This window comes from Pteropus vampyrus, unplaced genomic scaffold, assembly GCF_000151845.1.
Source record: "Pteropus vampyrus isolate Shadow unplaced genomic scaffold, Pvam_2.0 Scaffold984, whole genome shotgun sequence".
Classification (NCBI taxonomy): Eukaryota; Metazoa; Chordata; class Mammalia; order Chiroptera; family Pteropodidae; genus Pteropus; species Pteropus vampyrus.
The window spans coordinates 149,180-287,341 of NW_011889765.1; the positions used below are offsets into that span (position 1 = coordinate 149,180).

The 138,162-nt window shown below is 45.7% G+C and overlaps 9 protein-coding genes, 1 non-coding gene and 5 pseudogenes across 29 annotated transcripts; 7 read left to right on the forward strand and 8 right to left on the reverse strand.

Moving 5' to 3' along the window:
- Positions 1–765: 765 nt before the first annotated feature.
- On the forward strand, positions 766–5,639 carry PIM2 (Pim-2 proto-oncogene, serine/threonine kinase). Its single transcript, XM_011386215.2, has 6 exons — positions 766–1,025; positions 1,161–1,270; positions 1,935–1,985; positions 3,395–3,767; positions 4,264–4,440; positions 4,539–5,639. The coding sequence occupies exons 1-6, from the start codon at positions 965–967 to the stop codon at positions 4,700–4,702; spliced, it is 936 nt and encodes a 311-aa protein (XP_011384517.1). The 5' UTR covers positions 766–964; the 3' UTR covers positions 4,703–5,639.
- Positions 5,640–5,786: 147 nt separating this feature from the next.
- SLC35A2 (solute carrier family 35 member A2) lies at positions 5,787–14,774 on the forward strand. Of its 5 annotated transcripts, none has more exons than XM_011386212.2 (5): positions 5,787–6,985; positions 8,368–8,550; positions 11,346–11,497; positions 12,439–13,181; positions 14,479–14,774. In XM_011386212.2, exons 1-5 carry the CDS (start codon positions 6,895–6,897, stop codon positions 14,504–14,506), a joined length of 1,197 nt encoding a protein of 398 aa, XP_011384514.1. In that variant the 5' UTR covers positions 5,787–6,894; the 3' UTR covers positions 14,507–14,774. The 5 variants fall into 5 exon arrangements, with proteins under 5 accessions (XP_011384514.1, XP_011384516.1, XP_011384515.1 ...); XM_011386214.2 differs by having other exon boundaries at positions 13,029–13,181; positions 14,479–14,773; XM_011386213.2 differs by lacking the exon at positions 14,479–14,774 and adding an exon at positions 8,062–8,142 and having other exon boundaries at positions 12,439–14,311.
- Positions 14,775–14,832: 58 nt separating this feature from the next.
- Positions 14,833–18,592, reverse strand: PQBP1 (polyglutamine binding protein 1). Of its 5 annotated transcripts, none has more exons than XM_011386219.2 (7): positions 18,354–18,592; positions 17,860–17,944; positions 16,283–16,394; positions 15,955–16,067; positions 15,481–15,765; positions 15,188–15,251; positions 14,833–15,020 (listed from the first exon to the last, which is right to left on the reverse strand). In XM_011386219.2, the coding sequence occupies exons 2-7, from the start codon at positions 17,924–17,926 to the stop codon at positions 14,864–14,866; spliced, it is 798 nt and encodes a 265-aa protein (XP_011384521.1). In that variant the 5' UTR covers positions 17,927–17,944; positions 18,354–18,592; the 3' UTR covers positions 14,833–14,863. The 5 variants fall into 5 exon arrangements, with proteins under 5 accessions (XP_011384521.1, XP_011384520.1, XP_011384519.1 ...); XM_011386218.2 differs by having other exon boundaries at positions 15,955–16,070; XM_011386217.1 differs by lacking the exon at positions 18,354–18,592 and adding an exon at positions 18,136–18,274 and having other exon boundaries at positions 15,955–16,070.
- Positions 18,550–22,971, forward strand: TIMM17B (translocase of inner mitochondrial membrane 17B). 6 transcript variants are annotated; one of them, XM_011386220.2, is made up of 6 exons: positions 18,550–18,705; positions 19,507–19,606; positions 21,316–21,379; positions 22,188–22,316; positions 22,403–22,513; positions 22,604–22,971. In XM_011386220.2, the coding sequence occupies exons 1-6, from the start codon at positions 18,680–18,682 to the stop codon at positions 22,684–22,686; spliced, it is 513 nt and encodes a 170-aa protein (XP_011384522.1). In that variant the 5' UTR covers positions 18,550–18,679; the 3' UTR covers positions 22,687–22,971. The 6 variants fall into 6 exon arrangements, with proteins under 6 accessions (XP_011384522.1, XP_023382290.1, XP_023382289.1 ...); XM_023526522.1 differs by having other exon boundaries at positions 18,576–18,705; positions 21,222–21,379; positions 22,604–22,815; XM_023526521.1 differs by lacking the exon at positions 18,550–18,705 and adding an exon at positions 19,101–19,167 and having other exon boundaries at positions 21,222–21,379.
- LOC111734356 lies at positions 19,831–19,949 on the forward strand (annotated as a pseudogene).
- Positions 22,972–28,696: 5,725 nt separating the features above from the next.
- On the forward strand, positions 28,697–28,815 carry LOC111734353 (annotated as a pseudogene).
- Positions 28,816–43,792: 14,977 nt separating this feature from the next.
- Positions 43,793–50,315, forward strand: PCSK1N (proprotein convertase subtilisin/kexin type 1 inhibitor). Its single transcript, XM_011386221.2, has 3 exons — positions 43,793–43,955; positions 49,126–49,586; positions 50,003–50,315. The coding sequence occupies exons 1-3, from the start codon at positions 43,842–43,844 to the stop codon at positions 50,190–50,192; spliced, it is 765 nt and encodes a 254-aa protein (XP_011384523.1). The 5' UTR covers positions 43,793–43,841; the 3' UTR covers positions 50,193–50,315.
- LOC111734349 lies at positions 45,229–45,347 on the reverse strand. The gene has a single exon (XR_002778419.1). It is a non-coding gene; the product is annotated as a 5S ribosomal RNA (ribosomal RNA).
- Positions 46,264–47,934, reverse strand: LOC111734346 (annotated as a pseudogene). Its single transcript, XR_002778417.1, has one exon. The product of XR_002778417.1 is annotated as a tubulin alpha chain-like (transcript).
- A 917-nt stretch (positions 50,316–51,232) lies between the features above and the next one.
- ERAS (ES cell expressed Ras) lies at positions 51,233–52,197 on the reverse strand. Its single transcript, XM_023526539.1, has one exon. It carries the CDS (start codon positions 52,162–52,164, stop codon positions 51,469–51,471), a length of 696 nt encoding a protein of 231 aa, XP_023382307.1. The 5' UTR covers positions 52,165–52,197; the 3' UTR covers positions 51,233–51,468.
- Positions 52,198–55,072: 2,875 nt separating this feature from the next.
- Positions 55,073–74,796, reverse strand: HDAC6 (histone deacetylase 6). Of its 6 annotated transcripts, none has more exons than XM_023526538.1 (29): positions 74,650–74,796; positions 73,444–73,563; positions 73,231–73,359; positions 73,008–73,096; positions 71,098–71,182; positions 70,967–71,007; positions 70,153–70,249; positions 69,910–70,007; positions 68,830–68,934; positions 68,637–68,705; positions 64,387–64,513; positions 64,208–64,273; positions 64,057–64,116; positions 63,890–63,979; positions 63,450–63,556; positions 63,294–63,361; positions 62,884–63,058; positions 62,668–62,796; positions 62,347–62,515; positions 61,922–62,055; positions 61,367–61,435; positions 61,061–61,253; positions 59,446–59,595; positions 57,927–58,101; positions 57,364–57,815; positions 57,167–57,277; positions 56,893–57,039; positions 56,667–56,795; positions 55,073–55,262 (listed from the first exon to the last, which is right to left on the reverse strand). In XM_023526538.1, exons 2-29 carry the CDS (start codon positions 73,531–73,533, stop codon positions 55,101–55,103), a joined length of 3,516 nt encoding a protein of 1,171 aa, XP_023382306.1. In that variant the 5' UTR covers positions 73,534–73,563; positions 74,650–74,796; the 3' UTR covers positions 55,073–55,100. The 6 variants fall into 6 exon arrangements, with proteins under 6 accessions (XP_023382306.1, XP_023382304.1, XP_023382303.1 ...); XM_023526536.1 differs by having other exon boundaries at positions 73,444–73,558; positions 74,650–74,768; XM_023526535.1 differs by lacking the exon at positions 74,650–74,796 and adding an exon at positions 74,337–74,589.
- Positions 74,797–79,900: 5,104 nt separating this feature from the next.
- GATA1 (GATA binding protein 1) lies at positions 79,901–86,641 on the reverse strand. The gene is made up of 6 exons (XM_011386231.1): positions 86,517–86,641; positions 82,483–82,721; positions 81,621–81,998; positions 81,374–81,519; positions 80,764–80,889; positions 79,901–80,414 (listed from the first exon to the last, which is right to left on the reverse strand). Exons 2-6 carry the CDS (start codon positions 82,700–82,702, stop codon positions 80,043–80,045), a joined length of 1,242 nt encoding a protein of 413 aa, XP_011384533.1. The 5' UTR covers positions 82,703–82,721; positions 86,517–86,641; the 3' UTR covers positions 79,901–80,042.
- Positions 86,642–95,098: 8,457 nt separating this feature from the next.
- GLOD5 (glyoxalase domain containing 5) lies at positions 95,099–101,682 on the reverse strand. The gene is made up of 4 exons (XM_011386261.1): positions 101,621–101,682; positions 98,764–98,902; positions 96,255–96,263; positions 95,099–95,224 (listed from the first exon to the last, which is right to left on the reverse strand). The coding sequence occupies exons 1-4, from the start codon at positions 101,680–101,682 to the stop codon at positions 95,099–95,101; spliced, it is 336 nt and encodes a 111-aa protein (XP_011384563.1).
- Positions 101,683–102,372: 690 nt separating this feature from the next.
- Positions 102,373–102,491, reverse strand: LOC111734355 (annotated as a pseudogene).
- Positions 102,492–110,925: 8,434 nt separating this feature from the next.
- LOC111734350 lies at positions 110,926–111,044 on the forward strand (annotated as a pseudogene).
- The last annotated feature ends 27,118 nt before the right edge of the window (positions 111,045–138,162 follow it).

Sequence of the window (138,162 nt, forward strand, 5' to 3'; positions counted from 1 at the left end):
CACCATCACTGTGGCTTCCTCTCATTCCTCAAAAGCCGCTCCCCTGCCATTCCAGATTCTAGACCTGCTGACTGGGCTCACTGCCAGATCTAGCCAGGTCTAGACTCCACAAACACCCCACAGGCCGCTGCCTGGGGGATGCTGCCTCAGCGATGCTGCCTTTGACCAGCGTGTCTCCCGCTGTGGGTCGGGGGGGGGGGTTATCCCTCCCGGGCAAATGGACAGGATCTTCCAGGATCCCCGGCTTCAGTTTCATGGCGGAAGCCATCGGTCCTCTATAGGGTCCTTGCCATTGGTGAGAAGCACACTTCGGAGGCAGGATCCTGGATAGCCACAGGCCAGACTTTTTAGAAGCCAGGCCTGGCGTTATCCCCGCACTTAATAGTGAAGCAGCAGCGGCAAACCAACTTCCTAGGAAAAGAAGGGGTGCAATTATTTTTTTAAGTTTATATCTACACATACATACACACACATACACACATAAATACATACATACATACATACAACCCGTGGAACAACCAAAACAAATGCAGTTGCTGCAAAGGGATTCCCAAAACTGATTTCCTCTTCGCGCGCCCCCTCATTTGCATACAGGCCCCACCCCAACGAAGATCCGGGCACATATTTGCATAAGCGGGCACTTGAAACGTTGAGGGTGGTATGCAAATAAGGTCTGCCTCCCATTGGCTGGGGTACAGCAGGTGCCGCGTCCGGATTGATCAAAGCCAAGTGGGCGGGGCTATCGCCCAGGGCGACTCTCTCGGGAGGCGCGTGCCCCGGCTCAGTAGCGTTGGGGCTGGCGCGCTCGGCGAATCTCATCGGTGCACCGTTTGTGGGCGCTTCTGGGCCACCAATTTCCCTGTCTTCCACCCTGGCGCCCCCCAGTCCTAGCTCCCCGGCCTCGCTGCCCCGGGCGTCCACGCCCTGCGGGCTCGGTGGGCTCAATCTGCGCAGCGCCTCCTCCATGTTGAGCAAGCCTTTTCAGGGGCTCGCGGTAGCCCCCGTGACCCCAACGCCGCCGCCAGGTGAGCGAGGCTTCTCTTCAGCTACCAGGCCGGGCGGGCTGAAGCGGTGGAGGGCAGCGCGTAGGGGGAGGGGGTAGGGGTCGTGGTGGGGCTCAGCACGCGGCCACCCTGACTTCCTCGCCTCCTCCTGCGTAGGAGGCAAGGATCGGGAAGCATTCGAAGCTGAGTACCGATTTGGCCCTCTCCTGGGTAAGGGGGGCTTTGGCACGGTCTTCGCAGGACATCGCGTCACAGACCGACTCCAGGTATCCACCACGAGGGTCTGGGGAGGGTCAGGTGTGCGTATGGCGAGGGCGGGAGGCTTGGGGCTGAGCTGCTGATTGACCGGGAATAAGCCCACAATGTGTGTGTGGTAGAGTCCTGAGAACGAGGGCCAGGCTTGCTGGGGGCATTCGAGCGCACGTGCCCCAGTTGGGGGGAGGGGCGACTCAAGTGGGCGTGTGGGGGAAGGGCAGGGATTCAGGAGGACCAAGGAGTGGGACTGGGGAGCGGGAATTCCTGAGGAATCTAGACCCTGGGACCCAGGGGATGTGTATATGCCTTCGAAGGTGGGGGCCCAGACCTAAAATTTGGGGAATTTTGTACAGTATGGAGTCGTGAGGACCAGGACCCCGGGACAGAGTTGGGGCATCCTGGGTCTTTATGGGAAGATGGAGCGCTTAGGGTGTAAGGAAATTCGGAAATCAGGACCTGGAGTGCGGGAGCCAGAGCCTGAGAAGGGAGAGCCCAGGACTGAGGGCGGTGGGAGAGGTGAACTTGGTCACGGAGACCTGCGGTTCGGGGAGAAGCCCCGGCTCCTTGGGGGGTCGTCGTGTGGTGTGGTTGGGGCCACAAAGACTAGAGTGAGGCTCAGCATTGGGAGGGTTCTGGGGGTCATCTGCCGGCCCCCTCACCAGCCCGCTTCTCCAGGTGGCCATCAAAGTGATCCCCCGGAATCGCGTGCTGGGCTGGTCCACCCTGGTGAGTATCTTCGGAGACCTTTTTGACCTGGCGGCGCCATGGCTGACGATGGGTTCCCTTGCCCCCTTTTCTACGGCTTGTGTGCCTCCCCGGGCCCTGTAACAGCGAGATCACTCTTCCCAGCCCGTGTTTACTCTCCTGTGGTAACATCCACACCTCCACACAGTTCTGACTCACCCCAGTTCCTCTAGAGCCCTGGATTCTCCTCTCTAACCCCCCTTTCTTGTCCTCCCTCTAAACGCTGCTTCAGGGGCTGCCCGCAGGGCATGCTGGTGGGGAAAAGGGGGCAGAGGTCACCGGTTGCCATGGTGATGGTGGCTACTTCTTTCTGCCTTTAGCGTGCTAACGGACGGCAGGGTGGGTCTGGGCCAGTTGTAGAGGCGGGAGCGCCCCCTAGCGGGAGCTGGGAAGCCTACGCCTGCGCAGTAGCGGAATTTTCACCACCGTGAGAAAACCTGTCTGCAGCAGTGCAAGTCCGTGGAGTGGCCAGGAGAGGGCCCCACCTCAGGCGGGAAGGCTGCATCTGGAAGCCCATGTGCCCACGTGGGACTTTTAGAATGGGGCGGTATTTGTGACCAGTAACATTTATGCCTTTTGTTGAGCATCACCTGTATGCCTCAGGCTTTGCTTCATCAAAAAAGCTTACTGTATTCCAAGTCCCACTAATCGCTTTCATTCAATATGGTTCTAGATGCTTGGTGACAGTGACAAAATATCACTTGATAACATTGAGTTCTTACTTTGTGCCTGTTCCTTTACAGTTATTCATTTTTAGCTATTTAACAAAAGTATATTGAGCACCTACTATGTGCCAGGCATAATTCTAGGCACTTAGCAAAATATCTTTTGAGAGCTTGGTTTTTTTAGGTCCTTTTCTACTAATTGCTTTCACTTATTTAACACATGTGTATTGAGCCCTACCCTGTTACCAGGCACTGTTCTAGTGCTTGAGCTATGTCAGTGAACAAAACAAACCATTACACAGTATTTATTGAGTGCTAACTCTGTGGCAAACGCCATGCTGTAAAGTGCTTTTATCTATTTAACAAACATTTATTGAGCACCTACTGTGCATAAGGTACTATTCCAAACTCTTGGGAGATGTCAGTGAACAAAACAGATAAAATGTTACAAAATAGTGTATTTCATTAAGAACCGCTTTTATTTGTTCTTCAAATATTTACTAAGCTATTACCTGCCAGATGTGCATAGGCTTTTGGTTCAAATCACTTTCCCAATGGGTGTGTGAATTTGACCCTTAAGATGAGGCAACTGAGGCTCAGGGAAGGAAGTGATTTGTTCAAGGCCATATAGACTAAGGGGCTATGATTTAAGTTCAGGTGAGAAGTCAGCCTCAGAGCTATTGGCCTGATTTCTGTGTTCCTTTTTCTCTCCGTTTCCCCCCACAGTCAGACTCGGTCACATGCCCACTGGAAGTGGCACTACTTTGGAAGGTGGGTGGAGGCAGTGGACACCCTGGTGTGATCCGCCTGCTTGACTGGTTTGAGACACCCGAGGGCTTCATGCTGGTCCTTGAGCGGCCTTTGCCTGCCCAGGATCTCTTTGACTACATCACAGAACAGGGCCCTTTGGGTGAAGGCCGAAGCCGCTGCCTCTTTGCCCAGGTAGTGGCAGCTGTTCAGCACTGCCATGCCCGTGGAGTTGTCCATCGTGACATTAAGGATGAGAACATCCTGATAGACCTCCGCCGGGACTGTATCAAACTCATTGATTTCGGTTCCGGTGCCCTGCTTCATGATGAACCCTATACTGACTTTGATGGTAAGGCTTCCCTAAATCTCAGTGGGGAAATTTTTTACCTTTTATCTTTATGGTCTTTTGACCTTTGACCTCCAGTGTTTGGGTGTCCTGTCACCCTTGATCTACATTGCACCTTTATAAAGTTCTTGATTTTTAATATTGGGGACTCAAGCTTTCCCTCTGTTAAAGTTCATCTTCTCACAGTGCCTTGACCTTATTCTGGGCTCTTATTCTGGTGAGGAGATCCTGTTATCCTGAGTGTTCTTTTTCTAGTAAGGGGATCCTACTGTTACTTCTAAGTGTTTTTCTTCTGTGAGGGGACTGTGTTGTTATTTTAACTGCTCTTATTCTGTTCATGAGACCCTGCTATTATATTTAAAGAGCTCCTGTTTTGGTGAGGGGACCCTGCTCATATAGCGAGTTCTCTTAATTCTGGTGAGGGGACCATACTTCTTGGGGAGGGGGGGTGGGAGAAGAGTATTATTAGAGAGTGGTCTAACCTCTGGCTTGTGTGCAGGGACAAGGGTTTACAGCCCCCCGGAGTGGATCTCTCATCACCAGTACCATGCACTCCCAGCCACTGTCTGGTCACTGGGTATCCTTCTCTATGACATGGTGTGTGGGGACATTCCCTTCGAGAGGGACCAGGAGATTCTGGAAGCTAAGCTACACTTCCCTGCCCATGTATCCGCAGGTGAGGCCCTCACTGGCCCTAGCCCAGTGATCTCCATTCTTCCTAGGGACTGGTGCCTCCAACTAACTGCTAATCTCCTATGTGTTTCTGACCTGCAGACTGTTGTGCCCTAATCCGCCGGTGCCTGGCCCCCAAACCCTCTGCCCGACCCTCACTGGAGGAGATCCGGCTGGACCCCTGGATGCAGACACCAGCCGAGGATGCACCCCCCAATACCCCTAAAGGGGGTCCCAGCCCTATGGCCTGGTCCCTGTTGCCCTAGTTGGGATAGCCATCCCATGGCCACGTGATAGGGATAGAAGGACATCTGTTGACCTGGTTTTACAGGTCATCTAAAATCCAGTGTTACTAGGGTCAGATTAGGGATCAGGGGTCAGAAGACATAAGCCAAGTCTGCCCAGTCCCCATCCCAATCCTACTAAGGAGCCTTCCTCCCAGAATTTATGGTTTCTTATTCTGGAGGGGGGACTTCCTTCTCATTTTGCTAAGGATGTTTACTTGGTTGAAGTTATTTCTATTCTGAGCCCCAGGACTCTTATTCTGATGTGTTACAACCCTTACACTGGCACCTCCTGCTACCACCACACAAACTTAGTTCAAGTGCTCTAACTTGGGCAAGGGTGCTTTCCTTCCAATACCCCAGCAGCTCTCATTTTAGTGACAGGACCCTTTCCTCTAGCCTAGGGTCCCATATTCAGTCAAGCTGCTTACCTACCTCAGCCCAGGGTTGCTTATTCTGGGGGAGGTAATGCCCTATTGTTATCCCAGGGCTTTTTTTTTTTTTAATTTTTTTTTTCAATTTTATTATTCAATTTTTTTTTCCTTTTGGTGAGGGGATCCTACTTTGTTATTCCAAGTGCTCTTATTCTGGTGAGGAGAACCCTACTTCCATGATTTGGGAAGGAATGGGAGATGGATACCACCAGAGTCCACGAGGATGGGGTGGATGGTTTTTTGGGGGGATGGGGTGGGGGAAATAAGTCTTGTTGTTTGTTCTCCTGGGGCCTCCCCCTCCACCTTTTTTGGATTCTTGCTGCCTCCTCCTGAGCCAGGATTGTCCAGTTGCTGAAATGTAAATACCTATGTATTGGGGGAAGGGAGCTCCAAACTGTGTCATCCTCTCCCTTCTCCCCTTGCCTGGATTATTTAAAAAGCCATGTGTGGAAACCCACTATTTAATAAATGTAATAGAATCACAAGTGACTGGCCATTTGTAGTTGCAGTGAGGCATCTGTGGAGCATCTACTGCATGCTGAGCCAAGAAGGATATGGACTGGATCTCACCTCTGCTCTCAGGAAGCCTCAGTCTTGCGGTGTCATCCTAAAGATCTCTTATGGGTTCATTTAAGCAGGACCACAAAGTAAAACTGTTGACAGCTTCCACTCCTCCCACCCCCAGCTCTTATGTAGTTTCCAGTATGTGTAGAAGGGCTCCATTGGAGATAGACATTGAAGGTGTTTGGGACATATGCCCAATTAAAGATGGCTAGCTCAGGGTCAGAAAAAACTCCATTTCCTCGACCCTAGGGAGGAAGTCATTCCCTTCCCCATGGAAGAAGAAAAGCCCTTTCAGGGCACTGGTAAGGGTGGGGCCAGAATTGAATCTGGACAGAAATCTTCCCGGCGTTTCTTGATTTCTAATATCCAGTTTTACTTCCTTTTCATCTCTCCCTTGTCTTCTTACTCGCTCATCCCTCTCATCTCGCCTTTCTCAACTTTTGACTTACCTGCCCTATTTTATTTTGGTTTCACTTGTCCCGACCTCAGCTGTGCCCTCTCCTGCCCTGCTTTCAAAAGCTAACCTGTAAGCCTCTCACCTGCTGGCTTACCTGTTCCTTCTCACTTTTCCATCCTCAGTAGTGACTCACTTGTCCTCCCTTCTGTCTCAACTGAACTCTCCTGTGCCTTTTCATTTGTATATCCTAAACTTCCCTAATTTTATCTGCTAACCTGCCGGACCCTCACCTGCCCCGCCCCCTCAGTCTCATTTTCCTCCCAAATGTCTGCAGGCTCTCCAGGTGCCGGGGCCTCGCCGGGAAAAAAGGGGAACTTCAATCTAACCAGGAAAGAGCTAGGAGTTTTGATGCAGAAAGGGCGGTGCCATCTGAAAATGGTGCCAATAAAGAGACTGAAGCGGGGCAACCGAACCAAGGAGACCAGGGTGGGCGGGTGAAATGGAAAGCAGGGTCGGTGAAGACGAGGGCGGGTCTAGTAATGGAAATGGGCTGAAGAGACTGCACGGACAGTGGGAGACTGAATCGGCCGCGTTCCCGGTCTCCCTATCCTGACGGAATTTGTAAGTCCCGAGGCCGCTGTCATGACCCGTGTCCATGAACAGACAAGAAAAGCCCGTGTTCTGATTAACCCTTCCCTCGCCCCACCTCATCCCGGAAGCGGAAGTGACGGATACGGAAGTAGCCTGTTGCCGAGGGGACGGGCCAGACAGATGCCAACATGGCAGCGGTTGGGTCTAGCGGTTCCACCGGGGCGGCTGGGCAAGGGACGGTATCCGCGGGGTCGTTGGAGGCTGGGACCGTGAGTGCGGGTGAGACAGGCTGTGGCTGAGAGGTCGGCAGCGTGGCAGGGGTCAAGGATCGCTGGAGGGTCAGGAAGGTTCCTCACTGAAGCGAGGGGGAGCATCCCGTATGGACCGACCTGTGTGTGTGACAGGGGGTCGGGGGGAGGACGGAACAGACCATTGTGAGTGTGTTGGGGGCGGGGAAGAGACCATTCCAAGGGTTGGAGAGTTTCTCATTATAGAAGGAAGAGTATTCTGAGGGTAGAAGAGTTCTTTATAGAAGAGAGAGGCTATCCTGAGGATGATGGTTTCTTCCTTGTAAAGGGACAGGGGCTATTGTGAGTTACGGTGGGGCGGTTCCTTCCTTATATGACTTAGAGAGTCCATTTTGAGGATAGGGATGTCCTTCACTATATGGGGAGAAGACCGTTCTGCTGGGGCCCCTCTTAATGGCGGTAGAGCTCATTGTATGTTGAGTGGGTGGGTCCTTCCTTATATGGAGGAGAAAGGACGTTCTGAGGGTACCGGACCCTTTCTTGTAGCTGGTAGAGTTCATTGTGTGAATAGAGCAAGGAATAATTCCTTGGCTGGAGAAAGAGAGATGCGGTGGCTGGAGGACTGGACTATACGTAGTGTAGGGTAATATCTCCTTATATCATTGAGGGAACCAGACTATTCTTGATGAAGTAACTATTAACTGTATGGAGTTCAGTCCTTAGGACAGCATGGGAATAATATATTTGTTAGATCATTTTGGGTCAGGAGGAGTCAGTCATCATGGGAGGGAGGGGTTGAAGAAACCATTCTGAGTGCAAGGGAATGAAATAATTTCTTAGATGGGAGAAAGACTTTCTTAGGGAGTGGACATGCCTTACACGGTGGTTTCATTGCCTGTATTGGGGTATCATTCTTTACGAGGGACAGCCCCTCATTAAATAGAAGCAACATTGGATAAATCTTTGGTTTGCTCTTCCATAAAATGGGAATCCTTATAGTTCCTTCAGAGATCAGAGCGATATAGAGGTCTGTCGAGGTAATCCATATAAATCTCTTAGCCCATTGATAGGCAAACAGTAAGCACTCAATAAATGTTCAGAATGTAGTTGGTATTCTGTCCAGGGTAGAGGGAGAGGGTGTCCAGGGCCTGCCCCAGCCATTTCCTGACACCTCAGCAAGCATTCCAGGTATGGGCCACACCCACTTCTCCCTTTCTGGCTCTTCTTCCTGTGACTGAGGCAGTGGAAATGGGAGGAGTCAGACCCTCATTGGGTCAGGATAGGCAGGCAGAAGGAGGAAGCAGCGATGGTTAGGAGGATCCTGATCGAGAAAGTAGAGGGGAGGGTGGTGATGTGGCTGTACCCCAACAGCTTCTGACCCCTTCTTCCCCCTTGCTCCTTCCATCCCCACAGCTCACCGGCGCCTCAAATACATATCCCTAGCCGTGCTGGTGGTCCAGAATGCCTCCCTCATCCTCAGCATCCGCTACACCCGCACACTGCCTGGGGACCGCTTCTTTGCTACCACTGCTGTGGTCATGGCCGAAGTGCTCAAAGGTCTCACCTGCCTGCTGCTGCTGTTCGCACAGAAGAGGGGTATGAGCCAGAGGGGTGCTGCACTGGAGTTGGTGGGTGGGACTCTGTGTTTGTGTGCGTGTGCATGTGCGTGTGCATGCATTTACCCCACTCACATGTGTCTGTGAAATTGCCTGGGGAGTGTGTAAGTGCAGCTAAGCTGCCTTGTCCCTCCAGCTATGAATAGCTGAACCCACACTATACTCCACAACCCCTGGGAACTGGCCTGAGGTGACTGTACAAGTGAGACAGTCTGTGCCCATAAGTAGCATATGACCCCTATATTCATGATATATTCATTTCTCTTTATCTTTATTATATGTGCTGCCAAAGTGAGCACTCATAAGTAGCATATGACCCCTATATTCATGATATATTCATTTCTCTTTATCTTTATTATATGTGCTGCCAAAGTGAGCACTCTCTTGAACTTTATTATGGAGAATTTAGAACACAAAATCAGAGAGAATAAAAAAGTAGTAAACTCTTTATGTACCCATCACCCAGATTCAACAATTATCAACTCATGGCCACTCTGCCATTAAACACCATCCATGATTATCCACTCACTGCCAATCTATATGTCTGCCTACTACCTCTCTCACACCTTATCATATTGAAGTACAGTAAGTCCTCAATGTCATCAATAGGTTCTGTGACTAAATGAAACCACATATAATGAAATCAATTTTACCATAGGCTAATGCAGGGCTCCCCAGCTCCCAGGCTGCAGACTGATATAGCATCACCACCTCGGTGCCACCTCAGATCATCAGGCATTAGATTCTCATAGGAGCACTGGTCCCTGGTGCCAAAAAGATTGAGGACCACTAGGCTAATGTATACAAACGAGTTAAGTTCCTAGGCACCTCATCAACATTATGATGCAGCAGTGTTGAACGAAACAGTGTTGTTTGAGGACCTGCTCAATGTTGCACACGAAGTATTATTTTGAAGTAAATTCTTCCTTATTATCTTTTTAAAATTAATTTATATTTATGGTGACATTGATTAACAAAATCCAATAAGTTTCAGCTGTATCCCTTATTATCTTGAATATATATTTTGATATATATATTTTAAAATTGCAGTAACTAAAAATCATACATTTTTAAAAGTTGATAAAATAATTAAATATCCAGTTAATGTCCAAATTTTTTAGTGATTTCTCAAATGTCATAAATGTTTTTTAAAATTTGTTTGAATCAAGTTTATATCAAGGTCAGTGTTTTGTAACTGGTTGATGTCTTCTGGGCCTGTTAACTCCTAGGTTTCCCTCCAACTCTTTTTTTTCTCTCTCTGTAGTTAATTTGTTGAAGAAGTCAGGTCATTTGTCTTATAGACTTTGGGTAACCTGGGTTTTGCTGACAGCCTCCCTGTAGTATCATTTAACATGTTCTTCTGTCCTCTGTATTTCCTGTAAGTTGGATTTATCTACTAATGTAAACACCTCCCTGAAGGCCTTTAACATGTTGACCAGTCCTTTATAAAGGCATTGTATGTGGCTGTGCCCTTGGCACTTATATTGAATGAGACATTCTTACCCACTCATTAGCTCGAGGGCCCTGGGAGGCAGCAGTTGAGGGACCCACCTGCTCTGTTCCTGATTGATTCCGAGATACTTCTGAGTGAACACTGCATGGCAGGCCCTTCTTTGACTGTGGAAGTGGGTACGTTAGCAGTGCAGACATGCATCTTGCTCTCATAGGACTATTTTAGCTAGAAACAAACAGCTGCAGATTTAATCAAGGCTTTCATCTCTTATCTACAATTTCAACCTCCTACTGCCCAATTTTCTTTTTCCTGAATTAGTTTGATGGTAAAACTTGGCCTGACCTGATGTAGGGCTATCTGTATATTTGTGGGTTTATTTTTCTCATTTGGTGAGAATATGAATATACTTGATTATGTGTAGCCCCATATATGTGAGATATGTTATGTGAGACATGTGGTATATATACCATGCTACTTTTCTAACACCTGGAAATTTTTGAACACCAAAACCCCTGAGCCCAGAAAATTTGGGCAAAAGATTAGACATTGATAAGTACTCCTGGGATTAATGCCATGAAGGGCAAAGGAAGGGTTTTGTGAGCGAGCATCAGCAGGAGTTCCTGTGATAATCTTGTGCAGTGGTTATGGAGTTTTCCCAGAGGAGTGACACTGAACTGCAAAAAAGTGGGGTGAGCTTTACAAAGGCCTTATTATATAGGAAAGTATTCTTATTTATTGATTGGAGCAGGTCCCAACTAGACTTTGTGCTTAATAGTCAAGCCTGCGTTCTTCCGTGTGGTGGGGGCAACTGCTTGGTGTGTGTAGGGCTGACAGAAAGATTCAGCTAAGTGAGAGATGGCCCCTTGGGCAGCTCGCAGTAAGGAGCTAGGATAAGTCTACAACTCAAGTCTAAAACTTCCCCTTGGGTAAACAGCTTTCCACCCACACTCCTAGGGCTTCTACTTCACAAGCTCCTAGTTGATGCTGATTAATTCATTGTACAAATGTGTACTGAGTGCTTGCCCTGAATGGGGCTTTATGCCAGGGAGGTAGGCTCTAAGATGAGTAAGATATGGTCTGTGATTCTCAGACACAGTGTTAGATCTAGTGTTAATGGACTTCTGTGTCCATTCAATGAGTATCCAAAAGGCCTACTGGAGATGTGCTTGTACTGTAGAGAAATTGAGAGCATAGATCTCATTCTAGCCTTCAGGGGGTCAGAATGTGGTTGGGGAGACACAAGATCAGGCCCAGTCTCGGCCCTCAGAGAATCCCCATCTTTGGTAGTCGGTGCTAAAAAGGGCTCTCCTCCCCCTACGAAGGTAACGTGAAGCACCTGGTCCTCTTCCTCCATGAGGCTGTCCTGGTACAGTATGTGGACACACTCAAGCTTGCAGTGCCCTCTCTCATCTACACCTTGCAGAATAACCTCCAGTATGTTGCCATCTCCAACCTGCCTGCTGCCACTTTCCAGGTGAGCCCCAAGCCCAGCATGGCCCCGGAGGAACTGGCTGGGATGGGGGATATAGGATATGGAGGGGGCTGCAGAGAGCAAGAGCTGTGTCACCTTGGAACTCCCTCGACCTTTGTTTCCTCATCTGTGAGAAATGGGAATGGAAATGGTAATAGCTACTCACTGGGATGCTGGGATAATTAAAAGATATAATACCTGGGAAGAGCCCCTGGTTGGCAATGGATAAGTTTTAGTCTATTTGCAGACAGCCTTGTGAAGTGGTTAAAGAGCTTGAATTCTGGGGCCAGGCTGCCTGGGTTCAAATCCTAGCTCTGCTACTTCTCAGCTGTGTGATATTGGGCAAGTCACTTAACTTCTCTGTGCCTTAGTTTTCTCATCTTTAAATTGGACATTATAATAGTGCCTACTTCATACATGAGGATTAAATGAACAAATTTATGTGGTGAAGTGCTTAGACCCACACCTGGCACATAGTAAGCGCTATGTACATATTTGCTGACATTATCGTGTGGTTGGCTCATTTGTATCAACAGGTATTGATCAAGACCTCTGTCATCATGATGTCTATTCATTAATTTACTATATGAGGTGTTTCACATACACCAGCCATATTTTCTAGCACATAATGTCTAGGGCTCAGACAGGGCAGGTGCTTTCTCCTACATCACACAGCCAGGAAATGGGGTTGGGATGTGGGCCTGGGTGTGGCCTGGGATTTCTCTGCACAACCAACCTCCTGTACACCTTCTGGGAGGCACCTCAGAGCTGTTTAGCTGCGTCTCAGTGAGTGGCCAGTAGCTTGAGATTTTTGCTGTTATTATTGTCATCTACTCCACCCTGTCTGCCTATTATGCCTGGGGCTCCACAGTGAGGGCTGTCCCCCATGTGTACATGTTGGGGGTCAAGGGCAGCCCTCAGTGCCTTCTACATGCCACTCGCAGGTGACATACCAGCTGAAGATCCTGACCACAGCCCTGTTCTCTGTGCTCATGCTGAACCGCAGCCTTTCCCGGCTGCAGTGGGTCTCCCTGCTGCTCCTCTTCACAGGCGTCGCCATTGTCCAGGCACAGCAAGCTGGTGGTGGAGGCCCACGGCCACTGGATCAGAACCCTGGGGTGGGCCTAGCAGCTGTCGTGGCCTCCTGTCTCTCTTCAGGCTTCGCAGGTGTCTACTTTGAGAAGATCCTCAAAGGCAGCTCAGGCTCTGTGTGGCTGCGCAACCTGCAGCTGGGCCTCTTCGGCACGGCACTGGGCCTGGTGGGGCTCTGGTGGGCTGAGGGCACCGCTGTGGCCCACCACGGCTTCTTTTTCGGATACACACCTGCTGTCTGGGGTGTGGTGCTCAACCAGGCCTTTGGTGGGCTACTCGTGGCTGTTGTTGTCAAGTATGCCGACAATATCCTCAAAGGCTTTGCTACCTCCCTGTCCATCGTGCTGTCCACTGTTGCCTCCATCCGCCTCTTTGGCTTCCACGTGGACCCATTGTTTGCCCTTGGTGCTGGGCTGGTCATCGGTGCCGTCTACCTCTACAGCCTTCCCCGAGGTGCAGCCAAAGCCATAGCTTCCGCTTCCACCTCTGCCTCTGCCTCCGGGCCCTGCACTCACCAGCAGCCTCCGGGGCAGCCGCCACCATCACAGCTGTCTTCCCACCGTGGAGACCTCAGCACACAGCCCTTTCTGCCAAAGTCAGTGCTGGTGAAGTGAGGGCTGGCAGTGGTGGGGGGAGACAGGGAGGGGAACTGGGTGGAGGGTGTTGGGCATCTGCAGGACCCAAGTTGCCACTGGGGCCTGGTTCCTCTGGGTAGGAAGTTTTCTTCCAGGTCATTGAGACTTCCGGAGGGTCATGGGGCTGGGTGGGCATCACAGGAACCCTTCCTTGTAGGCCAACACCACCTCCCTTGGAGGGGTTTTTAGAGCCACTTCCTCTAACCCCTTTGAGGACCAGGTTAGGGGTATTGTCATTCAAGGCATTTCTGTCTTGCACCCCCTCAGCCAGGTGTCCTGTTTCTCATGCTTGGGAGAGTACCTCCCAGCAATCCCTCCACCTTTGTAAGGACAAATTGGACAAAAATCCTATAGCTCTTTAGCAATGACTGATGCCCACCTGTGAGGTTCTGTTTCCCATAGCTCAAGGCCTTCTCTCTTCCCTTACAACCACACTGGATCACGTTAGCAGCTCAGTGTTTTCGTGGCCCTCAGGCAGCTTCTCTGATGCTGAGACCTTTGAAAATGGGCCTCTTGTGAGCACCCAGAGAGAGCGCAAGGGGCGAGAGAGCTGAGATTTTTGCATCAGCCTGTTCCAGAAGCAGGGACTATTTGATTTTTAGTGGTTTAGGGATTTGTGTAATCAGATAATTAATGATCCAGGGTGTAGGAAAAGCAGGGAGAGGGAGGTCACTGAAGTGGCCGAATCTCATTAAATCTAAAACAATGTCAGTTGCCAGATACAGGGTTATTTTCTGAGATATCCTGAGAGGAAAAATAAAGCTGCCAACCACATTCATGCTATCCCACTGGCTAAATGAGGCACCCTTACTTCATGAGGGGGGGGGTGTCTTAAAGTTGCTGAAATATGGAACCTGCCCCCTGCACTCCCCAAAGCTTATTAACCCTTTAACTGTCTCCTGAGTGTGTGTGTGCGCGCGCGCGCACGTGTGCATGGGAGATGCCTGGGCTGTCTTTGCCATGTGTAAATAGGGCCGTTGGATCTTTATTTTTGATTAATTTGTTCTGGTTTTTTGGTTTGTTTTCTAAGGAACTGTAATGAACAAATGTCAGGATACCTAATGCCAAATAAAGATGTTGTATTTATTTAGTCCACGTGTAGCTTTCTGACCTAGGGGATCCGCTCTCTCTGCGTGGGCTCTGTTACTAACCCCAGGACTACCAGCCTCTCACTATTGCCTTTGCTTGCTCAGGACAGCCACCTGCCAGCCCATCCCAGCTTTCTGTGTTTTTCTTTCCTCCCCATTCCCACCACAGGTTGCTCACCAAGGTGAAGGGTTCGTAGCTGCTGGGATTGAAGATGCTGGCCTGGTCTCGTTCTCCCTTCTTACCCTGGCCCAGCCAGGACCAAACGCTCTAATCAGTATTAGGGGTAGGGGGAGGCAGACACCAATGCCCCTCTCTCTACCACCCTCCACATACGCAGGGCTGACACAACTAAACTCTCTGGTCAGGGGGGCCTAGACAAGACCCACCTCAGCCTCCAGCCCCTGCTGCCCCCACAGTATTTCTTAGGTGAGTTTTTACAAATAAAATGTGTTTTACAACTTGCCTTCTTGGGTTGAAAAAGCCTCAAAAGTGTGAGAGAAGGAAGCACTCTGGCCTCGTGGATATGATCCACTGAAAAGCTTTTATTAAGGGTTCAGTCCTGTTGCTTAGTTCGGGAGGCCTCGGCATTGGCCCGGAGTACAGCCCCTGGGGATGGGTAGGGGCGCTGCTGGAAGAGGGGCCCGGCAGCTGTCGTGTCTGCACCCGTCTTGGCCTCATTCCGCTTGGGGAGTCCTGTTGACCATGTGCCCCTGGGGGTGACAGAGAGTACAGGAATGTGGAATGTGGTAGGTACCCACCCCTCCCCCCCAGCAAACAACTGACAAGTGGGAGAAGGAGATAGTGAGAAAAAAAGAAATAGTCACTGGTACAGTGAGTCAAGGAAAGAGAAAAGCTTTTGTGAGTGGGTGTTACCTACCGGGGTGCATCTGAGTATGAGCTGGGGTCCATAGGGTCTAACTCTTCATCCTTCCGGCTTGCAACTGTGGAAGGAGGTAGGAGAGCGAGGTCTTCAATGTAGGCACAAGAATCCCCTGATCACTGAGCTTACCCCATCCCAGGAAGAAATGGAGCCCATGGCTGCCATGGCTGCAGTACCTTCTGCCAGGCCCAAGGTTCAGGCACTTGCATGAAAAGATGTGAGGGCTTCTGTACACCATGCACTCCCTGGTGCCTTGCTGCCTCACCGCAGTCTTGCCCTGCTCAACTTACCCTTCTTGCTCTTGGGGTAGGGAGACAGCTCCTCCCGGCGATGGTGGCGCCGTTCTTTTCCCTCCTCCCGGTCCGCCTTGTCATACCCGCGGTCCCGGTCTCGATCCCTGTCCCGCTCTCTCTCTCTCTCCACCTTGTCATAGCCACGCTCTCGGTCTCTGTCAGACTTCTCATGGCCCCGGTCTGACTTCTCGTGACCCCGGTCCAACTTCTCATGGCTCCTGTCCAACTTCTCATGGCTCCGTTCCAATTTCTCATGACTCCGGTCCAACTTCTCCTCAGCATCTGGGGACACAAAAGCCTTTCTCCTTTTACCTCAGGGCCCAGTAGCTTCTGCTTTTGACAGCCTCTTTTGCCTGGGGCTAGGGCTAGGCTTTCCTGTCTCACCTGCCCCTCTGGATCCACTATCATCTATAGAGCCATCTATGAGAACTGCTAGAAGCACTCGAGGCACTGTTGGACCTGCCAACTCACCTGTATTATTGCTCCTGAGCTTCTTGGAAGATTTGGTAACGACGGAGTTGGGGTCATGTGGGGAGAGCCAGGACACGAGGTCTGTGTCCACATTCCAGTAATAAGGAAGCCCGCTGCTGGGCAGTGGGAAGGAGGGAAGGAACGTCAGCACAGATATCCTCTCCTTGTAACCTTAACTCCTGCTCCCCAATCTCTGACTATACCTACCCATATCAGGCCCCGCCAGATCTCTTCCCCTGTGTCCCCCACTTACCCCAAGGCCAGGAACAGCACCGGAAGGGTGAAGTCGGAAGTCAGCTTCCCCTCCCCCCTAGGTCCCCAGGCTCACCAGGAAGGGTCGAAGACCTTGTACCAGCTTGGTGGCAGGCCCTCCATCCGGGTGGCCTCATAATCCACAGGATCATCGTCATAGTCCTCAGCAATGATCTCTTCCTCTGGCTCTGCCAGGACAGATGGGAAGGAGGGGAACAGTAAGGATCAGGGAGATTCTCATCCTACAGTCCAGGCCTGCAGAGACACTCATATTCACATGGACAAGTGTGTGTGCCAGGTCTCACCAGCCATGGGACACAATGCTAACATTCCAAGTCCACGCATCTGAATAGTGGACTTACCAAAACATGTACCCAAATCTGTCCTGTTCCTGGGTTCAGATAAGATATACTGTTACCCAAGCCTATCTGGTTTCAGAATTTAGATAGGGATTCATCAAAACATGTATCCATATTCATTCAGTTCCCGAGTTCAGGGAGTATGTAAAAGCACACTATCCAAATCTATTTAGATAAAATGAGTTTGAACAAGCAAAGGGTTTATCTGAAAATATGTCCAAAAGCTCCCAAGCTCAGCAAACATGGGGTTTCTGACTCCTATATTTTGAGTAGCAAGAATTTGGATAGCAAAGGATTTATCCAAACACTGCTCTGAATCCATTTAGTTCCTGAGGCTTGACACATGCAGTTGTCAGTTAATATCAGTATAATAAAAAAAGGTGTATGGTGTCAACTCAGTACCTGGCCCTCAGTAGGCCTAGCAGATTTCAGGATATTACTGACAATGAAATGTATATGTTAGCAACAGCATAGTGCCTGTCACAATGCAGGCCCAAAAGAGATGTCAATAATCATCAGTATTGTTATTTTAAGCCTGGCATCCAACAGGCTTAAAATAAATATCAATAATCATTATCAGTACTATTAACCACAAGATCTATGCCCAGCACACATTAGCCTTGTAATAAATGTCACTTATCAATAAGGTCAAAATAAGATGTATTTTCCAGTGCCTAGCACACTGTAGCCCCAATTAGATGCTAGCTTTTACTGTTATTGACAATGAGGTGTAAATAGCAGTGGCAGCAGAGCAGGCCTAAATGACAGATCCTATCATTTTATACTGCTAACCATAATGTTTATGCCAGGCTCTTAGTAAACCCAAAATACGTGTCACCAATTGATATGGTGAACAATAACATATCTCACCAGCATAGTGCCTGGCACCACAGTAGTCTGAAAAATGTTATCAGTATGGTAAAGAACAAAATATCAGTATCCGGCCACTGTCCTTGGCACACAAGAAACGGCAGTAGATGCCAGCTATTTGACATGCTGTAATCACATCCATGGATTGATGGATGGATTGAACCTGGCATACAGTAGGCCCAAATAAATATCAGCTGTCGAGATTAAGGATGAAATGTTTAACCCCCAAATTCCTCCACCCCACTACCCCATGCTTGGCACCCAGCAGGAATGGGTGTCAGGAATCCACATTGTTAACAATGAAATACCTGCCACCCCACTGCCTGGTGCACAGTAGGCCCAGCTAGGCATCAAGTGGCAGTATCAACAACAAAGTGCCTGTCAAGCCTGGCATGTGGTAGGCCCATCTGCTCTTAGCTCTCACCGGGCTCCAGATGTTTGAGGATGCCTCTCTTGGCCAAGCGAGTCTGCAGCGCAACGGGCAGCGGCATACCGAGTAGCAGACAGACCTAGGGGCGGATGGACAGACTAAAAACCAGCTCAGATTAAAATTCGAATCTGGATTCTGTAATCAAGCGCCTCCTCCCAGCATGTACTTATGTGGACCCCCCACCCCCACCTACACCAGTAGTTGGGCAGCTAGAAGCAACGCTAAAAGGTGGAAGAGATAGGTGACAATATAACCAAACCCCTCACCAACCCTCCTCTTCAGGCGCCGCGCTCCAGAACGCAGTTCCTCTCCCAGGCTCAGGCTCCGCCCACAGCCGTAGGGGCCGAACGCGGCTCCCCGCGCCCCAGAAATGGGCTCACCCAACATCCCCCAAAGACTGCCGGGTAGGAAGAACCAAAGCGCTGGGATAGGGGTGCAGAGTGGAGCACCTCTTCCGGCTCCAAAAAATGCGTGCTCTCTGACATTACCAATACAGTCACGCGAGTAGTGGAAGGCTGTTAACCAGGCCGCCTCGCAGTCCTCGCCGTTAGGATCACCAGAACCACACGTCTCTCTTCTCGAAAAGCACAGAATAATCTTCTCTCCCCGAAACGAACTAGGCGACGGTCAGGCTGCGGGGAAAAGATGACGCAACCTGGGTAACCAATGAGAGTGCGCCGTTGGCCAGACTTACGTTGCAGCAACCCAGCTGTGGTACTGGGATAGGTGGAAAGCTCAGGCGCCAGTATACGTTTACAGTGGGGGCGTGGCCTAGCCTTGGCTTAGGCAGACTGCGCGGCCGGACGCCGGCGCCATGGAGGAGTACGCTCGGGAGCCCTGGTACGGCGATGGGCACAGGCCTCGGGACTGTTGCTGTGGCACCTCGGCCAGCTGTGGGAGGCGGGCGGGAGCGGTACCAGCCCCAGAGCGCCAGCGCCCAGGAACAGGAGACTCTTAGTTGTCTCCTTCCGCTACCCTCCACTTGGCTCCTCCCATTCGGAACCGTTAAGAGGGGCCACAACCCTGTGCCTGGAGAACCACTCCATGTTTCCCCTGACTACGTATTTCCCAGCTCCTATTTGTTAACCAAAAGAGACACGTTGGTCGAGTCCATTCCCGCCGGGGGGTGGCGAAGTGTTGAGCGGAAATCTCCAGGCCACTACGCCTGGTTTTTTCCCTAGGTCGCTTTATTGAATGGGGGCGGAGCCTGGATCCTCCCCACAGTCTGCCCTTGGTTTTTCCCAGTTGTGCATGGGGAGGGGACGGAGCTTGCTTGGATGTGCTCATTGTCGGAGAAGGGGGGTGCGACCCATCCTCCTTTAATAACAATACTAGCTAGTTAACAGGGATTATTTAAACGTCAACTCTGTGTGTATCAATTCATTTAATCTTTGATAGTAAAGTGGTTGGCTAATTCCGTGGTTGACTGCAAAGGGAGGTGGGCGGGCGGAGAGGGCAAAGACTAATATTTTTCCTTCCTTGCACTATTTCTTAAATGAAGGGGAAATAATCTCGTTATTTAAAGTGCTACTTCCCATTCGGTTCCATTCGGTTGACGGTTCCTTCTAGTTGAAGGTGTCGAGGTGACATTGCATAGGAGGAGGGCTCACATTTACCCCATCCTCCCCTTCACACTTGCAGCCCATGGCGAATTGTCGATGATTGCGGTGGAGCCTTCACTATGGGTGTCATCGGTGGCGGAGTCTTCCAGGCCATCAAGGGCTTCCGAAACGCCCCTGTCGTGAGTCCTGGCCTTCCCTGGGTGGTTCGGGGGTCATGAGAGCACAGGATACTGCTCTGAAAACTGCTTAGAGCGGCCAGTCACGCACACTTAATCATTCTGGTGCCTGCTTGCTTGCTATGTCCAGGCCTGGCTCTAGGATCCCGTGTTTTGGAGAACTGCAAACATGGCCTCTGTCCCTCACCCCACACCGAACTGGAGCGCCTTTGTAGAAATGCTGTGCTATCTACGGCCATGCCACCCTGAATAAGCCCAATCCTGTCTGATCTCGGAAGCTAAGCAGGGTCAGGCCTGGTTAGTACTTGGATGGTAGACCACCTAGGAAGATCAGGTGCTGTAGGCGTAAAAAATAAAAATAAAAAATAAGGGATTGTAAGCTGACAAGGTCCTTGCAATCTGTGAAGTCAACCAAGGGTTGCCTCGCCTAAAAAAAGAAAAAAAAAAGAAATGCTGTGCTGTGAAAAAGTTCATCACTGTTGACATAAGAACAGTAAATGTGTAGAAAACTTTTATGAGTTTATTAGAGTTTTTTTGAGCCAAACAGAGGACACACCTGGAAGCAAGATCTCAACAGACTGAGAAAAAATGCTTTCCAGAATGAGAATTTGCAGTTTTATATATTTGGAATTAAGGAGGGAACATAAAGACGATTACGTGAACTCTGGGAGAAAGAAAGGCTGGGAAAGCTCTGTGATTAGATAGAATTACAGGATAGTTAACAAGATTATGTGTTCTCTTATGGGTGGCTGTGCTTCCTAGGGGGTCAGAAAAGTAGGTATTTAAAAGGTGTGTTAACCTAGATGCACAGAAACAATGGACAGGGCTCTCCTAAGGCAGATAACCTTTTATTAGGGAAGTTACAGGCTTGAGGTGTGACTACCCACCATGACCTGCCCAGTTAGGAATTTATGATCTCTCAGCTCATCCTGTGAGGTTACTTTCTGTTAGATTTAATTACAGAGCCCCTTTTTCATCCACACCACCAAATCCTACATGTGTATGCAAAGCCAGACAGATTTTACCTAGAGGCAGATTCTGGGTCAGAAACTTGGACAGGGGAAGTGGTAGCTTAACTGGCAGAGGGAGGATAGCCTTAAAGTTAAGAAAATGCTTTTAATTTAACATAATCAATTCTGTCTCTTTCTCTGACACCTCTTTCTGAGAGATCTCATCAAATGTCATACTTTGAATGCCATCCATTTGCCAGGGTCTCTGCAATTTCTATATCTAGCCCTGGATCTTTGCCCATATTTCTCTTTCTCATCCTCAAGGTCTCAGCACAAATGCCCCCTCCTTAAAGAGGTCTTTCTTTACCCTTCAGCTGCTATCATTTCTCTTCATCCTATTTCCTCTAGGGTGTGTATTGCTTTCTAAAGTTGTCTTGTTTACCTGTACCCTTGCTCAGCATCTATCTCTAAGAGGGCAGGGGCCAGGTCTACATCGTTAACTGCTGTATCCCAGCATACAGCATGGTGCTAGGCACATAGATGCTCAGTAATCATTGAATGAATGAGAACTTCTCAACCCAGCTCTGGGAACACCTATGCTGGTGTACTCTCCAGCCTCCTAGTTCTTGGCCACTTCTCCACATCTCTACCCCTGATATCCCTAACAGGACTCGCACCCCCTTCCCTCTCTGCAAAGCTAAAAATCCTGTCTGCCAGTGGTCTCAGCCCTGCTCTGACTCCCCTCCTCCTCACTTCTCCCAGGGAATTCGGCACCGATTGAGAGGTAGTGTCAACGCTGTGAGGATCCGAGCCCCCCAGATTGGAGGTGAGAGGCTTGGGGAGACAGGAGATGTGATGGCATAGTTGGTGGTGTTTGCTTCTATGAGTCTAGACTGCAAGATGGGGGGTCCAGATTTGAGTCACAACTCTGCCTGGGACTTCCTGGGAGAGTGACATTTCTCAACAATTTAATATGAGTGGGTTCTGGAGTTTAAGTCCAGACCCTGGCTCTTCTCAGATGTGTGACTTTGGGATAATGACTTAACTTTTCTGAATCTCATCTGTAACACAGGGATGTCAATAGCAGTAAACACCCTAGTCATTTTGTAATTTATATAATTTACATAACACTAAGTGTCAGTTGCTCTGCTAAGCACTTTAATAATATTAACTAATTTAAAATTTCAGAAGTCAAATAACTCTCAGTCCCTAGATCAGGTCCTGACATACAATAAGGCCTTAGTAAATATTTTAACTATCACATTGTTAACTGGCTTTCCTAACCTGTTTCCTTCTCACTGAAACCAAGATCAAAATTCTAACTCTGTGTGGTGGTTATGAAGATCAAAGTTGCTCTGTTAAAAGCCATATAGAAGGTAAATGTGCTTGTAAACACTTGTCACCTCCCTATGAAGGAGAAAGGAGTGTCCATGGTGATTAGAGAGAGACAGCCTGAAGGAGTTGCCATGGGGACAGATATGGGGAATATCCCCTAGGAGTTTGCTATCTCTCTTTGCATCTGGGTTTTTCTCCTGTCTTTGCCAGAGCATTCAGGCCTTGGAAGTCCCCAGTCTCTGAGCTGTGGATTCTTAGGATTTCCCTGGAACACTAATTAGGCCTCTGTCCTGCTGCAGGTAGCTTTGCGGTGTGGGGGGGCCTGTTCTCCACCATCGATTGTGGCCTGGTGCGATTGCGAGGCAAGGAAGATCCCTGGAACTCCATCACCAGTGGAGCACTGACCGGGGCTGTGCTGGCTGCCCGCAGTGAGTGCCCTCAACCCTGGCCCCAGCTTCTTCCACTCTGTTCTGCTGGCCCTCATCTCTCTCTCCCTGCCTTCTCGCTTCTCCAGGTGGTCCATTGGCCATGGTGGGCTCAGCAATGATGGGGGGCATCCTGTTGGCCCTCATCGAGGGTGTTGGCATCCTCCTCACTCGCTACACCGCCCAGCAGTTCCGCAATGGTGAGTACCTGGTGAAGCTGGTTAGGGAGAAGTGGGAGATGCTCTGCCTAGCCTCCTCTGCTCACCTTTACCTGATTCTTCCCTCTCCAGCACCCCCGTTCCTGGAGGACCCCAGCCAGCTGCCCCCTAAGGAGGGTACCCCAGCCTATCCCAACTATCAGCAGTACCACTGAGGAAGTGACCGCCTATCACCACCACCTTGGGAGCTCCTACTCGGTTCCCTCCCCGATGATCTACCTCGAAGGGAGGGCTGGCTCCCACTTGGCCCTGGGACCCTCCAGAGAGGGCCTCTACTCTCTCTCTGAGCCCTTGTCCCAGGGAAGGGGTGGGGCACCCCAGCTGCTCTGATGGGTCCCCCTCTCTCAGGGCACCCCAGCTCCACACACATGTAACAAGCTCTCATCCCAGCCCCTTCCCATGGTACCCTGACGAGTATTTAAAGCCAGTTTTGAAATGCTTGCATATGTACTCCTTGAGTCACCTACGGGAGCCCCTCCTTAGGAGAAGGAGCAGAGTCCTCTTTAGGGAATCAGAAGCCCTAGATTTTGGATTCCCACAGAGAGTGGGCTGTAGTAAATGTCTGTGGGATGAATGAGCAGGAAGGGAGTGAATCAAGATGTGAATAGGTACATGAATAAGCATGTGTGTGGGCCAAGTGATGAATCATAAGCAGACAGAGGAACAGGCTTGGGAAAGAAGTAAGGGAACACAAGGATTGCTGGGGTAGGGGGGTGGTTCTGCACTAAACACCCCCAAAGCCCCCATTGCCAAGGCTGGGAAATCTGACCTCACAATGAACTCTGACATTCTGGATACCAGCCACCCCATTAGTGTGAAGATAATCCTCCACATGGCCTCACCATGGACCTGGGATGAGAATAGGGATCAGGGAGACCCAGCCTCCTTGAAGAAGGTGCCCTGCGTCAGTCTCGTCTTCCGTACCACACAGATACTTCTGTTTTGTGATGCTCAGTGTTGTCGGTATTTCTTTTTTTAAGGGCAACCACAAAATAACCAGAAATGACTTCATTTTGGGGTGGAAGAGTTATAGGAAAGAGATTTTTCTGGATGAATATCGGCCCCAAATACTATCTCTTCCATGTAAACCCCTACATGTGCGAGGCAAACATTGTCTCCACTGGGGTGCAAGTGCTCCAGTGCAAATGGCCTCATGGGAGACATAAAAACTGTTCCTTTTGTGCAAGCCATGGCAAAGAGGTGGAAATGCTTTTATACAAAGTCACTCACTTGAGGTGCAAATGACAAGTCTCAGGACCTCTCAAGGCTTCAAAAGGGACCTGGTGGTCCTTAGTGGTAGCAAAACTGCAACACTGCCTGCTTGATTGACTCAGTGTCAGGCAGAGCCCAGCCACTCGAGTGAGGCCCTCGGGCGGGGAGGGCAGGGTAGGGGTAGCAGGCACCGTGTACACAGCTCTTTGAGTGTCCCAGCCTCAAACTCAGCTTCACAGGCAGGCCCTTGTACGGCCTGGGTGCCAGTCACACCCAATGTATCCCAGGCAGCGACCCTTGTATTTCCAGGCCGCTTCCTTTGGCCCCACCCTGCTCCTATCAAACACCATCCCATTAGCTCCTCCGAGCCTTTCCCTTCCAGGAGTTAGCAGGCTCCATCCCCCTCGGGCTGCAGTGATGCTCACAGACCCTAATGCCTCCAGGCTCCGCCTCTCAGGCCCCACAACCTTCCTATCTTTCGGCCCTGTTCTCCGAGGGCCAGTCCCTACGCATCTCCCTGGTCCCCACCAAATGCGCTCCGCCCCAACAGGCCCCTTGGATCTACAGCTTCCTGGCCCTCAATAGTCTCTAGGCCTCTTTGCATCTTTAGACCCTTCCCCCTTCCTAGGCTCAGGCCCTGCCCTTTAAGGTACCTCCAAACCCCAGGAGCTCTGCCCTCTTCCCTGGGTCCTGGTTCAGCGTCCCTGGTCTGGAAGGCGGCTGGACCCGCAGGGTCATGAAGCAGCTACTGGCGACTTGCAAGGCCTTCTGCTCTGGCTCTTCGGGCCGCTGGCTGGGGCGATGGGGGGCGAGGAGGGTGGAGAAGGACGGGACCAGCACTGGGTTTAGAACCCAAGGTTCCAGGCTCCGAGTGAGAGATGGAGGATAGCATTGGACAGTGGGTGGGGCTCCGTGGGGAGCCTGGAGTCCTTGGCGTCACCGAGGGGCTAGTCCTCAGGCCCCGCCTCTTGGCCTGACCGCGGGCCCGCTTCTCTTCCCAGAAGAGGATGGGGACTTAGACCTCGGAGTTCCTACGGGCAGGGAGTGCAGAGACCGAGAGAAGGCGGGAGTGAGGAAGAAACAGAGATGAAGGCGAGAAATGGAAATTGAGAGATATACATATAGGGAGATAGAGACACTAATGGAAATGTAGAAAGATGAAGGCAGAGAGAGACGAGATAAATGAAGAGACAGAGACAAGAAGAAAGGGTAGAAACAGTAAGAGAAGACACCGTGTAAGGGTCAGAAATACATGTAGGGACGTGGGAAGAACTGCGTCAGAAGGAGGCAAACGCAAGAGAGAAGGCGAAATGCTGGTGTAGAGCTGTGAGCTGGATTCAGGGGCTGGACCGCTAGAGAGCTATCAGACCCCGCCTCAGACCATCTGCCCACTTACCTTCTAGCTGAGGGACCTCAGAGAGGCAGAGAGATACTGACCTGCACCCTTGCATCATCTCTCTCTACCTCTCTCGCTGGCTAGATCGCTCTCTTTCATCTCTAATTTGCTTCCAACATCCTTCCAACAAGCATTTCAGCTGCTCTTCCTCAGTTCCTTTCTGTCTTCCCTGCTTCCTCCCAGCCTTAGCCCCTTCTATCAGTCTTGATCTCAGTCCTTCTTCAGTTCTCTCCTTTGATCTTCCTGGCTGATGGCTCTGTCTCCCTGTGGCCTCTGGCTTTGTCATCCACCTGTCCACATGGTGGGGGATGGTAATATTTGGTGGATGAGGAGGGTTACAGAGGTGGATAGAAACAGGGAAGAAAAGGGGATAGGGTGGGGGAATCGCCCTATCTACTTTCTCAGGCACAGGCCCTGAGAGGATGGGGAGAGAGACATAGAGAAATCAAAGACAGGCAAAGAGAGAGATACACCAAGAGAAAGAGAAGTCAAAGTTTACAGAGATATCAAAGGAGAGACAGAGCTGTAGAAAGAGATACTAGGAAAGAGAAAAAGCAGTACAAGTAAAAAGAGGAAAAGAGGATGAAAGTGAGGAGATAGAGATGGAGATTGGGAGAGTCGGATAGGAAAAAAAAAGATATAGAGGGGAAGAAAAAGTCAGAACAAGACAGAGAAGTGAGAAGGTTGTGCAGAGAGAGGGAGAAAGTAAGAGAAACAAGAGAGTTGGGTGCACACACTTTGCCCTGAATCTGAGGATTGCTCATCTGAGTTCTTATGTCCTCTGTTCTTTTAGTGGCATTTGGAGAACCAGGCCAGACTGGGCAGGATAGCTCTAACGTTCCCACCCCCACTGCCTCAGGTCATCTAGGTGGGTGGGAGGGTCACCTCCCCTGGAGATACACCTTTAGAGATCTGTGCTCTGATGTTGGGAACTGGGAATCATCTCAAGGAATTCACTTAGGGCCAACCTCTGGAGCTGACCGATGGGGGCCATCTTTGGGGAATCAATCTGCAGGGTCATCAGATTGCCTGCAAGCTTGTGGAAGAAGAAGGATATACTATTCAACACTTCTGAAGTGATCGAAAAATCTTCCTTTTGTTACCCTCATTATACATATGAGGAAACCGAAAGCACAAAGAGGTAAAACAGCTTGTCCGTGGTTATACTGCCCAGAAGTGACAAAGCTGGGCTTTATATCTTTATTTATAGTGCTTAGAGTTTCAGCGATGTCATTTGCAACATAATTTCCAGGACAACACATTATCAGTCGTGATTACAGATGTCATTGGAAGGATTTTCTCAGGCCATAGGCACAATTTCTGAGTCCCCTTTGTTAAAGTAATAATTTCAAGGACAGACTCGCTTAGTGGAGATCAAGTTGGCAACAATCCTGGGCATTCACACAGGGCTCTGTGTTCATACAGGAGCTCGAGACAAAGTTTCTCACTTTAACACCTCACCAAATCAGATGATGTGAACTATCTTCATGATGAAGAATGGAAGCTCTCCTTCCACAGCTTGCGAAGGCGTGGGTGGGTGGGGGGGCATCTTCTTTCCTCCTCAGAATCCTTTAGTTAATTATGAAGACACAAGGCTGGGCTCTGAAATTTTATTTAGTGAGCATTGGAAAGAAAAAACAATTAGGCCTAAGGAGCTAAATTTTTATTGCAAAATACGAAGGATGAGGCCAGAGAGAATTTTCTTTTTATTTTAGTGAAATAACATGTATTTTCCTTTTTAAAAAGGAAATTTCTATTCCTTTAGGATTTGCCCCAATGAACCCCATTTCCTTAATAATTTCAGTCCACACAGGTTCTCTATACACTCCTCATTTTCCTCAGGCTGGAGTCTAACTTCTGGGGACTTAGAGAGGACATGGGAGAATGGACTGTCTTTGGAGATCATTTCTTCACACAAGTATCTTCTGAGAAGTGCCAGGTCTTCAGGTGTTAATCCATGCCTCTGCTCTGCTTTATCCTTAAAACTGGCTATAGGATACCTCTAGGTCTAACTCTCTCTCAGTTAAATCTGTTTTCCCTAGGGTAATAGGAAATATTGCTTCTCTCCCCAGCCATAATGGGAGCTTGATGGTTTTATGAGGCCCATCTGCTTAGACTAGCAGTTCCCAACCTTTTTGGCACCAGGGACTGGTGCTCCTATGAGAATCTAATGCATAATCTGAGGTGGAGCTGAGGCGGTGATGCTAGCACTGGGGAGCAGCTGCAAATACAGATGAAGCTTCGCTCACTTGCCAGCCACTCACCTCCTGCTGTGCGGCCCAGTTCCTAACAGGCCATGGACCTGTACAAATCTGCAGCCCAGGGGCTGGGGACCCCTGACCTAGACCATCAAACAGACATGTCTACCCCAATAGACACGGTCAACTTCAAAATACATATAATTGACAAAGGATGAACAGCCACGACATATAAAGAACGCCTACAAAACAAGACAAAGACAAGCAACACAATAGAAAAGCAAGCAAATGCTAAGAAAATATTTTTACAAAAGAGACTCAAATGGCCAATTATATATGAAAATAATGCTTACAGTAAGTCAGGGAACTATATATTAAGACATCTAAATACTATTCATATCAATCAGTTGGGCAAGCTATTTTAAATCTGATTAATACCAAGTGTTGATAAGGAATTCTAGAAACAAGATGTCTCATTCACAGCTTATGGGAGTATAGTGAGAACAACAATCATTCTGGAAAAGTGTTTGGCAGTATCTACTGGAGCTGCATATATGCACACTTATCACTCAATGATGTCATCTCTGCATATACACCTAACAGAAATGTGTACAAATGTTAACCAAAGACACCTACAAGAATGTTTATAGTAGCTTTATTCATAATAGCCCCAAATTGAAAACTACCAAAATGCACATCAACCAAAGAATGGATCAGTAAATTGTGGTGTGTTCACACAATGGAATAGTACAGAGCAACGTGTTGGAGACAAATTTCTGCAGATTTCTCATGTTCCTGCGTGGTCCAGGCCTTCTGAGCAAAGGTCATATTTGAAAAGCAGTTTTGGAAATTGGAGATAGTGTATCCCACTGGAGGGATTTAGAGACAATTAGGATAATAAACCTAGAAATGTGCCTCCTATCCAACCAGGAGATTGTTTACATTCCAGGGTAAAGAATAATCTCCATCTATGGAGGAGAGGACAGCCAGATCTGTCAGCAGCTTCATAAAAGCCCAGTCTCCTAATTTCAGGTTCCTCTCCTGTAGTGCAACCTACTGCATGCAAGGGAAACATCTGGCCTCATGCAAACTGGGGCATGAGGAACCAATGCAAGATACTGCTCTGGCTGCCGCTTTTTGCTGTGAGTAATAAATGGTCTGTTTTTCTGACGTGTGTGTGTGTGTGTGTGTGTAAAATTATGGTGGCAGGCTAACTTGTTAGCTTTTGCATAGTGTAAAACCTCAGGTTCTGTCTTAACAGCATGAAAATGGGACATGATTCCATAGTGTAGCAGTTAGCATGTCTGCTTTACACACAGAAGGTCCTGGGTTTGTGCCCCAGTGGAGCCACGGTCCATGGTCTACAGCCATGCCACCCTGAACAAGCCCGATCCCGTCTGATCTCGGAAGCTTAGCAGGGTTGGGCCTGGTTAGTACTTGGTTGGGAGACCACCTAGGAAGACTAGCTGCTGTAGGCATAAATAATGATAAATAATGAAAGAAAAAAAAAACACCATGAAAATGAACAATTGTAATTCCATGTGCGTAGCATGGATGAATTGCCCAGTGTTGTACAAAAGAAGCTGCTAGACATAAAAGAATGCATACCATATGATTGTCTTTATACAAAGTTTAAAAATCAGGCTAAATTAAACCATGCTGTTACAAATCAGGGTGGTGGTTGCTCTGGTGAGGGTGCTGGGGTCAGTGATAGGAAGCGGGCACAGCGGAGACACATGAGGTGAAGTGTTAGTCATATTTCTTAATCTGGTTGCCAGTTACATGTGTATTCAGTTTGCGAGCATTTATCAGATTGTACCTTTCTGACATGCACTTTTCTGTATGTACATCATGCCTCACTAAAGGTTTAAATATGAACTAGAGCCACATGTATCAACATGGATAATTCTCAAACCTAGAATGTTGAGACAGAGAAAAAGTCTAAGACTGCCATGTAGAGTAAGATATTTGTTTTAAACAAGTTTTTAAAAACATTCAAATAACATATGCAGTTTATGGATTCCTAATTACATAATAAAATAATAAAAACATGCAAGGAAATGATTGACAATAAATTCAGAATTGCAGTTACCTCAGAGAGAGGGAGAGGTATAGAATCGGGTAGAGTTTCAGCTGGAGCTGTTTTTTAAGGAAGAAAAGACTTGAGGCAAATGACAAAATGTTGAGATACGTTGGAAGAAGAGTTCCCAGGTGTTCATTATATTATTCTCTTGTACAGACTATTATGCATTTGAAATATTTAATAATTTAGGAGAATAAAAAGAATCCTGCTGGCATTAAATTGAATTTATATATTAATTTGGGGACACATTTATCCAATGTTGATTTTTCATGCCTGGAACATTATCTGTCTCCTCGTTTATTCAGGTCACCTTTTTTTCTTCTGTAAAAATGTATACAGCTTGTACTTTTCTTGCTCAGTGTAGTCACAGGAAGTTGATGAATTTTGTTACTGTGATGAACTGTATTTTTTTCTATTAAATTTTCTAATTTTTAATGTCTATAAAGGAAGACTTCAATTTCTTGTTCGATCTTATTTCTGGTCACCTTGCTTACTTCTCTTATTAGAACTAAAAAATTTTCATATGATCTCTTGAATTTCCTAAGTAAATAATGTCAAGAGCTTCAGCCAATGGCCACCAGGAACACACCATTAGTTGAACAAAGTTGGGTTTACATTACAATGAGGGAGAAAAGCACATCATGGAGAACCTTGAGGCATCTCAGTAAGAGCGAGTTTAGAAAAGATGTGAGAAGATGTAGGTTTATGTTAGATGATCTCAGGGGAGGGTTAAAGAAACAGGACTTCACTCTGGATTTGGCTGCTCTCAGAAAGTCGGGGTAATTCTATGATGAAGTATTTCAGTAATTCATATCTAGAAGGCAAGAGGAATGAAGCAATAACTAATATGGAAGCAGAAGACACATATTAGACAGGACAGAGAGATGTTTGGTCATTTTGTGGTTTGGACGATGTTCATGTGTTCGTCTGTGCCCAGACTTGATTACAAAGTGATATGGTTTTTGTTTAGATCTCTTGCGGTCACAGAGTGGCCTTGTGTGATATTGATTTGTTGTGGAATTGTTCATGTCCAATAGGAGAATGCCAAGCCTTAGCTGTTAGTGCCAAGCCAGCCTCTCATAACACCAAAGCCTAGATGATAGCATCAGGCCAGCTCCTGGATATCAAGGACTGCATTTCTCTTTTTTAGTATCCCGTTTGTCCAAAGTTAGTGTTGTGATCACCCTACAGAGATAAGATGGACCCCCTACACACAAAACTTAGTTTGGATGTTCAGCCTGATGATGCCACACAGGTACCAAGAAGGCATGAAAAGGTTTATTAGTCACATAATGAGGCTTTCTGGAGATATCAGGGGGAAAAAAAACCTGGTTTGGGATTTTATTGTGGTTAAGGGATGGGGCTGGAGTGAGGGAATCCCACACACAACCAAAGCTTGGGTGGTTTGAACTTCCTGCCAGTGCCAAAGGAGGGGGCGACCCAGATTTTCTTATAGCTTGCCCAGATGTGAAGGAGAGGGTAAAGGGGATGGGTTGAAGCTTAAAAGTCGTCACCAGGTAAACTTAAAAAATGGAGTCAGGCTCTTTATTATAGTTGGATGAAGTCAGACCATAGTACACAAATCTGTATATTCTGATCTCTGCCATTGCTGAGGTTTTGCCAATCTGGAGGTGGTTCAGAGAAAGTTGTCTGCAGTAGGACTGGGGCTAGTCTCTCCTGCTCCTTCTGTTGCAGGATGAGTTGTTGACTCCTCTGATGTGACAAAGGTTGTACAGTGGCATTTAAATGTACCACAGGCAGTTACCAGAAACAGTAATGACTGGTCCTTGTAATAGAATAGACCCCGGAGACAAGGACCTAGATGACTAAACCCAGGCCATGGAAACATGTCCCAAAGCCCAACTAGTCTCTTGGGGAGAGTCAGGTACCTTTTCCTTTTAGCCTCATCAGAAATCATTCTACTTGACCTATAGTATTTATATAAATGTAGAAGAAGTGTTCACTAAAACATAAACTGCCCCCTTGACCAGCCAAAGGAAATCAAGGGTTATGAGCTTGTTCATGACAAATCTGGTAATGAATTTAAATGTAAAGTGGTTTGTTGAACTTCTGGAGTAGAAGTTGTATCATTTGTGACATCTGCTAAAGTCAGAGACAAGTTTGGGGCCACCTTTCCAATTATATTATCCCCACTGTGGGAACTGCAGCTCATATGAAGAAAGAGTCAGTTGTCCCTACTGGGAGTCTTCTGAGAATCTTGTGCTTGTCTCATTTGTGGAGCTTTCTGGAAATCCTCAGGGAACACAAGAGGGACGTAGTTTTAAATATCTGAATGTCTGGAACAATTATCCTGAATACACAGGGTAAATTAGTGTGCAGCAGGCAGATTAAGCCTCATATATCCTCCTGGAGCACAGACTGTATTGGGAGTACATGTATAATTTATCATAGCATAAAAAAGACAATTCGTATCCCTCAAGAAGGATATATTTCTTGAATGAAGTTAAACAGTAGTAGCAAAACAGGCTGGAGTTTTTCTGAAGAGAACAAACTGCCCCAATGTTAGCCCCCATTCCTGATGGGCTAGGCCACACTGATTTAGTGGTAATGACCTCAGCAGAAAGTCTGTGAGGCCAATGTCCAATTTTTACAAGATAAAGGTTTGGGATTAATTTCTTGAGGGAAATGTAAGTACCAGAAGAGACCTATAGAAATAAAGCTACCTTCTAAGGTATTTGAAAGAGCAGCTATATTAAATTTTTGTCAGTTTCAAGTAGGGGTGTGTGTGTGTGTGTGTGTGTGTGTGTGTGTGTGTGAGAGAGAGAGAGAGAGAGAGAGAGAGAGAGAGAGAGAGAGAGAGAGAGAGATTGATTTAGCAATCAAATTCAGAGAAGTAGTCATAGTCTGAGCAAACACTCAAGAGAAAGTTTTGTTTTTCTCTTAAATGACAGAGGGAGACCATAGGATATCGAAAGTAACAGGGTGAGAATAAGGGAGATCATACTGAGAGGTATTTTAGTTGGTTACTAGAGAGTGTCAAGCTATAAATATAGTTAAAATTAATAGTGGAACACAAAGAAAAAAAGGTGCTGAAGAATCAGAAAATTAATTTTTAAAATATATTTTTCAGTTACTGTTGACATACAATATTATATTAGGTGTACAACATAGTGATTAGACATTTATATACCTTATGAAGTGATCGCTCGCATGAGTCTAGTACCCATTTCTAGTACACTAAACAGTTATTAAAATATTGACCATATCAGAAAATTAATCTTGTTTGGTGGTTTGGGCAGAAGTTGTCCATCTCTGCAGTCATTAGCTTCTGGAGAATTCCTAAGAACCCTCAGTTTGAAGCCTATTAATAAGGTCTTTTCTATTGAGGCTCCAGAGAGGTTTTCTCTTTGATCACGCAGGCTTTGTTTAGGTGGATACTTTGGAAATGCAGAGCATCTGGAGGCATCATCTGGATATCCACTAGTATTAAATAAGATTGGCCTGTAACAGGGTATAGACTCTAGGTTTTGAAGTGAAATTACAAAACATGTGGGGGTAATCTGTTATTAACTCAGAAGTAACTACAGGTGGTCCCCAGAGGGGTTAGATCTGATTGCTATCAAGGCTAATGGCAACACTTTAGGCCCTGGAAGTTTGAGGGTTTCTCAGAAGTTTGTTGATTTTACTTTTAGAATTCCATTTGGTCTATCTACTTTTTCTGAAGAATATGGATGATAACGGCTGTAGAGTTTCTGAGGGCTAAAACTTTACAGAGTTTTTAAATAACAGTTATTTGAATAAATGCAATGCGTGTCTCTGTTAATGGAGAGGTAAGTTGAGATACCCCCAGTCAAGAATAAAAAAGCAAGCAATTTCCTCTACCATTTCAGGAGAAGCTCAACACACCTGGAAAAGAAACCACAACCAGACGTGCTCATAGCCCATTTGGAGGTATTCAAAAATGCCTCGAATCTTTGGTTCCTACCCATGTCTTGCCTTGTCTTTGCCATGACTGTGTTATTGGGGGTATGACATGTGAGAGGATCATCACAGCAAGACCCTTAAAATTATCCCATCAGGGCTGATTCAGTATCAAGGCCAATTTATCTCTGCAATTGTGGCTGATATCATGAAATGTTTTTGCTAACGTCCTTGCTTCTCATGGCTAGCTCAAGTAATGACAAGCTATACAGAAATTCCTTCATTTGTTGTCTGTTTCGATAAGGGTTCCTATAGTGGCTTCAGATGAATATGAAGTTATCACTGTAAAAGTCTAGTTATGTTTCCTCTGAAAAGAAAGAGGAAGAACTGTGGCTTCAGGAAAACACAATTTGATGTAAACATACGCCAAAGAGAGTTATTATAGCCGATTTAAATAATAATTCAGGCCCTTAACAATTTTATCAAGGCATACTGTTAAAAAGTCAGCACTTATTAATATCCAAATACAGAAATGAAGAGGAGGATGTCTCTTTTGTTAAATAAACTGATCTCTTTCTTTTAGATAGATAAAACAAACCATCGACTTGTTACTGAACTCCAGCTGTTTGCTGCTTGGGTTGTTCTATTCAAGAATTAGATGTGGTTGTTAGGTAGTTTTATTTACTTTCAGCAAGTAAAAGAGACAGGGGATTCATATCCAAAGCTCTGTTTCCCCAAAGGGAGGTTTAGCTCCATTGCTTATATATGCTTTTTGGTTATTACATGCTGATTTCTTCTTTGTAGTTGTCTACACTTATCTAGTTGGGTTCAGGTAAAGTTCATCTTGTTATAGCTGAGTCTGCAAAATGTTGTGCTGTATTTTACCATTTAGTAAGAGCTGCCTAGACCTTGAGAACCTTGTTCTACCTAACATCTTTATACGGATTTCTGCCCTTTCTGTTCTAAGGCATCTCTCAAATGAACCATCTTGTTCATAGCAAAAATTTCCCAAAGTGGTTACTTCAGTTCCAAAATTTCCCTGATTAAATTATACCAGTTAGAGAGATAAATTATATATATATATATATAGGCATTACAGTGAGAAAACATGAAGGAAGCAGTTACTTGGCCTAGAAGAGGCACAATTTTAGACTGAGAGGATCCCACGAAAATCGCAGTGTTCCCTAAGGGTGGTGCTTGTATAACTTTGTGGCTCTAGATTTTGGCCAAAGGCCAATTGTCACTGATCATGGACCAGAAATAAAAACTCTTCTGATTCTGGGCAGATGCAATGAAACAAAGGAATTCTCAGGGACACAAAGACAAGACTGAGTAAGAAATTCACATAACGTTGTGTTTTCCCATTTATTTTTATTGTGGTAAAATACACATAACATAAAACTTACCATCTTAACCATTTGTAAGTGTACAGTTCAGTGATATTAAATACATTCATATGTTGTTCAGTTATCACGACCATCCATAACTCTTTTCATCTTGTGAAACTGAAACTCTGTACTCATTAAACAATAACTTCCCATTCTTTCCTCCCTCTAGCCCCTGGCACCCACAATTCTACTTTCTATCTCTGAATTTGACCACGCTAAGTACCTAATACTGAACTCATACAATACAGCTGACCTTAAATAACATGAGAGTTAGAGGAGCTGATCACCCACACAGTCAAAAATCTTCATAAAACTTTCAACTCCCCAAAAACTTAACTAGTAATAGCCTACTGTTGACCTGAAGCCTTACTGATAACATAAACAGTCGATTAACACATATTTTATATTTTATATGTATTATATACTGTATTTTTATAATAAAGTAGTCTGGAGAAAAGAAAATGTTATTAAGAAAATCATAAGGAAGAAAAATACATTTATAGTACTGTACATATTTATTGAAAAACATCTGCATGTAAATGGACCTGTGCAGTTCAAGCCCATGTTTGTTCAAGGGCCAACTGTATGTCTTTTTGTAACTGGCTTATTTCACTTTGAATAATATCCTCAAGGTTCATCCATGATGTAGCATGTGTCAGAATTTCCTTCCTTTTAAAGCTGAATATTTCATTGTATGTATATACCACATTTTGCTTATCTATTAATCCACTGATGGACACTTGGATTGCTTCCGTGTTTTAGCTATTGTGAACAACGCTGCTATGAACATGGGTGTACAAATATCTCTTTGAGACCCTGATTTCATATAAGATTTTTAATGGTGATCCAAGTCATGTTTGTCCAAAAGAGGCGGGTCTGAGGAGAACTTATGAATTCATTAACCCCCAGGGTCAGCTCAGAATAGATGTGTCAAGGCTATGCTCAATCTCTCCCTATAGACTTTTCCTTTTGTTGCAAAATATCACTCAACTTTGAAACTAAATATGAGACTCATACTATGCAAATGAACAGACCATAGGAGCAGGTCGTAGAAAGCTAGAAAACAATTTTACCAAGTTACAATACATATCTGATCAGATGGCCAAAGTCCCAAGGATCCTTATTCCCAGGAAAACAAACAAAACAAGTAAATCCAATGCAGAAGGGCCTTAGTGCAATGTCTCTATTCAGTTCATTGTGAACTTAGTCCCAGGGACGGACAGCAAGGAGACTCGATTAGCTGGAGACACAAGGGGTTTCAGATATATGCACTATTACTGAGTTGAAGGTCACAGTCCAGGGTAGTGAGAGCCTCAGCTGAATCTCAACGAAATTTCCATCTGTGTTAATGTCTGTCAGTCAAAGACTGTGGGGAACACAGTTGTAGTCAAACCTGATTGGGTTTATTGGCTTGCTACAATGAGAGAGATCACACATTGTGGGGAACCATGGAGTATCTAAAAAAGGGGTGTTAGAAATAAGTTATTATTGGATTTGAGTTTATGTTAGGTGGTTTTGTAGTTTTCAGTGTATAGGTCTTGTACTTATTTTATTAAAATTATTTGTAATTTTTTTTTGTTATTTTTGATGCTATTACAAATGGAATTGTTTTCTTAATTTCATTTTTCAATTGTCCATTGCTAGTGTATAGAAATATAATTGAGTTTGTAATACTGATCTAGTATCTTGAAACTTTACTGGTCTCATTTATCAGCTGTAATGGTTTTGTTGTGAAATCCTCAGGATTATCCATGTACAACATCATGTCATTTACATATAGAAATAATTCCATTTCTGCCTTTCCCATACAGATGCCTTTTATTCTTGTCTGATTGCTCTGGCTAGAATCTTCCATACAATGTTGAATAGAAGTGATGAGAGGAGACAATCTTGTCTTATGATCCTTGAGGGGAAAGCTTTCAGTCATTCACCACTAAGTATGATATTAGCTGTGGGGTTTTTGTCCTTTTTCAGGTTGAAGAAGTTTTCTTTTATTCCTAGTTTGTTGATGATATGTTGATTCATGATTAAAACATATGATATAAACATACGAGTGTTGAATTTTGTCAAATGCTTTTTCTGCATCTATTGAGATGATTATGTGGTTCTTGTCCTATATTCTATTGATATGGTCTATTACAAATAGATTTCAAATGTTATGCCAACCTTACATTCCTGGGGTAAATCCCACTTGGTCATAGTGTATAATCCTTTTTATATGTTGCTGGGTTTGGTTTGCTAGGATTTTGTAGAGAATTTTTGAGTTTATATTTTTAAGAGATACTGGTCTGTAGTTATCTAGTGATTACTTTGGTTTTGCTTTGGTCCTCATAAAATGAGTTGGAAATGTTCTCTTTAACTTTTTGGAAGAGTTTATGAAGGATTACTGTTAATTATTCTTGAAATTCTTGGTAGAATTCATCAGTGAAGCCATCTCTTCCTGGCCATCTCTGTGAGAATTTTTTAAGTTAGTTAGTTAATTAATTAATTAATTATTAATTTCAGTAGTTTACAGAAACTCTTCTCCAGTACAGCTTTGTTCTTTCTCTCCTCTTTTATCTTGTTATTACCAGGCAAATTATATCTTTATACCTTATTAGTCCATCAATAAGGTAATTATTTCTTTATGCAGTTGTCTTTTAAATCAGATAACAGAGAAGTTACAAAATATGTATTTATACTGTATTTTATATTACCTACACAGTTACCTTTACTAATGTTCTTTATTTCTTTATGTGAGTTTGAGTTACCACCTAGTGTCCTTCATTTTAGCTTGAAGGACACACTTTAGTATTTCTTGTGGGTCAAGTCTGTTAGTGATGTTTTTGTTTACCTGGGATTGTCTTCACTTCTCCCTCATTAAAAAATATAAAATTTTTTTACTTGTGGTAAAATATACATAACATAAAATTTCTCCTTAATTTTTAAAGAATATTTTTGCTGCATTTGGAATTCTTGGTTGACATTTTCTTTAAGCACCTTGAATATGTCATCTCTTTGCATCCCAGCCTCTGTTTTCTGTTAAGAAGTCAGCTGTTAATCTTGTGATGGTACCCTTGTACATAATGCATCATTTTTCTCATGTTGCTTTCAAGATTTTCTCTTTGTCTTTAGATTTTGACAGTTTGATTATGACGTGTTTATATATGAATCTCCTTTAGTTTATTCTACTTGATGTTTGTTGATCTGTTGGATGTGTAGATTAATGTTTTCCACCAAAGTTGGGAAGGATCTTTATTTTGCCTTCAAATTTGAAGACTAGGTTGGCTAAATACAGAGTTTTATGAAGCTTAAAAACTTCCCCTCATAGCTTTTACGCTATTGCACCATGTGTTCTAGTACCTATGTTGACTGAGAAAACTCTGATGCTGCTTTATTTTTGAGGTGATTTATTTTATGTCTTTAGAAGCTTCTTCTCTACCCTTGGAGTTCTAAATTTCCTCAGGATCAATCGATTAATTAATCAAATATTACATGAATATTTTATGTTGGGCACAGTGATAGGGGGATATAGCCATGAACATTATAGGTGGTGTCCCTGCTCTTACTTATAGAACTTCCATTCTAATGGGGGAAAGAGGCAGACAAGTAATAAATACATAAATACAGGTTGCAATAAAAACAATAAAGAGAACGATCAGAGTATAAAGTTAGAAAGTAATGTCTGGAGGACGGAGCTTCCATTTACATAAGGTGCTCAAAGGAGCAGCTGATTCTATATAAGTACAGCATGTGTAAATGCATAAGGAAGGATGCATGTTAAATTTTCAACATCGGTCTTTCATGGCTCTTAATTTTCCTCTTTCAATGTCTATCTCTTGGTCTTTTGGGATCTTCAAATTTGAGATGCTTCTTCAAAATTATCTTCCAGATTACTAATTCTGTCTTCGATTATATCCATTCTATGTATTCAGCCCTGTGTCCATTGATTGCTCTTTTCACAGCAGCCTCTTTTTAAAGATTTTATTAATTTAGAGTAGTTTTAGGTTCACAGAAAAATTGAGAGGAAGATACAGAAATTTCCCAATACCCCCTGTCTCTAAACATGGCCTCCTCTTATTTTATGAGTATAGTATCAATATTTGAGAAGTTTCCATATTCTTTCGATTATCTTCGTTGCCTCTCATTTTTCCTATTCCATTATTCTTTGTTCTTCTGTTTTGTGCCATTGGTTTTTCTTAATCATTTCAAAACTTTATACATATTTATGGAGCACCTACTGCATTCCAGGCATGGGGATGCAATGGTGAAGAAATCAAAGACTTTGTTCCCATGAAATATACATTGTAGTTGCAGAGACAATATATAAAGCAATATAGAGATAATATGATGAAGGCAAATGAGAAGTATACAATGGCAGACTATGGAGACAGGATGTCAGGTAGAGAGATCAGAGAAAGCCTCACTGAAGGGGTGATGTCTGAACAGAGACAAGAATGAAATGAGGCAACAAGCCACATGCAAAGCTAACAGGAAGTATAAAGACCCTGAAGTTGTGAAAATGCTCGGCATGTATGAAGAACAAGAAAGAGACCAATATGGTGGGAGCAGAGTGAGTGAGGGGGACAGTGGCAGGAAGTGAGGTCAGAGAGGTGGCAGGGCCTAGATCTTACAGGGCCTTATGGACCATGGGCTTTATCTGGGACCATAGACTTTAGCTTTTATTCTCATGGGAGCCAGTGGGAATTCTGAGCAGATAAAGGACATTACTTAAGTTAGAATAGGATGCCTCTGGCTGCTATATGGAGAAGAGACTGTAAAGAAGCAAAGGAGGAAGTGGGGAGATGAGGAAGGAGGCTATTGTGAGGGTCCAAATGACTAATGATGGTGCTGGCAGTGGAGGGCATGAGAAAGAGTTGGATTTTGGATCTATTTTGAAGGTGGAGCCAACACGATTTCCTCAGAGACTAGATGTGAGGGTGAGAAGAGAGGAGTCAAAGATGCTTCATGGTTTGTGACCTGAGAAGCTGGGTTAATGATGGACCATTTACTGAGATGGGGGAACTTTAAGGAAGAGTAGCTTTTGTGTGCCTGTGGTATAGGAGCAGGCCTAGGAAGCAGTCAATCAATAGTTCAATTTTGGGGAAGTTAACTGAGATGCCTATTAAACATCCAAGTGGAAATGTTGAGGAGGCAGTTGGATTTTATATCTGGATAGGCCCAGGCTAGAGATATGAATTTGAGAGTAGCAGTAAATAAATGCTATTCAAAGGAATTAAAGGGACGGAAAACTCTGGAGGATGTCATACTGGCAAATGCTCCAGCCTGAAGTGATATGTGCTGCTTCCACTCACAACTCATGAGGAAGTACAATTTTATCATGTTCCATGGTCCTGGAAGTAGGAAAGAAGTGAAAATACAGTACTGGCAAACAGCATGAATGACCACCACAGAGAGTCAATGGACTTGTTTTCACTTCTGCAAAAGTCACCACCCCACCCCCACACCCCTGTATTTGGACTGTGGTTCCCTTAGCTTCTTTTCCCAAATGGCTTGATTCCATCTGCAATCTCTTCTAGAGAAGGCCACAGAATATCTGGTCATATGGTAGCTCCTTTTCTTGAAAAGCACCACCAAAGATTTTTTCAGTGTATTTTTGGGGTTAATTTGGGGAGATGTGGGGAACAAATGAAGGTAGATGTATTTTCTCATTAGAGCATTTTGCTACATTCTTCCAGAAGGAATAACAAAATACAGCAAATCAGAACATGTCACTGCTGTGCTTCAAACTCATTTCCTTGAATATGCCACACTGTTTCTCACTTTAGACCCTTTTCTTGAGCAGTCTCTCTGCCGGAAATGCTTTTTTCCTTTATACTCGTCTCCCTGGGTAACTCCTCCTTGACCTTTAGTTCTCAGCATAGATACTCTTTTTCAGAGAGAATTTTCCCAGACCCCCTCCACTGTGGGTGGTAGATCTTTTTACCACTGTAGTTGACAACTCTAGGGTAAGGATTAACTTGGTTAAGTACTGCCAGACAACTGTCCAGAATGTCTGCTCACCAACAGTATATGAGGGTTCCTATATCCCCACATGTCCATCAACACTTCGTGTGATTCAGTTTTCTGATTTTTGCCAATATGATAGGTGTAAAGTAATATGTCACTGTTTTTTTTTTTAATTGCTCTTCTGTAATCATTAGTAAAATAAGCATGCCTTCATATGTCTGATAACCTCACAGGTTTCCTCTTGTATGACTTGTCTGTTCCTATCCTTCATCCATTTTGGGAGGGGAAGATTCCTGTCTTTTTCTTGTGGATTTCTCAAAGTCCCCTTTATATTCTGGATGTTTAACCTCTTGTCAATTCGGGCATAGCAAATATTTCCCAGCTTCTCGTGTCTGTTAACTTTGTGGATGGGGTCTTTCATTGAACAGAAATTGTATATTTTGATGTATATATTGTCATTAACATCCTTTGTGGCTTATCCTTTTGAAGTTTTGTTCAAGAAGTCCTTCTGTATCTGTAGGCCACATAGTATATTTTCTCCTGTTAATTTACATGTTTTCCTTTAATGTTAAAGTATTTAACCCATCTGGAGTTCTCATTTGTATATGGTTTAAGGTAGGGCTCCAGCTTCTTTTCCTCCAGTTTTCCTAACACCATTTACCTTTCTGGCTTTGTAAAAAAATACTAATATCTGGTAGGCAAAGTCCATCTTCTTTACTCCCCCTTTTCAAGAATTGATTTAGCTATTCGGCTATTCACAGACCTTTATTCTTTTATATAGATATTTATTTATTGAGATAAAATTCACATACCAAAACGTTCACCTTTTTAAAGTGCAGAGTTCAGTGGTTGTTAGTATGTTCACTAAGTTGTGCAACCATCACCATACCAGAACATTTTTATCACCTCAAAAGGAAACCCTGTACCCATTATCTGTCGTTCCTCATTCCATTCCCTTCTCCCTCCAGCCCCTCCTAACTACTAATCAGCTTTCTATCTCCATGGATTTGCCTATTCTGTACATTTCACATAAATGGAATCATGTAGTATTTAGTTTTTTGTGTCTGGCTTCTTTCACTTAGTATATTTTCAAGTTTCATCCACATTGCAGCATGTATCAGTACTTCATTTCTTTTTATGGATGAATAATATGCTTCATTTTGTCTATCCATTCATCAGTTGATGGACACATGGGTTTTTTCTACTTTATGGCTATTATGAAAAATGCTGCTTTTTACATTCATGGACAAGTTTTTGTGAAGACTATATACATTTAAAAATAAATTTTACTGATTTTCCTTAAAACATTCAGCTGGAGTTTAAAGTGAGATCATGTTGAAATTATGTATTAATTTGGAGATCATCGGAATCTTTATAATATGAAATTGTCTCATCCAAGAGCATGAAATGTGTCTTAATTTATTCAGATCATCTTTTATACCTTTTAATGAAGTTTTAAAATTTTATCTATAGTGGTCTTATTTATCCCATTTATACTACTTTTCTGTTGCAGTGTAACAATATACTGCTCAGCTTAAAACAACATACAATAACATAGGTGTACAGTTTCTGTGGGTCAGGACTCTGCGTGTGGCTTAATTGGATTCTCTGCTTAGAGTCTCACAAAGCTGAAATGAAGGCGTTGTAGGACTGAGGGCTTCGATTTCTTGCTGGCTATCTCCTGGAGGCCAACCTCAGCTTCTAGAGGCCACCCTCTGTTTCTTGCTGCATGAGGTTCCCCAAAGTATCTGCTTGCTTCATCTAAGCCAGTACGGCAGGAGTCCCTTCTCTTGAATGACAAGATAGGTGTCTCAACCTCATTTTAAACATAATTACATGCATGTAATCACATACATTTGGTCACCTTTGTTCATGCACACACTTAAGGGTAGGGGATTACACAAGGATGTGAACACCAGGAGGCAAGGATCATGGGAACCATTTAAAGAGTGTGTCCATTACACCATCTTCGGGTATATAATCTTCAGGTCCATAGGGAGATGCACATAAGGATTTTCATTGTAAAGTTGTTTGTAATACTGAGGAAATTAAGGCAGTTAAGATCAATGGATTAGATATACTCACAGCAATATAAAAGCATCTTGCTTTCCTTCACTTTTAATTTATGTCATGTTGCCATACATCATTTTAATTCCAAACTGAAAATACCTTCATTTTTATGTGATTATAATAGTAATATATACTCATTGCAACATTCTTTTTTCAGACAATAGAGAAAAGTGTAAAGGAGAAAGTGACAAATCATTAGTTATCTCCCCACCCATACATAACTATTAACATTTCCTTCCCAACATTTTTTCCCCCTATGGATACACAAATTTTACCAAAGTTTCGTATCCTTTGATGTGTCATTTTAAGTGGATAAAACCTATCTATGTATCTATAGGAAAACAAGTAGATACAGACAGTAAAATAAAGACAGAGACAGGAGGTTCGTAGAGATAAAAGGAGAGAGTCAGAGGCAGGGAGAGATAGATGGGAGAGAAAGACAGGTATGGGCACAGAAGGACAGAAAGAGAAATATGGAGAGCAATGGAGAGATGAAGATACTAGCAAAGAGACAAGGACAGGATGGAAAAGAGCATTTATTGAGCTCCCACCAAACGTGATTCTTATTAAATCTTCTAAGTCACTCTGAGGGGCAGTTACTGTTAACTCCTTCATGCAGGTGAGGGGTGCTGAGCTTTAGAATGGTAAACTGACCTATCTGTGGTCACATCACCTGGATTGCACCTATGGCTCTGTAAAGGGCCTGGTCCATAGTAGGCGATCTGTAACTGTTTATTCAATAAACAAAGTCACATATCTCCTCCCCAACGGGAGAGAGGTGGGGACTAGACCCCCAATCTACTCCACTAAGTCAGTTTTTCCTCTCTGTCTACTAAAGTGACAGCAAGGTCTGTTGCCCTGGCAACTGCCTTCCAACTACCATGGCAACCACCATCAGTCTCCAACTCTCCACTTTGCCCCTTGGGCATATCCATGACAACCGTCTGGATGGAGGGGCTGCAGGAGCTCTGAGGCTGCGCGTGCGTCGAGTGGCAAGAGTGGGTGGCAGGGGAGGGCAGGGGCCCCTGGCACGCGCAGCCGCAGAGCACCACAGCCTGGCCTGCTAGCCCGGGCGCTGCGCATTTGCCAGCCAGTCCAGTCCGCCTGTCCGGAGCCCGGCTCGCTGGGCAGTATGGCGGGGTCGCCACTGCTCGGCGGGCCGCGGGCCGGGGGCGTCAGCCTTCTGGTGCTGCTGCTGTTGGGCATACTTCGGCCGCCTCCTGCGCTCTGCGCACGGCCGGTAAAGGTGCGACCCGGGTCGGGCACGGGGTGGAGGGCAGGGAGGGCGGATGGAAGATGCCACCTCAACCTCGTCGGTCCCAGCTCCCGGGACGTGCGGAGACATCAGACAGGGTGGCTTGGTGTCCTGCTGCCAGTCCGCGGCCCAGGCCAAGCTAGGTCTCTGGGTATGCGGGTGGCGGTGTCCTGGGCTCCGCCAGCAGCGGCGCTCTGACCATCCCTCCCCGCCCTGCGATGGTGGCGCTGTCCATGGGACTAGCACGTATTAAGGAAGGGGGTGCGCGCATCGGTGTGTGTGCGCGCGTGATGTGATGACAGGGAGGTGAGGGTGTGGTGTCCTTGTATGTGTCCTTTGATGTGAGTGAATCCGAGCGTTCATACAGAGTTACTGTCGTGGGTCCAGTTGTGCAGTGTGTGTGATGCTGGGGGTGCTTCTGTGTGCCTTTTCTCAGTGACATCGTGCGTATGTTTATGAATCCTATGGTGATGGCGTGACCATGAGTGTGTGTGTGTGTGTGTGTGTGTGTGTGTGTGTGTGTGTGTGTGTGTGATTTCGTTTTTGTTTCGAAGGGAGTGGTCTTTGCATCTGCGTGTGCACATCCCATTTTGGTTCTGTTGGACTGAGTGATTAGGATTTCGTATGTGTGTTCATGATGCTTTTTCTCCCTGTTTCTTTGTGGATCTGTGTCATGTTGGGGAGAGAAGCCATGATGTCTGTGCTGCATTGTGTCATTATGGGTGGTGCATGTCTGGGTAACTTGGCGATTGTAACTGCATGAACAATTGTGTGTGTGAATGTGTGCAGTTCCTTGAATGTGGATGTGGCAGTGTTGGGTCGCATATGTGACATTTCAAGGGCTGTCAGTCCATGTTAGTGTGTGTGAGGCTGTGTTTGCTGGTGAGTGTGTGATTCCCTGGGGGCTGAGGGGCGGTAGGTGCCAAGGACACTTGGAGCACATCCTCTTCTAACTCTTCAGAGCTGGGAGATTTTAAAATTTATTAAACATTTTATATATATGACATAATATATTTAACATAGATATACAATGTAAGGAATAATGATACCTATCGCTCAGTTTAAGAAATAGAGCAGGACCAATAGTTAGAAGCCACTAGGTGCCCCTCCTCACGGCCACTCTCCTCCATGATCACTATCCTGTCTTTTCTTTTTCTCTTTTTTAATCTTATTTTTTTTTTAGATGAGGCAACCCTTGATTGACCTCACAGATTGCAAGGACCTTGTCAGCTTACAATCCCTTGTTTTTTATTTTTATTTTTTACGCCTACAGCACCTGGTCTTCCTAGGTGGTCTCCCATCCAAGTACTAACCAGGCCCAACCCTGCTTAGCTTCCGAGATCAGATGGGATTGGGCTTGTTCAGGGCGGCATGGCCGTAGACACTATTCCATATTTTCTGTCCACTGATCTCTTACTTTTGTTTATAGCTTATGGCCTATACAATATTTTGTTTAGTTTTTCCTCATAGAAATGGAATCATACTGAGTGTCTGGCCTCTGGTCGTCACTAGGGGTCACTAGGAAGTCATAAGGTGTCTGTTAGTTTCCGGCAGTCTGTAGAGGAATTCTGCAACCTCCTTTTTTTTCTCTCTACATTGGTTGTGAGATTCCTCCACACTGAAGTGTGTGGTTCTAATTAATTTTTTATTGCTGCATAATATTTTATTCTATGAGTATATCATGAGTATATGGGTATATTATGGTTTATGGATGCATTCTCAATATGTCAGTAGACATTTGGGTTATTTCTGGGCTTTTCTGTCTGTTTTTTTCTTCCCTCCACTTTTGTACTATTACAAACAGTGCTGCTGTAATTTTTTCATGAACTTGCATCCAGTAGTATATGTAAAAAAGCTACCCTTGGGTGTAACACCCCAGGAGTGGGTCATAGGAGATATGCATCTTTTTAGACACTGCCAAATTGTTCTCCAAAAGTTATTTTGGCAATTGACTTCCTACCAGCAATGTATGAGAATTTCCATTTTTTCCGCATCCTTTTGAACATTGGACATTATTAGACTTTGATTTTGGCTATCTTTTGGAGTATTTTGCATAGAATCTCATTCACATTTTAATTTGCATTTCCCTGATTACTAATGAGGTTCGCTATTTTTCATGTTTAGTAACTAGTTTTGTTTCCTTTTTGTGAAACACTTAATCATGAATTTTGCCTCTTTCCATTGCTTTTTAGACATTCTTTGAATATTAAAGACTAATCCTTAATTGACTATTTGTGTTGTGACATCTTCTCCCACTCTGGTTTACTTTTCATTCTTTTTATGATGTCTTTGGATAAAAAGAAATTCTTAATTTTAATGTAGTCAAATTTATTTGTCTTTTCTTTTCCATTTTATTAAATTTGGATCACTTGTTGTTCCTGCATGATGTACTGAAAAAAAATCCATCCTGTCCCTACTGCTCTGCAGTGCCACCTCTGTCATGTAGCAAATGTCAATATGTATGAATCTATTTCTAAGCTTTGTTCAATCCCGTTATTTCCTGTTCTATATCTAATCTTCTGTTTAACTTGACCATTTAATTTGTTTTTATGACAGGGAATACTTTATTCAAACCTATCAGAGAAATGGACAGGTTGAGTCTATAACAAAGTGTCGTATTTTAAAGCATAGGCCAATACTTGTATATGAAGGTATACACTGCTACATACAAATTAACTGATTGAATTAACTGAGCAACTTTTCAATGTTTAAAACAAAATAAGCTTCCCTGTAAAAGCAGCACCTTTGTGATATTTTAACCTTAGTATTCCTCTCCTTCAACAGAATCCACACCAACCTTTTTATAATCCTCTCAAGGGCAGCCATGTCCTCATGGACTCAGAAAACTTCTCTTTCCTCCATGCCCTCACCCACATACCAGAGAACAAAGGCATACTTGGCATTCATCAGGTCAAATTTGTGGTCCAGATGAGCCCAGGCCTCAGCAATAGCTGTGGTGTTGCTCAGCACGCACACAGCTCATTGTACTTTGGCTGGGTCTCCACCAGGTACCACAGTGGGAGGCTGGTAATTAATGCCAGCTTTGAAGCCAGTGGGGCACCAGTCCACAAACTGGATGCTGTGCTTAGTCTTCATGGTGGCAATGGCAGCATTGACATCTTTGGGAACCACGTCGCCAAGGTACAACAGGCAGCAAGCCCTGTATTTACTATGGCCAGGGCCACATTTCACTATCTGGTTGATTGGTTCAAAGCACGCATTGGTGAGCTCTGCTACAGAAAGCTGTTCATGGTAGGCTTTCTCAGCAGAGATGACAGGGGCATATGTGGCCAGAGGTAATTGGATGTGGGGATAGGGCATCAGATTGGTCTGGAATTCTGTCAGATCAAAATTCAGGGCTCCACCACATCTGAGGGAAGCAGTGATGACAATACAAATTGACCTTTCAACCTCTTCAGGTCAGTATAGATTGGGCACTCAATATCAAGGTTTTTATGACAGATGTTGTAGATGGCCTCATTGTCAACCATGAAGACATAATCAGAGTGCTCCAGAGTGGTGTGGGTGATGAGGATGGAGGATGGAGGGCCCAACTGTGGAAACAGTTGTAGAAACGTGGGGGGCTGAGTAAATAGAGAACTCCAGCTTGAACTTGCCATAATTGACACAGAGACAGATGCTTCATCATCATTCTGGGGTCAGTGAACTCAGAACCAGTTCCCCCACCAAAGCCATGGAAAACCAAAAAACCCCTAAAGACCTGTGCACTGGTCAGCCAGTTTCTAAAGTTGGTCCAAGACAAGGGCAATGATCTCCTTGCCAATGATGCAATGCCCGCAAACATAGTTATTGGCAGCATCTTCCTTGCCTGTGATGAGCTGCTCAGGGTGGATGTCACTTGGTACGTGGCCATCGGCTGGACGCCATATTCCAGGCAGTAGCATTCCCAGCAGGCATTGCTGGTCTGGATACCAACCTGGCCAAGGTGGATGGAGATGTACCCATGCATGGTTGCTGCTTTGTGGCTGCTGAATGAATGGCTGAGAGAAAGAGGAGAGATTGTTTCTTTTTATAGCAGAACTCTTAGGTGGTCGATGTAAGAGAATCGTTTAATTTTTAATTTGATTAAAAATGTATATCTAGATGCTCTAGACGTTTCTTTTTCAAATTGTCATTCATGGTCACTATTTTTTTTTGTTTTGTTTTGTTTTGTTTTGTTTTAGGTGAGGCAACCCTTGGTTGACCTCACAGATGGCAAGGACCTTGTCAGCTTACAATCTCTTATTTTTAATTTTTTACGCCTACAGCACCTGGTCTTCCATCCAAGTACTAACCAGGCCCAACTCTGCTTAGCTTCTGAGATCAGACTGGATCTGGCTTGTTCAGGGTAGCATGGCCATAGACCATTCATGGTCACTTTTATGGTCTCTCGTTTCTTCAAACTTATCGAAATTGTTTCAAAACTGTCTGAACTGTAAATTACTCATTGTGTAATTTATTCTACAGATAGACTTGTACACGTGCCAAATAATAGATGAACGTTTTTTATTCCAACATTATGTATAAGAATAGCAAAAGATTGGAAACACCTTAAATGTTCTCAATCGAAGACTGGTTAAATAAACTATTGTACAGCTACACAAAAGAGATTCAAATGCAGAAGAAAGATGAAAGAAAGGGAGGGAGGGAGAGCGAGAGAGAGCGAGAGAGAGCGCGAGAGAGCGCGAGAGAGAGAGCGAGAGAGAGAAAGAGAAAGGATGTTTTAAAGAACTGATGTAAATATAGGTTCCAAAAAGCAAGATGCCCAGTCTGCTACATTTTGGGTAAAACAAGTGGACAATAGGAATCTATAAAATCCAAATGCAGGTTCCTATTGTCCGCGACATTAATATAGAAAAATCTATAGCTGTCATATCTACCATTGCCACTTCTGTAAAGAAACCCGGTCTCCAGTAGCCTTGGGGAAAGTTGTGTGTGTGGGGAGGAGGAGGGGGGAACCTTAGGAGTCTTTTGTGGTCTTAGTGTGTTCGGAGATATTTGGGGGCCTCCAGTTGCCTTAGGGGTGTCTGGGTATATCTGAGGGGCCACGGTGCCTTTGGTGGCATCTGGGGATGTTTGAGGCCCATGGAGACCCTCGGCTTGGGTGTCCTTGACATGACGGGCGCTGACGATATCTTTTCCCCATTGCGTCTTCCTGCAGGACCCGCGCGGCCTGGGCGCAGCCTCATTGCCCATGGGCGAAGCTGGAGCTTCCCGCCGCTTTCGGCGGGCAGCGACCCAGGGCGAGACGGCGGGGGCCGTGCAGGAGCTGGCGCGGGCGCTGGCGCACCTGCTGGAGGCTGAACGGCAGGAGCGGGCGCGGGCGGAGGCGCAGGAGGCCGAGGATCAGCAGGCTCGCGTCCTGGCGCAGCTGCTGCGTGCCTGGAGCGCTCCCCGCACCACCGACCCGGCCCTAGGCTTGGAGGACGATCCGGATGCGCCCGCCGCGCAGCTGGCCCGCGCCCTACTCCGAGCCCGCCTCGACCCTGCGGCCCTCGCGGCCCAGCTGGTCCCCGCCTCTGGGCTCCGACCGCGGCCCCCAATCTACGACGACGGCCCTGCGGGTCCGGAGACCGAGGATGCCAGCGACGACACACCGGATGTGGACCCCGAGCTGCTGAGGTAGCCGGCACGGGGTGGGCGGGGGGCAGGCGCTTGCATCCCGGAGTGGTGGTGCAAACACCTGGGTCTGGGTCGTTGGGACTCTAGGAAGGAGTAAGGCCCTGGTCCCAGGGTGCTGGGGCAGAGATGCCTGGATGGGGGAACTGAGGGACGTGCACTCTCGGGCCTGGGGATGAACGACTCCGATGCGCAGTTTCTGTAGGGAAGAGGGGAAGGTGGGGAAGGTATAGTTTCTGGGATGGAAGGTGGGGACATTTTCTCTGAAAGGCAGTGGACTGGGGACGCCGGGGTGGGGCGGAGGCTGGAGCTGGCGTGTCCCCAGTCAGTAGTATGGGGTTGCAGGGCCGTCTGGGTCCTAGGGCCCGGGCATTGACACGCTGAAACATCCTCACTGCATTCACTCTGCTCCCCTGCAGGTACTTGTTGGGGCGGATCCTGGCCGGAAGCGCGGACCCCGAGGCTGTTGCTGCCCCACGCCGCCTCCGCCGCGCTGCCGACCAGGATCTGGGTCCTGAGGTGCCGCCCGAGAGCGTGCTAGGGGCCCTGCTGCGCGTGAAGCGCCTGGAGACTCCCGCGCCTCCGGCGCGCCGCCTCTTGCCGCCCTGAGCACCGCCTGGATCCTGGGCGCCCTTGGGCCCTGGGCTGCCCCTCCCCGGACACTCCGACTGCTTCCCGCCGGTACGTCCCCGCCAGGTGCAGTTTCTGCCCTCGAACTCCAAGATCCCCATCTCTGGCCCCACAATAAATATGATCTTAATCAGTTATGCCTTTGTGTGAGTGGCAGTTTCTAGAGGGCTGATGGGCTCCGTGGCCATGGCCGCCCTTAGACCAGGAAAAGCGCCCCCTAGCCTCACTCCTGCACTTTAGAGACCCCTTCCTTAGTCTGTGCCTCAGTGGCAGTGCCCACCCAGATCCTGTGCCCCATTTCTAGGCCCCATTTCTTGGGTATGGGAAGCCCAGAAGTCTTTGGAGCCACTTTCAGGGTCGGCAGCAGCGTCTTCTAGGGTCCATCCTCCTGAGGACCGAGGGGCGGCTTGTCTACCTGCACTCGGGTGCCTCCTGATGTGGGGAGGGGCTACCTACGGAAGGGAAATTGACTGGGTTGCAAGCCAGTGCTCAACCCTCCCAACCCACTTACATTCTGGCCTGAAACTGAGGGGTACCAGAAATGAGAACCTGGGCCCCAAGGTCCTTAAGAAAATGTTATTTGTCAAGGTTGGAGGATAGGATGTATATTAGTTATGTAGTATAGAGGCCATTGCATCTGTATGCTTACCCAGCCCTGAAGATATTAGGAGTTTATGTGTTGGTAGCTGTTTTGTGGTTGTAGGCTTTGAACTGGTTATTCCCTCTACCCATAGTTATCTGCAAGTTTTTGCTCAAATGTCACCTACTCAGTAAGGCTTTCCTTGACCTACCACCTGTCACATTTTATCCCTTCACCTGCCTTTAATACATAGCCTTATGTCATATGTCCAAGAGCAGAAATTTTTTTAAGTGTTTTGTTTGCCTCTACACCCTTTGTACCTAAAGCAGGGCCTGGCACAAGCAGTTTCCCCATTTCTTGAATGAAATAATTCTCACAATTCAAGTAACATTCTTCCCAGTCTCACTCTCATCCACATAACACTTGGCATGGAGGCAGCTTTGAAACCTGAGAATATCATTTAATTTTGCACAAAATCTTTCAACTTGACAGAATATAACAGTATGCCCCACATTACCAAAAATCCTATCACCAAATGAAAACCTCCCCAGAAGAGGAGCCTATATCTATCCTCAGTACACCCAGTGTCCCACATAGCTAGTTGCTCAGGGGTCATATGTCAAGGAACCACCACCCTTGGCCTGGGGGAGGGTCCACTTTTCTTGACTAAGACCTTCAGCACAAGGAACAGCCACAACGGCACATGATTTTCCGGTGCCGGGCCTTATTTCTACCTGCCCCTGCCTCCTTTGCCATGGTCTCCCGGAACCTTTGGATTTCAAGGATGAGCAGGGAAAAGGCCTCCTCTACGCCTTGACGTGTCTTGGCTGAGGTCTCCACGAAGGGGGCCCCCCAGCTCTTTGCAAGGGCTATAGCAGTGGCACGAATATCTCCGGTGGTATTCGCAAGGTCGCACTTGTTGCCCACAAGGACAAGGGGCCGGGTGTAGTGAGGGCCCCAGGTGGCTCGCATCTGCTGCAGCTGGGTTAGAGATGAGGGGTCATCGAGGGCGAAGACACCCAGCACACCATCCCCAATAGCCACGCACTGGTCACGCAGGCCCTTGTGAATGGCCTGCCCTGCCGTATCCAGCACATTCAAAATGCAGCCCTCTTGGCCCAGGGCCACCTCCTTCCAGTAGGAATCCTGGATCGTGGGGTCATGATCTTCTACAAAGCACTGGTGGTTCAGCTGGATGGTCAACGCACTCTTGCCCACACCACTTGCACCCACCACCACCGCCTTGTACTCGGGCAGCTTCTTGCGAACATTCTCAGAGGGTGCTGGAGCACTGTGGCTCTCTTCCTGGGTGTTAAGGCTCCCGGTGCTCAGGCTCAGATCTAGCATGCTAGGCTTTGTTGGTAGCGCCATGCCCAGGGAAGAGATGTGCACAGCAGATCCTGCAACTTGGAAGAGAAGGAAGACAACAGTGTTGCGGGGCGGGAGAGTAGGTTAGGCAAGGAGACCATTTGGGGGCAAGGGACAGCTGGTATCATTGAATCAACATTTACTGAATGCCTAGTGTGTGCTAATCACCTTCTAATATGCTGTATATATTACCTATGTTGTTTATTCTCCCTTTCCCTTCTGTGACATAAACTCTGTGAAGGCAGGGATTTTTAAAAACAGCTTAACTGATATATAATTTATACACCATAAAGTTAACCTAGTTAAACTGTAAAATTCAATGAATTCTAGTTTTTTCATGGAGTTGTGCAATCATCATCATACTCTAATTTTAGAACATTTTCATCACTCCAAAAAGGAACCCTCTGCTCATTAGCAGTCCTGCCCCATTTCAGAGGGAGGGCAAGGATTTTGTCGGTTTTGATTTTAAATTTGAACAGTTGAACCCCAGCCCAGCATAATGCCTGTAATATAGCATGTGAGGAGTAAAATTCCTGTCCCCAGGGAGTTTTTATGTTCTAAAAGGTTGTGACAACGAACCAAATAAATAAGCAAATTATGAGGTACGTTAGCCATGATCTAGATATTCAACATATTGCTACTGTGTGGGAAGGCGGGGGTGGGGGAAGAATAGATAACAAACCCCAACCCTCAAAAATATGACAATCTAGTCAGGAAGACAGACAACAAAGATATTCCAGCAACAGGTGATGATTAGCATGCAGAAGGTGCTTGGTTAATATTAGCATTTTTATTATAATTTTTCATTCATTACTTCAAGAAGCTTCTGGCATGCCAGACATTGTAATGGGTGTGTGTGGAGAGGGGAGGTTGGGGGATGTGAGAGGTGTGGGGGTGGGGACCTGGCAGTGAACAAAATAAAGTTTCTGTCCTTGGGAGGATTAGATTCTGAAAGTGAGGAAGAGACAATAAACAAGATAAGCAAGTAAATTACCAAGCAATTAGAAAAGGATAGGCACACAGCAGGCGCTCAATTAGTGTTAGCAGCTATTAATAGAAAATCACCCGTTAACTCATTCAATACACATCCTGGTCTTATTCAATGTGTGGCCCCAGGAAATGCACCTTAATGCCTGCTACCAGTCTCTCTGAAACCTGGGAGCAGTGGCGGCTTGGGAGTAGATGGGGGTTTCATGTGTCCGTGGGGGTTTCTGTTGAGTTTGGGAGCTGGAGGTCAGGGTAGGGAAGCAAGGGGATCCAGCCATGGGATCCTCGGCCCAGAGAGATCCCTGAAACTAGTTATTGGATGTGCTCATCCAGAAAGAAGGGGGCCGTGATGAGGAAAGAGGTAAACAGAGGACAGAGTTCTGGGGGAGGGGGGCAGGAAGAGGGAGAAGATCTGGCTGTGAGGACTGAGAGGAGGGGACGAGGGCGGAAGCAATGAAGAGGGCACTGTAGTAGACCAGGTTGGAGATGACGGTGGGTGTGGAGAGGAGAGGTCCGATTCTGGTATATTCTGAAGGTGGAATTAACTAGCAGGATTTGCTGAGAGATTAAGAGGCAGGAGAGGGGGTCAAAGATGACTCCTCAGTTTGGGCCTGGGCAGATGGAAATCTAAGAGTGGGGACATGTGAGATGGGCTCTTCCCTCTTGGTGAAAGTCGCCATGACTGTGACTATGATCCTAAAAGCAGTAGGTATTATTTACTGAGAGCTTAGCTTGTGCTAGGTGACCCGCCTGCCATGACCACACTTAGTGCTCCTGACACCCCGGTGAGGCTTGGGCTATCATCACTGTGGCCTCTCTATTAATGAGGAACAGTAAGGCGCAGAGAAGTGAAGGGACGGCGGTGACTGGCCCGAGGTCCCACAGCCCATCAGAGATCAACAGAAGTCTCACCCTTCACAATAATACAGAACCACTGGCAGTGGAAAGTGCTATTGGAGTGTCATTATACGGTCCTTGAGACCCCGTGACCCCCTCCCCCACCCCACCGCACCCCCACCACCATCCCGGCTGCCTGAACTAAGTCCTTTGTGTGTCCTTTGTGTTCCCCTAATTGATCTGGGGGATGAGCTGGGGGGGGCGCAGATTAAGGGAGAGTGGGGGGTAGGGGGACCACACTAATGCAGGCCCTTACAATCCCCCTTTCAGGGCTAGCTCGGGACAACCTCACCAGGTCACACTTCCCATGACTAAGCTAGGTATGGTGGAAAGACTGGGGTGGGGTGGAGTGACCCCCCAAGTTTCACTCTAAAATCCTGACCCTGTGCTCAGTCTGGACCATATTGGCCAGTTTTTCTTTAGGGGGAACAGGGTGGGGTGGGGGAAGGGACCTCTCTCCCGCCCTGAGGCTCAGTCACAGCACTGCTTCCCGCCCGGCGCGGCCCCTGGCCCAGCTTGGCCTCCACAAAGCCGACCGCCAGAGGGGCTGGGAGATGGAGGCTGGCTCCCGAGGAGGGGCAGTGGAAGGGGAAGGATACCTGCAAACACCACCTCAGTCGCGCCCCCAAAGCCCTAGGTGGAAAGCCCTCCCAGGTTGGGGCTAGGCTGGGGGCCCAGCCAGCCGGCTCACCTTAGTGCTGAGAGAAGCGGTAGTGCTCGGACCCGAACCCGCTGCAGCTCTGACAGGACTGACAGGGAAGGAGGTGTTGCACCAGCCCCAGAGCTGGGGGGGATGGGGTGGGGGCGGGGGTACGCATGCGCGGCCCGCCCTCAGGCCCCTCCACAGGCGCAACCCCTCCCCTCACCTTCCCCCTCCCCGCCCTGGGGTGAGCGCGGGTCTTGGCCCCGCCTGCAGGTGAGCACCTAGGAGGTCCGCTTGGAGTGTGCTGCTGGAGGCGGCCAGACCTCCCTGCAAGCCCCGTGTCCTGCTGCACCTGGCCCTTACCTTGCCTCCAACTGGGTTGCGGCTTTGGGTTTTTAGTGTGTGTATGGTGTCAGATTTTTGACCTGAGTGGCCAGACTTTGGAAAATGTTTTGCGAGTGCCTTTTTGAGGCCATGGAGCCTGCGCTACCTCAAGCAGGCTTTTTGGTGTCTTGGAAGTGAGTAGTGTCTGTTCCTGGAGGGAAAGAGGTGCTGGAGAGGGTTGTGTCCATTCCTGGAGGGAAAAAGTTATGGTTATTCCGTCTGGGCAGAAAGAACCCAGTTTGAAGTGGATATATGTCAAGGCTAAGACATTTCCCAGACTCCCTTGCAGCTATGAGTCATGTGACAGTTCTGACCAATGAGATGTAAGCAGGGGATATTGGGTGGGGTATCCAGAATGCTCCCTAAAAGGAAGATGGGCTGAGATGGCCACAACCCTCAAGGAGAAGGGTCTCCTTGACTGGATGGGGCTCTGGTAGTCATCTATAGGTCATAATGTGGCCATGAAGAAAAGCCAGGAAATTCCCAAATTAATTCTCACTATGTGAGAGAAATAAAACCCCTAAATTATCCTCCAATTCTCCACTCCTAGTCACTGCTTTCCCCAGGAAGCTACCCATGACTATCAAATCTAAGTATGTTAAACCTGGACACAGACACAGACACACACACAGACACACAGACACACAGACACACAGACACACAAAATCAGGACAAAAAGATAAATGGGGAGACTGAGGCCTGGTGAGGACAATTCCTGATAGTTTTCTTGCCTTCTCAGCCCAAGGTGTAGCTGGGACTGGCTGTAAGGCTCCTCTTTCTAAGGCAGGCACTCATTTTTCACAGATTCCACCATTTAATCTACAGTGGAACCAGTCAAGCTGCTTGTTCCATTTCCAGTCAGTTTTTTGGGCACTGGCTGGTCAGGGGGACTGATCAGCCATATTGGCCAGGAGTGTTTTCTCTACCCACTCAAGGTTAAAAGACTTTCTCCAGGTTTTGTAATAGTTTGTACTTTATTACATATGTAACCCTGCCATACCTGCCAGTTGATCCCCCCTCCCTCCACAGTATCACCTTCTTGATATCAGCCCCTCTCTTGGGGCCACTGAGCTGGTTCCGCTTTCCTTCTAGGGCAGAGTAGATAGAGTCCCTAGAGCAGGCAGTGGGCAGGGGCAGATCAACAAGTCACCATCACAGTCCTCTTACAGGTATTTAGTTAAATCATATCCATTAGTGAGTTGTAAAGGGTTTTCAGAATGCGATACAGGCTGCCCCTCATCCAAGGTACAGGTTGGAATGAACTAAGGCTGGTCTATCTTGGGTCTCAAGATGAGAGGAGGAGCATGTTCTGGGAGTTAGTGTGAATGGGGCATGTCCTCCCCAAACTTGTTTTGGTGGGCGACGTTCTTCACATCTAGGAGAGCCTGAGGAGGAGGAGGCAAGATACAGTAGGTAAGAGAGAGTGAGGACCTCCTCTACCTCAGCCAGTAGGCTGCCCCTACTCCGGCCCTCAACCATCCTGTCTCTTGGACTATCCCACATGCAGAAGGGCCTCCATTCTCCCCTTATCCAATCACAGAAGTATGTGGGAGGAGTGAGTATGAGCACATTAGAGGGTCTGCCTAGGGCCTACCTGATGGTGGACATAGGCCTGACATTGGTAACACCAGGTAGAAAGGTCGACGTAGCTGAGGACCATTGGGTGTCCTGAGACTTTGTAGTGCTGTAGCATATGGGCACTGATGTAACGACCACAGTAGACCTGAGGTTGGAGAGTGAGTATCAGGGCAGGGATCAGCACTCACCTGTGGTTTGTTCCGGGGTCAACTTCTGCCCCATCCCCTTCCTCTGTTGCATACCTCATAGCAAGACAGACACACCCAGTTCTCCTGGAGTGCTCCACAGTCCTGGCAAGGCTGGGTCACGTCCAGGCCTGCTTCAGGAATGGGGCATACTGCCACCAAATGGGGACACCAAGGCAGTGGTGTCACAGCATAAAACATGACCTGGGTGGGTGAAACTGAGTAAGCTAGGGACTTATCTATCCATTATATGCTCCTACAACACATGCTACCTGGAAGAACAAATGGGCAAGAGAAGAAAGCCATAGTCCCATCCACTCCCTGAGCTCACCTGGTCAGTGTTCCCAAAGGCCTGCATCGGCACTGAATTATCCACGTCCTGACCTCCAGCTGCTTCTCCAAGTAGCCTCTCCTCTTCTGGGATCTGAGACTCTGGGGCCTCCTGGACACACAGAGGCAAGAGATGTATCCGAGAGGCCTGATTCTTGCCCTCTCTTCCTACTATGTGGGTGTGCTGGTGGGTCTTACCTGAGCCTTGTTGTCTAGTTCCAAGGTCCTGAGATTCCCAGTCAGCTTACTTAGGGATATCTGGGCTGTGGCTCCTTGCACAGGTGAGGCTGGAGGGGTTTGGATCAGCTTGGCAATTTCCACAGCCTCCTCTGAGGTGGTCTGGCCCAGCATGGCTGCCTCTGAGGTGGTCTGGTCTGGCGTGGCTGCCTCTGAGGTGGTCTTGTCCAGCATGGGTTCCCCCTTGGCTGCCTCTGAGGGCTGGTCCTGAGTGTGCTCTACCACATCCGTCTGTGACTTAGTCTGGGCTGGAGTAGACTCTTGAACAGATGATGCTGAGGTGTCCTTTTCTGTGCTTGCATCCAGAATGTTCCCTTCTAGTGTGGTCAGCTTCTCAGCTGACTCAGGATTTGCTGGTTGGGGTGCCTCCTTGATCAACTTAGAACTGGAGGGTCCCTCCTTGTCTTCGAATTCTGGAACCATGGGAGGGAGATCCTTGAGTGTGGGTGCTAATTCCTCTCCTGCCTCTAATCCCCACCCTCCCCTGAGCCCCCCATTGCCCCCAATTCACCACACCCACTCACTTGTGACCCGTAAGCTGCGCCAGTATTTGCGATGGATTTGGATGGTCTTAGCAATCGAGGCCAGGGCCCCGGATAGTGGGGGCCGTGGCAGGGTCAGCAGGGGTGGCGGGTCCCCAAGGAGGGTACGGGTGCAGGCAGCCATGGACTCTGAGATGGATGTCAGGTTATAGCCACCCTTTTTAAGGAAAAAGAGGAGGTGTGTCCTCAGGGAATTTGGGAAGCAAGATATCCTGCCTCCTAATCCTACTTTGGGGCCCTGCAAGTCTAGAGGGTGGGGACTGGGGACAAGTGAGTAGAACCCACATCTGTCAGATGGGGCAGCACCCATTGTGTGAAGCGGTTGTTGAGGAGGACAAATTGTGATGTAAAGTGCAAGATAATAATAACCACAATAACAATACTGATAGTAACAGTAATAGCTGTTGTTCATTAAGTGCTTGCTGCATGCTAGGCCTATTCTAAGGACCTTATGCATATTAATTCATTTAATCCTCAAACCACACGTGCTCAATCTGTACAGGAACCTGTATTCACAGTATGAGAACCCCTGGCTGCACCCACACAAAAACACCTGCCCCAATTTGATACAGAAACTGGTTTTTCTCTCTACATGAACTTCTGTCCTGACCTGGTATGAGAACCTCCTTTTCTCACACTCTATAGGAACTCCAGTCTCTGCTCTTTTTACAGATAAAGAAACTGAGGCTCAGAGTGGTTAAATGACTTGTCTGGGGTCATAAGAGCTGGGAAGAGGCAGCGCTGGGCTTGGAACCTGGGCTATCTGATGAAAGAGTCCATGTTCTTAACCACCACCCTGCCCTGCCACAAGCAGTCTGGGCACATTGTGGGACTTTTTACCAGCCAATTAATATCTCTATGACTTACTGTCTTCATCTGTAAGGTAGTGAAAATTAGCGCCTAAGATTGCTGAGAGGGTTAAATTCGTGCATGAAGAATGCATAATAGTAATAAGCTACAGCACTTCTACAGCACTCTTCCATGACCCATCTTACAGATGAGGAAACTGAGGCCCGGGGGCAGGGGCACAGAGTAATTTACAAAAGGTCAGTGAATTTATTTTGTCTTGGGAACTTGTTAGAGGCAGATCGCGTAGTGGTAAAAAGCATAGACTCTGGAGCCAGGCTGCCTGAATGCAAGCCCTGGCACTGCTATTATTAAATGTGTGGCCTTGGCCTAGTCACTACACCTCTCTGTACCTCAGTTTCCCTGATCTTGAGAGAGGAAAATTATGAGGTCAGCAGACCCCACCTCAGAAGGATGCTTTGTCAATGAATTAATAATACATATAAAGTGTCAAGAAGAGTGTCTTACACATGAGCACTCAATGAAAGTTGTTAATGCTGTTATTAATGCCCAGTATGTGTCAACAATCCCAGGTGGGACACTCAAAGGAGATTTTAGAAAATTGCCCTGAGTGTTGCAGCCAGCCAGCAGAAAGGGTAGGACACCAAGTCTTCCAAACCACCCCCACCACGGGAAGAGGGACTGAGAGAGTTACCTCTAGGATTAGGATAATGCGGCCACTGGCAAGGCCCATCAGCAGGTGGGTGAGATGGGCATAGCCCTCAGGTGATACCTGGCAGCCCCCCAACGGGTCCCCCCGTGCTGCATCAAAGCCAGCTGAGACTAGCACCAGTTCTGGGTTAAACTGAGGCAGAGAAATAAGAAATGCATGGACATGAGGGGCTTGGGTAGGCAGTAAGTGAGGTAGACCTAGAGACATTGAAATAAGGACAAAGGAAGACATGAAGATGCAAGTCAGAGAGATGCAGACATGACACCTGAAGGCTGGGAGACACAGACCAGAGCCCTGAAACTACAAAGGGGCTGATGTGTAGACACAAGACAGAGAGACATGGAGAAAGATCCACAGAGACATGGATACATCACACACAGACTTAGAGACATGAGACACTAGAAACTGATGGACGGGTACATGAGGTAGAGTCCTGAGATATGGAGATTCAGCTGTTAAGAGACAGTGACATGAGACACAGAGAGACAGAGATATGTCCTCACACACATGCCTGAGGGTGAGATCAAGAGACACACATTCCCCTTCCTGGGTCAATCATGGGACACACATGTACAAGACACATGGTTTTACACACATAGTGCCAAAGAGAGGTGCATATATGCTTCTATCATAAAAAAATGACAATGCAAGTACCACACACGGAAGATGGTCACATATAGTCATACATACCCACAATCAGTCCCATAAAGACCAGACATACATTGTAGAAGTCATACACATACAGCTTCTCACAGAGGGGACAGTAATCCATAGTCACCCCTGCACAGACACAATCATACACATACCATCACCACAGTCACAAAAGCCACACAACACTGTTGTGCCCACAGGAGGTGGTTACTTACACACAGTCACACACATGATTTCAGTTACACACACACAGAAGGTAGTCACAACCACAGTGCATCATCAGACACACATGCATGTCTGCAGAGGTCACAGAGATGGCGCTCTATCTGCACTTGGAGTTAGCCACACATATACAATCTGCCACAGACACACAGTTTACACATGGAGAATGCAGTTACCTACGGCCACTCATGCAGTCAGGCAAATGTATATATGCCACCCCCATTCAGAAAGACACACACAAACAGCCACAGCAGACAGAGATGAGTGTGACACAGCCTCCCAAATACAGAAAGTCACACGTTGGCTATCAGAGAGAGCACCTGTCACACAGAGAAATGGTAGTAGAAATGGTAGAAATAGCCACGTGTACAGAGTTTAACACATATACTCAAATCCCTCCCCCACTTGCACATGCAGTTCCACAGAGACGGCAGTCACACAGGGCTACCGTCACACACAGATAGGCACTGGTGATGGTGTACACTCAGGACATGTACACAGCCAGGCATACACAGACCACCCCTGCACACTCAGAAGTTCCTCACAGTTGCAGAGAAGGCAGTCACATATAGCCACTGTGCGCAGTCAGACATATGCAAAAGCCATCACGGAATCACCCCACACTGTCCCCATGACTGTCTCACAGGATCAGTCACTCAGAAGTCAGACACATGCGTACCTGCTTCCACGCACACAGTTGTGTCACATACATCCTAAAGCATACCTCGTAGGCAATGGGAAGCACCACACGATGCCAAGCAGCCAGGTACTCAGCGTCACCCATGCGGGGCCCATTCCAGGCCACATTGACAGTGAAGCCCATGCCCGCGGCCCAGCCCACCTGGTTGCTGGCACCCTCATCCCCCATGGGAAAGAAGGTGCCATGATCATAGCGGTGCAGGGAAATGTAGAGTATGCTGCCAGAGACAGGGTGGGAAGGAGGGCCATGGCTGTTTAGCAGCCTGGCACCTCTGAGGCGTGGCCCGCCCACCTCCCTGGCCACACCTCAACCCCTGCTTCAGCCCCTCACCTGGGATCCTCCTCAAATATATGCTGAGTTCCATTACCGTGATGGACGTCCCAATCCACGATCAAAATCCTGAGGAGGGACAGCTTCTTAGTTACCTAGGACATTCAGCCCCTGAGAGAGGGCAGGGACTAGACCCCTGGGGTATATCTGCAGGGACATTTATTGTGGATGGCAGGATCCTGGGTCCCTAAGGAAAGTGCTTGTGGGTCCTATCACAGAAAAGATGATAGGACAGCTGAGCCTGGGTCCTGAACAAGTGCTCAGGGCCAGACTCTGGGTCCTGTGTGAGTAAGGACTCTGGGTTCTGTTGGGATAGTTATCAGGGGCCAGAAATGCTATGGGGGGGGGGGACCTTGGATCCTGTTTTATAAGCACCACAATCTTGGGGTCCTCTCTGAGTAAGCACTGAGAAGTTTGGTCCTTGGTTCTTTTCTAGGGAAGTGCTGGGTAACTAGACCCTGGGTGTTTCTGGGTAAGTCCCGCCGGGGCTGCACCACAGGGCCTGCGGGTAAGCACTGGGCTTGGGGGGGGGGCGGCGTCCCAGGGAGCCCTCACCGCAGAGCATGCCCACTGATGACCTGGGCATGGCGAGCAGCCACAGCTACAGAGTTGAAAAAGCAAAAACCACAAGCAGCATCCTGTTCTGCATGGTGTCCCGGAGGACGCACCACAGCAACACCATTCAAAACCTGGGGGAGGAGCAGGGAGCCAAGATCAGACAGACTGCTGCCCTCATGGTTTTTCCTTCCCTTGTCCCCTTGCTTCTCCTCTTCCCTCTCTCCCACTACTAGCTGCTAGGGGCACCCAGCTCCATATTCTCATACCCCTGGCCACACTTCCCAGTGAGCAAGGCCTCTGGTGAACAGGGGTCTCTTCCCCATCCCACTTTTCTCAGGCCCTGCCCAACTCTCTCCAAGCTACCTCTCTCCATCCCCTAGGACCACCTCTCGAGCTGGAACCCCACTCCAAAGCAGATGCACCTCTCCTGCCAGCACAGCCTCCACAAGGCAGCATGTGGAGCCGGCAGCCAGCTTCGCACAGGCGAAGGTGCTGGGGCATATGTAGATGGAGTCAAAGTTGGCACCCTCGCGGTGCAGCTCCCGGGGTTTCATCTTCTCTGTGGCCCGCAGACGACCCACATACTCAGCACTGGAGGCAAAGAGGGAACACCAGGTACAAGTGGTTCTATCCCCTTCATGGCCCCTCCCATGTCCCCCAGCAGCTCTATGTACCCGGGCTCCAGCTCCCAGTTAGCATGTGTGCACTGAGACCCCAAACCACTCGGGGCATGAGGGTCTGACCTGTGGCAGGTGAGCAGCTCAGCGTCTGTGGCAGGACGTGCAGGCAGGATGAGGCAGCGCCTAGAAAGGCCCAGCTCCTCCAGACGGCACATGATCTGTGAGATGCGCTGGGGCATCTCGGGGTGGTGGCTGGGAGATGGGGAACACATACAGGGCTTAGTGCTTGAGGAGGGAGACAGACCCCTGCCCACTCAGCCTGGCCCTCCAACCACATACTTATCCCACAAGTTGTAGTGACCCATCATCTGTTGGTCGTAGACCAGCCCTGTGCGAGCCTGCAGCACTGGCCACGTCAGGATTGGGAGCTCAGGGGGCTGCCATGGTTCCTCCTCCTCCTCTTCCTCCTCTTCTGCATTGTCCCTCTCCACGTTGTCCTCCTCCAGGGTCTCACCTGGAAGGGGAGGCCACATTCACCCTACTCCCCTATCCTGGATCACTATAATACTCTGGAACTCAGTTTACCCAAATGCGAAAAGGGTTGAGAGGCCTGAAATCAAGACCCAGTGAGAGAGAGGGCCTGACCCTCCTTGAGCAGCCCAGGAAAGTCAGAGTGGGGGTCTGGAAGAGTCTCTCTCATGGCTCATTCCATTCCTGACCCCCAACTAAGCCCACTCCCTGTCTCCTACCTGATCTCACAAGGACTTCCCAGAAGGGCTCCAGGGCTTCCAGAGCGCAGGACAGTGAAGACTGGGCACTGAAGGACAGGGGATGGGAAAGTGTGACCAAATGCCCCAGGATGGGCAGTGAGGGTCTCATTTTTCCCCTCCTCCACATGGGCTCACCTTGGGCAGGGGGCACCAGGGGACTCCAGCATGGGGCAAGGGTCTCCCAGGAGGGTGTGAAGTGAGGCACTGACGCCCTCAGCCAGGGAGCGGAGGTTGTAGCCACCCTGGGACAAGAGTGTAAGCGGGGTCAGGAAATGACCAGACTTTACCAGGGAAGAGTAGTAGTAATACTACTCAGGTGCTGAGTAAATGTCAAGCAACAAGGAATTTAGAAGGTGACTTCATTTCGCTCGCTAGACAGTGTTATGAAGTGATTACTACTAACATTGTGCCCATTTCACATAAGGAAAGCGGAGGCACAAAGAGGTTCAGTGATTTAGGCAAGGTTGTCCAGCTGAGAAGTGCAAATGCTGGGACAGGAACTCCTGCCAGACTCGAAACTTTTGTTCTTATGTCCTCTAGGATCCACAGGCTCAGAGACCAAGTGAGTCACTCACCTCCAGAGACAGGATCAGTCTGCCTCCTGCCAGACCCATGAGCAGATGGGTTAGCTGGGCAAACCCTGCCGGAGTGGCAGCCATCTCACCCTGAGGGGATGCGAAAAGTCAGCCTGGCTCCATGTAGCCCCTTCTGCCTACCTGCCACCCCAGGGAGCCCGTCTTACCTTGGGGTCCCCTTGAAGGGCATCAAATCCAGCAGCCACCAGGACCAGCTGGGGGTGGAACTGAGTGGGGAAAGGACTACATGAGACCACCTGCCCTCACGCCCCATCCCTAACCATTGCCCTGCTCCAACACACCCCAGACCCCCAGGACCTCAAGGGCGACTGGCAGTAGGACTTGCAGGAAAGCAGCAATGTAGTCGGCATCTCGCATCCCCACCTGTAGACAGGGGCACACACTGATGAGATAGGGATGTTCTGCTCTCTGTCCCGAATCGGTGGAAGGGTTGGGGTGGGCCTCATTCTGGGGGCAAAGGGTGGGCAGACACTGACCTGGTTCCAAGGCACATTGATGGTGTATCCCTGTCCCTGGCCAAAACCTGTGGTGGACCAGTTAGAGGCCTTCAGGTGGGGCCAGAATCGACCCTGCTCGTAGCGGTGGATGGAGAAATAGAGCACGCTGAAGGCAGAGAGAGCAGGGGGTTGAGGAGTCAATCCCCCCAGACAACCCCAACCCACAGCTACCAGAGTTTCCTCAACTGTTCGTTCTCTCATTATTTTCCCAATTCTTTAATTCACACATTCATGCATTCTTCCATTTATTTATCCATTACTTCACTCACTCATTCATTTCCTCTCTTACCAGAACTCTTCCCTTAGCAAAAACACTGCTGCCTGTCAGTGCTCACCCGGGTCCAGCTCCAAGACTCAGAGAGCTAGAGGCTCAATCCCTACCCCCAAGGGTTCCTGACCCTGTGGGGACTCTAGATCATGCCTGCCCATCCACCTACTCCTGTGACTAAGGTGGTAACAATGAACAAACCCTGTGATGTTGGGAGGCCCACAGGGAACGTGGGGCTTAAAGTCAGCAGGAGCCAGCTAAGGCTGACAAGAGCATCAGGCCAGGCTGGGGAGCTTAGTGTTTCCCCTGAAAGAAGTGGGAGTCTTAGGGGCTAGGGTTAGGGCAGGTGGGACTCGGTTCTGTGTGTGGAGCTGCAGTGGGAGTGCTAGCTAGGGCTCCATGAGGCCAGTGAGGGGGGCAGTTTCTCTTCCCAGTATCTCACAGGCCACCTCTACTACTTCTTCGATTGTATAAGTGAGAAACCGAGCACTCAGAGCAGTGAGGGGAACTGACACGCAGAACAGATACTGAAAAGACACAATGGTCCAGAAAGCCCAGCAGGTGGCTGTGGGAGGGCTTAATTCTGACTGAAGTAATCCAAATGAATAATCTCTCATCCATTCATCCATCTGTTCATCCGCTCCCTGCCTTGTTCCAGGAAGGATTTAAGGCAGCATTCTTTTCCCCTTTTTAGGGAAATGCAAGAAATAGTGGTAAGCAATTAATCTAGACAAACCTGACAGTCTCATTTTAATAAATGCTTATAATGTTGTGAAATTTAATGCAATTGTTATAAAAAGATCCTTGAAATTTAAGAAAAAATATCTTGGAATTAGGGAATGAAACCCATGTGAAAGTTTAAGGCATTGAGTAGGTGGAGGATAATTTTTTTTTTGACTCTGATAAATATCAGTTCTAAAGTGTTTTTATTTACTAAGTTAACCATTAAAGGAGGAGAAATACACAGTAGAACATAAATATTATCATCAGGGAGAAGAAAGAATTAAAGAAAAGATTTAAAGAAAACCACCCCAGAAGAGAGCCACCAGAGTTAACAGAAGAACTAATACCCAGGAAACTAAGCTTATAAAGCAAATAGAAGATTTTAAAATAAGTTCAACTGACTTCCAGTGAAGGAATGGTGGATTGATAACAACAGGTTTACCTCCTCACTCTCCTATGATCCCACTCAAAAGACAGTAAAGGAATTTTAAACAAGTATCCACCCAGAAAGACAGAATGGGAGAAAGGATTCAGACAATAAGAGGTTTCAACAAATCCCTGCAAAATACTTTGAGGCTCCAGGAGCCTGCGGGGATGACCTGGGGTTTCCCTTCTAGAGAAATCAAGCACAGATCCAGGTCACTGCACACAAAATCAGTCCTGAATAGCCAACTCACCGAATGACTAATTCACTAAATTTACTTGTTTCTTTTAACTACTTAGCTTTAATTTGCCTGTTTTCCTGTTTTCATAAAAGTCTTTTAAGGACTATCCAACTTATCTCTACCCCATGACCCTGTTGTTGGAGTTAAGAGACCGAGAGATGGAGAGCTGGGAGATTGAAGAGCATGGATAAATTCTTTTTCATTTATACATTCTTATTCATAAGGAAGAATGCATCGAATATATTCACAATTCCTCATATCCCTGCATATAGTCAACGATATATCCACAAAAGAACAATGCATTTATTAAAACAAAAAAAGATTAATGATATTTTAAAAATGTTATTAATTTGCTTAGGCATGCTATTATGGTTATGCTCTAAAAAATGTTCTATGTTTTAGATATATTCTGATATATTTACAGAAGAAAAGATAAGGTATCTGGGATTAACTTTGAAATAATATAAGAGGGCAGCAGTGAGGGAAGGCATAGATGAAACAAGATTGTCCAATGTTAAAGCATTCAATTCAATAAGTCAGAAATGAACAAAATAAAAAACACAGGAAGAAATTAATTTCTTCTGATGAAAACAGAAAAAATAATGAAATACGAACAATAAACAATAAAACAGTGAAGATGGCCAAAAAAGCCAAATTCTAAATTTGAAATAAGTAAAATTGACAAACCTTTGCCAAGGCTGAGCGAAAAACAAAGAGATGTCATTCCAAGAAGATACTCTCTCTCTCTTTTTTTTTTTTTGGTATTTGGCAGGAATCTATCTAATGCCCGCCTCCTTGCCCACACTCCTTAAAGTTGAGAAGACAGTAGACATTTCCTGCCACTGTCACCATCTTGGGGAAATGCCTTTCAGGAAACAGACCCACATGCATCACAACAGGTTAGCCCCAGGACAGCCACCTGCAACAGTGCATCATTCTTAGGTATAAATGGCCAAATAAAGATTGCTAAACATTTGAGGAAAACTGAAGAAAACTTAAAGCACTTCTAATTATTACTCAATGAAAACATGATTAGGAATGAGAGGCTACAGAAACAGGGAAAGAAAGTGCTTTTGGAGATTAAAAGAATGTCTAAATACATACTTCAACAGAAAGGCTGGAAGGGAAAGTTGTAGAAATCTCCTAGGACACAGCAAAAAGAAAAGGAAGTAGAAAACAAGAGATAAAAAATGAGACACAGAAGATTGACCCAGGAGTTCTAACATCTAACTAACAGGAAGAGACCAGAAAGAATACAGTAGAAATCATCAAAGATCGAACAGAAGAAAACTTACAAGGATTTAAGAAAGGCACGAGTCTTCAAATGTAAACTCTCTACCCACTGCTAAGCAGAATGAGGGGCCAGGGTGAAAGTTCAGAACACTGGGGATAAAGAAAAGACTCTAATACCTTCAGGGAGGAAAATACATTACCCAGAAAGGAATGAAAATCAGACTAACATCAGGCACTTATTAGTAACACTGAATGATGGAAAATAATAAAGCAATGTCTAGAGAACAGCAAACCTAGATTAGATAATGGGCCATGGATGCTCAGGATCTATGGGGGGGAAAGTAGATTCTACACAGTCAGTTCAATAGAAGGCTTGATAAAACAACTGCTTAGTAGTGTCCCCTATTGAAAACGATGCACTCAATCACTTTCTGCAGGAAGGGTAAGCTGGCACCCTTTTCGGAGGAAAGTCTGGCAGTAGATCCCAGACTTTAAAGCATGCTGATCCTCTGATCCAGTAATCCATGATTAGAAATTCATCCTGTAGGTATACTAAGAGAAGTGTAAAATGATATATTTACCAGACTATTCACTACAAAACTGTCTATGATAGTAAAAACTAGAACTAGGAAACGTCATAAATGTCCTGGAGTTAAATGACCAGAGGTACAGCCATACAATGGAACACTGTACAGCCCTTACAAAGGGTGAGGTGCTTTTTAGGGGCACTAACATGGGGCAGTGTCCACCACATGCTATTAAATGCAAAAGCAAATTGGCAAAGACCATATAGAGGATTATCCCTTTAGGCAATGTATTAATAATAATGATGATAATGAATATTCATACATTTACAGGAAAAATTCTGTAAGGATATAACCTAAACTATCAACAGTTATTTTTGAGGTGATGGGAATTACAACAGATTCACTGCTATAGACATTTCTGTATTATTTAATTTTTTTAATAAATACTTTGCAGTAGTCATAATTAGAAAAAAATAAAGCAGTGATTTGAGGTTCACTTCAGCTCCAGGGTAAATTGATGAATGAGATCTCAAAATATCATGGGCTCAAATCTCATCTCTTCCCATTCTCCTCTGTGTGATCTCATAACCTGTAAGTCTCAATTCCCCCATCTGTAAAATGGGAAACCCAAAAGTCCCTGTCTCAGTGAAATTAAGAGAGCAGACATGCAGAGAGAAGCACAGAGCCTGGTCCTAGGGCGGCAGACCCAATGAATGTGAATGCCTTCCCTTCCTTCTTGGGCCCCTTCTGGCTAGGCCTCTAAGGGTAGGGGTGGCTGGGAGTCTAGCATCTGGGGTGGCACTTGGGGCATACCTGGGGTCTTGGTCAAAGGTGAACTGTGTTCCCTGACCGTGGTGAACATCCCAATCCACGATAAGGACCCTGTGAGCAGAAGAGAGGGGAGCACTGTGTTAAGGATCCAGGTGCATCTGGGGGAAGTACCCAGACCAAGCTACCCTACCCTGTGCCACCCCTATCACACCTTCCCCTCCTGCTTGCTGTTTACCTCTGAATGCCATGCTTCTGTTGAGCGTAGCGGGCAGCCACGGCCACATGGTTGAACATGCAATACCCGTCCATGAGACTGTGTTGGGCGTGGTGTCCAGGAGGCCTGGGCAGGACAAGGAAAGCCACGGACTAGGCGGGGGCGGGGGGGTCTTCCTCTGCAGAGACAGACTGCCCCTGCTCTCTAATCCTAGACTAACAACTATGCCAGTGCTGATGCCCACCAATCTGCCAGGAACTGAGTAACTGGGACCTTCGAACCCTCACCCCCAGTCTATTGCTCTCTCTCTGAAGGGAACTTGATAATGCTCATTAAAATTATCAATGCATACACCCTCACACCCAGTCATTCTGCTCCTGGGGACTTAGCCTACAACTTATATAACAAAAAGTGTGAAATAACATATTTATAAATGGACAACAATATTTGCTGTGGCATTTTTTTCTTGAAACAGCAAATGATTGGGGGAAACCCAAATGCCCAACGTTAGAGAGCTGGTTAACTTATTGTACACTTGCACAATGGTGCTCTACATGGGTTTAAGCTAGACACTGTTAGGAAAAGCTTTCTAAGATGTATAAGTGGAAAATGTATGGTATGAAAGGGAGTGTGTTAAGTGCTGGAGTACTCCCGAAAAAATAGGGAGGGAAGAGAAAGTCTCTATCTTCTGTATTTCATCAGTTCTAGGATGCCAATGGTGATAAGATATACTATGATTTTACATGCCAGCAACAAAGCAGAAAATGTAGCCAACTGAATTCTGAGATGTCACTGTTTGTAAGATGCATCTGGATTTCAAGATGTTACCAATATGAAAAAAAATGCATGTTAGCATCAACGAAATATGGTATTTACTCCACGAACAGGCACAGACTGTTTCTTGAGGACACTGGTTATAGTGACTACCTACAGTAGAGGAAGCAGGTGTATGGGAGGCAGGGACAGGGTTGGGAGGCAAATTTTCTTGTACCCCCTTTTGTACCTTAAGCATGTAAATACACTACCCATTACCAATACATTTTACAACTGAGAGAAGGACTTTTTTAAAATGTAAAAAAACCAAATGCTAGCAGGTCCTACCTGATGATGGCCATGCCATTCCGGATCTCTGCCCCCAGGACTGCATCCACCAGCCTGAGGACGGAGCCTGAAGCCAGGCAGGCGCAGGTGTATGAGTTCTGGAGATACAGTGGGGAGCCAGAGAAGGCATGAGGGAGAGAGCAGCCCTGCCCACTCAGATACTATCCCCAGGGTGGGGTGAGTGTGGAGGTGGGCATCCCCAGGATTACTACCACCCTCTGCTCTCACAGTTCTCATCCATACCGGATGCAGATAAACTGAGTCATAGGTGTCTGCTAGGATACGGAGTTCTCCCTCATTCATGTATTGGGTTGTTTCCATCAGATCAATGTATTCTAGGCTGCAGACACAGATGGGGGATGAGATTCAGGAATCTACCTCCCTCCTTGGCCCTAAGCCAGGACCCTGTCCCCTCCCCAGCTAAGCCTTCCATGCACCAGACCCCTGGACAAGTCAGACATCCTCAATTGTCAATCTGGGGAAACAGCTGGGAAATAGGCCATACTCTCTACTTCTTCCTTAGCCCTTCTCATTTCCAGTAACATCCCTTGCCCTCTGCTCTAGCCATACCAAATCCTATTGCCAGGACTTTGGCCAGATTGTTCCAGCTTTCTGTATCTCCCTTCCTTCAGTTCTCCTCTTCATCTGACTGATTCTTTTCTCCTCTTAAAACTAGGTCAGACATTCCCTTTGCCAAGTTAGCTTTCCTTGGGCCATACCACACAAGGCCCCTTCCTGCAGTCCCCTGGAAAACCCCTTGATTGCTCTTTCCACACATCTACCAGCTGTTTACACAGCAGATTATAACAACGATAACAGCTCATCATGGGCTGATGCTATGTCAGGCACCATTCTAAGCACCCAGCACATATCAAACCCTCCTGAGAAACTTATGTTTACTAGCCCCCATGTTATAGGTGATGACATTGACATTCAGAGAGGCTCAGTGACTTGCCCAAGGCCAAAGCCCATGACATTCTTTCCCAAAGCATTCACTCTGCCCTGGTGGGCTCAGGGTAGCCTCTTCCCCAACCCTACAAGGCTTCCAACCCTTCACCTGTGAACCAACATCAGCTCCTCCTTTTCAGCAAACCGGGCCTGGGAAGACACAAGGAACAAAGAGCCAAGGCAGTCACCACACCCAGGTCCTGCCAGCTCCTGCCCTCCACCCAGGGCTGGGGGACTCACCTGAAAGGACACACAGCGGTCCAGGAGGCCCTCCTGGATCAGTTGTTCCTTGATGGCATGGAGCCGCTCGGGGCCTTCAGGGAAGCTGGGTTGGCAGAAATATAGTCACATGCATACATAGACATATATATGAGGACACTATTGAGCAGCACATCTGTCCCTGCACATCTTTCCATCCACTCTTCCACAACTGCTCATGCCAGCGGCTTTGGAGTCACCCCTGGTGCCTGTTGGCTCTGTTCTCAAAATACATCCAGAGCTTGTCCCTCTCCTTATCACCTCCACTGCTGCTACCATAACCTCCTGCCTAGCCTATTGCAGTCAGCTTTTCATTGGCCTTCCTGCTTTTGCCCTCACTCCCCCCAATAGTTCTTTCTCTGCACAGCAGCCAGACATCAGTTAAAACTCAAATCGGATCATGTCCCACCTCTACTCGAAACTTTCTCGTGGCTCCCATCTCATCAAACCAAGTACTTCCCAGCTATTTTCCTCCCCGCCTAGAACACTCTGCTCCCAGATGTCTCCACAGCTCTCCCCCTCACCTCTTTCAGGTCCCTGCTCAAATATCAGTGAGGCCTTCCTTGACCATCCTATATAAAACTGGAGTCCCCTCTACTGCGCTTTCAGCTACCCTCTCTCCCATGTCAGTGTTTCTCCACAGCACATCTTTCTAACACACTGTACCATTTACTTTTTGGTTGTTCACTGTCTGTCTTCCCCCTTGAAAATGTAATCTCCACAAAGGCAGAGGTTTTGTTTGTTTTGTCTACTGCCACATCCCTAGCTCCTCAGGAGTTGGTAGATCTCTATTTAGTAATGAAGTCTTTTGCCTTCCTGAGTCTTCCATTGGGATAGGGTAGATAAACTGAACTGATAAACACATAAGTATAATAATGACCAAAAAATGACATGGACTAGGAAGATCTTGAAGATTGGGTGTGGGGGGAGGGAATGGCCAGGCAAAGCCCTCTTTGAGTCTCTTTGAGATATGAATGTTAACTGGGAGGAGAGAAGGTAGAAACAGATCTCTGGAAGAGAGACTGGCCAGGGTAAAGACCTGAGATGAGGGAGTGCCTGGCATGTTAGAAGAACAGCAAGGGGACTGGTGTGGGTGAAGTGAGTAAAACAAAGTGAATGAGGGGGATTGGCTGATGAGGTCATCAAGTCGATGTGGAGCCAGATCACATAGAACCTAAGAGGCCAGGAAGAAGAATTTAGACTTTACCTTGAGGGCAACGGTCTTCCCTTGAAAGATTTTAAGAAAGAGAACATCATCTCATACATATGTTTTAGGCTGTTGTGTGGAAAATAGACAGCAGGGGTGAGGGTGGAAGCAGGAGACCAGGGAAGAGGCCTCTCAGTCTCAGTGAGTGATGATGGTGGTGGCAGTGAAGACAGTAAGGTCAGGTACTGCATACATTTTGAATATAGAGCCAAAAGAATTTGCTGATGGATTACAACATATGTGAGCGAATGAGAGGTATAATTCTTCCCTTTCAGCACAAATGTCATTTCTTCAAGGATGCCTTCTGGGAACCCTGGATGCTAGTCTAGGATCCTCTATTAAACACTCTTGAAGCCCCTGGTCTTAAGCCCTCCTTCATTAAACACTTCATATTGCTGTTGGCTGTTTAATAATCTGCTCTTCTACTCATCTATCAGCTCCTTGAGAAGGGACCCTGCCCATCTTGTCCAACACATTTGTATCACCAACTCCTGGCACACAGGAGTTGTGATACAATAAATGTTTGCTGGCTAAATGAAAAGAACTCTTCCAGGCCTGAGCCTCACCTCCCTAAATCATCTGTTCCCAGTCTCTAGGCTAGTGTAAGAAAGGATTTGTTCTTGCTAATCGCTCTAAGAGTGCGTATTTGTGTGGTTCAGGAACAGTCTGGAGTAGTCAGCCTCACCTGTCATCCCAGAGGCAGTGGAATTCATTGAGCTGCTCATCTAACACCAAGCCAGTACCAGACAGTGTCTTGGCCTCAACGTTCAGATCCTGCAAAGAAAAAAATGGGTAACACGGATCCATTTAGGGCCTGAGTCAGAAGGAACATCCCATACTGTCCAGGATGGAGAAACTCAGGGTTTTGATTGTCACAGGAGGCTAAATTGTGGCCAGGCCTCTCTCACCAGCCCTTGCAGCCCCACGATTAGGTCTTGCCCTGTTGCCTGGCTGAGCTTCTTCATTCTGCCTTTCTTCTTAACTTCTGCTAGTTTGGGGCTGGAGTGGAGCGTGGCACCCTTCTTAGTACCTCGCTTCTGCCAAACAAAAAGAAGTGTCAGAGTCCACTGCAAAGCCCACTGCTTCCCCTCCCCCTCACCAGGATGGGTCTGGGGCCTCACCGAGGTGACGTTGGAGTCGTGGGGGGTCGAGTGGGGGTTGTGCCTACTCCGCGGCTTGGTTGTGGTGGAATCCTGGCCAGTGGAGGTCATGGTCGGGGAGACTTCACCCCTAACGCTGTTCTGGGGGGTGCAGTAGAGGTGACTGAAGGGGCTGGGGTGCCCTGAGGACCCCACATCCCAGCCCCTTCCAAGGCCACGCCCCTTATACTAGTCTCCATCTGTTATGCTATGCTATTCCCCCACCACCTTCTAAACTCCGCCTCTCAAGGCTCTCTCCCTCCACTGGGGTGTCCATTCCACGAGGTCCCGCCCACTTCACTAGACTCCACCCCTTTGCCACTATTCTTTCCCCTTTCAAAGTCTTGCCCTTTCAAAGAGCAATTAACCCCCAGGCTCAGGCCATTCTAGGGCCCGCTCTTTCCAGAAAATCACTGCCTCTCCCTCTCTAAGCCTCATTCCCAGATCCTTTAATTCCTCACAGCCTCGCCCGGACCCCACCTCTTCACTGACGCCCTTTCCAGCCAATCTCCCTGGATAATTACCCACCCTTTCTCTCAGCCAGACCCAGTCCTAGCCCGGGCCCGGGCCCAGGACCGACTCCACTTAACTCCACCCCTTATCGGGCCCGAATGGCACCTTCCACTTGGCCAGATCCCGCCCCTAACGTTTCAACAAGCTCCGCTCCTCAGGGGACCGCCCCTTTCCTTCCACCAGGCCCCAACCCCCGCCCAAACCCTACCCATGACGCTTCCCTAACTAAGCCCCTTCTGTCAGTTTCGAGCCACCTCTCACCCGCCCTCGCCCCCTCCGCCAACGCCAACCAATCCCTTCAGGTCTACTCACTGGGCACCGCCCTTTTCTTAAGCTCCGCCCACGGCTCCACTGCCCAATACCTGTGGGGCTGCGGGTGCCCGAGACCAGCTTTTCCATTGGGCCGGGTCTCTCTACTGCTCGCCGAGATCCCGCCCTCACCACGGATTGTGAGGACCGTGCCCCTCCTGTGGACCACACCTCCCCGCGAGCTCACTAACAGTCTGTTTGCGCATCAGCGTGCGACGCGGACCTTGCTGCGCTTGCGCGAAACGCGGGGCGGGCGGTCGGTCAGACACGGCGCTCAAACTCAAGCTCACCCCTGCCCCCTCCCCCAACCGCCAACGCTGTAATCTGGCTTCCCTGGCCACCGTCTCTCTATCACTGTCCAGTCACCTTAGGAGCCCTCTGGACCCGCGACAGTTGTGCCGGGCGATGACTAAAAGGAGCGAGCGAGGGAGTTAAGAAAAGGCGTCTTCCCTCCTTCCCGCGGCTTCTGCGTTGCGCGCCGTGATGACGTATCGCGGGCGGGTCGGAGCCCGGTTGAAAATGGACGGAGGCTGGAAGTGGCCAAAAGGGAGTGGTGATGCTGCTAAATGTGGCGAGGATTTTTTTAAGTTAATGTTTACAAAGGTGGTACACAGGAAGCAGTCACCAAATGTTAGCTATTAATATTCTGCCGCGAAAATGTATGGCGGGGCGGAAGGAGTCTTAGTAGGGCAAGTAGTTATAATGATAGCAAGTATTACGTGTCAGGCATTTTTGTAAGCCACAATTCTCTGAGGTAGTTCCCACTGTTAAGGCTGCTTTGCAGATAAGGAAACAGCTTATGCGACTACAGCCACGTGACTTTGGGCAAGTTACAGAACATCGCTGTGCTTCAGTTTCCTCATCTGGAAAATTGTGATAAAATAGTGCCTGGGGACAGAATAGACTCACGGAGGGGAATTTTTCTTTTTTCTTAAGCAGCAGCTCTCCCGGTCACCCCCTCCACCGAGTAACCTCTGCTCCCAAGTTGTAAAGGAAAGTGCATGCCTAGAAGGAAGAGGGTGTTGCCCCCTTGTGCCCCACCCCCAACTCTCCCACCCCAGGTCTAAATAGCCCTGCAGGAGGCCGGTTTGTCCTCCTAATCTCCTTTTCTCATTCTTCACCATTTCCTACCCGGCTGTAGGCTGGGGCTGGAGAGATAAGCGGTCTGGGGTTCATTCAGCATCGCTGACTAACAAACAGATTGACAGCCCCACCACCCAGTAGCTAGGCCGTCAGACCCTCTTGAAAACCCCAGTTCTAACCCTCTGTTCCCTTCTACTCTTCTTGCCTGAATATGTCTTTTGTCCAGGTGGAAGAAGGTCACAGCCCTAAAACCTTTAAACCTCCACATATACCAAAGAAAACACAGTGATACACACTGAGGAACATTCTGGGGTTGTGATGCCTGCAAAGTAATATAGTAGGGAGTCTTGTAAGGGTCAAAACCCATTTTTCTGTATAGTCAAAGAGAGGTTTCTATGGAGCAGAGGTTGGCAAACTTTCTATGAAGAACCGGATAGTAAATGATTTTGGCTTTGCAGGCCACATACGGCTGGCTGGCTGGCTGGCTGGCTTGTTTGCTTGCTTTTTTTTTCTTTCTTTCTTCCCTCCCTCCTTACCTCTCTCCCTCCTACCTTCCTTCCTTTTCTCTTTTTTTCTTTTCCTTCTTTCCTTTTAAAAATGTAAAAACAGGCTGTTATCCGGCTTTGGCCTGAATGCCATAGTTTGCTGATCTCTGCAGTAGAGTGTCAGTCTTTGGTTTCCTTTATCTGGCTGGGATCCTTTTATGAAGTAAGTGCAGAGGTTCTGTGCTTCCTGAGGAAGGGTATGCCTTTTATGTTAGGTGTGAGGACAAGGATTCATAGGATCCGGTCACTTCTGGTATTCTGGGATAAACAAATGTTCCTGGACAGAGATTCCTACAATTTCTATAATATTGTTCCTTCACTGAACCAAGCAGGGGTTTCTAATAGGACAACACAGTTGTTTCTAGAGAGCCCCAGACTAGGGGTTCCCATACAAGTTCAAGATAGGGCTCCTTAGACTGCATTATGATAGGTTCCTACAAAGATATCATATGGTCCAGTTCAGGGTCAGCACGGGTGTTTCTATACAGATTCAAAACTATGTTCACATAGACAGTAGGATTAGGTGTTCGTGTCCAGATTCGGTCAAGAGATTATTATTAATTGGGCTATATTAGGCTAGCTGCTGTAACAGACAAACCCAGAATCTCAGGGGCTTAATAAATAAGTGTTTATTTCTTGCTCATATAAAATCCAATATGAATATTACTGGTCATTCATGGACCCAGACAACTTCCATTTTGTGGCTCTGCTCTTCTCTCAGTCCTTGGGGTTCTCACTATTCAGCTGGTAGATAAGGAAAGGGGGAAGATTCCATGAGAGGTTTTTATGAGCCAGGCACTCTGTGCACACTTTATTGATCAGAACTCTGTCACAGGTCCACATCTAACTGTAAGGAGGGCTGGAAAAATGGGCTTATCAAGAAAGGGAACATTTGATAAGCCTATAGCATTGTGTGCTTTAGGATTCTGTAGATTCTACAGAGCTATGCTATTTAACGTGGTAGCCACCAGCCACAGTCAGACAGTGGTTCCTGTACAAGATGAGGGTAGGGCTTCCAGAGCAAGGCTAGGGCAAGTGCTGACAGAGTCATGTTAGGGCTTCCTGTACAGTGTCAGGGGAGTGTTTCCAGAGTGCAAGGTTAGGAGTTCCTATAAAGCAGTGGTCCTGAACCTTTTTGTACCAGGTACTGGTGCTCCTATGAGAATCTAATGCCTGATGATCTGAGGTGGAACTGAGGCTGTGATGCTAGCACTGGGGAGCAACTGCAATTACAGATGAAGCTATGCTCGCTCATCTGCCATTTCCTGCTGTGCAGTCCGGTTCCTAACAGGCCACTGACCGGTACTAGTCTGTGATCCGGGGGTTGGGTACCTCTGATATAAAGGATCAGGTCACAGATTCCTGTAAATCAGTCAAGTTAAAGATTTCTATTGAAAGTCAGTAAAAGGTTTTTCTGCAGAGTCCGGTCAGAGGTTCCAGTACAGTTGTAGGTAAGGCTTCCTGTAGAGGGTCAGGGCTGTGGAGCTAACATGGCAAGGACAGGAAGCCCTGTATAGTGCCAGGTGAGGCCATAGGTGCCCATATAGGATAAGGTCTGGGTTTAAAGTAGAGAGTCAGGAAAGGGTTTTCTACGTAAGTTCAAGATAGGTTCATGTTGAGAGTTGGACCATAGGTTCCTGTGGACTATTGGGTAGGGTGAAAGATAGGAATTGTGCAAAGTGATGTGAGGGGGCATTATTGTCAACAGTGGAAACAAGGGCTCCTGAACTCAATCAGGGTTCCTAAAGAGGTTTCAGATGGGGATTTCTGCAGAAAGTCAGGTCAGTGGTTCAGAACTAGATTTTATTGTGAGTGAAGTATCTAAAATGATACGTAGAGGGCAGGGCTCCAGTACAGTGTGAGAACAGAGGTGTCCTGTCCAGGGTCAAGCCAGGATTCCTATAGAGAGACTGAGGTTCATGAAGAGGGTCAGAACAGGCATTTCTATAAGGTGGTGCAGAAGTTTCCTTACATTGTGGATTCAGAGATTCCTAACTGAGGTAAGGCAGAGGTTCCTCTGCCATGGCAAGACAGGGTTTCCTCCTATACAAGGTGTTCCTGTCCAGGATCAGGATGGATTTCCTGTTGATAATTAGAGAAAGGGTTCCCTTAGAGTCTAGAGCTAGATTTCTGTACCAGGCTAGGGCTGCCATTCTTACAGGGGGCTGAGGACCGGGGTTCCTTAACAAGGTGGGGCTGGCACATTTCCAGCACAGATTCTGAGAGAGATTTCTGTTCAAGATGAGGAGAGAGGCTCCTATAGGATGAGATGGCTGGGGTTTTGTGGGGTTGCCAGACAGGAGGCTTTTATAGGGCCAGGGCATTTCCAGACAATCCCTGTAATGAGCATAGACTACTGTAATTCTGCAGTGAGCTAGTGTGGCAATTAGCTAAAGGGGTGCTGTTAAGAACAGCTGCTTACCTATACTATGTTCAGGATATGTAGTCCCACAATTCCCATCTCTGGGGCTCTTGGGGAGAAGCCATAAAGAGGAGCAACCCAAAAGTAAATCCAGGTTTGAGTGAATTGAGGAGTGAGTGATTAAAAAAGAGAAAGAGAAAAGCAGCCTAAGTATGGGCAAGACTCACTTTGGCGAGGAGGGGGGTGCCCCATCCAAATGCCAGGGCAAGTTACTCATCATTTCTGAGCCTCACTTTTTCATTAGTAAAATGAGTACAAGTGTACTTTTTTTAGAGTATTTTTTTCAGGTGTTCATGAATTAAAGCAACTGAGGCCTCTCAGCCATTGCTGACCCATAGTAAGCACTCAGTAAATGGTGCTGCGCACTGTTAGGAGCCACTTAGTAGTGTGGAGGCTAAGCCATGGAGCCTCGCTAAGCCATGGAGCCTGGCTCAGCCCGGTGCCACCAACTGTGTGGCCTAGGTTGAGCCATTTAACCTGTCTGGCTTAGGATATCACCTGACTCAGCGCACGTTTTTATATGAGGGTTTGTTCAATAAAAGAATAGATTCTGCTTTGGGAGGAGCAATTCACCTAGATGAATAAGTATATTGGGGAGGGAGTTGGTACTGTGGGGAGTTTCTATGGGGTCTAAATTCCCCCCCCCCGCCCGAGGCTATTTTGTCCTAATCTCCCCCTCTCGTTCTCTACCATTTCCCACAGGGCTACAGGCCAAGCTGGACCAAGAGAGAGATAAGAGATGAGTGACAGGAAGGCCCATTTTGTTGACTACCATTCCAGTCCCACCCTTCCCTCCCATTCCTGTCCTGAGTATGTCTTCTGTCCCTTGGAAGGGGATCCCTAACTTACACCGCCTGAAACTACGTATGTTGATACCTCCACAAACAAGTATACAGAGCTGCTCACATTGTCAGCCACTCAGAGACACTGTGACATTGCATATGCCACATGATATGCTCACACACAAAGACTTGCACAGAGATACTGCCATTTCCAGACCTACAAAGACATCCTGACATGCACATCCTCACAGTCACACTGTTACGTTGCCACACACTGTCATACGCATTCTTTAACATTTAAAAAATATTTATCGATCAAATTCTGTGCCCAGTACACACGTTGTCACTATCTCAAAACCATCCTGTGTTGTGCTCAATCACATGAACACAACCCCACACATTTCCTCAGCACATGATGTCGCACACAAACATCCATATCCTCATACAATCACCTGTGCCCTGCCTCTCACAGTCACCTGATGTCATGCACGCCATCTCTTGCAGCCTCACTCCCATGGTCACCACCATGCAGCACAATCAGCCAGTCTCTCACACTGTCTCTTACCATGTTGTGTGGATACACATGCCATCTCATACAACTCAGATCCTGTCACATGCAGTTTTGCATATACTGTTATAATTGCACATCATAACCCACTATTGTGAGGGGTCACACATGCCATCTCACACAGCCTCACATGGTCATCAAAGAATCACAGACACTATTCCACACCCTACCTACCATGGCTCTTTATTCAGTCCCACACAGACTCACCCCCAATTTTAGGACTTTGTTGGTTTTATTTTACAAAAGCTTTGAAGGTCCAGGCCGAGGGATATCTGGGGCCCAGAGGGTTGGGTTGTACTGACTGCTGACTATAGGAGGAGTGGGACCCCACCCCTGCCCTGAGGCCATGCTCAGTGCCCTTATGAGCTAAGTGGTGCCACCACAGTGGTGGTGGTAGTGGGAGGCATGGGGCCTGTGGGGAAGGAGCCTGTGGGCGAACCCAGTAGGGGCCCTGGGAAAGGCATAAGGTGGCTAACAGGCCCTGATAGTACTACGGGGCCCAGGCCTTGGTAGAGGTGGGCAGTACTGGGTGGGCCCAATGTCAAGCCTGAGGCCACCTCCCCACAATTCCCGCTACCACTGCCCCCAGCTACCACCATGAAGCCGCCAGCTGGTCCTTCAGCTGCTCCTGTACCTCCCAGACTTGACCCCCGCTTCTTTTTCCCTTTTCCAGATGCCTTGCGGTTTCGAGTCTGAATACCATCCTTCCGCATGGTCAGTGGTCGGTTCACCTGTCAAAAGGGAGCCGTGGACGTTTCCCAATTCCACATCTTTGCCTCCATGTCTCTGCTAGGGACACCTCTACCCCACTCCTTAAGAATAGGGAATTGGATCAAGGACTAGGGTTCTGGGTGTGGCACAGGTATTGTCCTAAGGAATCATGAAGTTTTGAGGCCCTGAGCTGGGGAAAGGATAGGGAAAGACTGCAGCTCATAGATTACCTGATTGATGGAGGGGAAGGGGAAGGAGATGGGGTGGAGAAGGGAAAGATGAGGTGGAAAGAGGAGGGAGGAGAATAACGGAGAAGGGAGGAAGAGGGAGAGGGAAGGAGGAGAAGGGGTTCCGAGGGGCAGGGCGCACCTGGTGCAGTTTGTAATAGAGGCCGCAAGCATTACACACAGGATCCCCGCTGGCATTTCTCCTCCACAGTGTCGTGGTGGTTGTCTGGCAGTTGGTGCACTGGGTACCTGCCCGTTTGCTGACAATCTAGGGGAAGTGAGAATGTGAGGATTAGTGCACTGGACTGTTCAGGACCCAAGAGGGTCAGGGTAAAGGCAGGGCTTCCTGTACTGGCTGCAGACTGTAGGTTCTCTATAGAGTGAGAACAGGGCCTCTTGTCCAGGATAGCGGCTTTCAGTATTGTATGTGGGACTATATCAGTAGTTCTCAACTTCGGAATCACTTGGGGAGTTAAAAACAATCCTGATGCCCAGGCAGCACCCCAGACCAATTAAATCAACACATCTAAGGGAGGGCCCCAAGGTGATCCCAGTGTGAAGCCAAGGATGAAAGCTCCTGTGCAGGGAGAGGGCGGGGTTCCTACTCGCAGCCTGTAAGGGTAGGTTGAGGATAGGCTCTCCTGTGCAAAGCTGTGTTTCTGTGTGGATAGGAAAGGGATACGGGGTGTGGGTTCTTCTAGAGCATGAGGACAGGGATCCCTGGGTAAGGGGAGGCAGGCCTGGGATCTTACCAAGCGCTTCTTGGGCCGGATGAGGGGCCTGTTCTGCCCATTCATCTTGTGATAGAGGCCACAGGCATTGCACAGATAGTGGCCTGTCCTGTCCCGCCGCCACAGTGGAGTGGCTGTTGCTCCGCAGTTCACACACTCCCTGGCCTCTGGTAAGATGGACAGAGAGGAAGAGGGACCAAGGCTCAGCCTAACTTTTCTTGGACCCCTCCCCCACCTCAGCCTCCCTGTCCCTTTTTGGGAACCTCACCACAGGTGGCCAGGGGCAGAGTTCCACGAAGCTTGGGGGAGGAATAGGCCGCTGGATTGAGGGGGCTCCCGGTGGGAGAAAAGAAGTTACTGGGAAAGTCAGGGCCCCCATAGGCACTGCTGGGGACAGGGATTGATGAAGGCAGTGCAGGTCCCAGTGTCAAGAGGTCCGGACTCAATCTCTCTGTCTTTAAGGTCTCCAGGAAGCTGCTGCTGACTTTCCCATCTGGATCTTCTGGGGCCTGGGGAGAGGAGTCCTCACGGGTGGGGCACACAGTCGAGGAAGGGTAGAGCCCGGTCTTGCTGTAGGCCCAGCTGGCATATGGTGAACCCCCTGGGATCCCGTCCATACAGTTGAGTAATGGGTACACCTGAAAGACTGTTGTAAGGGTAGGAATGGGAAGGAAGAAAGAAGAGGACAGAGCAGTCTAAAGCCATCCTGCTTTCACGCTGCAATGGTGTCGAACAGCCCCAACACGGTGGCCAACTTTCCAACCTTTCTATGGTTGCCAGAACAACTCTGGCCATTGGATGACCCCTGAATCCTGAGCCCCACTGGTCACTCTGGCAACTGTAGTTGCCAGAGTGGGCTTTGAGGATGACTGTTGGGATTTGGAGCCCCATAGATCTCTTGACAACTGGGGCCACTACCACCTACTTCCAACATTGCTTCCCAATGTGGCAGGTTGAGGAGTATGGGCATTCCCAAGTCTGGACTTAAGTAGAGGAAGTGATCAACACAGCCATGTGAAGGTTTCTGGCCATTTTCAAGACCTCCTTGTGGGATTCTGCCCTACCTAAGGGTGTCCATGGCAACCCATCAGCATGAAACCAGTGCCAGGATAGCCACCTAAAGGAGTTACCTGGGGAGTGTCTGTAGGCCTCAGCATCTCTGTAGTAGGCCAGAGCCGCAGCTGCAGCTGAGGTGGTGTTCTGGGCAGTGGAGGAGGCTGCTGCATCCAAGCCCTCTGGCCCAGAGGAGAAGAAGACCCCTGACTCTGGTGGTGAGGATACCAGGGCAGGGTCCACAAACTGGGGCAAGGGCTCAGAGGTCCCCAGGGCTCCCAGGCCAGAGAACTCCATGGGGCCTCTGCGGGTTGACCTGTGAGGACAGGAGGGATCCTCAGACACAAATCTTCCCCCTCCCCTCTTTATCCCTCTTCCCTCCTTGTTACTTCCTCCCACTCCATCCTCCCAAACTTTATATCTCTTCTTTCCATCTCCCTAGTTCCTTTCTCCTCTTCTTTCCTCCCTTCCCACTCCTCCCTCATTTCTCCCTGTTTTCTACTCTGTCCTCTCATTCCCCATCCTCCTTTCCTTTCCTATCCTCCTCTCCTTTCTCATTCTCTTCCTCCTCTTACCCCATTTCTTTCCTCCCTTCCCTCTCACACCCCCTTCTCATCCTTCCCCTTCTGCTCCTCCCTCCCTTTACTTCTTTCTCTTCTCTTTCCTCTCCCTTCTTCCTGCCTCCTATCTCTTCTTTTCCCTCCTCTCACTCAACTTCCCTTCTTTTTCCTCCTCTCCTCTTCCTCCTCTTCCTCCTCTTCATTCCATCTTCTGCCTCCTCTCCCTTCCCCCTCTTCTTCCCCTCCTCTTTCTCTCCCTTGCCCAGTCATCCTCTCTCCCTGGTCTCTCTTCTCTCTCCATCTCATCCTTCTCTCTCCTCCTCTCTGCCACCTTCTCTCCCTCTTCCCCTTTCTATTATCTCCTCCTCCACTTCTCTTTCCTCCTCCTCCTCCTTTCCTCTTCCCCTCCTGTCCCTCTGCCTTTTCTCTTCTCTCTTCTTCTCCCTCTTCACCCTTCTCTCCCTCCCTTTCTGCTCATCTCTTTCTCTCCTAATTTTCTCCTCTTCCACTTCCTGTTTTTCCCCTGCCCCCATCCTCCTCCCTCCCCTTCCCCCTCTAGAGGAGTCTGGGTAGGGCGGGCTGGGGTGCAGAATCAGAGTCCCTTGAACTACTTAGTCACCCCCCGGATCTTGGGGTTCACCTTCCTGTGCTCCCCAACTTCATCCCTATCTGTTGCATCTTGCCTTCTGACTTTCTCAGAAACCCATGGTTTCCGGCCTGACTCCCCCCTCCCCCATCTCCGTTGGGTCTGCAGACAGAGTTCCTCCCTGCTCCATGGGGGGGGGTCAGTACCCCCACTGCTTATCTCTGCCATCCCCGCCCAACTTTTGAAATCACCCCAAGGCCACTGGCTTCCTCTGAGGAGGGGGACAGGTGGGAGGTGTTCCCTTTACCCATACCCTCTCCCCTGGGGAGGTCGGCCATAGTTCTGCTTTCGAGTTCCTTCAGTTCTCACCATTCCCAGGTCTCAGTTTCCCCATCTGCCAGATAAGAGGTGGTGACAGGGCTAAGCTAAAACCTGTGAGGTGGTGGCTCCATCTATGCCCCTTTGCCTCTGTACTTCCTTGTGCGTATCTCTGTCCTTGAGTCTCTTTTTCCCTGACACTCTGTTTATTCTCAAGTCTGTCTCTATGTATTTCTCATTTTTCTCTTCTCCCATGATATATCTTGCTCTCTCTGTGCTATTGTGAATGTCTAAGGCTTTCATTTCCCTTTCTTTGTCTTTCCATGTTTCTGATTGTTTCTCTCCATCTTTATTTCTGTCTTTTATCTCTTTGTTTCTCTATCTCTTTCTTAGCTCTCTTTATGTCTCCGTTTTTCTTCTCCTTCGCTCATATCTACATCTCTCCCACTCTGTCTCTGCTTGTCTTTCCCCACTCTCTCTCTGGACCCTCTGGCCTTATTTCCATATCTGTCCTACTATCCCTATATCCCTGACCATGCCCCACTGCACACAGCCCCAGATGAGAAGCCAGGAAACCAACCCTTGCCCCTGACTTGCCCTGTGAATCTGAAGGCCTCAGTTTCCCTGTCTGTAGGTTAGAGTGAAGGAGATAGCGTAGAAGGCCATCTTCAAACCCCTTGCCTCCATGACCCATTGTGTAGACAAGCTAAAGGTTTGGCCCGGGGTTGGGGGTTGTGCTGAGAAAGAGATGGGCCTGTAGGTGTGCCCACCACCAACGTAGGCCCCAGGATCTCTCCCTGGGGAGGGTTCTTCCCTCCTCATCTCGGCCTCCATCTCTTCCCTGTCTCTCCAGGATTCTATTTGTGAGTCTCTGTGTTCATGTCTCACTCTCTGTTTCTGTTCCTGGGTCTCCTTCTCCTGCTGTCTCTCTGTCTCTCTTGCTTTCTTTGAGTCTCCGTTTCTCCTTTCTCTCTCTCCATGTCTCTGTCTCTTGCTCTTTTTCTCTTGTCTCTTTTTCTCCACATCTCTTCGTTTCTCCTCCCCTTCTCTTTCCATCTCCCTGTGTATCTCTTGCTTTTTGTCTCTATCGCACTGTTCTTTTATCCTCCCATCCTCATCTCATCTTCCATAATCTATCACCTGCGCCACTGCCCCCATCCCTGCACCTGACACCTTGGTGTGTCCAGGGCTGCCCACCCCTCCCATGGCAGGGGCCTAGCTCCCCCACCCCCAGTTATCACTCTTTGGACAGAGATAAAGTTTATCTCGAGGTTGGGGGATATGAAAGCTCCTTATCAGCTGCCCCACTAGAGTAAGTCCTGCCCCAACGGGCGGCGGGCGACAGGCAACAGGCCGGCACCCTCAACTCTCCCTCGGCCCGGCCCCTCACCCCAGGTAATGACCCTATCCCAGCCCTCAAGGAAAGATCCCACAGGACTGAAAGGAGCAGAGATGAGGTCTCAGCTAGATGCGTCTTGGGAGGATTTGAGAGTCAGTATGGGTTGAGTCAGAGAGGTTCGGGATATAGCTATGGGGTTTGGAGAGGCAGATACAGGGCTTGAGGAGCAGAGACAACCTTGAAAGATCCCATTTTGGGATCAGAAATAGCTTGGAGAAGCAGAGACAAGGTTGGGAATCAGGAGTGAAGTTTGAGAATTGGAGATAAAGTTGAGAAGTTTGAGATGTAGTTTAGGGATCAGATATGGATTCTGAAGGTCATGGAAAAGTTTGGGGGTCCAAGGGTTTTACTAGAGCAGAGATGGCATTTAGGGGTCAATGATGGGTTTGGATAGGGAGAAATGTGTCTGATGATGATTAGAGATGGGTTATGGGAGTGCATGAGGAGTTTGAGGACCGAGATAGAATTGGAGTAAAGAAAGATTTGGGGCCAGGGAGGAGATCTCAGGGACAGAGACATGTTGGGGCTGAGATGGGCTTTAGGGAAGGCAGACATAAGGATTCATGTGACAGAACAGATTCTGAGGAGTAGACTTGGTGTTTGGAGTGACAAAGACATTTTGGTACACAGCCAGGAGGTTGGAGGAGAAAAATGGTTTTGGGAGAATCAGAGAGAAGTCACAGGGAACAAATATAGGGTTTGAGAAGCAGAAATGGAGGTAAAAGGATGAAAACTAGGGTTTCACAGAACAGAGACAGGTTTGGGGGTCAAAGAAAGAATTTTGGGCAGAGGCAAGGATGGTGTGAAACAAACAAGGGCTTGGGGAGCAGAAATAGGCAGGGGGCAAAATGAGTTTTGGGGGAGAATTGGGAAACAGACAAGGTAGGGTGTATGAAAATTGAATTTGGGGCAGAAGTAAGATTTTGGGAGATGAAAGAATGTTTTAGGGAACAGAGATGAGGTATGGGAGCAGTGTTACAGGATCAGGAATATAGATATCTTGGAAGATGTGGACAGGGGTCAGGGCAGAAGTGTGGTGAGGTGGATTTGGAGTAGATATGGGAGTTGGAAAGACAGGTGGTCTAGAGGAGCTGTCAAGGGATTCAGGGGTGGTAGACACTTTGGGGACCAACAGTGAGTTGAGCAGTTTGAAGCAGGCTGGGAGTGTAGCCTTGAGGTAAGGAGCAGCAAGCCCAGGGTTTGCCTTGCTGGGGACTCTTGGTAGGGATGGGGGTTGCTGAGACTGACCTGGGCTGGTTGATGCGGAGGGTTCAGCTGCTTTGGGGATGTGACGAGCTCAGTGTGAATCCAGGGGGTGTCCTGGCTGGCCTTGGCCTTTGAGGCTCCCTTCCTCCTTCTCTCCCTCCCTCCCCTCTCCCTCCTCCCTCCTCCCCAGGGAGTGGCTGGTGCCCTAATGGGTGGGGCAGGCCAGGGGAGGGGGCAGGCCCCCTGCTGGTGGGGCACCTCTTGAGCAGTGGGAGCCTTCCTCCACCTGCCCACCGTATAGATTCTTGGATCCTGTTTGACTTGGGCTCCTGTGGATTTCGATGTCCAACCAAACAAAGTGGGCTGAAGCCAAGATAAAATAAAAATAACAGATGTGGTTTCATGACTCTGCTGTGCTTTTCAGTATTTGTAAAGCCCCTACTGTGTACTGGGCCAGGTGTGGGCTTGGCCTTCTTGCCCACGGAGAGAGGAGGGATGTGACTGTACCCATTTTGCAGGAGAGAAGAATAAGGCTCAGAGAGGTTTGGTGGGGTTTGAACCAAACTCTGTGGGACATCTTGACAACCCAGCCCCAGCCCAGGGGCCAGGCCAGGGATGGAAGGAGACAGGGGCACACTCACTCAGCACCCCACTGGGGCTTACGCCAGCTCTGGCCTGCCCTGGGGCAGCAGATAAGTCTTATCAGATGGAGGCCACTGTGGCTGTTGGCTCCGCGGTAAAAGGCTGTGTTGGGATGGGGGTGGGGCTGGGGGGCACACAGGGACAGTGGCCTCAACTTGTTGCCCGCCATGCTGTTCTGGAGGCGGGAAACAGGTGGCACCTGGATTTGGTTCCTCTGCAGGTCCTTAAGGAGTGGTATAGGGTGGGGGAAGGGAAGGAAAATTGAAGGGATAGAGAAGGTAGAGAGGCAGAGAGACAGAGACACAGAGACAAACAGAAAAAGAGACACAGAGCTGGAAGGAGACAGAGGGCACAGAAAGAAAGGAAAGACAGAAAGAGGGGGAGAGATGCACAGAGAGAGTCAGAGACAGAAACAGAAAGAGACAAAGAGAATTAGAGACAGATGGACAGAAGGAAAAGATAATGCCCGTAAATGACAAGGACCAATGACACAGGTGGAGAAACCGAAGGGAGACAAAGCTGATGTTTTAGAGAGAGGGACAGAGACAGAGAGATAGAGAGGAAGTCCATGAGACCCTATGGCAGTCTGGGTATGCCCTGGGCAGGTGGTGCTGGGGTGGGTGGGACTGGGGAATGTGAATTAATGTGGACCCATGAGGCCTGTGGCTCTGCCCTAAACCTACTGAGAGGGACACCCCCCAAAGAGTCCTGCACCTCTGTACCTCAATCCCCACCTTCCTGCCCTGTCCTACCCCACCCCTGAATAGTAACAACAGTGACAACAAACAGTGTTTTACACTGTCATAGATCCATGACTCGCCTATTCTGAGCACTTTCTCTACACGAAATCATTGGACATGCGCAAAGCACACACAGTAAGTGTCCAACTTGGGTCCCCATAGGGCAGGGGAGTAAAGTTACCCAGTTATGGCCCCAGGACTCCATGAGACAGCACACTCTCTTGACCACCCATTCTACAGATGGGGAGACTGAGACCCACTGAGGGCAGAGAGCAAGAATAGAGCCCTGAGTCAATGGGGTCTGCTCACCCATGAGCCCCAGAGGGAGTTTCCCATTCTCATCTGCCTCTCTGGGCCTTGGTGTTCTTATATGCAAAATGGGAGTTTTGAGGAGGAAAGAGCAAGGCCAGGACTTTGAATTTATTGAGATCCTGGCTTATGTGCCATGCCCAGTGCCGAGCCTCTTTGGTAAGAATGAGGACAGAGACCTCTATGACTTAAGTGGTGATGATTTCGGGACATCCACTCTGGAACCAGCTCACCCTCATTTATATACTGCCCTACCACTGACTGACCATGCAGCCTTGGGCAAGTTATCATCTGCTCTGGACCTCAATTCCTCATCTATAAAGATAGAGTAATAATAGTGGCTACTCCATAGGGTGATGGGGTCACTAAATGAGATTAAATCCATTAAGTGAGTTTAACTTAATCTGAAACTTGAATCTGAAATCTCAATAAATGTTAAGCATTCTTATTTATTTGTTGAGTATCTACTGTATACAAGGGATAGTACTTGGATCTTTTTTACCAGCACTACTACTAATTCTAGTACTGATGCTAATAATATGCTGACACCAATATCAATATTAATTCTAATTATTAATATTAATATTCAAGTATTGACAATAAGACTAATTTTAATAGTGATAGTATTACTAATGCTAATTCTAATCTAATTAATGCTATTAATACTACTAATAATTCTAAAACTAATAATTATTCTATTAACAATAATGATAATACTAATACTAATTCTGATACTAATACTTTTCTTAGCACTAATATAATAATAATAGCAACAACTGCAATGCTTGTCAAGCCAACCCATGCACTGTGCTAAGTGCTCTCTGTGCATAATTTTATCCTGTTCTCACTAGGTCCTTGTGGTATAAGTGCATATAATTGCCCCCATCTTCCAGACTGGTTTAGGCACAAAGAAATGAAGATATTTGTCTAAGGCCTTAGGTTCTTGTCTCAGCTCTGACAATGATTTGCTGCGATTCCTGGGCTAGCCACCCTCTGAGCCCAGTTCCTTCACCTGGAAAATGGTTGAGCCCACATTGAATGTTAAGAAGCCACTCAACACGGGGCCTGCCTGGCACACCATAAATGGTGAGCTCTGTAATGGTGACTCTCCTCATTGTTATTATTATTAGAAACAGTAGTTGCAATGTTGGCAGAGAGGTAGGGGAATCTGTCCTCCTTAGGAAGGGCAGGTTGGAGTTATGTCTCAGACAAGGGTTTGGCCGCTGGACTCATGACCCATTTTTTCATAACTGGAGGGAGAAATGGTTCAGGAAGGGAAGTAAAGGGTGGGGAGTGGGGGCCTCAGAGCCTTGCCTCCATCAAGAGTCAGAAACCCTAAGGCTCTAAGGCCAAGCCTCACCCCATTCCCTCCCCCGTCCTAGTGGAGGGGGCGCGAGCCCAGAAGTCTGCGGCAACAGTTCAGCCAGCAGGGAGGCAGCTGGGAGTGGGTAGATAAGGGAATCGGTGGGGCCAGGCCAGGCTTTGGGGGAGACCAAGGAGGGCTGGCGGTGGGGGTGAGGGTGGGGGTGGAGTGTCCAGGGCCAAGCATCCTCTTTGTCAGGCCTCCATTTGAGACTCAGCCCCAGAGTCCTCTCTCCCAGGAAGCCTTCCCTGACTGGTTTCCTCCCTCCTGGCATCTTCTGGGGTTCTAGAGCTCGATGCAAGCCCAGGGTATTTGGACTATTCATGCCTTTTCCAAACTGTGGAGTCCACCAGGGTGGGGACAAAAACCCCCCTGGGTGTCAATAGCACCTACAGTAACTTCAACCAAAGCCTGGCTGAGTCAAATGTTTGCCTCAGAACCAAACTATTTTTTTTTAACAGAGAAGTATAAAGGATACTATAACAAGCATTTATTTACCTTTATCAAACATTTTGCCTTATTTGCTTCAGATTTTTTAAAAAAGAGATCTAACATTACAGATACAGTTGAAATCCTTGTACCAATTCCATTTCCCTTTGTCCTTCCACTGTCTTGAGTTTGGTGTTTATCTTTCTTATGAATATTTTTATTCCATTAGTACATATGTATGTACCCACAAGCAACATAGGATACTTGGGTGTCGGGGCCTGTTTTTGAACTTCATATCAATGGAATCATACAGTATGCACTTCTTTTGCTTAGCATAATGTCTGTGACATTAATCCAGGTCGTGTATATTAATAGTTCATTTTTAAAAATTAGGGCATAATTTACATACCATAAAATTCACTCTTTTAAAGCGTACATTTTAGTGGTTAGTCTATTCACATGGTTGTGCAACTATCAATACTATCTAATTCCAGAACATTTTCACTACCCCAAATAGAAGCCCTATACACATTAGCAGTTATTCCTCATTCCATTTCTGCTTCCTCCAAGCCCCTGACGACCACTAATCTAATTTCTGGCTCATGAATTTGCCTGTTCTGGACATTTCATTGAAATGGAATCATATAATATGAGGCCTTTTGTGACTGGCTTCTTTCACTTTACATAGTTTTCAGGGTTGATTCATGTTGTAGCATGGATCAGTATTTCATTCCTTTTTATAGCTGAATAATATTCCATTGTATGAACATTATACATTATCTATTCATTTGATTAATGCACAGTTTTGGTTATCATGGATAATGCTACTATGAATATTCATGTAAAAAGGTTTTATGTGGACATCTGTTTTCAATTCTCTTGAGTATATATCTAGGAATGGAACTGCAGAACCGTATGGTAATTACATGTTAGCCTTTTAAGGAACTGCAAAAGTATTCTCCACAGCAGCTATATGAGGGTTCCAGTTTCTCTACATCCTCTCTAGTGCTTGATATTGTCCCTCTTTTTGATTCTAGCCATCCTAGTAGGTGTAATGTAGTATCTCATTGTGGTTTTGATTTGCATTTACCTAATGACCAGTGATGTTGAACACCTTTTCATGTGCTTATTGGCCGTTTGTACATCTTCTTTAGAGAAATGTCTATTCATATTCTTTGCCCATTTTTAATTGGGTTATTTGTCTTTTTATTGTTTAGTTTTAATAGTTCTTTATATATTTTGGATGCTAGACCCATATAGATATGTGATTTGCAAATATTTTCTCTTATTTGTGGGTTGTCTTTTAATTTTCTTGAGTATCCTTTGAAGCACAAAAGCTTTTATTTTTGATAAAGTCCAATTTATTTTTCTTTGGTTGCTTATGTTTTAGGTGTCATATCTAAGAAACTATTGTTTAATCCAAGGTCACAAAGATTTATGCTTATGCTTTCTGCTAAAAGTTTTACAGTTTTAGCTCTTACGTTTAGGTCTTTGATTCATTTTGAGTTAATTTTTATATCTGGTGTGAGGTTAGACTTCATTCTTTTGCATGTGGATATTTAGCTGTCCCAGGACCATTTGTTGAAAAAACTATTCTTTCCCCCATTGACTTTTCTTGACACACTTGTCAAAAATCAATTGCCTATAATATATAAGTTTATTTCTGGACTCTCAATTCTATTGCATTGATCTATATATCTGTTTTTATGCCAGTACCATACAGTCTTGATTACTGTAGCTACGTAGTAAGTTGTTAAATTGAAAAGTGTAAATCCTCCGACTGTGTTTTTCTTTTTCAAGATTGTTGTAGCCATTTTGGGTCCCTAGCATTTCCATATGAATTTTAAGATCAGTTTGTCAATTTCTGCAAAGAAGTAAGTTGGGATTCGCATAGGAATTTCATTAAATCTGTAGATCAGTTTGGGGAGTATTGCCATCTTAATGCTATAAAGTCTTTTATCCATGAACATGCAATGTTCTTCCATTTATTTAGGTCTTCTTTAATTTCTTTCAGCAATGTTTTATAGTTTTTAGTATAGGAGTCTTGCTTATCTTTTGTTAAATTTATTACTAAGTATTTTATTGCTTTTGACGCTATTGTAAATAGAATTGATTTCTTAATTTCATTTTTGGATTGCTCACTGCTAGTGCGTCTAGAAATATGATTAAGTTTTGTGTGATCTTGTATCCTATTACTTTGCTGAGCTCATATATATTGTGGGTTCCTTAAGATTTTCTGTGTATAAGATGATTTCATTTGCAAATGGAGATAGTTTTACTTCTTTTTTTCCATTATGAATATATATATATATTTTTACCTAATTGCCCTGACTAGAAGCTCCAGTACAACTGTGTCAAATAGGAATAGTGAGAGGAGACATCCTGGTCTTGTTCCTGATCTTTAGGAGAAAGTTTTCAGTCTTTAACCATTTAGTATGATGTTAACTGTAGGTTTTTTGTAGGTGCCCTTTATCAGGGTGAGGAAGTTCTCTTCTATTCCTAGTTTGTTGAGTGTTTTTATCATGAAATGGTGTTGAATTTTGTCAAATGTGTTTTTCTGCCTCTATTGAGATCATGTAGTTTTTTGTAATTTATTAATCTGATATATTACATTGATTTTCAAATGTTGAACCAATTTTGCATTCCTAGGATAAACCCCACTTGGTTATGTTGTATAATCCTTTTATATGTTACTGAATTCTATTTACTAGATTTTTGTTGAATATTTTTGCATCTATATTCATGAGATATCAGTCTGTAGTTTTCTTGTTATGTCTTTGTCTGGTTTTGATATCAGTTTAATGCTGGCCTCATAAGTTTATTCCCTTTTATTGCTGAGTAGTATTCCATGGAATGAATATACCATAGTCTGTTTAACCATTCATCGGCTGATGGACATTGGGTTGTTTCCAGTTTTTTCCCTATTACAGCAAATCTGTAATTTACAAACTCATATTCTTCTTTCTGAGCACAAACATGTGAAAAAGTTTCTCCAAGGGCAGGGGGTATCAATCTGTCTACCTATCCATCCACTCACCCACCCATCTATCCATCCACCAGCCCACTTAACCATTCATTCACCTACCCATCTGCTATCCAACCTTTCTCCCTCCCTGTTTCCCCCTTCCCTGTCTTCCTTTTTCTCTCCCTCATCACTATCTCCCTCCTTCCCATTTTTCCTTCCTTCCTTCCTTCCTTCCTTCCTTCCTTCCTTCCTTCCTTCCTTCCTTCCTTCCTTCCTTCCATAAATCATCTATCTCAAGGCACATAATGTCTGGGTCCAAGGCAAGCTGTCTTTTAAAAATAGACAGGAAACCTGCTACAGCTTTTGGCAAAGTCTTTTCACATGCTGAAACACATCCTTACACATCCTCTCTTCCCAGAATTTTTGGAGCTCCCTGGGAGTTTACTCATAGGGCCTGGGTGAACTACCATCTGTGTGAGGACTGTTTAGAGACCAGAGTCCACAGACTAGGGGCTCTCTCACCTCAAGAAACTCTCATACATACTCCTTCATCTATCACTCATTCATTCAGGAAGCCATACTCTTCCCTTTCCTTTATGTCTATCTCATTTGCTTGTTCCTCCTCTTGTTTCAGAACTCTAAATGTCTTTGGGTCTCTTCTCTAGTTGACATTTTCTCTCTTGTTGACCTCATCTAGTGTCCGTTTTCAAAATATCTCCAGATCTAAGCATTTATTTTATCACCTCCCCTGCCAGCACACACATCAGCATAGCTTGCCTGGACTACTGCAGTAATCTCTCCTTACAGTCCCTCTGCTTCAGCCTTCACCTCTGCAGTCTATTTCCCTCATAGAAGCCAGAGGAAGCCTATTAAATCCTAAGTCAGATCATGGCCTCCCTCTGCTTATGACCCTCCTGTGGCTCCCTCGCCAGAGTAAAAGCCAGAGTCCTCTCCATGGCTCCCAAGGCTCTGCACAACTTGTCCCTACCATCTCTCCAACCTCACCTCCTCCTGCTCACCCTCACTCACTGCTTCCTCCCCCTCCATACTTGCCTCCTGCCCTTCCTCACACACGCCACACACATTCATGCTTCAGGGTCTTTGCATTGGCTCTTCTCTCTGCCTGACATGCTCTTCCTCCAGTGCTCAATGCAGCTTCCTCCTCATCTCTTCAGGTCTGCGTTCAAATATCTCCTTATCGGTGAGGTTTCTCCTGTCCATTTCATTACATATTGGAAATTGTCTCAGCAATTTTTATCTGTATTTACTCTTTTCCATGTTTTCTTCATCTGCAAAGCATTTATCATCCTCTAACATACTTAATATTTTCCTCACTTGGTTTTAATTATTTTGTATCTCTCCCACTAGAATTGCAGCTCTACAAGGAGGTATGCTTATCTCTTCTGTTCAACTCTGTGCGTCTAAAGCTTGGAACAAGACCAAGCACACAGTAGGTGCTCAATACATGTTTATTAATTGAATGAGTGAATGGTGTGGTGAGGGGGCAAAGTAATTTGTCCTTGTCCCATCTACTCTGTCAAGAGCTGAGTCTCAGTTGAGATGAGTCTGGACCTACCAAATCTAAAGGTAGGAAGTGCCACATCCCCTGGGGGCACCAAATAAGGTACACCAAAAGGAAGTGGTATCATCAGGGCTGGTCTGTGAAGGTTCCATGGGACTCTTAGAGATCTTGGGTTTCAGTGAAGCCTCTGGGTGAAGGAAACAGCAGGCAGCACCTGGAAGGAGTGAGGCAAGCCCGAAAGGATGAAAAAAGATGAGTTCATGGACAAGGAGAAATTTGTCAAAGGCACTGAATCTCAAGAGCCTAAGCCTAGATTTGGTCTTCAGAGATGTCATACCCTGGTCCCTGACCCCCTAAACAGCTGAGAGATCTGACACACTAGACAAACACCCATATATACCACCAAGACAATAATAATGAAGAGCTCATATTAATTAATTAATGAGAGGTTATTAATTTATTGGGGCAGTTTGGAAGGAGGACATTCAGACATGTAGATTTGATTCCAAACCCTTCTCAGTTTCGCCCAGCAGGATGTGTCAAGTGCCTAAGTCCTCGGAGTCGTTGGAGATCTCTGGGCCTGGGAAAGGGTCTGGAGGAAGGAAGGAAGAGGACAATGTTGCAGGGAACAGAATGGAGGAGGGCCAGCCTCAATCACGAGGAAATATAGTTGGACATCTCAATCAGGTTTCTGTCAGGGTCTCGGAAGTAAATGGACATAATGGGCCCTTTTGCCCCAGTTCTGGGGACTGGACCCTCCTCAATGGGGACATCACAAGCCTAAAATGCAAAGAGAAGACAAAAGTCATTCATCATAGTCCATGTGTGAGACCAAAATTTAATTCCTTATAGGGACCTAGAAGACCTCTGTATCTTTCTGACCTCATCTCCTACCATTTTCCCTTCCCTCCCGCTGCTCCAGCCATATACCAGCTTTATGACCTTGGGCAGAGTACCTAACTGCTCTGTACCTCAGTTTCCTCATCTATAAAATGGGGATGATAATCGTGTCTAGTATTATTTAATGAGTGGCAGAGTCAGAATTCAAACCCAGGCAGTTTAGGCCAGAGTCCATACTCTTAACTCCTATGCTTTCCTCACTTTACTGCTAAACCAGACTTTTTCATTGATATCTTCCAAAGAAGGAATACAGGATATTTGCACAGAATATATTCAAGACCGCGATCTGTGTTCCCCAATAGGAGAACCAATGCCCCCTTTACATTAAATCATTTTAAGTGTTACAGGAACATCAACATTAAATAACAGTGAATCAGAAATTAGTTCCTCTTCAGTCCTCTTCCAATCCTTCAGATTATACCAAGAAGAAAGTCTCTGGTGGATGCTAACAAGTCCTTAGCACCTCTTTAACCACTTGCAAAATCTCCCTTTGGAATGTCCGGCCCAGAGAGTTCAGGGAATGGAAATGTCTAGAATCCGGGTGGAATGAAATTGTGATGCTTTTATAGCTGTTTGTTTTTACTGTTACCTTTCCTTTATGCCAAGATATAATGGGTTTTTCACTTACTCGGTTGAACATTTTTTTACATAAATGTATTTATGTAAAAAGAACTTAGGTATACTATTTTTACAAGGGTGATATAAAGTTTCCTTTTAAAATGCATTTGTTTATATATTTTATGAAAAAATGATGTCAATAAAAATAATGATTAAACAATTGTGCACAGGCATTATCTGGATGTGAGGAAACCCGCTAAGCCTGAAGTTTGAGGAAGACCTCCCTGGGTCATGCTTCTGTTTTCACTGCATCAGCAGCAGCTTTCTCAAAAACAATGGAAGTTGGACTTACTTTGAGGTGCTGGACCTCAAAGTAAGGTCTCCAAAACACAATGCTTTCCGGTCTCCTTATTTGGAGAGAGAAAACAACCTAGAACTAAACCTCCAAGATGAGTGTGGGGCAAAGCCCCCTCTATGCACCTCGACAAAGTTTAAAAAAAAAATAGAACAGGGCTTTTAATGAAAAACTACAGCCTCTTGTCCCACCCCAGTCTCATTCCCTAAAGGCAACTGCTTTTAATGTGTGTGTGTGTGTGTGTGTGTGTGTGTGTGTGTGTGCGCGCGCGCGTGTGTTTATTTCTTCTGGAAATTATTTCCATATCTCCAAATAATATGTTTATACTACCCATGGCAAAGACAGCAATTTGCCTACTTAATATACATTTCTCCCTTTTTTCTTATAAACACTGCCCAAATTTCAATGGGATCAATTGTGTGCCCAGCTTTAAAACCCTACATTTCCCAGCATTCCTTCTTGAGAGGCCACTTAAGGTGGCCTGGATAATGATGTAAGCAGAGATTGTGAGTGGGGCTTCTAGGAACCTCCCCACTCCACTGAGCTGGCACTTTTTGCCCATTCACTTCCTCCTTCTTCCCATCCCTGTCTGAGCCCGACTACCTACCTCCGGACTGGTCATTAAATAAGAGAAAAAGAGAACTCTATCTTCTTTAACCCACTGTTAATTGGATTTTCTCCTATGTGCCTCCAAACACAGTCCCTAACTAATGTGCCACTATTTCTTGATTTAGCAACTTTAGACATTTCTATTGTCTCCCTGCTACGATAAATGAAAAGTTAACTCATCTATATTACTACTCTTCCCAATTCTATCATCATTTTTAGTTTCTCTTTTGGTTCCCTTATAATTTTTAAGTAACCCACTTGTATCTTTATGTTTTGTTAGATGAACTACAGCTAGTTTCTCACTGGCCCTGCTCTTCTTCCCTTCATGTCTCCTCCCTCTCCTGTGCCTTTCAACCTCTGCCATTCCTTGTATCATTTTTACATTTCTTTCTTTTATATCACCATGATTGATACCATATCTATTCTATCAGAAAATGACTTTATTTCACTTTTACATTTAAATAACAGTTTGGCTGAGTATAGAATTTGAGGTTGCAGGTTATTTTCCCACAGCCTTTTAAATACGTGGTTTCATTATCTTCCTAAACTTGGTATTGCTTATAAGAAGTCTGATTTAATCTGTTTTTCATTTTTTTGTAGTTGATACATCCACTCTCCACTCCTGCAGCTTTTAGGACTTTTCTTGATCCTAGATATACTGAAATTTCATTCTAATGTGTCCAAGTACAGGGAGCTGAGACATCATATGCCTCATTATCGCCCATGCCCCTCTTTAGTTTTCTTTATGCATTTATTCTTTTTATTTCCACTCTTCATTCTTGTCCCCACCCTATTCAACCATTATAATGTGTTGATGTTCATCTTTTGGTTTTCATAAGTTATTGTAAAAAGTGTATTATTGTTTCGTGTGTGTGTGTGTTATAAATTGTACCATGCTGTAGACCTGACTCTGTTTCTTTGTCTGTCACTCATCATGATCTTTTTAAGACCTGTCCATCTTGCTGTGTATGCATTCAGCTTGATGTTGCACAGTTCTATTTTTCATGTATACTGTTCCACGTTAGGTTTAAAATTTTTATCCTGTTTGCCATCCTATGGGTCCTTTCAATTTAAAACATATATTTTTTGCTTTCTCTGCATTTCCCACTTTTGAAGTTGTTCCAAATTCTCAGGAGTAGTATTCAAACTCTGGAAACATTTTTTTTTTCCCTGAGATCTCTCTTTCCTGGGAACCTTCTTTCTCCTGCCCCCAATTAGACTGATTGTCCTTTGGATATCTTTCTGGAATCTTCCTCTTGGGATCCACTGTGTCCTAACTTCAATTTCTTCCTTATTCCTGGCTTAATCACTCATTTTGATGTAGCATACTCTCAATTTTTAAAGCAAGTGGGAAAATTTCTGAGTCTTTTTATGTCTAAGAATGTTTTATTCTATACTCACCTTGATTAATAGTTTGGTTGGGCATAGAATTCTAGGTTGAAAAATTTCCCCTGAGATTCTAGAAGGTGTTCTATTATCTTCTAGTCTCTGATGTGACTCTCGGAAAATCTGATATCTGCATTTTTCTTTTTCCTTTGTAGTTGAACTACTTTTTTTTTTCTTTTTAACCTCTCAGAAAGCTCTTAGGATCTTCTTTTTCACTTTGATGTTCCATAATTTCATAAGAACAGATCTAAGTTTCAATGTGCTGGATATTCAGTTAACCCTTTTCATATAAAGACTGGAAAGTTCTCTTGCATTATTTCTATGGTAATTTTCTCTCTTCCATTTCTTCATTCTCTCTCTGGAAGTCTCACTATTCATAGTTTGGAATCTCCTCCACTGATCCTTTAAAATTTTCTCACAGATTTGTTGTGGGTTTTTAAAAGTTATTTTAAAAATATATTAGAATCCAATTTTACTCCACCTGAAGTTTGGCATTTGGGGAAGTGATTACCTTGAAAGTTATGACCTCCATTTCCAGAATTTTGGAATAAAACATGATAGTGTCTTTGATACTCTTTACTGTCATCACAATGTGGTCAAGTCTATAGATAAGACATGAGGAAGAGGTCTGACTGCTGTCTCCCCATGACAAGAAAAGAAAAGAAAAGAAAAGAAAAGAAAAGAAAAGAAAAGAAAAGAAAAGAAAAGAAAAGAAAATTCAGAGATCACATTGCCACTAGTCATATCCAAGTTTCCTGTTTCCTTCACTTTACCTCCCCTCATCTCCCCCAGTGACTATACTTCCTCTTCACCCCCCATTTCAAAGGAAAAGTTGTGGGAGGAAACTTTAGTAGAGTCTTATTGCCCATGTGTGGATTCACAAGAGCCCATGTGTCTGCCATGACCACTCTCCCACTCTCCACTGTTTTCTGTTCTCTTTCTCCTTCCAGAGGTGAAGATAAGGGGAGTGGAGACCAAAACCAAACCCTCTCTTGTTTTACCCAAGCTGGAATTTATCTCTTTTCCAAAAAGGACAAGACACAGAGGAGGCCTAACTCTATGAGTACAAACCCTCCATTGGCCAATTTAACCCAGTCCCCTCCTTTCCCATTTCACAGCTATGATCACAGGATAAAGAAGGGAGCATCTCAGGTGAAAGAAATGTTTCTGGGCATCAGTGTTTACGGATCTACCTTGACACCCAGTGGGAGGGCACACCTCCTCTTCACAACTTCTTGCCCTCTGCAGCATATCACCAGGTCTTTCTCTTGCTTTGCATTCTTTAGTAATTTGTATATTTACATTACATCTGCTACAGGATTATAAGGTGCCTGTGGTCTGGCACTATAGATAGCAGAGTATAGTGGTTAAAAGAACAGACTCTGGAGCCAGACTAACATTTAATTAATCTCTCTGTGCCTTAGTTTCCATTTCTGTAAAGGTGGGCATGATTTTATACATGTCTTATAGTACTGTTGTAAACATTTTTTAAAAGAGTTGTCTTTTTAAAGGCTTAGAACTATGCCTAGCAGATAACCAGTGCTATAAGAGTAATGATGATGGTGATGATGTCCTGGTCATCTTGTTAAAATTCAAACTTGCTACCATGACCCCCTATCTCTGCAGCCTCATCCATTGCTCTTGAACTCCAAGCCACATTGTCCTTTTGCCTGTTCCTCATAAGGGCCATCCTTGTACCTTTGGCCTCAGGGCCTTTTTCACATGGTAATATCTGCCTCCCTGACTAGAATATAAGCTTCATGAGGGTAGAGATTTCTCTCTGTTTTGTTACCTACTGTGTCCCAAACAGCTAGAAGATGCTCAATAATATTTGTTCAATTAGTGAGTATTTACTACAACAATTAGGCCCAGTGTCTGGAGCAAAGTCTGACTTCTATTTTATTATATTATTCTCTTCTACTCCTTTCCATTCCATTACACCCTATGCTATTTTATTCTATTCCATTCCACGGCGTTCAATTATTTTCTAACCATTACATTTTAAACAATTGATTTCACCAAGCCCCAGCTAAAAAAAAACAAAAACAAAACTATGTTGTTCTATTTTTGTGAGTAGAGGCAACAGGATGAGAAAATAACTGACATTTGGGCTCCATTGAAAATAAAGTCATATGTTTAAAAAATCTTATTAACATTTTAACATCTGTAGGATCTGTAATAGCACCCCCTTTTCATTCCTAATATTGGTAATTTATATATTTTCTCTTACCTGCTTGAGAGAAAACAGAAATTACTAATATTTTATTAGTTTTTTCAAAGAACCAACTTTTGACATTGTTGGTTTTCTCCAATGTATGTTTGCTTTCTATTTCACCAGTTTTTGTTCTTATCTTTATAGTTTCCTTCCTTCTTCTTTCTTAGTAATTAATTTGCTGCTCCTTTTCCAGCTTCTTGATATGGAAGTTCAGGTCACTGATTTTCAACTTTTCTGATCTATGCATTTAGAACTATAGATTTCTCTTAAGCACTGTTTAGCGACATCCCTCAATTTTGATAGTCTATTAGAAATCACCTCAACCTATTCCTCCCATTTTTCAATGCCCTGCCAGCTCAGATTCACACCCCAGATACCGGTTTGCATATGGAGAGTTCCATCTTTGCAAATTCAAGGATGAGCAGGGCTGGCTCTCTTAAGGAACAGGAAGAAGGCCACTGTGGCTTAGAAACCAAGGATGAGTGAGGCATGAGCAAGAGGAGAAGGCAAAGACCAGATCATGCAGAGTTGTCGAGGCAAGGTTAGAGAGGCTGGTTTATAAAAAGATAGTCAAGACATAGTAGTCACATAAGAGGTGTACCAAGCCCTCTTCCAAGCGTTATATAAAGTAGAATCCATTTTATTCCTTGCAATAATCCTATGTAGATAATAGAGTGCCCAGATCATGATGTCCTCCCTCTAGCCTCCTTCACAGGGAAGGTTCCTATCTTTTGACAAAGTTTTCTTTGAGGTCCCCTTCAGGGTGCCAGAGACCTCTGGAATTCTTCTGGCAAACTTCAAAGTCAGTGCTGTTTCCTGGCCCCTCCCCACACTGCCCCATGTTGATGTCCCTGGCTGAACTGGCTCCCCTGAGCCACCCTGAGGGAGCAGAGCTGCTGGCCCTCAGCCAGGCCCACTCCTGCAGACATGTTGTGGCTGACCGTGTGTTAGAGCAGGGCCTTTCCATGTCCCTCTGCTGCCCTCTGCTTGTCTTTGAAAGAGGAAGAAAGAGAGAGGAAGAGGAGAAAATGGATGTCAGTACACCAGGATAGTTTGCATAGAAGGGAAGGAGATTACCAAGCCTGGGTTGGGGGATACCCAGCCTTGGTACCAGCACCCATGCCCAAGGCTCCTAGGGGCTACCCTGTTCACCTGCTTCTCTGAAGGCCTGCCCCACATACTGGTTAGCAGCCTGGAGGGCAGACGGCACATCATGGCAAGCTAAGTGTCCTTGCTGTGAGGCCTCCAGATAACCCTCTGGCTCAGTGCCTGGAGATCAAGGGGCAGGAATGGGAGGGCCACAGGCTGAGGACTGCTAGTGGTGACAGAGGTAGGCAGTGTGAGTACAATGACTCTGACATAAAACTCAGAGCCTTGAAAGTAAAAGCTGAAGTTGTCTCTTAGCCAGCTCAGGCCACCATAATGTAGTAATATAGCCTGGGTGGCCTAAACAAAAAAAAATTATTTTCTCACAATTTTGGAGGCCAGAAGTCTAAGATCAGGGTATCGGTATGGTCAAGTTCTGGTGATGGCTCTCTACCTGGCTTGCAGTTGTCCACATTCTCATGGTGTCTTCACATGGCAGAGAGAAAGAGCAAGCTATCTGGTCTCTTCTTATTAGGGCACTAATCGCATCATGAGGACCCCACCCTCATGATCTCATCTAACCTTAATCATCTCTCAAAGGCCCCATATTCTAATACCATAATATTGAGGGTTAGGGCTTCATCATATGGACTTGTGGGGATGGGGGAACACAAGCATTCAGTATGTGAATAACAAGGTATATATGTGGAAGGGGTTACTTTTTTTTTTTTTTTAAGGCGAGGCAACCCTTGATTTACCTCACAGATTGCAAGGACCTTGTCAGCGTACAATCCCTTATTTTTTATTTTTTATTTTTTATGTCTACAGCATCTGGTCTTCCTAGGTGGTATCCCATCCAAGTACTAACCAGGCCTGACCCTGCTTAGCTTCCGAGATCAGACGGGATTGGGCTTGTTCAGGGTAGCATGGCCGTAGTTGGGTTACTTCTTAATAACACAGAAAAACCACCCATCCCAAAGTATTGGGGAGGGGCCTTTATTCTAGGGTATGAGTCCTCTGATCTCTTTAGGGGTGTGTCTCCAGAGTGTGACATCTCTGATCTGTTTGGGAGTCTATGACAAGAGTGTAAAGTTAGAAGCTGGGTTAAGGTATGATCTCTCTGACTTATTATGGGTCTGTTTCTGAGCCAAGATTTCTAAGCTATTAAATCTTCTGTGCCCCGGGGTACAATGTTTCTGAATTCTTTTGGGGTGTGAGCTCTGGGATTTTCCCCATCCCCACCCATCCCTCACCCCACACTTACCCTCTGCTGCTAAGAGGTGGGGAATATTTATCAGCTCCATTGCTATTCACCTTATCCTGAGCTGAACCCCCTCTCTTGTAGGTTACCTGTCCAGCCCCAAAATCTCTCTGGATGACCCTGGGACTGTTGACTCTCCAGTATGTGTGACCCTTGGAGTGTTCATACCCCTATCTGAATGACATGTGACATAGGGCATGTGAATTTGAGATTCTTGTTCCTAGACATATCCTAGATAATCCCCCCACCCCGACACACACACACACACACATACACACACACACACACACACACACACAAATGCTCTGTGCTATGGATATTGTTTTTAGCATGTGATTTTCCTTTATCTAGAGTTATACAAATAATATATGAATAAAGGTTTGTTTAAAAGGTTCCAACAATATATCAATATATGGACTACACAGGTTATCCCTTACGTTACTCTCCAAAAATGACCACTGGGGCCAATTTCTGGTGTTTCCGAACACACGCACGCACGCGCGCACACACACACACACACACACACAGATTCACTATTACCAGCTCCCACCTGCTTCTCCTTGTCAATGGCATGTCCTGTAGAAGGCACCCCCACCCCCCACAAGTATACACATGTCCCATTCATTCTGTATCACATGTGGCACGTGCTTTGTGATATAACATGAACCCCTACCATTCATCTCACTCTGCAACAGTCATTGGCCATAAATGGACATTTACAAGGTTTTCCCAGTTGTTTGCTCCTACCAGCCTTGCCCACACAGCTCTGGGCATGTGTGTGAGTGTTAAGAGTTAGAAGCGGAATTGCTGGGTCAGAGGATTCACTCATTCCACAAACACCTAATGTGTGTGTTCTATGTACTGAGCACTATTCTGAGTGCTGGGGAGACATCAGAGAACAAAACAGACAAATGTTCCTGCCCACATGGAGCTGACATTTTAGTTGGGGAAGAGGAAGGAGTCCAATTTTTATTTAGATGTTCCACAAGGTCCTGAAAGGTTTTACTCCCATCCGTGATGCACTTACTGGTTTCCTCTCCACTACTCTGTGGGGCATGGTCTGCAGCAGGAAGCTGCTGCCTTGGCCTTTGCTCACTACAAGATCTTCAGGGTCTGGGGCTGAGACAGACTATTTGGGAATGTGGGACACATGTGTGCGTGTGAGTGGCTGGGGAGAGGGATATGGAAATTGAATAGTCGACTGGGGAGAGTGAAGGGAAATAGGAAGAGAAGAAACCATTTAATGGTGTTGGAAGGAGATGGGAACAAAATGATCCACTGAAATAGGCATGAACAGCCCCTCCCAGACCACACCCACAGAGAGTGTCAGAAACAGCAGTACTGAGGAATTTAGTATTGTCTTGGGACATACCATTGTGCGATTGTTGTGTGGACACTCCTGAGGCCATGCATATTAATGTGTGGGCACCCTTTGGGTCACAGAGACAGGGGTGTGGACACCAAATGAGGTAACACACATGGGGGTATGGACAGACTTGGGTTACTCAGATAGGGGTCTCCGCATTCCAGAAGTCACACACAGGGGTGTGGACACTCCTGGAATCACAAACACTGGAGACTGTGAACTCTTGGGGTCACCCAGAGTGGGATGTGCATACTTCTGGAGTCAGGTTGACTAGCATGACATTACTATAGTCAAACAAATTGGGGTTTGGGTAGCCCTGGGGTCAAGCAGATTTGCACATGGACACATCTGGGGTCACACACACTATGGAGTGAACACTCCTGAGTCACCCAGACTGGCTAGTAGACACTCATAGAATCACACATACTAGGGTGTGTATATCCCAGAGGTCAGATAGACTAGGTTGTTGACATTGCTGAGGTAACACAGATTGGAGTGTGGAGCCTCTTGGGGTCACTCAGACTAGGACGTGGGCCCTCCTGGATTCAGACTGCCTAATGTGTTGGCAACTGTGAGGTCACACAGAGTCAGTGTGCACAGACATGGGGTCACAAAATTGAGAGTTCGGACGTTCTTGGAGTTACTCAAGCTAGAGTGTGGACAGACATGAGTCATTCAGTTAGGGGTGTGGACACTCCAAGGGTCACACATACTGGAGAGTAAACATTCCCAGGATCATACAGAGGGATTTTGGGACACTCTTGCAGTAAAACAGACTGGGGAGTAAACACTCCTGAAATCACACTTTGTGAACTGGACATTTCCTTGTGCCACGCAAGCTGGGGTGTGACCATCCACAGTGTTACCCAGAGGAGGGTACACTCCTGGGGTCACTGGGAAGTCAACCTTCCTGAGGTCACTTCCCATGGTGGTTTGAACACTCCTGATCATGTGGCCTGGGGTGTGGACACTGCCAGTGTGACACAGACTAGGATTTGTCACACATTGGGATGGAAACATTTCTGGCATCACACACAGGGATGTGCACACTCATGGTGTCACTCAGGTTGGGGAGAGGCCACTCTTGGGGACACACAGATTGGGGAGAGAATGACACTGGAGGTGTGTATTTGGAGACTACCAATGAAGAGGGGAAAGTTTGAATACCACCTGTTAAAGTAGTTAGACAAGGAAGTCATTAGACTGAGATGGCTCTGATACTCTGCTAACTTGTGTAAGGAAAACAAAACCTAAGCCAGAGTCAATGCACTTGTATCTGAGATATCAAAATTGAAGAACAATTTGTTTGACTACAGTTGTGTGGAAAACTAAGCCAACTAAGCTTTCCCAAATAAAGCAGCCTTAAGCACTAGCCAATCAAATGATTGCCTCACTTTGCTTCTGCCTCTGCCCTGTAAAACCTTGCCCCAGCTCCTGTCATGAAGAGCTTCTACTCACTTCCAGGTGCTGCCCAATTCGAATCAATATTTGCTCAAATAAAGTCCTGAAAATTTAAATGTGCCTCAGTTTGTCTTTTAACACACTTAAACCATGTACATGACAGATAAGAATCTTTTAATTGTCATGTAAGACCTACAGACTGCCTCTTTTCATGGGTCTTGGGGATGCCAGAGGAAGAGAATCATCTATAATCTATTGCTTGGAAGGTCTGCAGTGCCTGTGACCTTGGGCTTCTCACTTCTGTTCAAAGTTGATATTACTCAGTTTCTTTTTCTGCGAAATGGGAATCACTTGTTTGCTTTCCCCTTTGCCAAGACATTTTGAGGATGAAGTGAAGTTTTCAAGTTAAAACTGCTTTGTAATATGTAGCATTAGGCCTAAGACTCTTCCTAAAATTCAAAGAAGTGAGCAGTGAAGTCAAGGTAGCATGAGGCAAGGAGCTGGGAGTGGACACCTAGTTTGTAATCATGGATCTAGCTGTGTGACTTTGAGCAAGTCACTTGCCTACACTGAGCCTCAGGTTCCTGAGATAACATCCATCTGACAGGATGCCACAGTGACAGTTGGCTGTCTCCAAAAGTCATGCTTCATCTGCCCTACTGTTGAGCTGTTGCAAAGCAGCTGCCCAGACAGAAAGTGCATTTCCCATCCTTCCTTGCACCTGCATGGGGCCATATGACCAGTCCTGTTGAATGGAACTTGAAACTAAAATGATGTATGTCCTTAAGAAACAGCTGTGCTTTGTCCATTTGCTCTTTGTCCATCTTTTAGAAGTGTAGAGTCCCAGTGAGGGTGGAGCCACAGTGTACAAAGAGCCTGGAGTCCACAACCACCACATGAAAGTCTACCTATCAACCAGGAACACTCACATTAGTCTGTGATAAGAGCAAGAAATAAACTTTTATTATTATGTGAAACCACTGACTTTGTAGGGTTGATTTTTTACTGCAGGAGAATTACTCCCTGAATCCAGTGTTGTTGTGTGAATCAAATCCCATGTGGAGATGGGCTCTGCAAGCTGAGAAGCTCATGCACAGGGGAGCCTTCTTCTGAGAGGCCTCCTGGCTTCTAGGAGCTGCTTGTCCTTCCTTTACAGCAGGCAGAGCTTCAGCCAGGGTGAGGGGCTGAGAGGGCATCTGTACCTCCAAGCTGGACACTGGCTCCACTGTGAAGGGGGCAGAAGATGGGACTTTATTCTTCAGAGACCCAGAGGTGAAAGAAACCCTGGTGCTCTCTACCTTGGCTTGGCTTTAATAATGTACCATGGGCTTCAGGGTACATCTGGAGTCAGTAGAATTCAGCTACTCCTTTTCAAAGATGGATTAAAGATAGCTTTGATTTCACTAGATGTCTCCGACAGCAGATTTCTTTTTCCCCTTAGGATTAAGGCACTTTCTGTAGAGTAACCGAGACCCACCATCCACCTTCCCTACCCACTGCTGGCCCCAGCACTTCTCCCAAGACAAAACCCCAGGAAAACCAGTGGGAAAACCAGGGTTTCCCAAACCATGGTCACCTTCAGGACCATTTGATGTTCTTACAAACACAGGCCCACATGATGTGATGGGACAGTGCTTGTTTAGAGAGTGTACTTCTACCCCACAGAAAATGCTGGTCTTTCCACCAGATGTGGAATTTGTAAGGACTTGAGGGAAGACATTAAAACCTCATAGTCTCTGTAGCTCAGTTTACCTGTCTATAAAATGGGCATGCTAGAATCTAGCCTGGCCATCACAAAGGGTAGTTAAGAGATTATGTGAAAAAGGTCATTCTCAGTTAGGCAGTCTTCTCCCTACAAGTAACAGGAAGCCCTATTAGCATGCCTTCAAGTGAGAGGGGTTCATTTCCTCCCATTGCCAGAAAATTTGCAGTTGACAGTATCAGGCTCAATGTATTGTAATCAACGTCTAAGTTTCCTTCCCTTTTTCTTCTCAACCATCTATAAGCATGTCAACTTTTGTCTTCATGCTTATTGCCTTATGGTCCCAAGATGCCTGCTGCACTCCTAAAACTCACATCTATATCTAATGCCAAAGGAAGGGATCAGGACAAAGGTTTCCTCCTAATGAGTCATTGTCTTTTTATTTGGGATGGACAGCCTTCCCTATAGAAGATCACTTATATCTCATTGTCCGAAACTGCATTAAATACTACCCCCCAATTTATCACTAACCAAAGAGAGCAAACTTGCTATGACTGCTTTAGACCAATCATAATCCATCCCCTTAGTCTGGGAGAGGAATTTATCCTCCATAAGAACAAGCGATCTTCACCTACCATCTGAGAATAGTGGGGATAGGGTAGTAGAGAGGGTGGGAATGGGGGTGAGGAATGTAGGAGAGGTAGTGGGAAGCATCTGCCATAGAACTGGAGATTAGGAAGCAAGGTGAGTTGGGTTCTAGCCCTAATTCTGCACTGGAGCTGCTTTGTGACTTGCATTCTATCTCTTGCCCTCTGGGCCTCAGTTTCCTCAGTACAGGAGGAGTTGAGCTCAGTGGTCTCAAAGAACATTCCATGTGTTGGTGGCCTGGCCTTGACCTGAACATGAGGGCTGAGTTGTGGAATCCACTACAGGTCAGCGAAGGCCCACTGAGTCTTGAATGGGGAAGGTTTAAAGGCTAGTTGGCTCGTGGTTCCTACCACCAGGCAGGGGCAAGGATCTCTCCTCCTTGTGCAATAAAGGTCATTTTGGTTGTCCTGGAATAGGTCACTCAGAGCGCGTACAAAGGACTCCTAGGGCAGAGCAGAGGCCCACATTGGGTCCAGTTTCAAGTTTCCAGCCTTAGCTCTGTTACTGATGTCATGCTGCATGACCTTGAACAGGTTCCTGGCCCTCTCTGTGCCTCAGTTTCTCTGTTCATTCAGTGAGGAGGTTAGATGAAACGATTTCTGGTTAGATGAAACCTTAACTGCTGAGCTGAGTGGGTTCAAGAAGAACAAAAGAGAAAGGTAAGATCTGGGACCAAGGGAGGCCCTAGAAGACAGGTGATGGGGGAGTCAGGAACTGTTGGTGAAAGACAGGAGAGCTCCTTCTTTATGAGGGCTAACACCCTGATTGCAGCCCTGACACTGATGCCAATTAGAGGCCCTACCCCTGCCTCATAGTTCTTGGGGAAAGGGCAAAGCCTCTGGTGGCCTTCCAGCCTTCTTCTGTCCACTGTTTCACTGCCACCTGCAATCAGACTTCAGTCAATGCTGTTCTTCCAGGCTTGCAACTGTTAGAGTTTGTCCCCACACCTTCCCTCCAAGCAAATCCAGAGGATGGTCTGCCCCTTTCGTCTCTCCCTCTCTTTCTTCCCGTCTTCTTATTTATTGAGCACCTATTGTGTGCCAGGGTTGGTGTACTGGTGCCAGGTGCTGGGGACATAACAGGGAACATGGCAGACCTACTCTTGCCTTCCTGGAGCTCAGAATTTGCTGGGCGAGCCTGCCATTAAACATCAGTTAATATTTTTTATCAGGAGTGTTCTAAAAGGGGAGCACATATGGGACCGACCAACATAACCAAACGGGTGTATTTGTTTCTTAGGGCTGTTGTAACAAAGTACCACAAACTCTGAGGCTTAATCATCAGAAATTTATTCTATCACAGTTCTGGAGGCCAGAAGTCTTAAATGAAGGTGTTGGCTGACTGTGCTCCCTCCAGAGGCTCTAGCAGAGAATCTGTTGCTTCTTGCAGTTTCCAGTGGGCACACCTTGGCTGTAGCAGCATCAGTCCAATCTCCCCTTTTGTGCTCACACTGCCACCTGCTCTGCGTGTGTCTTTTCCTCTTCTGTCTATTTCAAATCGCCCTTGGCTTCTCTCTTATAAGGACACTTGTGGTTACATTTAAGGCCCACACAGGTAATCAAGACAATCTCCCCATCTTCATATCCTTAACATAATCACTTCTACAAAGTCCTTTTTTGCCATATAAGTGAACATTCACAGGCTCCAGGGATTAGGAGGTGCATATCTTTTGGAGGGCCATTATTCATTCTACCACAGTGTGGGGTGCCAGGAAGGAGTCCTTGCAGAGGTGATATCTCAGCTGAAATCTAAAGGGTAAGGAGTTAACTCAACAGAAGAAAGGGAGACAGAATGTACCAGCAGAAGGAATAGCATGTGTGAAGCTCTTGGAAGTGAGAACAAACAATGGCAGTGTGGGGAAACGGAGCAGTTTAGGAGAACGACTGTAGAGTGATCCCCATGTGGCTGAGGATGCTGAACGGAGGCCTGAGGGGTGCAGGGCTTCTCCTCCCAACCCCTCTCTAGACACTGGGCTTGGTGAGGTTCTAGCTGGAGCTTGCCCACTCCTCAGCACCACCTTGGTTTCCAAAAGCCCAGACTAGCTCAGACAGAGGGAAGATAGAGAAAAATGCAGACTGACAATGTCCCAGTGCTTCACAGACCAGGCGGTTCCATAGTCATGCATAATGGACAGGCCGAGGGCTGGCCTGTGCCTGAGAGATGCAGCCCCTCTTCAGGCCTGGAGACCTGGCTGGTCAGATCCAAATCACTTAAGAAGGGAGACAGGCTTCTGGGCTGGAGTGCCCCACCAGCGCAGGTCAGTTTGAACTGATAGTGAGTGGTTAAGGACACTAACTATAGAAGAGAATGCCAATTGTCCAATCACTATCAAGTTCAACCTCATTATTCCTTGGGAAAAAGCAAATTAAAACCACAAAGAGGAACATCACATAATATTATAATGGTAAAAGAATTTTAAAGGTAATTCTTTATGCACTGCTGGTGAGAGTATAAAATCATTCAACCACTTTGGAAAACCGTTCGGAATCATTTAAGAAAGTTTAAAGATATGCATCTCTTGTGATCTAGAAATTCCACTTCTCCACGCACGCTAAGAGAATGGATAAACGAATTGTGGAATATACCCAGTTTTCACTGAGCAATATATGTCCAGTCCTGAAACTCAGCCAGTCGGTGATACATCTCCATGAAAGTCATCCAATCAGTGAGAAACCCTTGCTTCTAGCCAACAACAAATCAGAAAGCGCTTGCTCCAGCCACCTGTTCTGAAAGTCACTGGTGGACAGCAGCTTTACCACAGTGACGGTGAGTGCAGGAATACTCTGGGAGTCCGTCAGTGCCTACACATTCCCGCTTCTCTACATCTGCCAAGCTTTGTACACCTGGTTCCCTCAAACCTTCCCCAAGCTCTGGATTCTCAAAAAAGACATCTGACAAGAACAGCTCGTAAGTGTAAAATTCACATCATTTGCAGCAGATATCAAGTACAAATTATTTGTTTGAAAGTTCACATCCTTTTCAATGGCTTATGGTATCTACGGCCATGCTACCTTGAGCAAGCCTGATCCTGTCTGATCTCAGAAGCTAAGCAGGATCGGGCTTGGTTAGTACTTGGTTGAGAGACCACCTAGGAAGACCAGGTGCTGTAAGCGTAAAAAATAAAAAAAATTAGGGATTGTAAGCTGACAAGGTCCTTGCAATCTGTGAGGTCAACCAAAGGTTGCCGCGCCTAAAAAAAATAAAATTAAAATTAAAATTAAAAATAAAATTAAAAAAAGATAAAAAAATGGAAAAAAAGAAAATTTTAAAAATGGCTTATGGATGGTTATGCATTCAGACATGCAATTCTTATGGTGGCTGCTATTATCTATTTTTTTAAAATAATTTTTTATTTTTCAATTGCATTTGACATATAGTATTATGTTAGCTTCAGGTATACAACACAGTGACTAGACAGCTACATAACTAACAAAGTGATCACCCCAATAAATCTAGTACCCATCTGACACCATAACATAGTTATTACAATATTATTGACTATATTCCCTATGTCTTACTTTACATCCCCGTGACTATTTTCTAACTACTAATTTGTACTTTTTAATCCATTTCCCTTTTTCACCCACCCCCCTTTTTCACTCAACCCCCTCCCATCTGGCAATTCTCAAAATGTTCTCTGTATCTATGAATTTGTTTTGCTTATTTTATTCCTTAGATTCCACACATAAGTGAAATCATATGGCATTTGTCTTTCTCTGACTTACTTCGCTTAGCACAATACCCTCTAGGTCCATCCATGTTGTTGCAGATGGCAAGATTTCATTCTTTTTTTCTGGCCGAGTAATATTCCATTGTATATATGTACCACCTCTTCTTTATCCATTCACCCATTGATGGACACCCCAGGTTGCCTCCATATCTTTGATATTGTAAATAATGCTGCAATGAACATATGGATGCACATGTCCCTGTTTTGGGTTTCTTCAGATAAATACCCAGAAGTGAGATTACTGGGTCCTTTTTTGTCTCTTCTTATAGCTTTTGTTTTAAAGTCTTTTTTGTCTGGTATAAGTACTCCTACCACAGCTTTTTGTTTGTTTGTTTCTATTTTCATGAAATATCATTTTCCATCCCTTCGCTTTCAGTCTGTGTGTGTCTTTTGATCTAAAGTGAGACTCTTATAGGCAATATGTATAAGGGTCTTGTTTTCTTATCCATTGAGCCACTCTGTGTCTTGATTGGAGCATTTAATACATTTACATTTAAAGTAATTGTTGGTAGGTATGTTGTTATTGCCATTTTATTATTCATATTTTTATCTTTTTTTTTTCCTTCTTATTAAAGAAGTCCTTTTAACATTTCTTGTAATACTAGTTTGGTGGTGATGAACTCCTTTAACTTTTTCTTGTCTGGGAGGCTCTTTATCTGTCCTTGAATTCTAAATGATAGCTTTGTTGGATAGAGTAATCTCTGTTGTAGGTCCTTGTTTTTCATCACTTTGAATATTCCATACCAATCCCTTCTGGCCTGCAAAATTTCTGTAGAGAAATCAGCTGACAATCTTATGGGAGCTACTTTGTAGGTAACTGCTTTTCTCTTGCTGCTTTTAAGATTCTCTCTTTGTCTTTAATCTTTGGTATTTTAATTATAATATGTCTTGGTGTGGGCCTTTGGGTTCATCTTGTTTGGGACTCGCTGTACTTTCTGGGCTTGTATGTCTATTTCCTTCACTAAGTTCGGAAGTTTTCTGCCATTTTTTTCCTCAAATCGATTTTCAAATACTTGCTCTCTTTCTTCGCCTTCTGGTACACCTATGATGTGACTGTTAGTACACTTGATGTTGTCCCAGAGGTCCCTTAAACTATCCTCAGTTTTTTGGATTCATTTTTCTTGTTGCTGTTCTGGATGGGTATTCTCTGCTACCCCATCTTCTGAATCACTGATTTGATCTTCTGCTTCATCCAATTTGTCGATTCCCTCTAATGTATTCATCATTTCAGTAATTGTACTCTTCAATTTCTGACTGGTTCTTTTACATGTTTTCTATTTCCATTTTTATGTTTCCTATATCTCTGTCAAAGTTCTCACTGAGATCGTTGAACATCCCTATAACCAGTGTTTTGAACTCTGTGTCTGGTAGATTGCTTGTCTCCATTTTCGGGGATTCTTTTTCTGGATTTTTGTACTGTTCTTTCATTTAGGACATGTTTCTTTGTCTCCCCATTTTGTCCGCCTTCCTGTTTTTGTTTCTATGTATTAGATAGAGCTGCTCTGTCTCCTGGTCTTAGTAGAGAGGTCTTATGTAATAGGTTTCCTGTGGGGCCCAGTGGCAGAGTCTCCCTGGTCACCTGAGTCAGGTGCTCCAGGTGTGTCCCTTGTGTGGGTTGTGTGTGCCCTCCTCTTGTAGTTAAGCCTTGGTTGCTGTTTACACATCAATGAGAGGGATTTACCCACAGACTGATTGTTTGTGAAAACTGGCCATGACTACAGTGGAAGAGTGGTTGTGCAGGGCCTTACCCTATGGAGCAGTCTATCCTTTGTGTGTGTCATTGTGGAGGTGGTTGGGTGGTGCTCTGGTGTGGTCTGAAGCTGGCCACCGGATTTGTTGGTTCTGGGGCTTCTTGAAAGGGACCTTGGTACAGGCCATGGTGAGTCGCTGACTCTGCCCTGCCTGGAGCTACTTGGTATGAGCAACAAAGTGATTTTCATATGCTTACCACTTGTCATGGGCTTGAAGGTACTTAGCAGAGGCTAACCTGGGAACTAAGGCTGGCTGCCGCTAGTGCTGAGCTTGGGGGGTTGCTTAGCAAGAGGTATGGGGTATGCCAAGGCCAGATGCTGCTTGTTTGGGGTTTGTGAACCTCTGAGAGATTCTAGGAAAGGCTGCAGCATGAGCCAAGACAGGCCATTTGTATGGAAAAGCCACTGGAAGTGGTTTGGTTTGGCCTGAAATTTGGGCGGGCCATGGTCTCAGGGAACCACCAGGGCAAAACAAACGGTGTTAGCTAGGTTGATGGAGACTCAGATATGGTGTCCACCTTTGTGCGCAACCAATATATCCCTCCCAATTTTTAACTGCCACACATGGGTGTGGAGCCAACCCATTCCACATATCTGCCCCTCCTACCATCCTTGGTGTGGTTTCTTCTGTATATCCTTAGTTATAGGACTTCTGTTCAGCTAGACTTCAGTGATTCTCAATGATGGTTGTTCTGTAGTTTAGTTTCGATGTGGTTGTGGGAGGAGGTGAGCACAGCATTTACCATCTTTACTGGAAGCCCACTATTATCTATTTTTTAATTTGTGTATATTGAAACCCCAAATGTTAAAACCCAGGTGTAAATTTTGTGGTAAAATTTCTAAGCAGTAGTCATTTATTAAATGAGTTTAATGTCCTTGTAAAGCTCTTTGAGCAGGATCTGATCGTTCATTTAATGTCAAAAATGGTAGAAACAGATGTAATCCAACATAGTACAGCTAAGCAAATGAGGTGTATGATCACCTCAACTCATAGCAAAGAAACTGATAAAATATTATTTTTTTATTAAGAAATTCAAATGAAGAAGGTAAATTAATCACATAGAAGTTGTAATGGCCTTCCATGCTGTATTATTAGATTTTCAGTTCAAATTTCTGCTTAAATGTACTGCTACCAGAAATGTTTTCTGATTCCAAAACTACAAGCTAATATTCAAGTGCCAGGATGAAATCTACTGCAATAACAAAGAATGTAATAGCTCCATTTACTGTTACAGATATTATAAAAGATGTAAATGCCTCACCTTTTTATGGTATAACCATGAATGCAAGTAATCATAATGCAGAGGGATAAAATTCTCTTTGCTTCTGCAATATTTTTCTCATGAAAAAGACTTGCTAATTAGGCTGTTTCGAGTAAAATTCCTTCCAGTTGAAATTTCAGAAACAATGGAAACTTTTTGCAGAGGCTCTTCTATTGAATTAGGAGTTAATGCGAAAAGTTGTGCTACTTTTGGTGCTAGAGACTTTCACTTTTATTGATGTTTCCCCCAAACTGGCATTTGGTTCTATTGATTTTTTTCTATCATTTTCTGTTTTCAATTTTATTGATTTCTGTTCTTATCTTTATTATTTCCTTCTTTCAGGATTATTTTTCCAGTTTCCTAAGTTGGAATTTTAGATAATTGATTTGAGACCTTTTATCTTTTCTCATATAAGCATTTTAATGATATTAATTTCCCTCTCATCACTACTTTAGCTGTATCCCATGAATTTTGATGTGTTGCAGTTTAATTTTTATTCACTTCACAATAGTTTCTAATTTCCCTTCTGATTTGCTCTTTGATGCATGGGTTATTTAAAAGCATGTTGTTTAATTTCCAAATATTTTGGGTTTTTTTCCCCATATGTATTTCTGTCATTGATTTCTAGTTTAATTCCATTATGGTCATAGAACATATTTCCTGTGATTTCAACTCTTTTATATTTATTAAGGTTTGGTTCATGGCACAGAATTTGGTCTGTTTTGGTGAATTTTCCATGTGCACTTGAGAATTTGTTTTCTGTCATTGTTGGTTAAAGTACTCTATAAATGTCAGGTCAAGTTGTTTGATAGTGTTCACATCTTCTATATTCTAACCTTCTCTTTCTGAGACTCCAAAGGCATGAATATTAAATATTTTTATATTATCCCATAGATCCCTAAAGTTCTGCTCACATTTTTCAATATTTTTCTCTTTGTTCTCAAAATTGGATAATTTCTATTGATCTATCCTTGAGTTTATTGATTCTTTTCTCTGTCATATCCATTCTGCTACAGAGCCCATCAAGATAATTTTTTAAATTTCAAATGTTATATATTTTTTTGCTTCTAAAATTTCCAGTTGGTTGTCTTTTACAGTTTCTCTATAGTTTTTATATATCCTATAGAGTATTAAAAACAATATTTTAAAAATATATTTCTCTGCTAAAAACTGCTATCTTAATGTCAAGTGTGTTTATCTTTGCTTCATGGAATATGGTTGTCACAGCTTTTTTACAGTCTTTTTAAAATTCTTTGTCTACGAATTCTGAGTCCTTCTGTGCTGCTATCTGTTGTATTTTCTCTTGAGAATTGGTTGCATTTTCCTGGTCTTTTGTATGTACAACAAGTTTAGGTTATATCTTGGACATTTTGAATATTGTGTTGTTTAGATTCTAGGTCTTGTTAAGTTCCTGAAAGTAATGATTTATTTGTTTTACCAGGAAATCAACTTGTTTAGGTTCAAATCACAAGTTTTGTCTCGCTTTATGTAGACAGTAGTTCTGGTGTCAGTTCCATTTTCAAAGCCTTTGCTATCCTGTTTTGGGTCTGCTCATGCATATATAGCTCATGAGCGAGCCTGAGACTTGTGTCAGTTTATGCACAAAATTAGAAGATTCCTTTCTCCAGCTCCCTCCTCTATGGAATTCCCCTCTATATTCTCCAGCTGTCTATTTTCCTGGTCCTTTGGCCAAAATGATACCATTTCTCTTGGAGATTTAGCAGCCTACACTGCTGCCACATAGTTCTGAACTGGGGCCATCATTGGGGTAAGGCCAGGAGAAAAAAAAGAAAAAAAAATCCCCAGAGATTCCCACCCCTCCCCGACACACACACATACACACACACTCTCTCTCTCTCTCTCTCTCTCTCTCTCTCTCTCTCTCTCTCTCTCTTCAGACTATAGTTAAATATTCTGGTTCTGGGTATGTGATTCTGATTGGGAGATCCTTATACTGTTTGAAGGATATGTGGTTTCTCAGCTCTTTGGTTTTTTAAAAAATCTGAATTAGGACTTATTTTAACTATTTGAGCACTTGTGATAGAGAGTTTGATAACTCTGACTCTGTGTGTGTGTGTGTGTGTGTGTGTGTGTGTGTGTGTGTGTGTGTGTGTGTGCATGTTTGTCCAGTGGATGAGGTCTCTGAGAACCTTTTGTGTCCCATGACATGAGGTCCTTAGGTTGTTTAGGGTCTACTTCCAGGTGTGACGTCTCTGTTCCTTTTAGAGGTATCGGTCCCAGGGAGTGATGTTTTTTATTATTAAGGTACTGTTTCCAGTGACTGAAGTCTCTGAGCCATTTATGAGCCAGTAGCCCAAGGAATAAGATCTCTAAGGTATTTGTAGTTTGTGTACCTGGGTGTGAAGTCTCTGAGCTGTTTTGGTGCCCAGATCTTAGGATGTAAATTCTCAGAACTCTTTGGCATTTTTCTTGCATAGTGTGAAGTTTTTGAACCATTTGGGGTTTGTTTTTAGGCATGATGTCTCCGTTCTTTTTGGAAAATCTCAGTTCCAAAGCTGATGTCTGATCAATTAGTAGCTACGTGATTAATCAGGGTATGAGTTACCTGGAGTGTTTATCAGTCTGTGTCACAGGATTTGAGGTCTGTACTATTCGAGGTTTGTGTATCAGGGTGTAAGGTCTCTGGGATATATGTGGATCTGTGCTTCACAGTGTGAGATTTCTGAGCCTGTGGAGGTTTGTGTCCAGAGGGTGAAGTCTCTGAGACGCTTTTTAGTTTCTATCTCCGTGAATGACATCACTGAATTATTTGGGGTCTGTCTCATGGTTGGAGTCTCTGACATTTTGGAGACTTCATGTACCAGGCCATGAGGCCGCAGAACACTTACTGGCTCTGTGCCTCATGGTGTGTGATATCTAAGATCTTTTGGGATGAGATCTCTGAAACTTTTTGCATTTTTCTCAAGAATTTGAGGTATTTGAACTGCGTATAAGGTTTTATCTCAGGGTGTAGGTCTCTGATCAGTTTTGTAGTCTGTGTCCAGAATGTGAGGTATCTGAGGTGTTTTGGGGGGTCTCTGTCCTAGTGCGTGAGGTCTCTGAGCTATTTAAATTACTATGTCCTTAGGTGTGTTCCACAGTGCAACGTCTCTGAGATGGTTCTGTGTCTGTGTTCTAACATAAGAGGTTTCAGAGTTTCTCTGAGTTATGTTTGTTCATTGTGTGATTATTCTGAATTATTTTTTAGTCTGGGTTTAGGAGGTTGAGATCTCTTAGCTGTTTGGGAATCTGAGCTGTCTGAAGGAAATGAGATGTCTGAGTTTTTTCAGGTATGTGCTCCATGCCATGAAATCCCTGCTTCATTTGGGGTACACTCCAAGGTATGAGGTTTCTCAGATTTTTGGTGGTTTCTGTATAAAGGTGTGATGTCTTTTACCTATTAGTGGCCTGTTCCTAGGGTATGATGTCTCAGAATTTGATTGGGTTTGTGTCTCAAGTTGGAGATATCTTTGTTTCTTTTAAGTTTGTGAGCTATTTCGGAACCTATTCAAAATCTGTTACCAACGTAGGGGGGTTCTGAATAGTTTTGTGGTCTGTGGCCAAGGTATAAGATGTCTGAACTCTTTGGGTAACTGGTGGCTGTGTCCACACTGCAAGAACTCTTTTTGGGGTCTATACCCCATAATACTATATCTCTGGGGGTTTTCAGATCTGAGTTCCAGCATGTGAGGTCTATGAGTTCATGAGCATCTGTGTTCATGGCATGAGCTCTGAATGATGTTGTAGCCTGTGTCCAAGTGAGCGAGTTCTCTGAGCTGTTTTGGGGTCTGGGTCTCAGGCCGTGAGCTTTCTGAGATTTGGGGATCTATATCCAGAGTGTCAAGTATTTGTGCTGTTTTTGGCTCTGTGTCACATGATGGAAAGTCTAAGCCATTTGAGATATGTATCAAGGTGTGAGGTCTCTGTTCCTATTGACAGTCACTGTTAAGGGTGTGATGTCTCTGACCTCTGTTCTGTGTCCAAGGGTTGGGGTCTCTGAGCTATTTAGCTGGCTGTGTGACTGTATGAAATCACTGTCTGTTCATGGATTTGGCTACCAGAGCGTGCAATCTCTGAGCTGTATGGGGTTTTGTGTCCAGAATATCATGTCCTCTGAGCCTCCAGAGATGAGATCACTGAGGTATTTGCTGTCTGTGCCCTAGGGTGAATTGTTTGAGTCGTTTTGGGGTGTGGGTCCCAGGGTAAGAATTGTTGGAGCTGTTTGGGGTATGTGTCCAGGTCTGAAGTTCTCTGAGATATTAGGAGTCTGTTTCAAGTTTCTCTGTCCTTGTGAGGTCCGTGAAGTTGAGGTCCGTGAAGTTGAGTGGATGGAGGGGGTTAAGGGAGTGGTCTCCATGCAAAGCTTAAAGCCTCAGAATTATTTTGCACTGTGCCAGAATGTGAGATTGCTGAGCTCACTTTGGGACACTGTGTCTCAGGGCGTGAGGTCTCTGCAGTGTTTCTAGGTCACTGTTTGCATCCAGCATGAGAGGGCTTAGAATTGTTTTATTTTTTATTTTATCTCCTACAGCACCTGGTATTCCTAGGTAGTCTCCCATCCAAGTATTAACCAGGCCCGACTCTGCTTCCGAGATCAAACAAGATCAGGTGCGTTTAGGGTGGCATGGCCATAGACTTGAAATTGTTTTATGTTCTGTGTTCAAGAGTGTGAGGTCTTCACAGTCTTGGAATCCGGTACCACAGAATGAGATTGCTGAGGTGTTTGTACTTCTTTTTGTCTCAACGTAAGTTTTCTGGGCTCTTGGGGTGTTTCTCCTCTCCCTGCCCCCCTGCCCCCAGCATGTGAGCTTTTTGAGCTCTTTTGGGATGTGGATCCAGGGTTTAATGTTTCTGAACTTTGTCAGAGTCCCTGTCAAGAGTCCTCATAACTCTTGTGGGTCTAAACCCCATCACATGAGATCTTTGAGCCATTCGGCGATGTTTCCAGGTGTGAAGTCTCTGATGTTAGGGTAGGTCTCCATTATAAGAATGAGGCCTTTTATTTATTTCTGGGTATATTTCCAGAGTCTGAGCTCTCTGAGCTATTTTTATGAGTGTGTATGCTATAGTGTGACATCTTTAAGCTGTTTCAGCATCTGTGTCCTGACTTATAAGACCTCTGAGCTGTTTGGGGTCTGTGTCCAGGGTATGAATCCCCAGAGCTGTTTCAGACTTTGTGTTCTGGGGTGTGAGGTGTCTGAGCTCTTTGAATTCTGAGCTCTATAGGTGATATCCTTGAACTGTTTGGCATGTAAAATCTCTTTTCCTTTCAGAAATGTCCCTGCCTTATTTGGGTTCAGTTTCCAGAATTATTTATGGGGATTTGTCACAAGATATGATATCTCTATTTTTTTTTTTTTTTTGGCGGGTCTGTATCCCAGAGTGTGAGATCTTTGAAATGTTGTAGAGTTCTGCGTCTAGTGTATAAAGTCTGTGAGGTGTTGGATATCTGTCTGGAGATCTGTGAGTGGTTTGAGATTCTTGGTCTTAGTGCACAAGTTTGAGCTCATGTGAATCTTGAGTTCTATGATGTGAGGTTTTTTAGTAATTTGAGTTTTGTTTCCAGGCACAAAGTTTCTTATCTTTTTGGTGGTCTCAATTCAATAGTGATATGTCTGATCTATGAGGGTCTGTTTCCAGGCAGTGAGGTCAGAGTTGTATCAGCGTCTCTTTTCCGAGGCGTGAGGTATCTGTTTTTGAGTATCTGTGTTCTTGAGTGTGAAGTCTCATAGGCTATGTGGGGTTTGTTTCTAGAGTCTGAAATCTTTGATCTATTTATTTATTAATCTGTGTGCCAAGTTGTAAGGTCTCCGAAATGTTTCCAGGTCTGTGTCCAAGGTATGAGGTCTTTATAATGTTATGAATTGTGTCCCAGGTTTTGGGGTGTCTAGGCCTTTGTTACAGGGTATGAAGTCTCTGCACTGTTTTGGAACCTTTCTTCCAGTGTGTTGGGTATCTGAGTGTCTGAATATCTATGTTCCTGAGTATAGTCTCTTAAGCTATTTAGAGATGCTTCCAGAATCTGAGGTCACTGTACTATTTTTGGTTGTGTCTCGTCCCAGGGTGTGAGATTCCTGAGTCATTTGGGCACTTATGTGCAGAGTGTCATCTTTCCGAACTGTTTGGGGTCAATATTGCAGGGAGTGGGGTCGCTGAATTATGATTTGGGTACCAAAGTCTGTGTCACAACTCTCTGAGCTTTATGGGTGTGAGGTCTCAGAATACTTTGCAGGGTTGGTGCTCACCTCATGTCTTTGAGCATTTTTTTCCAACTTGCTCTCTGTCCGCCCCCACCACCCATTAACAGTATGTCTTTTAGACAGTCCCTCCAGCCAGTACATGTGTGGCACCTTCACTTTGTCTAGGCCTCTGAATTGTTTTGAAGTCTATGTATTTATGGTCTGTGCCCCAATTTTTTATGTATATCACAGGTGGTGAGGTCTCTGAGCTGTCTTGGGGTCTGTGTCTAGGGTATGAGGTACGTGAGCTGTTTGGGGTTTGTGTCCCAGTGTCTTAGGTCCTTGAGGTATTTTGGTATCCTGGGGTGTGAAGTCTCTGAGATGTTTGTAGGAGTCTGTGACCAGAGAATGAGATCTGTCTCCTTATGTGAATTCTCTGAGCTTTTCATCAGCCTTTGGCCAGAGTATGAGGTCTTTAGGTTGTTTTGTGGTCTGTGTCCACAGTGTGAGGTCTCCAAGCTCTTTGTGCTCTATGTCCAATGATGTGACATTCCTGAGCCATCTGGGGTATGTTTCCAGTGATGAGATCATTCTGTTTCACTGCCAGCCAGTACTCCGTGGTATAACATGAAATCATCTTTTTTCATTTACCCTTTTCCTCCTGGGTGTTTGCTCCTCCCATTCTTATGCACACAGACCTGTGCATGTGTATTTCCTTAGAACATATTTAGAAGAAGAATTGCCTGGTCAAATGAGCCATTTATTGGACAAACCCCCTTTTGAGCACTTATTGTGTGCAGGACAGTTTTAGGGGCTGTGGAGACACAAAGAAACTAGAAATCCACATATACCCGGGTGGTACTGACATTCTGGTGGGGAGGGTGCCCCCCCTTTTTTTTTGATAGATACTGCCCCACAAACTCACACTTCCATCAGTGGCATCAGGGGAACGAATTCCTGTTAATGGGCCAGAGATCCGCAGCAAGGTGCTGGACACCTCGGCCAGGCTCTCAACAACCATCAAGGTATGGGGCTGGGATGGTCCACTGAGGGATATATGGAGGGGGGAGACGGGGATGGAGGGTGGGCGGCGGGGAAGAAGACATGAAAGAGTCTATTCATTTGTGTTGTGGTGAAACGAAGATTGAATGATTCCTGGGACACTAACGTGAAATAGTCTCTCCTAGGTTGCACACACAAGGAAAGCGCGAGGGGCGGGAATGAAGAGTTAATGATGAGACAGTGAAGCTCCGGGACATACCCTAGCACGATGCGGAGATAGAACAGTCCTCTCTGGGAGGTACTACGGAAGTGGGGGTGGGGGTGGGACCGTGTATTTTGGAAGAATCCACTTTATGCGTGGGGACACAAAAGGTCTCCTGATTCCGCGCATGGATCTGCCCCACCCCAGACGGAGGAAAGAATAGCGTTGCCCTGACCGACCCCACCTTGTTCAAAAGCCTACACCTATCTGGAAGCTGCTAACGCCAAGATCTTACGTCTAGTCCCACACGGTTGGCTCTGTACGTTCGAATCAACAGTGGAGGTGGGGCGAGGTGGAAGGCTGCAGAGCGGCGATTGGCTTCAGGATGGGTAGGGCGGGATTAAATCCTACACAAGCTCTTCCAGGGTAGCGAGAGTTTCCGGAATTACAGGCGACGAGTCGGGTCTCCAGCTCCGGGTTGCTATTGGCTGCTGGTTTGGCGCAGGCGCTTTGGCTCCTGGGTTGGTGTTCAGAATTGCGGAGGCAGAGCTTGGCTACTGGAGATCCCAGGTTCGAATCCTGTCTAGGACCTTCAATTTTCACGCCTGTAAAAGAAGCTGGCATTATTGGCTGGCACAGAATGTGTTGGATAATCTTTTCTACCTGTTCTCTTCTACTTGTTCTTTTTTTTTTTTTTAAGCAGTGCTTATTGCATCCCATTATATTAATTTCAGGACCCACTCACCGTTCACAACAGCACTGAGAAAAATTCATCTCCAGAGTTTCTGACAGCTGTATTTCAGGCAGCCTGTAGGTCTGAGTACTGAAGAGAAGGTTCAAGGTTATCTCATGATCTTCTTCCAAGCCATACCCATCTTCCCCTGGAGAGGATGACTTGGAGGCATCCTGACCCCTCTGGACCAGGCCTGACTAGGGGTGTGTGGAGGTGTGTGTTGGAGGAGTAGAGTGAGGGAGTGGGCTGTAAGTGACTAAAGAGAGATGCATGCTTTCATGCTCTGGGATGGAGGGGTGGGTGGTAACGAAAAGGAGAATTTTGCAGGGCGAGGGCAAGACTTAACTCAAGGAGTAAACTTTGTGATTATGAGATTTAAAGCATCAGGCAGGGAAGGTGTTTGGTTGAGTGTAGGTAAGTGGGAGGAAAGTGGTTCTCAAGTCAGTCAACTCCTAAGGTAGTTATTACACACTAGGTGCAGTTTGGAGGACTGTGTCCAGGATGTGAAGTCTCGGACTTGTTTTGTAATCTCAGTTCTGTCCAGACATCTATGGACAGACTGTGAAGTCTCTTAGCTTTGTTGGGGGTATGTGTCACAGTTGTTGGGGGTAGGTCTTGCTGATGTTTGTGGTTCTCTGTAGCAGGGTATGAAGTCTCTAAACTATTTGGGGGTCTTTGTCTCTGGATGTGCAGGGTTTTTTTTTCCTTAAAGTTGAATTTCATTTTTGTTTTATTGACATTTCTCTGAAGGGCTTAATATTGTTTTTCTGAGCTCGTTGGCAAGATGTATTTAAGTTTTAGAAATTTCCTTTTATGTCCTTTGATCTTCTTTCCTTTTTTAAAAAAAATTTTAATCATTTTAGACTTAGAGAAAAATTGCAAAAATTGTGCAGAGAGTCTTTGTATACCCTTTGCCCCCCTTCCCCTAATTTTAAAACCAGGAAATGAATGATACTATTGTTCTTGAGCTGTTTTTCACCTGTTTGGTCTCTGTGTCCAAGGCTGTGGACTCAGAGCTCTTGTGAGTTCTGTGTCCCATGCTGTGATGTCTCTGAGCATTGGTGTATGTTTCTGGATGCTCAATCTTCCATCTTTTTGGTAGTCTCTGTTGCAGAGAATGATGTCTTTGACATACTACAGGGTCTCTTCAGGTCATGTCTTCTATGAGCTGTTTGGGTTTTTGTGTTCAGTGTGTGAAGTCTCTGAGCACTTTGGGGGTCTGTGTCCAAAGCTGTGTGTGCTCTCAGTTTTTATTGGTCTCTATCAGAGAGTCTGAGGTCAATAAGTACTTTTGGGTTTGGTGCCTAGGGCAAGGTTTCTTAGCCTCAGTGCTACTGACATTTTGAACTACAAAATCCTTTGTTATGGTGGGCATTGTAGCTTGTTGTATTAGCTTTCTAGGGCTACCTACCACAAACTAGGTAGCTCAAACAACACAAATTTACTTTCTCACCATTCTGAAGGCTAGAAGTCTGAGATCAAGGTGTCATTAAGGTTGGTTCTTTCTAAGGGCTGAGAAGAAGAATCTGTTTCATACCTTTCTTCTAGCTTCTGGTGGTTTGCTGGCAGTCTGACGTTTCTTGACTTTTTCTGCATTACCCCAATCTCTGCCTTCATCTTCACTTGGCATTCTGCCTGTGTTTGTGTGTCTGTGTCTAAATTTCCTCTTTTTATAAAGACACCAGTCATATTGGATTAGGGGCCCACCCCACTCCAGTATGACTTCATTTTATATCTTGATGACCCTATTTCCAAATAAGGTCACATTCTGAGGAGTTAGGACACAAACATACGAATTTTGGGGGACACAATTCAACCCATAACAGATGTTTAGCACAAGAAAGAAAGGAAAGAAGGGAAAAAGGGAGGGAGCAGCCCCCAACATCCAGAAGCTGTCCTGGCACTCACAGCTAGACCGTGTTATTCTCCTGTTAGACATAAACAATCTCACAGCATAGTAACCCCAGATAGGGTTACTCTGAGACCATGATAAAATGAGACAAAGCAAAGCTACTTCTTAATGTTGTCTAAGCACAGACAAAAACAAGGTCACCATGCCACTCACAAGATACCAAATATCCTCCTCTTTTCATTAAAATGAGTGACTTCTGTGTCTTTACCAATTACAGCTTTATCCTCATTCTATTCTGCCCTCCTTATAGATAAGATTTATTGAGACACCCAGTCATAATATCGCCCTTACTTTCTGACAGCATCCAATCTAGAGCGAGTTCCCCACTTCTTTAGAACCTCCCCCAAACCACTTAACTGAAGCTCAGATCTTATAATTGCTTCTAACACCTTCTCACTAAGACATTGCACGGTTTCTTTCCATGGTATATGTTCTCCTTCACTTCAATGAATAATAAACCCAGCTTGTTCAACTACAGATATGTTTGTGGGGGATCTTTGGCTAAAGGTCACTGACAAGCAACATCCTTAATCTTTACCCACTAGATGCCAGCTGTGACAACCAAAACTGTCCCTAGAAAATGCCAGATGTGCCCTGGGGGCTAGGATATGAAGTGTTCGAATAGTTTAGGGGTCTTTGCATGAGGTTTGTGTTCTCCGAGAGGTGTTTGGGTCTGTCTCAGAATGTGAAGTCTCTGGTCTGTGTCAGGGTCTCTGCCCCAGTGTTTGAAAGCTCTGAGCTCTTTGGGGTGCTATATCAGGAACAAATGACCTCACCATATACCCAAATCTAGACATGAGGTGTTTGTGACACCCCACTCTTGCCCTGGCCATATGCCAGTTCAGAAAAGCAGTAAGAAGTGGAAGTCATGTGATTGGGTGTGAATTCCTCGGGTCACAGCAACCCTGGATTCCATGTCTAGACCATGAAGTATAGATGGCCGCTTTTTTCAGAACCTCCCTCTTGCCCTTTGTTCTGGAATTCACAGTCTCCCTTGACACTTCATGAAGTTTGTGTTGTAGGGAGGTACTTGTGTCTCTTAACACCAGCCCTGGAGTGGAAACGTCTCTCAGGATGGACATTGCTTAGTTGGACATTGGAGTCCATCTCCCCTCAGGCCTCGTTCATATCCAGTACTATCTGTTCAAACCTAGTGCAAATGGTTTTTAGAGTCTGGTAGACCCTATTTGAGAGCCTAGAACCCCCAAGTCCTGGTTGGATGGTAGGAGAGTCTAGCTTTTTGGATCATCTTTCTAAGCCTTACCTTGAGCTGCTGAGGTTTTACAAGACCGTTCTGAGTCAGTAGGACAATGTGCAATCCACACACCTACGCTCCCCTAATTTCAGCCCTTTCCCCCTAATCACACGTTCCTTCTGAAAGCAGAATTCAGGGCTGGGGGAGGGAACGTGATCTAGGTAAATGTCATCTCTGGCCAAGGACCAGTGTGGGTTTGAGACTGTCTCAGTTGGAACGTAGGACTAATGTGGACATACTGTTTAATATACATATGTGTTGGGTTCAAGAAACAGTAAATACTCTCCAGAATTGTGTCTCCATCTCTATTAAATCCACAATTTTACTTCAGCTGTTCTCTTGAGAACATATATAACAGGCTGTGCACCATAAGGCAAGGATACACAGTGAGAAAAAAACATTGTTCCTCTTGTGAAAACTGTAAATCTGGTTACAAGAGGGACCGATATTGTACATTTATGCAAGAGGGAGGGTCTGAGCTCTGGAGAAAGGCTTTGGGTGGGGTGGGGGATGCAGGGCCTCAGTGAGTCAAAGAAGCTTTAAGAGAAACCAAAAAAAGTTTGAATTAAATACAAATGCAAATAAATCTTATCAAATCTGTGGAATGCAGCAAAGCAGTGCTTAGAGGGAAATTTAAAACGCATTTTGGCTTCCACCTTGCTTTCTTGGATCATCCCTCTAGTAGAAGGTAGCCACCATGTTGTGAGGATACTCAAACAGCCCTATGGAGAGATCCATGTGCCACAGAACTGTGGCACCCCAGCCAAAGCCAGCACTAACTTGCCAACCGTGTGGGTGATCCAACTTGAAAGCGGAGCTTCCGGCTCCAGTCAAGCCTTGAGATGACTGCTCTCTGAGGGACCCAAAGCCAGAACCACCCAGCTAAGCTGCTTCTGAATTCATCACTCCCCAAAACTTTGTGAGATAATGAATGTTTACTGTGCTTTAATCTGCTACATTTTGGGGTAATTTGTGGTGTTCCTGAAGTCTTTGAGAGTCTCTGTCCAGGTTTTGAGATTTCTGAGCTTTTTCTGACCTGTATCCATATTGGGGTGTTTTGGTCACATTTTAGATCTCTTTGGGTTCCCTCTCCAGGTTTTTGGATCTTTGAACTATTTGGGGTTCTACATCCCAAAATGTGGGGATTCTGGGATATTTTCTGTTTATGTCCAGAATGTGGTCATAATTGTTTGGGATCCTTAATCTCAGGTCTGATGTGTCTAAGAGATTTTGTCCTTGGGGCCAGGCTTTGTTTGAAGTCTTTGAGCTCTCTGGCAGTCTGCGTTCTAAGTGTGAGGACACTGAGGTGTTTGGGAGTCTGTGTTTCAGCCATGAACTCTTTGGAGGACCCTGTACAGCCATGAACTCTTTGGAGGACCCTGTACAAGTTTTATTTGTTCTTTGAGGTGTATGGATTTTTAAGTCCCAGGAAGAGACATCATTGAGGTGACCAGAGTCTGCATCCAGGGTGTTAGGTGTCAGAACAGTTTGGGCCACCAAGTCCCAAGATGTGAAGTCTCTGCAGTGTTCAAGAGTCTGTGTCCAAATTTAATGTTACTGATTTTGAGAGCTGAGTTCCAGTATCTGTGTCCCAGGGTGTTAGCTCTCTGAACTGTTTATGGGTGTATATCCCAGGATGTAAGGGACCTGGGCTGTTCATGAGTGTATATCCCAAATGTGTGAGGTCCCTGACATGCTTGTGGCTGTATGTTGCAGTATATGAGGTCTCTGTTCATGGGAAAATGTATCAGGCGTGAGAGATCTGAGCTCTTTGAGTGTGTGTCCCAGATGATGAAGTCTCTGATCAGTTTGGGTGTTTGTTTCCCAGGATCAGAGATTTCTGATTTGGTTGTGGGTGTATATTCCAGGATGTGAGTTCTTTGATCCCTTTGGGTATGTGTATTTGGGGTGTGAGGTTTCTGCTCTGTTTGTGGATAGATGTTCCAGGGTACGAGGTCTCTGATGTTTGTCATTGTATGTCTCAGGATGTGAAGTCTCTCCCGCTGGGTGTCAAGGGTGTGAGGTCTCTTATCTGTTATTGGTTTTATGTCCCTGGATGTTAGATCTCTGATCTCTTTTTAGATGTTCTTGCCAATGTGTGAGCTCTCTGACCTCTTTGTGGGTATATGTCCCAAGATATGAGGTCTCTAAGCTCTTTGTGGATATATCTCCCGGTTATACTTCTGAGCTTGTTTTGGTTGTATTTTCTTGGGTGTGCATACTCTGATCTGTTTGTTTGGTGTGTGTTACAGGATATGAGGACTATTCTGTCTGAGGGTATATGTCCCAGAGTATGAGGTCTCTGCTGTGTTTGAAGTGTGCATCTCTGGGTGTGAGGTCTTGAAAATGTTTGTGGGTGTAGTTCCCAGGATGTAAGTTCCCTGAACTCTTTGCGGCTGTATGTCCCAGAATGGGAGGTCTCAGTTCTCTCTATCCCTGTATCTGTCCTAGGACATGAGGTCTCTTTTCATGGGTATATGTCAAGGGTATGAGCTCTCTGATACTTCTGCATTGGTATGTCTCAGGGAATGAGGTCTCTGATCTTTTTATTTTTTTGAGGGAGTGGGGTATGTCACATACTGTGAGTTTTCAAATTTGTGGTGATCTGACCTAGGGTGTAGGTCTCTGTTCTGTTTGCTTGTGTATATCCCAAGGTGTGAGATCTCTGATCTGTTGGGTAATATATTTCCCAGGAAGTGAAGTCTCTGATACGTTTATTGCCGTTTACTAGTATGTGATCCTATCTTCATTGCTGTATATCAAGGTCTGTTTGTGAGTGTATTTCACAGGGTATTAGGTCTCTGATTTGTTTCTGGGTATGCGTCCCAGAGTAAGAAGTCCCTGGTATTGTCTCTGTAAGTAAGGTGTCTGAGCTTTTCATAGCTATAGCAAAAGTTTGAGGTCTTTCATCTCTTTGCGGTTATAATTTCAGGCATGATGTCTATGTTGTGTTTGTGGTTGTATTTCCTAGAATTTTAGGTATGTGGATTGTTTCTGCAAGTATGTCCCAGGATGTGAGGTCTCTGATCTCCTTGTGCATGTATGTCCCAGTTGTGAGGCATCTGATCTGTTTGTAGGTATATTCGCCAGAATGGGAGATCTCTGATATGTTTGTGGGTATATCTCAGAGTGTGAAGTCACTAATCTTTTTGTGCATGTGGGCCCCAAGATTTGAGGTCAGTGATCTGCTTGTCCCTATAATAATCACTGTGTGAGGTGTATGCCGAGAATGTAAGTTCTCTGATATGTTTGTGGTTATATGAACCTAGGTGTGAGTTCTCTTATTTGTTTGTGGGTGCATGTCTCAGTGTGTGAGGTCTGTGAGGTCTTTTTGGGTTTGTGTCTCGTGGTGTGAAGTCTCTTTTGGGAGTTTATTTACCAGGATATGAGGTTTATGACCTTTTTGTCATTGTATGTCCCAGAAAATGAGGTTTGTGACTGTTTATCATTGTATATCCCAGTGTATGAGGTCTCTTACATAGGTATACAGAACAAATCTGGGTGTAAGGTCTCTGATCGGTTTATGGATTTAATTCCTAGAGTTTGACATCATCAATCTGTCGCATTATGTCCCATGATATGTTGTCTCTGATCTTTTCCAGGGCGCATGTCCCACAATGTGAGGTGTCTCATCCATTCCTCAGTGTATTTCCAAAAATGTGAGGTCTCTCACCTGTGGGAGGGCATACATCCCATGATGTAAGGCCTCTTATTTATTTTCAGGTATAGTCCTAGGATATGAGCTCTCTCCTCTCTTTTGAGCAGTATGTCCCAATTTGAGAGGACCCTGCTTTTTTTCTGAGTGCGTTTCCCTGTATGTGAGGTCTCTGAGTTGGTGGTGGTGTATACTGCAGGATTTGAGTTTTCTGATCTATAATGCATGTATGTCTTAGGTTGTGAGGTTGCTAATCTCTTGTGGGTGGATATCATAGAATGGGGATGCCTGATCTGTTTGTGTTTGTCAAGGGTATTGGTCTGATCTGGTTGTGCATATATGTCCCGGGACACAAGGACCCTAGCTGGTTGCTGGTATTTATCCCAGGTTATGTAAGCTGTTTGTGGGTGTATGTCCCAAGACGTGAAGTCTCTGATCTGTTTGGGTGTTTGTTCAGGGGTGAGATTTATAATCTTTTTTGGGTACATGTTCCAGGATGCAAGGTCTCTGATCTCATTGTGGGTCTAATTCTCACAATTTAAGTTCTCTGAGCATTTGTGGGGATATGTCCCAGAATGTGGGTTTCTCTACTTTTTATGGGTGTCTCAAGTTGTGAGTTCTTTAATCTGCCAGGAGGGTTATTTTCTAAGGTCTGAGGTTTCTGATCTATTTGTGGGTATATGTTGCAGAGTTTGAAGTCTGTGGACTTTTTGTGGGTTGTGTGGTCTTTTTGCACAGGTTGTGAGGTCTCTAATCTGTTTGTGGGTGCATATCCCAGGATTTCAGCTCCCTTATCTGTTTGATGGTGTATGTCACATGGTGTGAGGGCTCTGAACTCTCTGTGGTGTTTGAATTCTCTGATCTGTTGGTGGCTACATGTCCAGGTTGTGAGGTCTATAATCTCTGTTAGTTTATGTCCCAGGATGTGAACTCCCTTATCTGTTTGTGGGTAATATCTGATGGTGTGAAACGTCTGGTGTGTTCACTGCTCAGTGAATCAGTCTGAAGTCTCTGACCCATGTGAGGGTATTCTTCCAGGATCTGAGTTGCTCATCTATTTGCTTTCAGCATGCGCTAGGAAACGTTTGCTCTCTGACTCTTGGTGGATGTACATCCCAGAATGTGAGTTCTCTGAGCATTTGGGGTATGCATGTTCTAGGTTGCCTGAGGTTTGAGGGGTTATATTTCCAAATATATGAGATTTCTGGTTTGTTTGCTGATATATATGTGTGTCTATGCCTATATATGTATATCTATGTCTGTATATTTGTATGTATTTATTTATCTAATCTGAAGGTGTATATGTCCAGGCTGTGAGGTTATTGGGCTCTTAGTGGCTCATTTCCCTTGGTTTGAAACCTCCAACCTGTTTGGGAGTGTGTCCTATCATGTGAAGTCTCTGACTTGATTGTGAATGTATATTACAAGATTTGAGATCTCTGATTTGTTGGTAGGTATCTACCTCAGGTTGTGAGGTCTCTGATTTGTTTGTAGATCATGATGTCAGGTCTCTGTACTTATTCTCAATGTATTTCCTGCATGTAATGTGTCTAACCTGTTTGTAGTTTCATGTCGTAAGAGTTCAGGGCTGTGATCTCTTTTTGGTTGTATTTCTCACATGAGTTCTCTGATCTGTATGTGAGCGTCTGATCTCTTTGTGTGGGTTTATCAAGGGTGTGAGCTCTATTCAGTTTGCTGTTACATGTCCAAATTTGTGAGGTATGATATGTTTGTGTCTAAGAATGTGTTTCTCTGTAATTTGCGTGTGTTTGTCCCAGATGGTGAGTTCTTTTAAGTGTTTTTGAGTTTACTTCCAAGTGATTGAGGACTCCGAGCATTTTTTGGTGTATGTGTCTCAAAATGTATGTCTCTCTTTTCTTTTTGGATGTATGTTACTGGGTGGGAAGTATCTCATCTATATGAAAGTGTATAACTCAGAATGTGAGGTCTGTGAGCTATTTGTGCATGTCTCTGGTGGCTGAATAACAGTTCCCCAAAGATGTCCACTTCCTAATCCCTGTAACCTATGATTATGTTAATTTACATGGAAAAGGGGACTTTGCAGGTATGATTAACTTAAGCACTCTGAGATGAAGAAATTCTCCTAGATTTTCTGAGTGGACCCAGTGTCATCGCAAGTGTCCTTATATGAAAGAGGCATGAAGGCAGAAGTCAGACAACATGATGTAGTGACAGAAAAGGTGATGTGATGACATACGCAGAGATCAAAGAGAGATAGAGGTAGATATAGATAGATACGAAGAGAGAGAGAGAGATTTGAAGATGAAACACTACTAACTTTTAAGATGGAGGAAGAGGCCCCAAGCTCAGGAATGCAGGTGTCCTATAGGAACTGGATTCTCCCCTAGGAACTCTGGAAGGAAGTCAGCTCAGCTGACGCCTTGACTTTTACCCTGTAAACTTCTTACCAGTCTTCTGACCTGTGGAAATATAAGATAATAAATTTGTGTTGTTTTATGACAATAAGATTGTGGTGATTTGTTGCAGCAGCATGTTCAGAGCCCCAAGGAGAGAAAAGGCCTGCACCTTCAAGAAATGGAATAAATGTAGTCTTCTTTTCTTAAAAAAAAAAAAAAAAAAGGAGAAGGAGGAAGAAGGAAGAAAGAAAAGAAACTACTAATACACTGTCCCAGTTGTGATGTCTCTAGCTAGCTGTTGGTGCACATCCCAGGATGTGAACTCCACATTTGTTTGTATTTGTCTGATGGTGGAAGGCCTAGATCTGTGTGCAGGTGTATGAACCAGGGTGTGAGATCTCTCATCTCTTTGATGGTGTGTGTCCCAGAATTTGTGGGCCCAGCTGTTTGGCAGTATGTATCCTAGGAGAGAAGGTCTTCGATCTGATTTTGTGTACAGGCCCCAGGATGTGAGTTCTCTAAACTGCTGAGGTGTATATGTTCAGGGCGTAAGGAATCTTTGTGGGTATATTTCTTTTTTCTTGAACATTGTTTCTTTTCTGGGTTTATGTCCCAGGATGTGAGACTTCCTGACCTGTTTGTTTGTCTCTGTCTAATGGTATGAAGCCTCTGGTATGTTTGCTGGTTAAGGAAGCAGGGAGTGAAGCACGGTATGTCTCATGGTGAGAGTTCCCTCATCTGCTTGTGGGTACTTACTTGATAGTATGAAGAGTCTCGTCTTTTCACTGGTGAATGAACAAGGGTGTGAGGACTTGTTTGAAGGTGTTTTCCCAGGAGGTGAGTTCTTTGATCTGTTTCTCAATGCATGTCCTAGAGTGTGAGATCTCTGATGTTTTATGACTATACATCCCGGAGTGTAAGGTCTCTGAGTTGTCTGTGGGTGTAATGTAACAGGTTGTCAGATGTCTGATGTCTTATGAGAATATTTGCAAGCATTTTATATTTATTTTCTGGGATATATGCCATGAAGTGAAATTCTTATCTATTAAGGTATATATATCTGGCATGTGAGATTTCTGAACTCATTCTGGGTATGTTTTAGGATGTAATAAAACTTCTGATCTGTTTGTGGGTGTGTCTCACGCTGGGAGGATCTCTGTTTGTGGGTGCGTATCCCAGGATCTGAGCTATCTGATCTTGAGTCTGTATGTCCCAATATTTCAACTATCCCTGTTTATCTGGTACATTTACCAGTATATGAGGGCTGTAACCTGTTTGTTAGTTCATGCTACAGAGTTGGAGGTGTCTGGTGTGGTTTGGGTTGTATTTCTTAGATTAGGTCTTTGATCTGTTTGTGTGTCTTGGATATGTTTGTAAAGGATATGAGGTCTGTTCTATTTGTGGTTATGTGTCCCAGTTTGTGAGGTCCCTGATAGTGTGTGTGTGTGTGTGTGTGTGTGTGTGTGTGTGTGTGTGTGTGTGTGTGTGTGTGTGTGTGTGTGTGTCAGAGAATGTAGGTTTTTTTTCCTGTTCTTTGTGTGACAATGTCCCAGAGTTAGAGGTCTGGTCTATTTGGAGGTCCTAGCAAGTGGGTCCATGGTCTCTTAGTGGGTGTATAGTACAGAGTGAGTTCTCTTATGTTTTTGTGGATTTTATTCCCAGAGTGTGAGGACTCTGATATTCTTTGGTGAATGTCCCAGAATATGTAGCTCCCTCATCTCTTGCACATTTGTCCCAGGGTAGAAGGTCTCTGATCTCTTCGGAGGTATATGACTCCAGATGTGAAGGCTTTAAGCGTGTCATGGGTGTATGTCCCAGGATGTGAGGTTTCTTTTTATTTGTGTGTGTATATTCTGTTTGCTCAAATAATGCATCACCAAACGTGTCCTCACCCCATTCCTGGAACTTGTTAATATACTGTCTTACCTGGAAAAAGGGACTTTGCAGATACATAGTAGGTAAGCATCCTGAGATGGGCCAGTTATCCTGAGAGGGCTCACTGTAATCACAAGGAGGGAGGTAGGACATTTAGGATCAGGAAAGACTAAGTGACTGTGTAAGTCAAGACAGGGAGGGCCATGTGATGATGGAAGTAGAGTCACAAAAGGTGATGTGATGGTAGAAGCAGAGATTAGAGAGATATTCGAAGCTAAAATGCTGAATCTTCTGATCTCTTTGTGGGCTGTACCACAGATGTCATGTTTGCCATCTGGTGTATTTTCCGGTTGTGTTTTTCAGCAAATGGAGTGTCTGACTTGATTGTGGATGTATGTTGCAGGATTTGAAGTCTCTGATCTGTTTATTTGTTTTGTATGCTTCAGGATGTGAGGTCTCTGAGCTATTGGCTAGATGAAGGTCTCTGACCTGTGTCCAGGCTGCGAAGTCTCTAATCTTTTTGTCTGTGTACATCCCAGGATGCGACCCCTCTGATCTGTTTGTGAGTGTATTTCCCTATATGTGAGGACTGCTCTGTTTCCATGTGAGATGTGCAGGTTTTGGGGGTGTCTAATCTGTTGGTGTACATCTAAAGATATGAAATCTCTGAGGAGTTTGTGGGTGTATATCCCAATATATGTGATTTTTCTGAGCTGCTTGTGGGTGTCCATTCCAGAATGTCTCTCTCATTCATGTGTGTATTTTGTCAGTGGGAGATCTCTAATCTGTTGATGGCTATCTTCCCAGGATTTCATCTGATAGGTTTCTGGGTGTGTCTCCGGATCTGTTATCTGTATTCTCTTTGTGGGTACAGTCCCTGGATGTGAGGTCTGTTTGTCATTGTATGTTCCAAGATGCAAGGTTTGTGAATTGTTTATGGGTATGTTTTGCAGGATCTTATGTCTGTGATCTATTTGAGAGTGTGTGTCCCAGGATGTGAGGTTTCTGATCTGTTCCTGTGCATATTTCCCAGCATGCGAGGTCTGTAAACATCTGTCGCTGTATGTCCCAGGATGTGATATCTCTTATCTCTTCATGTGTATTATCAAGCGTTTGAAGTCTCTGATTTGTTTCTTGCTGTTTCTTCCAGGATGTAAAATCCCCAACTGTGGGTGTATATCCCAGGGTTTGAGGTCTCTAATCTCTTTGTGGATGTACTTCCCAGGATTTTGAAGTATATTTCCTAGAATGTGCATCTCTCTGATTTTTTTTTTTTTTATGTATATTGCAGGGTAGGCAGTATCTGATCCCCTTGCGGGTGTATGTCCATGGTGTATGCTGTTTTGCAGATGTGTCTTAGGATATGAGATTTCTGTTGAGATTGTGGGTGTATGTGCTAAGACCTGAATTCTTTGACCTCTTTTTGGGTTCATATCCCATAATGAGAAGTCTTTCATTAATTTTTTTTAGTTGTATTTCCAGCTTGTAAGTTCTGCTATCTACGGGTATATGCCCAGGGTGTGATTTGTTTGTGGATGTACATCAGGATGTGAGATGTCTGATCTCTTGTGGCTATATATCTCAGTCTGTGACAGTCTGTTCTTGTATGTTTGTCAACACTGTGTGGTCTCCAATCCATCTGTGGCTCTGGTCTCTTTGTGGGTGTAGGTCTCAATATGTGGGGTCCCTGATCCATTCGTTGGTTTATTTCCCAGGACGTAGGTGCTCTGATCTGTTTGTGGGAGTATGTTCTAGCACGTGAGGTATCTGATATTTTTATGTGCATATGCCACAGGGATTGAGGTCTATGATCTGTTTGTAGGTATGTGTCCCTGGATGCTATTTCTCTGAAATATTTGTGGGTGTGTATCTCAGCTTGGGTGGTTTTTGATATGTTTGTGTGTATGTCATAGGATGTGAGGTCTGTTCTTTTAGGGTGTGTATTTCCTGGAATTTGAATTCTCTGAGCTGTTCTTTTGTATGTGTCCCGGAGTGTGAGGTCCCCGACCTGTTTGTTGGTGTATGTCCAGGATACAAACACTGGTTCCTGATCTGTTTGGGTGTGTATGTCCTACGATTTGAGGTCTCTGAATTATTTGATGCTCTGCATCCAGCATATTAATTCTCTGAATTATATTTTGGGATCTATACCCTAAGTCTCAGAAGAGTTTCCGAATCCTGGATTCAAGTGTTCTGAGCTTTTTCTGGCCTACATTACAAGGGTGAGTTCACTGAGCTGTTTGGGTGACTGTCCTAGAATATGTGGCCCCTGAGATTTTTTGGTTTGAGAGTTCCTACTTATTTGGGATATATTTTCAGGTATGAAGTCTCTTCCTCTTGGGGGGTCTCAGTCTCAGGGTGTGCTCTATCTGACTCATTTGAGGTTTGTTCCAGTGTTGTGGCCTCTGAGCTTTCAAATGGGTGTGTGTGTGTGTGTGTGTGTGTGTGTGTGTGTGTGTGTGTGTGTGCACGCGCGCACGTGTGCATGCACGTGCGCATGTGCATGCCAGTTAGTGAGTTTTCTGAGCTGTTTGGCCATTGTGGTCTCTGTGCAGGGTATGGTATCTCTGAACTATTTAGAAGTTTCTCCTTACAGGTATGAGGGTCTGTGACCCTCATATGAGGACTCTGATGTGTTTGAGTGTCTGTACTCAAGATGTCACCCCTCTGAATGGTTTTGAGCCCATATCTTAGGGAATGAGTTCTCTATGATATTGTGGGTTTTGTCCTTGGGTGTGATTTTTCAGAGTAGTTTCAGGATCTGTTTCCTGAGTTTGAAGTCTTTCTATTGTTTCAGGCCTCTGAGGTGTGTCCCAGAGTGTGAGATCTCTGATCTCCATATCCCTTTGGTGTTGAAGTCCCTAACTGTTGGGGTGTGTCTCCAAGTGCAAGGTAGTTCCTGCTGAGGGAGTCTCAGTTCCAGGGTATGAGGTCTCTGATTTATTAGGGGGCCTATTTCCAGTGTTAGAGGTCTCAGAGTAGTTTGGGGTTTTACCAGTTTATGATACCTCTTGGGTGTTTGGGGGTCTGTGTCCAGGTGGTTATGTCTCTGAGCTGTGTAAGGATCTATGTCCTAGGGTGTAAGTTTTGTTAACTTGGAGCATTTTGGCATTGTATGTCTGATATGTGGGGGTCTCTGGAAAACCTATGGAGTCTTTTACAGATTGTGAGGTTAATGAATTCTCTGAGGATTTCTGTCCTATGTGAGGTACTTGAGCCATGTGGGCATATGTAGCCAGCTGTGCTGTCTCTGAGCTGTTTTTGTGTCTGTCTCCCAGGTTAGAAGTTCTCTGAGCTGTTTGAGAGCCTGTGTCCACAACATGAGGTCCCTAAGCTGTTGTGGGTCTTTGTCTCAGTTATGAGGTCTCTCTGCTGTTTATGGCAGACCTTGCAAAGAATGTGAGGTTCCTAGGCTGTTTGGTGAGCTGTGTCCATGAGTGTCAGGTGTCTGAAATCTTTCTGGATATGAGTACAAAAGGCAAGTTCCATGAACAGTTTTGAGGTCTGAGTACAGGGTATATTTCTGAATTTTTTGGAGGTCTGTGTTTGAAGTGTGAAGATTCTGAGCTGTTTGGGGACGTGAGCCTAGGATGTGAAATTTCTAAGCCATTTGGGGTCTGTGTCCAGGATGTGAGATCTCAGAGACATTTGGGGTCTTTGTCACAGGGTGTGAAGTCCCTAAACTATGTAGAAGATTGGTATCCGATATCAGGTCTCTGAGCTCTTCCATGAACCAGTGGGTGAGGCCTCTGAGCTGTTTGGGGATCGGTCTCAGTATACAAAGGCTCTGAGCTATTTTTAGGAAGTCTGTGTCCAGTACATGACATCTCTGATCAGGAATCTGTATTGAGAGTGTGAGGTCTCTGAGCTGGTTTAGGGCCTATGTTCCAGAGTGTGGGATTTGGGAACTCTTGGGTATCATGTTCAGGGTGTGAGGTCTCTGAGCTATCTGGTGGTCTAAGAAGAGGTTGTGAGGTCTCTGAATTTTGTCCACCTTTCTACCAGTTTGTGAGTTCTCTTGAGAAATTGATGGGTCTGTATTCCCAGTCGTGGAGTCTCTGAGCATTGTGAGGGTCTGTAGTCAGAATTTCAGATGTGTGGGTTATAAAATACAAGGACTCTGAAGTGTTTGGTAGTCTTTCCTCGGGTGTCCTACTCTGAACTATTTTGGGGTCTGTGTCAGATGTGAAGTCTCTGAGCTGTACATAGATCTGTTTCCCAAGGTCAGAATTCTCTGAACAGGACCTGTTTCCAGGCTGTGAAATCTCTAAGCTCTTTGGGGATGTGTGTGCAAGAC

Excerpts from the sequence above, each read along its gene's own strand:
- ERAS (XM_023526539.1), bottom strand. The coding sequence starts at position 52,164 with ATGGCGCTACCAACAAAGCCTAGCATGCTAGATCTGAGCCTGAGCACC.
- PIM2 (XM_011386215.2), top strand. The coding sequence starts at position 965 with ATGTTGAGCAAGCCTTTTCAGGGGCTCGCGGTAGCCCCCGTGACCCCA. Across the intron at positions 1,026-1,160 it reads GACCCCAACGCCGCCGCCAG|GAGGCAAGGATCGGGAAGCA; the intron begins GTGAGCGAGGCT and ends CCTCCTGCGTAG. Across the intron at positions 3,768-4,263 it reads ACCCTATACTGACTTTGATG|GGACAAGGGTTTACAGCCCC; the intron begins GTAAGGCTTCCC and ends GCTTGTGTGCAG.
- GLOD5 (XM_011386261.1), bottom strand. The coding sequence starts at position 101,682 with ATGATGTGCCGTCTGCCCTCCAGGCTGCTAACCAGTATGTGGGGCAGG. Across the intron at positions 98,903-101,620 it reads GGCAGGCCTTCAGAGAAGCA|GTCATGGGGAGACAGCAGTC; the intron begins GGTGAACAGGGT and ends TTTTCTTTTCTT.
- PQBP1 (XM_011386217.1), bottom strand. The coding sequence starts at position 18,252 with ATGTTGGGTGAGCCCATTTCTGGGGCGCGGGGAGCCGCGTTCGGCCCC. Across the intron at positions 16,071-16,282 it reads AAGGTCTTCGACCCTTCCTG|CAGCGGGCTTCCTTATTACT; the intron begins GTGAGCCTGGGG and ends CCCACTGCCCAG. Across the intron at positions 15,252-15,480 it reads CTACCCCAAGAGCAAGAAGG|TTGCAAGCCGGAAGGATGAA; the intron begins GTAAGTTGAGCA and ends CTCCTTCCACAG.
- GATA1 (XM_011386231.1), bottom strand. The coding sequence starts at position 82,702 with ATGGAGTTCTCTGGCCTGGGAGCCCTGGGGACCTCTGAGCCCTTGCCC. Across the intron at positions 81,520-81,620 it reads TCTGCCCCTGGCCACCTGTG|AGGCCAGGGAGTGTGTGAAC; the intron begins GTGAGGTTCCCA and ends CCATCTTACCAG. Across the intron at positions 80,890-81,373 it reads TCCGGCCCAAGAAGCGCTTG|ATTGTCAGCAAACGGGCAGG; the intron begins GTAAGATCCCAG and ends CACTTCCCCTAG.
- PCSK1N (XM_011386221.2), top strand. The coding sequence starts at position 43,842 with ATGGCGGGGTCGCCACTGCTCGGCGGGCCGCGGGCCGGGGGCGTCAGC. Across the intron at positions 43,956-49,125 it reads TCTGCGCACGGCCGGTAAAG|GACCCGCGCGGCCTGGGCGC; the intron begins GTGCGACCCGGG and ends GTCTTCCTGCAG. Across the intron at positions 49,587-50,002 it reads GTGGACCCCGAGCTGCTGAG|GTACTTGTTGGGGCGGATCC; the intron begins GTAGCCGGCACG and ends GCTCCCCTGCAG.
- TIMM17B (XM_023526521.1), top strand. The coding sequence starts at position 19,143 with ATGTGCTCATTGTCGGAGAAGGGGG. Across the intron at positions 19,168-19,506 it reads CTCATTGTCGGAGAAGGGGG|CCCATGGCGAATTGTCGATG; the intron begins GTGCGACCCATC and ends TCACACTTGCAG. Across the intron at positions 22,317-22,402 it reads GGCTGTGCTGGCTGCCCGCA|GTGGTCCATTGGCCATGGTG; the intron begins GTGAGTGCCCTC and ends TCGCTTCTCCAG.
- HDAC6 (XM_023526538.1), bottom strand. The coding sequence starts at position 73,533 with ATGACCTCCACTGGCCAGGATTCCACCACAACCAAGCCGCGGAGTAGG. Across the intron at positions 63,980-64,056 it reads CCCTTCAAGGGGACCCCAAG|GGTGAGATGGCTGCCACTCC; the intron begins GTAAGACGGGCT and ends GCATCCCCTCAG. Across the intron at positions 58,102-59,445 it reads GCATTATCCTAATCCTAGAG|GGTGGCTATAACCTGACATC; the intron begins GTAACTCTCTCA and ends TTCCTTAAAAAG.
- SLC35A2 (XM_011386213.2), top strand. The coding sequence starts at position 6,895 with ATGGCAGCGGTTGGGTCTAGCGGTTCCACCGGGGCGGCTGGGCAAGGG. Across the intron at positions 8,143-8,367 it reads CACCTCAGCAAGCATTCCAG|CTCACCGGCGCCTCAAATAC; the intron begins GTATGGGCCACA and ends CCATCCCCACAG. Across the intron at positions 11,498-12,438 it reads TGCCTGCTGCCACTTTCCAG|GTGACATACCAGCTGAAGAT; the intron begins GTGAGCCCCAAG and ends TGCCACTCGCAG.